Consider the following 144,179-nt stretch of genomic DNA (forward strand, 5'->3'; position numbering starts at 1 on the left):
AATAATCTTTTTAAAAAGATTTATTAATTTATTATATGTAACTACACTGTAGCTGTCTTCAGACACACCAGAAGAGAGCATCTGATCTCATTACAGATGGTTGTGAGCCACCATGTGGTTGCTGGGATTTGAACTCAGGACCTTTGAAATAGTAGTCAGAGCCCTCAACCACTAAGCCATCTCTCCAGCCCAGATTGAAAACAATCTTAAAATCCACAATAACATTTGGGAGGACCATGCAGATATAGGTTGATAACATTTGTTTGCAGTTCTGAGTGCTATTCTCAGTCAGTAGGAGTCAATTCCTTGTAAAAATTCTGTTAAAAATTTTCTGCAAAAAATTCCTCATTCTTCCCTCATACTGTGTGCTGTATACTGTTCAATAAGTACAGAACAAAACTCTTTGTTAGGGAAAGACAGCAAGGCAGGCAGACATTACACACCCATAACCTACCAAACACACACACATACACACTCACACCCCACAGACAGACATCAGACACACAAATACAGCAAACAGACGGGATAGACACAGATCACAGACACCAGAGAGAGGTGGATGAGGCAGGGAAACAGAGTTCAAAGCTCTCGTCCATTGTTGGTCTAACCTAAGTCCAAGACAAAGAGTCCTTGGATGTGGTATCCTTACAGTGCTTCAGACTTTGGGTATTTGGAATCTTTTCATGGGCATTCCCTTGAGCCAGGACTCTCACTCAACCTGGAGCTAGGCTGCCAGCCAGCAAGTGCCAGTGATCCTCCTGCCTCAGCTCCTAATCGTTGTAGAACATTGTAATCCCAATCCGGGATTTTTCTATCCTGCTTTGATCATTCAGGACCTGGATAAAAGACACACTTTTATTGATTACAATAAACCTTAGTCAGCACAATGGCTGAGCAGATATCTACCCTCTGTGCTATTCAAACCTATTTTCTATCGATAACCCTGAGTTATTACTTACAATGTTTCATCTGGGCTGCTCTTAACTCCACTTGGCCAGCCGTCGGGGCCATGTTATCTTGACTTCTAACCCATAGTGACTTTCTCTTCCTCCTCACCTTCTGTCACTCATGGTTCTCCTCTGACACCCCCAACCCCGCCCAGAAACCCTAAAACCTGCCGATGTCTCTTCTGCCCAGCATTGGCTGTCGGCATCTTGATTCACAGAAATAACTTGGGGTGGGGTAGAAGGTCACATAGCTTCACTTGGGCAAAGGACTCTCTTGTGTCTAGGGCAACCAGGTCTTGGGGGCCCACACTTAGCATTGCAATACACAGCAAAAGATAAAACCTCTACACCTAATAGTCCTGGGATTTCAGATATGTATGGCCATACGTGGCTTTTTTAAATAGAAGCTGAGGATTCACATGTGTGCAGCAAGCACTCTTACCTGTCTGCATTCCCTTACTGACCTTAAAGTTAGCATACAAAGTGATGGATTTCATGACGACATTTAACTAGGATCTTGAATCTAAGAACTCCAACCCAAGACAAATGACACAGCTTTCGTAATAAAAAGTTGAAACCTATACCAATTCAGCGTGCTCAGTGTGTTCTTCAGCACTTACATTTTAAACTCCATCTTCCTCGTGACTGGTGACCAAAAAAAAAAAAAAAAAAGAAAGAAAGAAAGAAAAAAAAAAGAGAAAAAAAGCTATTATAAAACGCTTTCTTTTCCTGTGTAACTTTAGTGGAAATTGATTCTGTGACCTATGCCACTTTAAGAGAATGGTGCCAGAGAGTGAACTAGCCAGTGTGACAGAGAGCAAGGAAACAGTGAGAGTAAACAAGACTGAAGGGAGGTGGTGGAAGGTGCTGAGAAGGTGCGAGGGAGAGAAAAACATAAAAAAGCTCCAAGTGCCAAAAACGGCTAGAGTGAGCAAAATCATGGTTTTTAGGTACTTATGATTTGAAAATATTTAGTTTTTTTATATGTATATTTGGAAAGATCATGCAGATACAAAAATATATACACATATGTATATATCTTTTGTATATACACACACATATATATATATATACACATACATATATATATATACATATATACACACACAGACACACACACACATATGTCTTAAGACACACACCAAAACAGGGTATCATATCTCATTATAGATGGTTGTAAGTCATTATATAGTTGTTGGGACTTGAACTCAGTACCTCTGGAAGAGCAGTCAGTGCTCTTAACGACTAAGCCATCTCTCCAGCCCTTGTACTCTTTTCTAAAGATAACATATTTTAAAACAAGATTCTACAAATATGTTTGAAGACTGTCCTCTCTCTCAGAACCAATACCACTAGCAGGCAACAGTTTGTGTTTACAAATTATGGTGTCTTGCCTCAGGAATGTTTGTTTAAAACTTCTAGGTGGTATTTTTTTTTAAAATTCTTAATTGGTTTCCTTTTTTTTTTTCATTTCAGAGAGATACTGGGGTCCATATTAATTTAATTTAAATTTAAAGCGCCAACTGGGGAAAATAAAGGTCATCTCTCCCTTCTGCTTCTCCAACTCTTTGTCTGTCAATGTTTGGCAAGTGTGAAACCTTACAAAAAAAGCAAAACTGAAAATAAAAACAAAACACCCACCCCCCAATCACTGGGGAAGCAATTTGTAAAAAGTCAACAACTAAAAAGCCTCCATTGTCTTTGAGCAGCACGTATTTTTAAAACAATGGAAGGGGCAGATGGCTCCTAGCTATTGTTAATCCTACTGAAGAGAGTAAGGACCATTACCCAAATTCTTTGGTCAATTTATGAAAGCCTTATTTTCTGTCTCCCTGATGCAGGTCTGAGATATTAGCATCAGACACAGGAGAAGGTGGGGTTTATATTAGCCCCCCAACCCCCATAAAGAAAAACAAACTATAAGGCTGGGGTGGGTTTCCAAAAGTTCTTGATTATATAGGAACTTGGAAAATTATTTGGCAGAATATCTTATCAGGGTGGAAGCTAGGGTATTAAGGTATGAAACATATCAAGTTCCAGAAAATAGATCAAGACCTGGTAACATAATTTTTACAGAAAATCGGAATGAATTTATTTTGACGTTGTAATGAGATGGCTTCTAATCTTAAACTGGAGCCAGGCTGGTCCACAGCCATCAGGAGGGTTTTAAATGAATGCTCGTGTATATTAAGTAACCAAATGTATGGAAAAGAGATACAACGTAAAGCATAGAGATAATCTTTAAAATCAACTGTGTAATTGAAACAAGTTCATAATTTTACTGAGTTAGAGATGAAATCAATATGATTAAACTACTTAGGAAAAAACTGCCAGATGATAACTCGTTGCTGTATTTTTAAAAATATCCGTTAGGGATAAGTTCTCAGTGCTGGCCTTAAACTTGCTCTGTGTACCAGGTACCAGGAGATGCATCAAGTAAAGAACTACATCTGGTACAGCAGCTGCAATGGGAGTTACTACCTGATTTAGTCTTCGATAGTCAACTGACATTCTCCATGATCCATCTGTCTGTTGCACTGGCCAGATAGAAAAATTAAAGGGAAATGTGGGAACCACCATCCCTAAATTTTTCAAGCCCTTGATGGTGGCACTAATAATTTCTGCAGTTCCTCCAAGAATACAATAGTCTTTTTGATTCATTATTTTCTTTGGCCGAGGTAACTCTAAAGGCTTCCATTTAGCCTTTCGAACTATAACAGCCTCACTCCACACTCAACAGGTCAGGAAGCCAATGTGAGAGTCCTGCCAACTTCTAAGTGTATCTATCCCAATTATCCATTTTGGAACTGGGGAAATGACCGCAGGATGTGTTTAAAGACCAACTGATGTACTGTGAGTTGGACATCAGCCAAAACTCCATAAATCACCTGGCCTCTGTAAGCCTCTCCTTTAAGTGGAGGGCCACACTGTTTCTTGGGATCTCCTGGAGCCAATGTCAATTCAGAGCCAGTATCCAGTAGACCCCAGAAAGTCAGATTATTTCCTTTTCCCCAGTGTATAGATTCTCTTGGAAAAGGCCATAGGTCCCTCTGGGGAAGAACTGGAGAAGAGATAATAGGAAAACTTTTAGGTGTCTATCAAGGTCCTTCTTTGGGAGAACCTGGCCGCCCTTTCATTCAAGGGGTTCTGGGTCTGCAAACTGACTCAAGTCTGGAAATTGACTCACTGGCCAAGATTGCCTTTTGCCATGATTCAATGTAACCTTTCTTTCATTTCAAATGAACGTTCCTCTTCATATATGTGACACAGATATTTCTGGTTTTGTTTTGTTTTTCTACTGTTCCTCCATATTGGGAGAGGCAATATTGTAGCAACATACTGGTTTACACTTTGTAGTTCCAATGAGAAAAAGGGAACTTGACATGAGCTAGAGGAAGATGGGGTGTTGGATCCAGGAAGCAGGGTTCCTAGATCCAGGAAGCAGGGTTCCTAGATTAGACAATGGGGTGTTCCGGGAAGCCTGAATTGGGAGCCTTAATACATAGAGTGAGTGTACACTCCCATTACAGGATATTTTATTCATTTACATCTAATGCCTGTATCACTTAAATGCTACCTAAGATGTGAGATTGCTGTTATCTTGGCTCCTTTATAGTCTACCTTCTACATGAATGCAGAGGTATCAATAAAGTGACAGCCAGTGGCACACTGTGTCTCTCAGACTTGCCCATGGTTTGCATGTGAGGGCCTCACTGGGGCTAGGGTACCCACTGGCCCCCTTCTGATCTCATTTATTTTTTAAAAAAGATGTATTTATTTTATGTATGTGAGTACACTGTAGCTATCTTCAGACATACCAGAAAAGGTAATTAGATCCCATTACAGATGGTTATGAGCCACCATATGGGTGCTGGGAATTGAACTCAGGACCTCTGGAAGAACAGTCAGTGCTCTTAACCTCTGAGCCATCTCTCCAGCCCCCGATCTCATTTATACCTCTCATTCCGGTCTTCACTACTTATTGTTTTCGATATCCAGCACACTTAGGATCTCTGCTCCGGAAACAATTCTCTTCTCTCTAACCCACTCTCCCTGTCTCCAGCAGCTTGATGAACTCTCTTCCCTTCCAGTAGTTGCTCAGACTTTGTTCCTTCTTGAGTTCCACACTGGCCACACCAGTTAAGCTATAAGCTCCTGGCTACCCCTTCTGCGCCATCCAGAAAGCCTCATAAAAACTCTTCTCCTTTTCTACGGCATTTATCACTTCCCATGATGCTGTTGGCCTTGATGAGTCTTTTTATCATCTGCCTTCCTTCTTTTAGGTATACATTCCCTGAGGGCTTGGACGTTTATCTATTTTAAGCCAGTAGAACAATGCCTATCCATGCATAAGAAACTGATCGACTACATCAATCAATATAAATACCAAGGTTGCTGAGTGTGTTTCCATCTCTTTACTGGGCCTGAGGAGACATTGTTCCTTAAAACTTTGCACATTATAAGTACTTAGTAAATTAAGTAAGTGACTTGCCTTTTTGCTTAACATAAATAGTTTAGAAGCCAATGTGCCGAGAAAAAAGTCCTGAGGTCCACTGAAAATCCCGAGGTCCACTGAAAATCCTGAGGTACACTGAAAAGCTCAGGGTGGTAATCCAGAGGAAGCCAGAGCAGTTGTTCAGCCTGTGCTTTTAGTTGTGATTTGGTTTGGCGAGAGTTTTCAGGACCACTGTTTCAGTACCACACTATAAAAGGAAAGATTAATATTAGCAATGGTGGTTTTTAAGGGAAAAATATGGTGAAAGATTATTAAGCTGCTTTTTTCAAAGCCTTTGACCTGTCTTTGCAGCTAATGTGCCAGGTTCTGATGTAATAGTCATAAAACTAAGTAGCTGTCTTAATCCTTCTCCAGTGATGCAGCAATGACTTAGATATAGTTGTAGTCAGTGGTTTTCAACCTCGGGGTCATGAGCCCTGGGGTTGTCCAATGGCCCTTTCAGAGGGGTTACAGAAAACACAGATGTTTACATTACAATTCTCAACAGTAGCAAAATTATAGCTATGAAGTAGCAATGAAAATAACTTTATGGTTGGGGGTCCCCCACGAGATGAGGAACTGTACGAAGGGGCTGTAGCACTAGGAAGGTTGAGAACCACTGCTCTCCGACATTATTTTTTTAATTTTTACTAAACTAATGCTGGAGTGGATGAAAGAAAATGGCATCTGTCCTCACCAGCTAACTAACCATCATACATCTGGATGCCCGCTGTGTTTTATTATTTATCTCCTGTGTTTGTTCTCTCGACCATCTCATCGGTGGTTCTCCATTTTCCCCCAGGACATGGATGCAATTCTGTTATTATCTGAAGAGAAGAGACATGTCCACTCCTCTTTGTGATGCTTGGAACTGGAGATGTTTTAGAGTTTTTTGGAGGTTTTCAAATTTGGAAATATTGACACAGATTTTGAGCATCGTGATAGTCTCTAAATTTTGGGTTTTAGAACGTTTCAGATTTTTAGGTCAGCGATGCTCAACCTTTAACAAACATCCTCCCCCCCCCGCCCCCCGACTCAGACGTACCGCTTAGCCAACTACTGTCTTCTCTTTGCCTACCTACCCCAGTAATATAAGACTTCAGGAACCAGCCACACCTTGGTCTTCTGTAACTCAAAGACTCTGTCAGAAGGTTTTAATCTCCTTTTCTACATCTGTTGCCCTTCCAGCCCAGAGATACCCTCCTCTGGTTGAGATAGGTTGGTACTTATCATTTCTCTTAAGAGTAGTGTCTTAGTAAGGGTTTTACTTCTGTGAACAGACACCATGACCAAGGCAACTCTTATAAGGACAACATTTAATTGGGGCTGGCTTACAGGTTCTGAGGTTCAGTCCATTATCATTAAGGCAAAAGCATGGCAACATCCAGGCAGGCATGGTGCAGGCAGAGCTGAGAGTTCTACATCTTGTTCAGAAGGAGCTAGAAGACTGTTTCTAGGCAGGTAGGACAAAGGTCTTAAAGTCCACACCCACAGTGACACACCTACTCCAACAAGGCCACACCCACTCCAACAAGGCCACACCCACTCCAACAAGGCCACACCTTCTAATAGTGCCACTCTCTGGGTCAAGCATATACAAACCATCATACATAGCTTCCTTTTAAAACTTGGTAGCATGCAGTTATTATATGATATCTGTATTATTCTTCAACTTTTGTACATTCCCACAGTCTTAACCATATACCTGGGATATATGTGTGCATACACAGTGGACAAGAAGGAAAAACAAACATTAGAGCAAAGAACAAAGTACATTACCTACTATTTTTTTTTTTTTTGCCCTTCCTCATCTCAGCCTTTTAGGTATTTATTCATACTTCAACTAAAATATTTCCTCAAACATCTTCTCTAAAATATATACCAAAAATATATTAAAATGTATATTAAATATAGTTATATACTATAAATATAACATAATATAATATTTCATATTATATTTAAGATATTTAATTATATATAATTAAATATATAAATATGTTATATATTATATTTCACATATAATATTTTATATTGTATTTAATATGTATTTGATCATATATATAAAATATAGTTATATATTTGTATTATATATACTTATATATATATTTCTGTTGTGGTAAATACTAAAGGGACAGCTTGACCTTTTATTGGGCCCTGCGATCTCACTCCGGGGACGCTGCTCTAGTGCGAAGCCAAGCACACACCGTTCGGTCCCCACACTACTTGGTGCTCCAGGCCAACTCCACCGCCCCTGCTGCTTCTGTCCCAGGTGAATACAACCACCCAGGCGTGTTGTTTTCACTCACATCCCCTTGGCATGTTGTCACCTTACCCAACTCCGTGGTGGGCTTTATGCGTTCCGCCACTACACCCTTTGAACTCAGCTAAGTAGTCACACCAAAGAACACACCAAACTACTCTGATCTAATAGGTATAATATAACTTGCTAACCTTTATAAGTCAAATGATCTTGTACAACTTCATCCCTTACGAAACATTACAGCCTTATTTATGAAGAGATGCGCAGAGAGAAACATAAACATCTGCCTCCATCTTCATTCCCCCTGGAATCCTCTCCCTCAGTCTCTACCTCCTGCCTCCTCTTTTGCTCCTAGACCTTTCTCTGCCTGTCTCTCTCTTGTCAATCATGTATCGCCTTAACATAAACCTGCATATTTGTATATCCCTGTACTGGAGCTCCCACCCAGGGCCTCATTCATGCCCTGCATTCATTCTTACTTCTAAACTACATCCCCAACCCTAGATGAGTTTGTCTCTTTAAGTACCTATTCTTCCATCCTTCCTTCTCTCCTTACAGATGAAAGTGGTGTATCTTTTATGATCTGTGAGACTTATCATCTTCTAGATCTTAGGATCAATAGATGAAGATAGGCTGCTGTGACAATTTGAATTGGCCTCCATAGGTCCATAGGGAGTGGTTCTATTAGGAGCCATGGCCTTGATGGACATGTGTCACCATGGAGGTGGGCTTTGAGGTCTTATATATGCTCAAGCCATGTCCCATAGGACAGTCTCCTTCTGCTGCCTTCGGATCAAGATGTAGAACTCTCAGCTCAGTCTCCAGCACTGTGCTGGTCTGTATGTTTCCAAGCATCCAGCCACGGTGACAACGCACTAAACCTCTGAACCTGTAAGCCAGCCACAAGTAAATGTTGTTTTTATAAGAGTTGCCATGATCATGGTGTTTCTCTTGCCAGCAATAGAAACCATAACTAAAACAGATGGTAGGTTTGCCTTCTCTTTCAGATAATCTTCTCCCCCCCTCTTTTTTTAAAGATTTATTTATTTATTATATATAAGTACACTGTAGCTGTATTCAGACACACCAGATGAGGGCATTGGATTCCATTTCAGATGGTTGTGAGCCACCATGTGGTTGCTGAGATTTGAACTCAGGACCTCTGAAAGAGCAGTTGGTGCTCTTAACCACTGAGCCATCTCTCCAGCCCAACCTTCCCTTTTCAACTAGATGTTAACGAAATCATATTTTAGAGGCACCTGAAACCATCTCTTTTTGGTACTCCTATGCTATCTGATTCAGAGGCAGGGGAGACCCAGCCCTTTGTTTGGGACATGCTTGTCCTGTTCTGTAATAGAGAAATCTGCCATGTGTGAGCAGAAGAGTAAACAACTACACGGACCCACAAGTTCTCAGCCACCACGCCTTTCCCGGACACGAAGCCTATTGCCTCTGCAGCTTTGGAGGCTTGCTCACCATTTGGTTCACGTGTGGGAAAGCATTGTATTTGCATTCTGCTGGAACACCAGCCAAAGCCAAGGTTCTCATATCTCCCAGCTTCTTCTGGTTTACTAGACACTTCTTGGAATTGGGAGCATAATGAAAAGTATTCAGGGCTCCCTGGGACTCTTGTCCACAGGCTTATTTATATGGCAGAGCCATCAAACTGCACTGTTCTTTTCTTTCATGTCTATCTCCTTTACTAGATTATAAATTGTAACCATTTGGTCTTTTCTGTGTCTGCTCCCAGTTCCTGAATAGTGACACAATGGCTCATTTATTTATGGTTAATGCCTAGGCCTTAAGCTAGGGCTATTCCTCAACTAGCTCGTTATCTCAGCCCATATATACTATTTGACCGTGTGGCTGGTTACCTCTCCTCAGTTTCATACCTCTGAATTCCTCCATCTCTTGGTGGTGGAACCCCTCGCCCCTCACATCTGATTCCTTCCCAGAATTCCTCTCTCTCTCTCTCTCTCTCTCTCTCTCTCTCTCTCTCTCTCTGTTGGATGTCTTACCTTTTATTCTCTCCGGCCTTGCTATAAGTCATTCAGCTCTTCATTGACAGGTGATGATATTCTTACATAGTGCACAAGAGATTGTCCCTACAGTGGATCTTGTAGAGAGGGAATAAATAATCTGGTAAAAACTGTGATGTTCAAATTATTTTATCATCATAAAGCAAAAATCATAAATTCGGCTGGGTTGGGAGAGAATGGGAGCACATAATGGAGCACCAATTTCTAATGGTCTCATCCTTTATTACCAGTACTGGCTCTGTTAGAGAAAATGAAAATTTAGATTGCCCCTTTTTGCTTTCATTTCAAATGTTATCCCCTTTTCCAGTTTCCCCTCCATAAACCTCCTATCCCATCCTCCTTCCCCCTGCTTCTATGAAGGCACCTGCCCCTGCCTCCCCACCCTAACATTCTCCTACAATGGGGCATCAAGCCTTGGCAGGACCAAGGGCTTCTCTTCCCAGCTGATGCTAAATGAGGCCATCCTCTGCTACATATGCAGCTTCAAGTAATCTTAAGAAGATCACTTCAGAACACATGTCAGAACAAAGTAAGTCAATCTGAGTCCTTATTATTACAGAGCTGTGGCTTCCTTAGGGTTTCTTCTGTTCTTTCTTTCTTCCTTCCTTCCTCCCTTTCTTTCTTTCATCCTCTCTCTTTTTCTTTTGTTCTTTCTTTCTTCCTTCCTTTCTACCATAATTCCATCCTTCTTTCTTTCCTTTTTCTTTTTCCACAAGAATTTCTATTCTTCCTTTTCTCCCTCTTTTCCTTACTGGTTCTCTCCTTTTTTCTTCCTTCCTTCCCTCCTTCCTTTCTCTGAGACAGACTCTTACTATGTAACACACACACACACACACACACACACACATGCTTGTTGTGTTAGAAAGTGTTCTATCCTTGTAGAAAGTCACATGACCACAGCAACTCTTATAAAGGAAGGCTGGCTTACAGTGTTCGACATTTTAGTCTGTTGTCAGCATGGTGATAAGCCGGTAGAAATGACACTGAAGAAGGAACTGAGTTCTACATCTGGATCTGAAGGTAGCAGAAAGAGTGAACCATTGGACCTGGCTTGGGCTTTTGAAGCCTCCAAGCCTACCCCAGTGACATACTTCCTCCAACAAGCTACAGTTCTAATCTCTCTCAGGTTGCACCACTCCCTGATGACCAAGCATTTATTCAAAGCTCCATACTTAAATACATAAATAAAAATAAAAATAGATCTTTTCCAAAGTCTGCTGAGAGATAATTAAAAAACAAACAAACAAACAAACAAACCTCTAAACAGTCAAACTATCTTTCATCTGGGGGAGAAAAGCTTATGGCATGGTTGTGTGGCAGGAAAGCCGGCTGTTCCTGGAAGAGATGAAAGAACATTGAATGACCAAGAAGATCCCAGTGCTGGGGTTAAAGGTATGTGCCACCATGCCAGATCACATTTGGGTATTTTTATAATATGCATATATAATTTTTCTTTGAAATATAAACATTTCTCGCAAGTCCTTTTAATAACAACAACAGCAAAACCCTTGCAATGATGGGGCCACCAAAATAGTGTAACCTAACACTAATGTTGGTTGTCACCCAGAGCTGAATGTCAACACTCCATTCATTGCTAAAGATATCTGACGCTTTGCTTTGGCTGTAAGATAAAAATCAAAATGAAATTGGAACTGAAATGGTAGCTTTCTTTCCGCTGGGTAGCTTCTGTGGTGCTGGAAGTTGCTCTTTAGGCTTCTAAGGGAGAAAAAGCATCAGTCTTCTTACCTGACTGCGAAGGCTGACTGCCACACAGCAAAACTGCCAAGCAAGATGTCTCCAGTGGTACCATAGCGGCATGACTGTCATGTGGAATACCAACTGCTTTCTGGTTGAGGCTCGCTTCACAGGAGGAACTTCATGCCTTGCACTGTAAGCTTGGCCCAAAGCCTATGTCTGGGGAGGTCTAGCTCTTGGGGGCACTAGTAATAATGTTATTGTGCTAACTGTGACTTTCAAATTAGCTTTTAAATATTTATGCCTATAGACTAACACTGCTCTTAGTCTTGGGCACAGAGGCCTCATTTTGCAGTGGACAGTGGTTACTGCTGAGACCCATCTGGTGAGGTTGCTGAGTAAGTGACTCTGGAGTTTCAGTCCCTAACAGGAGATGTACATCACCCCTGTTCCCCAAAGCTCAGGATAATCATAGAAGAGGGGAAAGGAAGGGTGTAAGAGTTGGAAGATGGGGCAGAGGACAGGAGAATGTTGCTTTCCAGACATGACGTCGCTGTCTTATTTATGAACTTACTGTGACTAGCTGTTGTTTTTTTTTTTTTTTTAAACGAAATCGCATTCAATTTTACCAATAGAGACTCAGGAGCCAGATGCTGAAATGAAGTCTGCTATTTCAGAGAGAAAGAGAAAATACCAAGCGGACCTTCCACAGCCAACCTGGCAAAAGGAAGAGGATGCCTTCTTTTGCCTTCCGAAACCCTTCAAACTGAGTGTTCCTCCCTTCGACTTCCTGTGTATCACTCTATCCATCCTCCTGATCTTCTCTTACTCTCTGTTTTTTTCCCCCTACGCTCACTCCCTGTCAATTGGTTGCTTGCTCTGCCTCTTGACCCATGGTTGATTAAACTTAATCCTGTTTACAACAAACATAAAGGTATGAGCTAGGGCTGAGCCACACCACAACTAGAAACAGATTTTTTTTTTTTCAGTAAGTAACAAAATCTCGGGAGTTCACAGTGTGATCAAATACCCTGTAACAGCTATCCTTACAAGAGCTGCAGAGGCTTGCTAACAAGGATCCCGTCAAAATGTTTAATTCAGTGTTTCTTAGTGTAATGGCAACCTTGTACAATCACTGCTATCTTCTAATCCCAGACCATTTTATCTCTCCAAAAAAAAAAAAAAAAAAAAGACCCATGTTTAGTAGAGATAAGCTAGCTCTCCAGTAAAATTTGAAAAGCACATGAGAAAGAAAAAGAAGTTGAAAGATAGAAAACGTTATTTCTATATGTTCTGTGTGCACAAGAATCTAAGCCTTCCCTTCCTTGAAAGAACAAAAAGTAGCATCACTAAGAACAAAATGTAGCATCACCAGCACAGAAGTGAAATGATGCTCTTGGCGAGATGACAGAAATAAAAGTCCATCCCTCTGGGGCTGGAAAGAGAGGCTTAGCTAGTGAAATGTTTATCTTCTAAACATGAGGACACACATAAAAAGCCAGCATTGGTGGTGGGTGCTCCTAATTTCAGAGCTGACGAGATAAAGGCAAAGGACCAGGTTCTATTTAGAGACCTTGTCTCAAAATACAAGAGGGACAGCTCCCGAGGAACAACACCAAGGCCTCTAGCCTTGACCTTTTCTGGCAAGTGTACAAACAGTTGCACCCACACAAACATGTCAACAAACCAGGGTAGCATGTGTGCGCATGCAACATGCACACACGTGCACACACACACACTCCATAATCCTTCTCCCCCTCTCCGCTTCCAAGTCTTCTTGCAATAGGGTCTATCCTATTATCCATCTTAAGACATTTTAACCTGACCAGAGCAGAGACAGGCGAGGCAGGGTTGGGGTAGGGTGGTAGGACTATGGGAAGACAGAGGCTGTGCCCAGTGACGTGTAGGTATATTTGCGGAACAATTTACCTCTTTCATTAAGCATGTAAGATAAACGGTCTTTGTTGCTCTAAGCGTGGAACTGCGGCACTGGGGTTATCTGAGCATGTCTTAGAAACGCAGAATATCCGATCCTACTTCAGCAGCAGAACGTGCACTTCAACACGGCCCCGTGTGAGAAACTCAGCTTTTCTATGTTCTAAGGTCACTTTACAAAAAGTAAGAGAAGGCTGAGTCTTGTGTACTCAGTCACTAGACCGGCAAGGGCAAGTGGCCAGGGAAACCAAAGGGGCGGGGCCTCACAACCAGATCTGCAGAGTCCACCCATCTAGTCGCTTCTGTCAGTCATCTCCAATATACATTTAGTTACCTGTCCTCATTATCTTGGAGAATCCCCTTCTATGGCTCTAGAAACTCAGCCTTCCCAGCCTGGGGCCGGGAAAGCTCGTCTTGCCGGTGAAGTCCACAGATCAGAGTTACAGGTACAGCGGTCAGCAGACGCTCGGGCTCCTCCCCCGTCCCTAGAGCCCCGCCCCATTCCGCCTCGGGGGCGGAGGAAAGCCAAACCCCACCTTTCCGAACCGCCAGGAAGTGACGTCATGCTAGAGCGGGCTGGTCTTTCGGTGCTCTTCCCCCTACCGTGCTCTTCCTCCCTAGTCCCTTCCCTCCCTTCCCCCTTTACTCCTCGATTTCGGGGCTCTGCGGCCTCGGGGGTGGCGGAGGAGATGGAGTAAGCAATCGGTGGCGGCCAGGCGCGCGACCCGAGCAGTCACAGCCCGGAGGCATTGAGGGTGCCGGCGGGGGACGGGCCCCAGCACCGCCCCTCCAGGTAGCTGAGAGGTGAGTGACCTGTCGCGGGCACCGGGCGATCTGGGTCTGCGGCCAGCTAGCGGGCTACGGGTCTCCCCCGGCCTCGCGGCTGGCGACTGTTGCCTAGTGACGGGCCTGGTTGGACGGGCCCGAGGTGGGTGGCCCGGGAAGCCTGACCCAGGTAGCGACAAGCGGGAGGGAGCGGATCTCAGAGGCCGGTGACTCCAGCCGAGGCCTTGGGAGAGGGGAGACTCGGTCCCGTGTCGTTCTGCTGCTGGGAGAGTCCCCAGAGCCGGCTCAGGAGCTCGGGTTTCCGCCGTGGAGATCTCGGTATCCTTTTGGGAAATTGGACACTGCTCCGGGACTGCTGAGACAGCCCCCCCCCACCTTGTTTCTGAGACTCGGTTCTGGTACATGGGGTCACCAGCTAAGGCCCTGCACTCCGGACGCCCTTCTCTGACGGTAGTTGTCTTTCTGGACTGGACGGTTATTGTGTGTGAGGTGGGTGGGGCAGACAAGGTTTGAGAGAATGAAATTCCCATCGGGGGCTCCAGTGCGCTTGTTTGTTTAAGCTATAGAGAAAGGTTTAGACAGAGAAAGCTTACAGAAGAAACTTCTTGGGATTCACTTAGACGCATTACCTGTGACCAGTAATTAAGGACACCGGTGTATCCCGCTCTTAACAGGATTGATGAGACTCCAGACGAGACTTAGTGATTTGATTGTGAACTATCAGCTAGAGATTTTTGCACATCAAAACCAGGGATTGTTTGTATGGTGACACTTTAAAAAGCTGTGTTTAAGTTTTCTGAGTCGTGCGCCTCTGTTCAGAAAAAAAGCAATTTAACAAAAATGCTGTAAGTCATTCAGCCATTATAAAACCCAAGCGTGTTTGCTTGAAAGAGTCCTTTTCGATTTTGAAGGCTTTTTCCTTCCTTAATAAAGGTTGGAGGAAAAGGGGATTGTCGTTATGTAAAGGAAAGGAACCTAGTTTAAGATATGGAGCTTTTTTTCTGTTCAGATATATTATACCTACGCACACGTGAAGATTATTCATTCTGCCTGTAAGAGACGATTACATATATAATACGGTTGTAATTTCATACAATAGGACACTGCTATACAAATTCATTTTGTATTTGGGAATCATATCATGCTGATATAATTGAAATTTGTGATTTATCTTCTCAAGAAAAAAATAGGTCCTCGTACTATGTTTTGATCCTGTTTTTTTGGAGTTGAAATTTATTAAGTTCCTATTAAGCCTCATTCGCCATTGCTTAGGAGGTCCTATTGGTTTCGTCTTTTAAATATTTCTTGAATCTTCATTCTCTTCATCTTCAGCATCACCTTTTTGTTCCAGCCACGTTGGTCTCTAGTTGCATCTAGAGTGCTTAATTCCTGTAGTTTCTATGCTAGAATTGACATTTTCAAAATACAGATCCGATCACAATTGCCTCTGCTCATGTTGGAGTAACTGAAATTCTTTTGTTGTTGTTGTTTTTTGTTTGTTTGTTTGTTTTGCTTTTTTGAGACAAGGTTTCTTTGTGTAGCCTTGACTGTCCTGGAACTCTCTGTAGAACAGGCTGGCCTTGAACTCACAAAGGCCTCTGCCACCCTGTCGTTGCCCAGCCTAACTGAAATTCTTAATGTCTCTGTGAGGCCCCACACAGCTGTTCCCCTCTGTTTGTCTAGCTTCATGTCTACAGTGCCTTTGGCATTCTTTCCCTTTCCTGTCACTATGTCTACTGTCTATTTTTCTGTTCCTCCTCCAGGCACATGGTTATTGGTTATACTTCCTGGAAATGTCCAAAGAGCCTAGAAATGTTCTTTTCCTATGCTTCTGGTTAATGCCTGTGTGTCATTCAGTTGACTTCAAGTAGTCTTTGATCAGTCTAGGTTCTCCATATTAAGTGTTCTCGGGACACGGTTGCAGCTCCCATATTTACGTTCCTCACCTCCTGATACGGAGTACCTGTTTGTTAGCCTAGGGAATTCACGGAGAGCTTACTAAATGCACCAGAAATGTGCTAAATATTCTAGATGTATCATCATCTTTAATTCCTACAGCAAGCACTAGGAAGTATAGGTGACTCTCCCTCCCTTTTCACAGATGAGAAATTATATTAGGATGAGTGTGTTAGTGGAGTTCTCTAAAATAGAATCAATATATATTAGAAGAGGACTATTAGGCTGTCATCCCCAGTAGCGGTGAGGCAGGCCAGTACTGGCCATCTGCATGCTGGAGTGGCTAACCTGGTTCCTGCTCAGTCCCAGAGGCTGCATGCCCCCGTAGGCCCAGTCTGGTGTGGAAGGCTTGGGATATCCGTGGACGACTGCTTGTCTTCAATGTACATTGGAAGGCGGAAGAAACTTGGCTCTGCTGTCCACCAGGATGGTGTAGTGGTTTGAATAGGGTTGGCCCCCATCAACTCACGGGTTTGAATGCTTGGCTCACAGGGAGTGACACTGTTGGGAGGCATGGCCTTGTTAGAATAGCTGTGGCCTTGTTGGAGGAAGGGTGTCACTGTGTAAGTGGGCTTTGAGGGCTCCTAGTGCTCACGTTCTGTCCAGTCCGGAAGTCGTTCTCCTGGTTGCCTTTGGATCAAGATGTAGAACTCTCAGCCCCTTTTGGATCACTGTGTCTGCCTGGACACTGCCGTGCTTCCTGCCATGACAGTAATAGACTGAAGCTCTGAAACTGGAAACCAGCCCTAATTAAGTGTTTGCTTTGCTTTTATAAGAGTTACCTTGGACGTGGTCTCTCTTCACAGCAATAAAATCCAAATTAAGACAGATGGCAACTACAGTGGCAGCAACAAGGTAGATTCAGTCGCCTACAAGGAATGAAAGCAGGCAGGTGAAAATCCCCACTGCCTTACCCTCAGATCTCTGTATATTAGGGCTGCCAGCTCTACAGGACAGTCTTCATCCCCTCAGTTAACTCTCCCAAAAAATAACCTCTCGGAGCCACCCGGAAGCATGCTCCTTGGTTGACCCCGGATCCAGTCACGTTGACAAGCACTAGTAACCATTATACAGCAGGGATTAGAGTTGGCATTGGACTGCAGCGTCGTTGGTGTTGATATTGTATGATACACTCAATTCTCGTGCACCACTGTGCATCAGTCTCCCAGAGTTTGATCACGATCTCCTTCCACCATGTGGGGTCTGGGGATGGAGCGCAGGCATCAAGTTTGGCAGTAAATATCTTTACTTTCTTTGCCATCTCAGCAACCCCGTTTTTAGAGAGCCTCTTATGGAGACCAGGCTGGCCCCCAAACTTAATAACTGTTTAGCTGAGGCAGGCCCTGAAATCCTAATCTTTCTGCCATTGGACATGATACATTTTTTTCCTCTGTCTTTTTCTTTTTCCTTTTCCTTCCCTTCTGCAGCCTGCCCCTTCCTCTCCATTTCTTTTATTTTCTGATACTATGTAAATATAAGCATTTTAACTATCAAATGTATTTCATTGTAATACATTTAGCAAAAATGTGTGTTTTTTTTTGGGGGGGGGGTGCTAAAGGACTCCAGTTACTTGAAATTTAAGAGTTACTCTACATAAATGTAATTTTACATAATATATTTTTTGTTGTACTTAGTGTTCATGACCAAATAATTCTCTGGTCCTTCAGCTCCTGCTGTTAGTCTCAGTGTTGTAACATGCTACCCACTTTTGCCAGGTGTATGTACAATCTAGTATTACAACAGATTCACCTGCTGGTTCCACTTAACGCCAGGGGAACGCTGAAGCAGATGGTAGAGTGAAGCAGTCTACACTCAGAGACAGAACTGCTTTCAGTCACTGGCCCCTAAGGGGGAAAAAGAGTTTCAGATGTTTTCTGAGTGTACGAGGAGAAATGGCTTATATATGAGCAGACATTTCTGTTATTTATAGTTTTGTCTTTTAGGAAAAAAAATGGCTTATTTTCTCTTCATTTCTCAAATAAAAATGGAAAAGCTATTATTTTTTTAAAAAGGTGCAACCTACCTGTCAAATTTCTACCAGGCTAATGCTGGACACCTTTAATCCCAGCACTGGAGCAGAGCTAGGTGGATCTCTGAGTTTGAAGCCAGCCTGGACTACACGCTGAGACCCATTTCAAGCAAACAACCCCCAGACCGACCAACCAACCAACCAAATGTAATAGAAGGTTTTAGGTTGCATCCTCCTCTCCTGCTTTTGTGTTTAGTGTTGAGTTTGTTTCAGGCACTCTGTCCTTGGCCGCTTGTTACAGTTAGATGTACTTTTCCATGAGCTTCTTCGGGTGACCCTTCCGAAATCCACAGTCTATAGTACTGACTCATGGAGCTTAAAGTTTTACCCTCAGTGTAGAACCTTTTCTGAGTTTGGGGCTCTATATCAAAGACTCTGTATTTCCTTCTATGTCATGTGTACAACTCAGATTCTGCATGTCCAGAATTGAGTTCTTCCTCCCTTCAAGACAGTTGTTACCCACATGTCCTGGCGTGGTAAATTGTTTCTTCTGCACTTCAGTTTTGAACTTGGAGATGAATGGAAGGAGTGGGATTCCTACTTTTGTCTCATCCCTTTATGAAGTCTCCAGGTCCTCATCACTTTGAGAACTTGCTTATCTTTTCTTGAATGTTTTCCTTCTTCACTGCTGTTTCCTTAATGCAACAGTTTGAAATGTGAAGTGTAACAAAATGAAATATTTCTTTGTAGCTGGCCATCAGTATCGTTTTCTTGTTTGCTTTCTACACTGTACACACTGCATGGTCTTCTCTTGCTCTTGCCCCACCCACGTGGATCTTGCACTCTGCTCAGTGGATTGATTAGTCATCTACTTAATGGCAGGACACCTTCTGTGATTTCTAGCCTGGTTTGTTCTTGCTCAGTGCTCTGGGCGCTCTGGATGTTCTGGTGTCTTTGCCATTGTCTCTCTTCTCCATGCTTCTGTCTGGGTGCTCACTCCTGTGTCCTTCCCGTTCTCTAGTCCTTTGCCACTCACTGGCCTTAATGTCAAACGTCTAACACTCTGTCGAGTATATGACAGTTGATCAGCCGCTGAAGATAAATCCTTTAGAGTTTATTTTCCTCTATCCCCTCCCCTCATTTTCTTATGGAGGTGTCAGGTACATGGGGGGTTTCAGTAGTAACTAACTGGTAGTTTCCATTTGCCTGCCTGTGTAATTAGTGTTGATTCCGTGTGGATGCTAGCTAGCTACCTCAGATTGGAGCATCCGTTCTGAAACTGGCTTTCGTGTTCACCATGAATGTTTTTTATTATTTTCAGTATACATCATCATCTTCATCTTTCTGTATCATGGCATGAAATGGTCTTTTCTTTAACACTCTATTCCTGTTTTTGTTCCTACTGAAAGCATTTTTGAGGTTTTTTTTTTTTTTTTACTGTTTTGTAGATTTATTTTTATTTTGCATATATGACTGTTTTGCCTGTATACATGTATATGCATCATGTGTAAGCCTGATATCTATGGAGGAGAGAAGAGAGTGTTTGATTAGATCCCTGAAATTATAGATGGTTATGAGCTGCCACGTGGGTGCCAGGAACCAAAACTGGGCTCTTTGCAAAAGCAACAAATACTCTTGTTGATGTTGCTTTTTTTTTTTTTTTTTTTTGAGACAGGGTTTCTTTGTGTTGCTCTGGCTTTCCTGGAATTCACTTTGTAGACCAGGCTAGCCCCACAGCCTGCCTCTGCCTCCCAAGAGCTAGGATTAAAGCCTGTGTCACCACTGCCCTTCTGTACCAAGTGTTCTTAACCCCTAAGACATCTCAGTCCTTTTGAGCTCAGGTTAGTGTTTCTCTAACATGGCCCATTCAGGACTTTGCTTTGTTGCTGGAATTTGGGCAGTGTGGGTCTGCCACAGGACTGATCACTTAAGAACAGAGACATTCCCGTCCCCATCTGCCTGCATCCTACCGCAGCCGTCTCAGAGCTTGTGTGGCAGCCGTGAGCCACAGACCGCTGGTGCCTGGGTTTGAACTGACGGGATCCTCCTGACTCACCGTCATGAGTAATGGGGACCGTGGGCATGCACCACTGTACCAACCAATACTTTTAGAAAAGGTTTGCAGATAATTTTAGGGTTCACATGTAATACACACACACACACACACACACTGCCAAGATGGCTAGAGAGATGGCTCAGGGATTAAGAGCACTGACTGCTCTTCCAGAGGTCCTGAGTTCAATTCCCAACAACCACATGGTGGCTCACAGCCATCTGTAATGGGATCCGATGCCCTCAAAACAAAACAAAAACACTGTGTCTGAAGATAGCGACAGTGTATGTGTACACATGAAATAGATAAATCTTAAACAAAAGACATTGGGAAGAGTGCATTCTAGACTAAAGTTTACACTTGTGGTTACATTCTCTGATGACAAAAATCAACCTAGAACTTTACATGGTGTTGTGTTGCTCTTTTGGAGGGGACACAATTTTGGAACTTATGAATGAATATGTGCTAAGACAAGTAAAAGTTTTTCCTTATCCTTTTTGTGTTTCTAGGTGACTTGAACTACCACATACTGCAGCCATGGAGTCCATGCTTAACAAACTGAAGAGCACTGTCACTAAAGTAACAGCCGATGTCACCAGTGCTGTTATGGGAAATCCCGTCACTAGAGAGTTTGATGTTGGTCGACACATTGCCAGTGGTGGCAATGGGTTGGCATGGAAGATTTTTAATGGCACAAAGAAGTCAACAAAACAGGTTAGTTATGAATGTAATTTGAAAGAGTACACATTTAAAATATCAGAGTGAATTCAGGTTTGTATTAAGAAATGCCCAAAGGTCTCGGATGGATTTCCCCTGAAGCACAGTTACTTCAGGCTGTCCTCTTACTCCACCTCATGGTGTAGGTGGCATTGCCCTTGAACTTGAGTGTCCTGTTTCTACCCACCACCTGTGAGGATTATAAGAGTGAGAGCCAGTGTTTTGAATAAATGGTTTGTTCTGGGGTTTTGGCATGCCTGGGTTTGGGTGAGTGCAGGTGTGAGGCTGGGAACCAACACTGGGATGTCTTCCTCAGCCGTTCTCATGTTGTCTTTTGAGCCAGGGTTTCTCACTGAACCTGGTACTCGATGACTGTCTAGGCTTGCTAGCCAGTGAGCTCTGGGACTATTGTCTAGGCTTGCTAGCCAGTGAGCTCTGGGGTAACTGTCTAGGCTTGCTAGCCAGTGAGCTCTGGGATCTGTCCACTGTGTGGTCCTCCTGGCAGGCACGTGCTGCTCAGCCTGCTTTTATGTGGACACTGGGGATCTAAACTCAGATCCTCATGTTTGCATAGAAATCACCTTACCCACTGAGCTGTCATTTCAGCCCTTCAGTGGAATCTTAAGTGGACTCTTTGTTTTATGAAATCAAAGCAAATGCTTTTAAATATCTGTTATTATCTCCTGGTTGTAGATTCATCATTTGATATTCCTTAGCACCTTGCAGTTTTCTTCTCCTTCATTAATAAAGTAAAAAAATCTCATGTTAGCATATTAGATGGTAATATTCAGTAAGGTATGTGTTTTAGGATAAAAATTCTCAGTCTAAAATTTAATATTTGTTAATATGTTTCTGGCCAAATATCCTGTTAAATTTTCCCAGCATTAAGTGTGCTGTATTGATGCTTATGTTGTTATCATAGTACTGGAGAACTGAACATGGTTTCACAGGTGCTAGGAAAGGACTTGACCAGTTGCCTTTATTTCCTCTTTTATTGGTACCAGTACCTCAGTCCAGTTGCTCTTTATTTCCTTTTATTCTATAGAATATTAGAAAAATAGATCTAATTTTTATTTTATTCATTTTGATTTATTGTTATACTTGATAGCTTTACCACTACCAGAGAAATTGTGACATATAGTAAGTACTGTGTTTAGATATTTTAATTTTATTGTTTTAAATTGTTTTCAAGTTAACTTTTTTTTTTAGTGGAGTTTAAATACGTTATATTAAACAAAATTGGCCCAAGAGACCAGGAGGTAGTTTTTAGAAATGTAAAGGATGATTATTTAATTAATAGATTATGCATATTCGTGGGGTGGTGGTTGTGCATGTGAATGCACGGACCTTTTAACAGATTCCCTGGAGCTGGAGTTACAGGTTGTTGTGAGTGACGTTGCATGGTTACTGGAACTGAACTCAGGACCTCTGGAAGAGCGGTCTGTGCTCTTAGCCACTGAGCCATCTCTCCAGCCCCTGTTAACATTTTAAAATATGGCTAATATTTTATTTTTTACATTGTTACATTACATTTGCCTGTACACACAGCTGTGCCCTATAGTGAAGGCAACTTGTAACCATTGCCTCTTGGTCCTGAGCTTAGAAGTCAGCTTGTTAGACTTGTTGTCAAGTAAGTGCCTTTCCCCACATCTCACTAGCCTGATTATTGCTAAATTGTATTAGCAGTTTCTGTTGGGAGTTGTTAAGGTTAGAAATACTCAGGTTTACATTTTCTGTAGAAATAGGATTTTTTTTACCATTTGTTTGGAAATCTGTTGAGATCCAAGTTGATCCTTATTTCAAATGACGGTTGATTTAAATTGTCAGATTTGAACTTTGTGTTTTCTTTCAGCTCACCAAGTGTGTCTAAAAAGTGAGTGGTTACAAAATATCGACTGGTTTAGAATCATTAATGACGTTGTAAAGGGATACTCCTCCACAGAATTAGAACAGATTGCTGTGCTCATTTTCAACAGTATACCGCTGAGTGACTAAGATATATTATAAGAAATATTGTTGATTTTATCATTGTAGGACTATCATAGTGTGCCTTTAATAAACTAAAATAACTTTGCTATTGTTAGGCACTATAATTTTGGCGGTCCACTGTCATGTACTTGATGACTAACACATTGTTCCACAGTGATTATGAATAAGATGAAAATCCACACCAACCTTACAGAATTAAGCAATTTTATTAAGGACACGGAAATAAACTATTATCTTTATGCCTGACCAGAGAGTTTTGGAAGCAGGTGTTAATATTCATCAGTTGTGAATATGTTAAAATTCCACAATAAGGTTGGTGCTTAGAACAGGAGAGTAAGGGACAAATGGTAGAGCCAGAGGCCTGCTCTCAACTGTTAACTAAATATGTGAGCTGACTTCTCTCAGGAAGCTTTATTCTATTCTTACAGGTATTGCTTTGGGGTTAGGATGTATCTGGATAAACCAGTGTTCTGGTGGACATAGATTTTGTTTGCTTTTGTTCTTAATTTTGATTATATTTTCCTCCTCCCCCAACTTCTTCCAGATCCTTTCTACTTATCCAACTTATGTTTTCTCTCTTAAGGGGAAAAAAAAAGCCACAAAACACAAAAATCATAAAAAGAAACATCAAAACAAGCAAAAGACCAATAAAACAACAACAACAAAATGATACAGATACACAGTATTGAATTATTTTCCTTTGGTGCCTGCCATCCCATACACAGTCTACAACCCATAGTATCCTTCAGCCTTCCTAGTGCTGTGGTATAGGGCTTGGCAGTGTTTCTTTACCTAAGAACCACCAGGAATGCCACATGACTGTGGAATCCTTTGCTGGTCTGTTCATTTTGCACCACCTTTTTCAGTGGCTGGATTGGCACAGACTTTCATCAGCTGTTAGTCTCTCACATCCCTGCCAATCTTATCACAGGTACTCTTGTTAGGGCCATATATTTGGGGAGAGGATCTGTAGGTTTCTAGGGTTAGAAATGGACTTTCATTTCTGCAGAGTATTCATGTGTTCTGATGGTGGTTGAGATGCTCTGATCTGTAAGCAATTTGTTATTAAGCATATGTCCATTTAGTAGAATAATAGCATCAAGTTCTACCCTAGGGCCTGTGGCCTGTGTGGTTACAGGGGAGCAGTACTTTGAATGGATGCAGTGAATAAATAATGGAATACCACTTCTGAATGTTTAAAGATTTCTTTCCTTTTTTAATGTTTATAAATGTTTGTCTACATGTGAATGTACCACACAGATACCTGTGCCCAAGCTCTTTGTTTTGCTTTTCAGTTTTTGTGTTTTTAAAAACAGAATTTAGTTGTTTAGGCCAGGCTCACCTCCACCTTGTGATCCTCTTCCCTGAGCCTGGTAAGTGCTGAGGTGCACGTGTGTGGTACCACACATTTCTCCAGAGTGAGTCAGTACTGCTGGGTTTTCCTGTGCACTTGAAATTTTGTATCCTGATAAGATGAAAACTTTAGTTCAAAATGATAATACAGATTTTATTAATTGCTCGTCTTTATTGATAATCAGTAGACAGTAAACATTTGGGAGGCTTTTAGATCTAAGCCAGTGCTGGAGTCTGGCATTGTAATAACTCCAAGGTGACAGGCGAAGCGGTGTTTGTGGAAGTGCTAAGTGTGGATATTGTTACCTCATTAACCTCTTCCATTTGATGTGCTTGCAACCAGAAGTATTTCAGATCTTAGAAAATTTTGGGTTTTGGAATATTTGTAGACTTTATTGCTTCAGAACCTCTAATAATCTAAACTCTGAAAACTTTCAAACATTACAGGTATTAATTTAAGAAAAGTGTAGGTGTCAGCTCTTCAGATTTTGACTTTTAATCTGATAGAAAAATAATAAAAATACAAACTGGAAATCATGTTGATCTAATCTTATGAAAAGTTTTAAAGTGCTGGTTTTTACTTAGAGAGTTGTCTGGAGGCTTGAAATGGTTAACACAGTTTCGTTGAGATTGATTAATTGTAAGTAACTGATTGAAGCAGAAAGGTTCTAAAGATAATTGCTAACCTGTTGTGATCTATGGAGGCGGAGTCTGTTGTTTTTGACCTAGGACCGTACATTTAGGGTCTCCTGATAGAGCCCCGTTTCTGCCTTCATGAGCTGGAGTGTTCCTCTTTAAGAGCAGTGAAATGGCAAGAGCGCCAGAGCCGTTTCATGTGACCGTTCTAAATCGACACTGTGAAAAACACGTTTAAATTAGATGCATTTATAAAAGGTGTTGGAGAAGAACACTTGCTAAAATAAAATCTTTCACGTGAATATAAGTGAACGAACAGTGAGGCAGGAACCTGGACGTTGAGGTCATCTGTTTCCAGATTTAATTAGTATCAATGAGACTTTTGCCTTCTGGTTATGCTCTGTCTTCTAATGTCAAAAGAGGAAAAATGTGTAGATACAGTCTGAGCATCCCTACTCCAAAACCCCAAACTCCGACAATTTGAGTGACAACATGGTGTGTTAAGTAGAAATCTCTACACCTGATTTCATGTAGCAGATTGTGTTCAAAATAGAAGTGCCCAAGTACTGTTTAAAAAGCTGTCTTCAGGCTGTGTGCACAGTGTGTGTGGAACAGCGGACTCCATGCCTGCACTGCACCCATCCCCAGGGGAGCTGATGCACTGGTAAAATCCTGTGTCTATCAGGAGCAGCCTGGGCCCATCACATGAATTCTTACTTGTTCTGTCTTATTACTAAGCTGACAGATGGGTGCATTTTCTCTAGAATTAAAGGTTAGGTGCCCCGAGTCTTGACTCTTCACCTTATTTGTTTTGAAGTCTTTTACAACATTCATTCTCCAGTGACCCTTTTTAATGAGATGACTGTAAATTGATGTCTGATGGGATTCCTGTGAAAAATTGAGTAATCCCTAAAAAGGACTTAGCCCAGTGCTTGGCACGTAACTGCAAGTGTTCTGTTCTGTAAGTAATAGGCTGACTTGAGAAGCACTTCATTGGTTCAGTCTCTGGTAGACTAGTGCCTTGCAACTTCAGCTATGAGCTTTTTGCGTAAGTGTTCTTCTCCACATTGCCTTTCATAGTGCTGTGGTTTGAAAATACGAGCCAGGATTTGAGTTCACAGTCTGTAGAAGAACAAGTGGCAGGAGCAGGACAGAAACAGGGAAGGAGGGACACAGTGGGCACTCAGTGACTGCCCACAGAGGACAGGGACAGGGAAGGGGGGACACAGTGGGCACTCAGTGACTGCCCACAGAGGACAGGGACAGGGAAGGGGGGACACAGTGGGCACTCAGTGACTGCCCACAGAGGACAGGGACAGGGAAGGGGGGACACAGTGGGCACTCAGTGACTGCCCACAGAGGACAGGGACAGGGAAGGGGGGACACAGTGGGCACTCAGTGACTGCCCACAGAGGACAGGGACAGGGAAGGGAGGACACAGGTCATGTTTTAAAGCTCTGTACATACTAGGTTTTGTATAAACAATAATCTCTGACAGAGAACCCGTGTTTGTAAGGTTTGTTTTTCCTTACATTTTGTTGCTGGCTGGGTTTGTTGGTCCAGACCTGTTGTTCTAGCCCCTTCATGTACAGGCACCTTAACCTACACAGCCTGGGGTATACAAGTCTGTTATTGTGGATATCAGTTTGAGGTTTGAAGTGTTTATTAAGATGTTTTGTTTGAGTTAAGAGCACTATATAGAGGGCACGAGGGGCACATAGTTTGTGTGTGTGTCTGATAATTCTAAGATGGGCATTTCCTATGGTGTCCTTATGTGAAGTGAGGACAGGGTTAGGGTTAGGGTGTTGTAATGTATTTGGATTTATTTGGTCAGCTTTTGACAGGTACACTGTTGCAATATTGCTAACATTTCTATAGTGTTTGTTGTTTGTTCATAATCTGTTATGGCACTCAGATATAATTTTACTGCTTTTATATATTTTCTCATAAAATTAGCTACATACTTTTTTTTTTTTTTAGGAAGTGGCTGTTTTTGTCTTTGATAAAAAGCTGATTGACAGATATCAAAAATTTGAAAAGGATCAAATCATCGATTCTTTAAAACGCGGAGTCCAACAGCTAACCCGGCTGCGACACCCTCGACTCCTTACTGTCCAGCATCCTTTAGAAGAGTCAAGGTAAAGGTTTGAGAATTCATACAGGAGATGTACTGAGTAAATAGTTAAAAGTAACTGTGTGGTTTATTTCAATATTATCAACAAAATTTCTTGAGAAGTAAGTGTTGAGATCAAATGGATCATTTGTTACCCTAAAATTTATATCATTGTGCATGCATGTATCTATTTTTATGTGCATATGTGTTTTCTTGTGAGTTTATGTGCACCATGTGTATAGCTCTCAGAGGCCATGGTGTCACCCCCGGAAGTGGAGTTAGCGGCAGTTCTGTGCCACTGAGTGGTGCTTGGAACAGAACCTGGGCCCTCTGCAGGAACAGTCAGTGAGCCTGTACTAGCGAGCCTCTGCATGTATCAAATAAAACACCGGTACTTTTCACATTTGCCATGCGTCCATATTTAATTGTTTATAGTAGTCATAGCAGATGTGAGGGAACTGGAATACAGTCACTGCTTGAAAGTAGATGATGCTCTTGCTGTTTGGCTAGTGTTTCTGACCTGCTTTTCATTAATGATTCCTGGATCGCTGTTGTATGTGGATGCTGTTCTAGACATTAGATCTTTCATGTTCAGTCTGTCCTTAGTCTCAGTTACTTCATTGTCGATTTTACTAAAAGATAAGCTTAGAAAATGTTGCCGAGATAATCAGAAAATGAGATTTATATTTCTTGACTGGACCAATCCTTTAGATACCCTAGCTTTGTGAGTTTTTTCTATATCATTCATAATCAGTTTTTCAGACTTATTTCTTCCATCCTCCTTACCTCACTGTCCCCATGCTTCAAGTTGTCGGCCAGTTGTGCTCTGTGACCTTTAGGGTGTTACGGATAAGGCAGGAGCAGGCCAGAGGATTCCAAGCTTCCCATCTCCCTTCAGCTGGGACAGTTTTGCTTTTGTTTGATTTACATGTTAGGTTTTGAACATTCCTTGTTTGAAATCCTCAGTAAGTCTCTCTAGCTCTTGACTTCCAAACCAAGGCACAGACATTTGCCATGTGTAAAGTTGTGCAAAGGCTTACCTCACGTAAGCCTCAGAATTGCACAAGTTGACAGGACTGGGGGCAGATTAACCTCTGGCTTGAATGGCAAACCTGGGAGTTGGCAGCTTGATCCCTGAGCCTGTGCGCTTGCTCATGTGTGCCTGCTCCCTCTCTACCATACTGTATTGTGCTATGGAGAAGTAAGGCTCAGGTCTCTAATTCTAATAATGTCTCTGTGTGTTGATGTGATCTGTTTGCCTGAGGTGAGAAGCGTTAATGGACTTTATCATACTGCTTTTTATACAGTGATTTAAGCATACTAGGTTTGGAAATGTATGTGTGGGCATACATGTCATGGTGTGTGTAGAGGACAGAGGACAATTTTGTGGAATCAGTTCTCTCCTTCTACCATTATATGGGTTCTGAGAATTGAACCCAGGACAATAGACTTGCATGACAAGCTCTACCAGTTGAGCATCTTTCAGCCTTGAAAATAGGAATTGATTTGCCATCAGGAAGAGACATAATTCAGAGATTACTTTGTGACGTGTAGTTGTAAGGTTTATGAAAGTTGTAGCAAGCATTAATTAGGAGGAGGGACACTTTAAGGACTGGAAGAAATAATTTCCAGTTTTCAATGTATTGTTAGGATTGAGATGACAGACTTATATTCCGCATTTTTTATCATTTGAAAAATAAGTTGCAGAAAGAAGGAAAGCTAGTCAGTGACTTACAGATACATGAAAGCAGAGGGCAGACACTGTTAAATAACTGCATCGTGGAGCTGAGCTCGACTTGTCCTTTGCACTTTGTAGGTTTTCATTGCTAAACCCAAAGCCAAAGGCTGGTGGGCCTGCAATGCTTGGTGATTATGACAGCAGTGCTAAGTTCACTGCGCATGCTCAGCAGAGGCTGGCGCCCTGCCTTCTACCTCACACCACTGTCTCCCTCGGTTCTTACCGTAATCTCCAGAGTAACGCAGAGATGCTGTGCGGCATCACCAAAACAATAGAACAGCCAGGGCTTGGGTCCAGATATCCCTTGTCTAAGAAGCTTGAGGTGATCATTATGTCATGGGCGTATGCTGTCAGTATCCATGGTAATAGTCTCTGAACATTAAAATAGTTTAAGTCAAAAAAAAAATAGTAATAGAAACTTAAAGACTGTTGAATCCTTCCAAAATGATGTACAAAGTAGATAAAGCTGTTTGGATTGATGAAAAATGGAGGCCTGTCTTCCCTGACGTCCCTGTGCGATGTGAGAAAGCTGTAGGTTTGTTGGGGAATATTCTGAAAAGTACAGCCTTACAGATAAGTGTAGAATAGATTTAACATTCAAGCAATCATATAAAAAGCAGAATTGAAATATTTTCTGACTTTTAGAATTTAAAATAAAATGTCTCACGGTTGTCACAGTACTTAGTTTAAAAGGCTGGACAATCTTTCCCATGTGGATTGTGTGTATGGCTTTGTTGGCTACAGGGTACTATGGGATGCTGGGGTTACCAACCCCAAACTCTCTCTGGTATGAAGTAGCTTCTTAACTAACTTAACTTTTTGATAGGTTATCTGTTATTTTATATGTATTTAATTTTCATAATGTGTAAAAATCATAGTAACTCTTTTTCTTTTTTGAAACAGGGATTGCTTGGCATTTTGTACAGAACCAGTTTTTGCCAGTTTAGCTAATGTTCTTGGTAACTGGGAAAATCTACCCTCTTCAATATCTCCAGACATAAAGGATTATAAACTTTATGATGTAGAAACTAAGTATGGTTTGCTTCAGGTATGTAGTTGTATTTAATATGAGACAAGTTTTTTTCTCTTTAAAACAGTTTTAGCTATTTCAAATCTGTCTGCCATGTAGACTACATTATGTAAATCTTTGGCCCTTGACAATAATTTGAAAATGATTTTATGACTAAGAATTTTTGTTGTTTTTATCATTAGGCTTAAGTTATGTTTTATGTTACCCTCCCCCCCCAAAAAAAACCCAAAAACAAACAAAAAACACAGCCAAACATACAAACCAGGTCTCACCATGTTTCTCTGGCTGGTTTGGTACTTGCTGTATAAGACAGGCTAGCTTTGAATCACAGTGCCTTGCTAAGTTATCTTAAATATCTGATATCATTGGTAACCTTTGAGGGGATCCCTTGTTGGCTATTTGGTAAGTTCCTTTTAATTCTTTTGAATTATGTAAATTTGTTTCATAAACAAACTTTTTGCTATTACAGTTCATAAACAAAACTTTAATAATGAAAATAAAGGTATTTAATAACAACAAAGTAGCTTTAAGGAAATTTAGACTATATTGAGAGGTATTGTTGGTCTTTTTAAAAAAAAGATATATATATATTACACTGAACTGTCTTCAGACACACCAGAAGAGGGCACAAGGTCTCTTTATAGATGGTTGTGAGCCACCACGTGGAACTCAGGACCTCTGGAAGAGCAGTCAGCGCTCTTAACCACTGAGCCATCTCTCCAGCCTGGGTCTTTTCATATATGCCTAATTTTTAAGATTTTCTTTTTTTCTGCTTACTAGCACTCAGTAAATTCTGAGTTCCTTTGAAATAAAGATTATTTTACTTACTAAAAATTTAAAAACAATTAAAAAATTTATCATTATTGTGCATGACGTGGGGAGTGTCTGTGTGTGTGTATGTGTGTGTGAAGCTCAGGACAACTTGTGGGAGTGGGTTCTCCTTTCAGGTGTGTCCAGGGGTGGAGCTCAGGCTGGGTTTGGCAGCAGATACCGTCACCTGCTGAGCATCGCGTCGGCCTTGAGCACCTATCCTTCTTTCTTGTACTGTTGGTTACATCCGAGCTGTGAGAACCAGCGTCACGAAGTGCCCCGTTGTTGTCTTTAGGTGTCGTCCATTTCCAGGTGGTTGATTTGTTTTCCTGTTCCTGGTGTAGGGCCCTTTACGTGTTCGGTACATGCTTGGCCATCGAGCTACATCTCTAGCTTGAGTTAATTTTTGTAAATGTCATAAAGTCCAACTTCATTCTTTCATACATTGTTTACTTTCCAAGCGTCATTTATTAAGAAGCTGGACACCTCCCACCCCATTAAAAATAGTCTTAGTACCACCATTTAAAAAAAATCATTTGACCATATGCAGAGACTATTTCTAGGTTTTTCTTTCAGACTCATTGGTCAGTCTTTGCCCCAGCACCACCTCCATTTTGATTGCTGTTATTTTGTAGCAAGCAACTGGACTGTTTCCCCAAATACAAAATAGTTTTGAAGATTAACAGATAGTTAAACAATAAAAAAGCAGGAGAGAAGGCTGAGTAGATCAGGGTACTTGCTATGTAAGCAGGAGGACTGGAGTCTGAGTTCGGGGCGCTCACTTAAAGACCTGTGTGTGGACACGCCTGTAATCCTGCTCTGGGGGGCAGAGTCTGCAGATGCTGATGTCTGCCAGCCTCGCTCTGGGCTCTGAGAGACTGACTGACGGGGCAGCTCACCGATGTGGTCCTCCACTGACTCTCCTGTGTGCACAGCACTGATGTGCCTCAACACTGCCATTTTAACTCAAGTATGCAGGACACGACCCCTGTATATAAATATAAAACAGCCAAGATTCTCTTCTAAAAATAAGTAGTAAGTATATAGCTTGTTTTCTTGTGAAGTTAAGGAAACTTCCAGGTTTAAAAAACTTTGCACTTTTTCAAGTTGTGTTTGGGAATAGTAGTTTTGAAAATGTACAGTTTTACAAAGTTTATTATCATATGTTAACTATGTAACAGAGGGTTTCATTGTGACATTTCACACCATGTGTAATGTGTTCTGTCCTTTTCTTTCCATTACTCTCTTGTCACTGCTCCCTCACCCCCTCATATTCCTCTTTTTTCTTTTTTTAACATGAATGCTTTTGCCTGTGTAAATATGTGCACCACACATAGGCCAGAGGAAGGCATCAGATCCCCTGTAGCTTGAGTTACAGATGTTGTAAGGCACCATGTGAGTGCTGAGAATTGAATCTGGGCTCCACTGCTCTTCCCTGCTGAGTCATCATCTCTCCATCCCCTTCCTCTTAATTAGTCTTTGTTTCTTTGCTGACCCAGTAAGTTTCATTAGGCTTGCTTACAGGTAAGGTTCCTTACCTGTGCCTACTCAGTGAAGAAATGCCTCTCCTACTCAGTGAATTGGTAAACCGCCTGTAGATCCTCAGGGAGGAATGAAGCCTCAGGAGTGTGATGAGTGCTTGACAGGTCCAGTATTGTGTAGGTAGTCACACTGCTGTGTGTTTCTGCAGGCAGCTCTGCCAACTGTAAGAACCCTCAGACCAAAGGAGACAGCTGTATTAATCAGTGGACCTAACTGAAGTGGTTGGGAAGGCAGTTCTGTATGTCTGTGTAACAAAACAGCAATATTCTCTCCCCTACTAGATAGAGCCTATAGCCTCCTCAGCCATAGGCTTTTAGTCAGACTTACAGTATTAGATATGAACTTCATCCTAAGGCCTGGGCCTTAATTCCAGTCAGAAAGTGGTTGGTTACCCTGGTAACAGACTGTTACTGTTGCACCTGTATAAATCTTCCCTGGCAGGGAGTCCACAGCTGAGACCTTTGACAACCATTTTCCTAGCATCTTGTGAGCTAGTCAGCAGGTAGGAAGCTTCCAGTTTAGTACCAACTTGGTTTCTCTGTGTTCTGTGGCCAGCTGTGTCATCTTCTATAGTGATGTCTTACATTACAGTGTAGTTCTGGTGGGCAGTCAGTAGTGGCAATTACTTATATTTTGGAAGCATACTTGACCTGTAGCTCATAGGAAGGTAGTCTACTCCAGGGAATGGCATCTTATTTAATTACCTTTGACTTCTGGAACATTTATACAATCTAATTTTACATGACCTTTATGGCTTCCTGGAAGCCAAAGAAATGCTTCAGATTTTACTCTGAGAGAAAGAAGGTTTTAACAGGAGAATTCATACTCTGGGTTATGTTTTAACAGTACTGAAGCAGCTGCATTGACTAACTGTAGAAGAAGGGTAAGGGCAGAAGCCAAGAGATGTGATAGGTGTGGCTCCTGGGGCAGCCCTGGTCAGAGACAATGTTGGTATAGACTTGGGAAGGGGGTAGACCTGGATCACTCCCTAGGTCTGTTTTGAACTGAAAGTAAGGTGCTTTGCAGATATATGTACACACACACACATACACACACACACACAGTGACAGGGACTTCCTGTGTAACCCTGGTTGGTCTGGAATTTGCTGTATAGTCCATCTGTCCTTTAACTCAGCAGAGATCCACCTGCCTCTGCTTCCAGGGTACTCGGGTTGTGGGGTTAAAGGCAGGGACCCCCAATGGTGGGCTGATTGGCTAACTTAGAACAAACAACTCAGGATAATTCAAAGATTTTTGTTTTTAAGAAATAGAAAAACAAAGTAATAATTAACTAATATGGAAAACATTATAGGAGGAATGAACTGAATTTGGTAGAAACTCAGTTTCTGATTTCTCTGGGATCCCCATGCTTACAGGGGAGTGAAGGGAGGAGAAGGTAGAAGGTGTCCCGTGAAGAGGTCTGGCATAGAGCAGAGGCCCTGCTCCACGGTGGGGGAGAAATGATGGTGGGAAGTGAGGAAGTGAACAGACCCAGAAAGCCAGGGAAGCAGACTGAAAGGAAGGGACAGAGGTTTCTTGGAAGTCAGAGGGCGGCCACATGTCAGAACCCACCTCTTCCTGGTTCAGATGTCTGCTCTGTTCACCTGATCCCGCAGGCATCTCTGGCACCGATATAAAAACTGCCTGTACTGTGACTGTAAGAACCATTAAGTACTTAAAAACCAAGCCCAGTATTTACTACTTGGAAAACTTGGATTTTAAATATAAAGTCTAACTACACAAATATATTATCCAACTCAACGAGAATTCTCACGTTTCAAATGGGACATGAATACAGTTATACAGCAGAAAATTTTCTTCCTTCTGTTATTATAAAATGGAACTTCTTCATAGCTATACTTCAGTTTTGTTGCACGATTTCCCCATTAGTTTCATTGCTACCTGACTTGTGAAAACTCTTAAGTAGGAGACTGAGCAGGTGCTGTGTTCCTTACAAAAGACATTTTTTACAAGAGTCTTTTTTTTTCCCCTCAGGTTTCTGAAGGATTGTCATTTTTGCATAGCAGTGTAAAAATGGTTCATGGAAATGTTACTCCTGAAAATATAATTTTGAATAAAAGTGGAGCCTGGAAAATAATGGGTTTTGATTTTTGTGTGTCATCGAGCAATCCTTCTGAACAAGAGGTAATGGCAGTTTTAGATTTGTTTAGATTTTGTTAATGTTCTAATGTTTAGATTTTTAAAATCATGGAACTATGGTTGTATCTGCAATGGACCAGCAAATGTTACGTAGCCGTGTAAAGCGTGCGGCTCAGTGATGGTGCCTTGTGTGTCTGAGGAGAAGGAGAAATCCACTGACTCTGTGCCAGAGAGCACTTGTCAGATGATTCCTTCTGTCGATGTCTCGAGACAAAGGCCCCAAAGGAAACTGAGCAACTTAGTTAAACAGAAATTTCGTTCTTAGAAATCCGAATATACAAACTGCTATTGTGATTCCTTAATCCCATGGCTCCTGCCTGTGAGAATGTGGCTCTTCCTCAGGGATCACAGGACGGTAGCAGCGGTAACATGCCCTCATTTGTTAAAGTATATTCTTCATTTTAAAAAGTGGTCCAATGTATTGACACTCTCACGTGTGCATATAACACAGTGTATCCCCACCCGTTCCTCTTATTTTCCAGGCTCTTCTGAGCATTTACGTACTTAGTCCTTCCCACAACTCAGTGTGGTGTGTCATACAGGGACAGGGGGTTCAGGTGGATGCCGAGTGTGCAGCTAGGATCTGAGCTCTATTTTTCTGCTCCCAAGCGCTTGTTTCCCAGTCAGGATCCCTGTCAGCCACGCTTTGCACTGACTGGTCCCTGATGACACAAAACGTTTGTGATGCTCAGCTGTTTGTTGCACACATTTTCCCAGATTTGCTGAATTGGGAATTTTAGAGTTAAAGGTGATGGTAGCATTTCCCCTTGCTTGACTCTGTAAGAAAAAAGGGTTAGGTTTTTTTTTTTTTTTTTTTTTTTTTGTTGCTGTCTCTTTTAGTTTTTGAAACAGGGTCTCTATATGTAACCCTGGCTGTCCTGGAAATCACTATGTAGAACAGGCAGGCCTTGAACTCAGAGATCCACCTGCCTCTGTGTCCCACGTGCTGGAGCTAAAGATATGCGCTGGTCAATACAAATTTAAAGATAGCCGTGGCCTGTGGTGGCTTGCTCTTTCTTAAAGTTCTAACCCTGTGATCCCTTGCTGTCTTCTTACAGCCTAAGTTTCCTTGTAAAGAGTGGGACCCAAACTTACCATCATTGTGTCTTCCAAATCCTGAGTACTTGGCTCCCGAATACATCCTCTCTGTGAGCTGTGAGACTGCCAGTGACATGTACTCCTTAGGAGCTGTCATGTATGCTGTGTTCAATAAAGGGAGACCTATATTTGAGGTCAACAAGCAGGATATTTACAAGAGTTTCAGTAGACAGCTGGATCAGGTATGTGCCTATTAACACTGGTTTAGATCTCTCCTGGGCTTTTCTCCTAAAACGTAGGCAAAAAGTTCTTAAAAATATACTATCTTTATTAGTTTTAAAAAGATTTTTATGTACACATCCCGATGTCTTTTGATCATAGTCACCCTCTTTTTCTACTAACTCCTCTCAGACTCACCCCGCCCCCATTTTTCCAAGTGCCCCCCCAGCTGTTCTCTGTTTGGTTTTCAATAGCCATTAAGTTTATTTTGCGCTGTGCATGTACTAGAGTGTGTACTTCTCCTCTGGAGGGCTTGCTTTCGCAGCAGCTGTCAGCTGTCACAGCTCCTTAGCGCTCTTCTCCCCGTGCTGGAGAGCTGACTGGCTTGATCCTGTGCAGTCTTTGCAGGCGACCACAGCTGCAGACATCCTTAATAGAAATGCACCGCCTTTCAAGTCTGTGTAAAGTGGATTCAGTAAGAGTCAGTTCTCTAAGCCATGGTGGCGGTAGTTCCTACAACTTTTGGAGTATTAAAGACATTTTTAGTTATACTGGAAGAGTGGGGTTAGTATTTGTGCAGTCAGCAGATTCACAGCAGGAAGGGCTCATAAGCTTTTGAGTGTTATATATTCATACCTGTTTTTGCTCTTTTGAATAGTTGAGTTGCTTAGGATCTAGTTCACTTACAAGTATACCTGAGGAAGTTCGTGAGCACGTAAAACTGTTGTTAAACGTAACTCCTACTGTGAGGCCCGATGCAGACCAAATGACAAAAGTGAGTACCTCTAGATTTTTGTATTAGATGATGGAACAAAATAAAGTTGAGACTCTTATAATGTATACTTTTGCCCTTAGATGCTTGAATGTATTAAGTATTTAGCTTTTAATGTTAACTGGCTAAATAATGTATGCACATAGTTGTGAAGGGAATTAAGATTTCAAATAAACAGAGGTCCTGACAGCAGAGTCAGGGATGCAGACATCCTGGATTCCCTGAAAAGTCAAAGCTTTGTCTTTAACTGAGTATTTAGCATGTTTTTGAGGTATTTTATTACACATTTATTTACTAGTTTTCTAATGTTGTATTTGTTTGTGTCTGTGTGAAGGGGTGTGTGTATGACCAGGAGCTGTCTGATGTTATGCTGGGAATTCACTCATATCCTCTAGAATAGGGAGGAGCTCATGCTCTTCCCTGCTGAACCATCTTTTCAGCCCCAACCTTCAAACTTTTTTTTTTGTATTTTATAAATAATAAAATACTGCTCAGCTGACTCACAGGTACTGGTGAATTGAACTTGAAAAATACATTTTTTATTTGGATTTTTTTAATTATAATTTTTATTTAATGTAATGTTTAGAATATTGCTGAATGCTTATGAATACTTTTTACTTTATTGTGGTAATTTTAGGTATGAGTAACGTTAACTGAGTATCAGAATGACTGGCTTCTGTATTTTAGATTCCCTTCTTTGATGACGTTGGTGCAGTAACACTTCAGTACTTCGATACCTTATTCCAAAGAGATAATCTCCAGAAATCACAGTTCTTCAAAGGATTGCCAAAGGTTCTACCAAAGCTGCCCAAGGTTTGATACTCATTTTTTTTTTTTACATAGTCAGGAGTTTTAATTTAATATTTAGGTGGACTTACTGTAAAGCACTCTTCTAGTGAAGTAAGACAGGTTTATCTGAGGTACAGAAATGACAGTAACATGCTGCAAATTGAAGCCAAAGCTTAGGCGTGGTGCACAGTAGGTAGGATTTAAAACCTTAGCCTGCATGAAGGCTACCTATACCGGTTATTACGTGTGTCCCCACAGGTGTATGCACACAGCCACGGTGGAGCTCACTGCTCACTAGCAGTTAAAGGATGTATCAAAACTGACGCCAGCCTTCTGTTTCCTGTACCATCTTTCTCTAACTTACTAAACAGTGTCACATAGTATTCAAATGTTGGCGAGGCTGGGTCTGGTGGCACATGCCTTTGCCTTTAATCCCAGCCAGCACTTGGTGGGGCAGAGCAGGTGGACTTCTGAGTTCTAGGCTAGCCAGACTACATAGTGAGACACAATCTTAAACACAAAACCGAGGAAAGCTAGGGAAGATACTGGGTCAGACTATTAATTGCTGACATTAAACTTGTTTTAAAGCTCAGCAGTCACAACCTTTGCTACTTCTTTACTGACAAGGCTGGGAAGCAGGAATACTGTCCTTTCTCTCCCAGCCGTCACTGCAGACACAGGCGTGGCTGCTTACTAGGCACTGCCAGTTAGAGAGTCAGGATGCTGCTTCAGTTAGATGGCTGGAGTCCTGAGGACTGATAGGATGAAGAGAAGAAACACTGTCGGTGCACACTCATTACACTTGTAAAGGCTGGAGTGAGCATGTAGCCTGGTTTACTGATCTTTGGAGCCTGTGCAGTTTGTCTTGACGTAATTAGCAACGGAGTCTAGAACATATTTGAGTTTCAGTCATGAACTTTATGGTCACTTTACACTTCAGTTGCAAATACTGAAATTCTGAAAATACATTTTGTTTTTATAAATTTCTTTATTTTTCCCTTTCAGCGTGTCATTGTGCAGAGAATTTTGCCCTGTTTGACCTCAGAATTTGTAAACCCTGACATGGTACCTTTTGTTTTACCGAATGTTTTACTGATTGCTGAGGAATGCACCAAAGAAGAATATATCAAATTAATTCTACCTGAACTTGGTCCTGTGTTTAAACAGCAGGAGCCAATCCAGGTATGTTGTGATTCTGAATATTTATACATTATTATGATAGCTTCTACCACTAAGAACAAAATAGTGACTATTTTGGACTTTTAGAGATTGCGTATGTAGGGGCTAGAGAAATGGCTTAGTGTTTGCTGCTCTTGCAGAGGACCCGCATGGTGGCTCACAGCCATCTGTGACTCCTATCCTAGGGGATCCAACAGACATACATATTCAGGCAAATATCCATACATGTCAAATAAAAATAAATTAAAAATGCTAAACGTTTAAAAACTTGAGGTAAGTATATTTTTTTTCACTAGACAGAAAGCTAAAATTATAATTAAACTTAACAAATGAATGTTTGTGGCTTTTCATAAGTCATTGTCTTAGAAAATAAGTTGCAATCAAATTTTGCATGTGTTACATTGTTCCTAATTAAAAGTAGTAGTTTGGAAAAAATCCAAGCTTTAGATATTTTTATTTGGCTTGATATTCCATTAGTTAATTTTTAGATAATGTGTGTCAGTTGTTTCTTTTTATTTTTTCCTAATAAATTATTTTATTAAAAGAGGAAAATGTGTAAAGCATTATGGAACTAATAAGAAATCTGTGTATGCATGAGAAAGATACAAATTATATATATATATATATATATATATATATATATATATACACACACACACACACACACACACACACACACACACACACACACACAAAATGCATATATATAATGTGAATGTGTAAGGGAAATAAATGATACAGATTTTGTTACATTATATATTTGTTTTGAGTTTAAGAACTGTGAGGCTACATACTTGGATTAGAATCTGGGTTTATCTCCAGTCTGGAACTATGTAGTAGTCATCTGAAAGCTTTTATCCTCATTTTTAGCATGTGGAGCTTTGGCTGGGATACCATTAGATGTTTCTGCTACTGGATGACAGTAGCTTTTAGTCAGGCTTTGTGATTGATTGCAGTCATTCCCTTCAGAATGGAGAACTTATTTATTTCTTTAGAAATTAGCATATTAAATATCATTCTCACATTGGAACAGTGTGTGTTTGAGCGGTTCCCCTCTCCCATATCTTTCAGCCCTCTGATGCCCCTGATCCCTAACTCGCTGAAGCAGGGTCTCACCACATAGCACTGACTCACTTGGTACTACTTTGTAGACCAGGCCAATCAAACTCACAAAGGTAGATCTGCCTGCTTCTGCCTCCTGAGTGCTGGGATCAAAGGCATATGCTTCCAGGCCTGCTGCCAGTTCTTGTGGCTTCTCCCCCATTCTCTTTCCTTTAGAGGGAATGTAAATGGTCTGTGGGGGGCTTCTACTAACCAGGGAAAGGTTACAGGACAGAACTCCAAGCTTTAAAGCAGGGCTCAGTGACAGTTATCACACTGTCAAGGACAAATTGGCATCACATCACCCAAATTGTTCATTAGTCATGATGAAAGTTCCAAGACACAGGATTGACCCTGTTCCTTTTATTTTGGTAACTTTTGATTGTTGGCTACTTAGAGTTGTCTGTGAAGAGTCTCAGTGTGTAACTGTTTGGGTTAGGTTGCTTTGTGGCTGTGCTTGGGACGACTTTTCTTAAGTAGATTAACTGAGGTGGGAAGCTGTACCCTGAGTGTGGGTAACAGCAGCACTTCACAAACTGTCCTGTACTGAAGGAAAGGGGCGAGCCGAGCGCTAGCGAGCATTCTGTCTGTGGCTGTAACCAGCTGTTTCAGGATCATTCTGTCTGTGACTGTAACCAGTTGTTAGCTGTTCCAGGATCATTCTGTCTGTGTGGCTGTAACCAGCTGTTCCAGGATCATTCTGTGTGGCTGTAACCAGCTGTTCCAGGATCATTCTTTGTGACTGTAATCAGCTGTTCCAGGATCATTCTGTCTGTGTGGCTGTAACCAGCTGTTCCAGGATCATTCTGTCTGTGTGGCTGTAACCAGCTGTTCCAGGATCATTCTGTCTGTGTGGCTGTAACCAGCTGTTCTAGGTTCATTCTGTCTGTGTGGCTGTAACCAGCTGTTCCAGGATCATTCTGTCTGTGTGACTGTAACCAGCTGTTCCAGGATCATTCTGTGTGACTGTAACCAGCTGTATCAGGATCATTCTGTCTGTGTGGCTGTAACCAGCTGTATCAGGATCATTCTGTCTGTGTGGCTGTGACCAGCTGTTCCAGGATCATTCTGTCTGTGGCTGTAACCAGCTGTTCCAGGATCATTCTGTCTGTGTGGCTGTAACCAACTGTACCAGGATCATTCTGTCTGTGGCTGTAACCAGCTGTTCCAGGATCATTCTGTCTGTGTGGCTGTGACCAGCTGTACCAGGTTCATTCTGTCTGTGTGGCTATAACCAGCTGTTCCAGGATCATTCTGTCTGTGTGGCTGTGACCAGCTGTACCAGGATCATTCTGTCTGTGGCTGTAACCAGCTGTTCCAGGATCATTCTGTCTGTGTGACTGTAACCAGCTGTTCCAGGATCATTCTGTCTGTGTGACTGTAACCAGCTGTTCCAGGATCATTCTGTCTGTGTGGCTGTAACCAGCTGTTCCAGGATCATTCTGTCTGTGTGGCTGTGACCAGCTGTACCAGGATCATTCTGTTTGTGGCTGTAACCAGCTACTGTTCCAGGTTCCTGCTGCCTAGCTTCTCTACCACAGTGCACCCTCCTGGAACTGTGACCCAAACAAACTCTTTAAAATTACTTTTACCACAGCATCAGGAATGAAACTAAGGTACTTTTGTATTCTTTTTCCTCTTAGTTTTTCAGTTAATAAGCTCTCCTGAAAAACTGTAATTGAGTGTTGGAAAAGTAAGTATTTGGGGACTTGGAGAGGTGGCTCAGCAGTTCAGAGTCCTAGCTGGTCTTGGAGAACCTGGGCTTGATTCCCAGCACCTACACGGCTCAAAACCATCTATCACTTGAGTGTCAGGAACTCCAGAGCCGCCTTCTGGCTTCCATGTAATACACAGACATATTTGCAGGCAAAGCACTCACATATATAAAGATTTTGGTTTGTTTCTTGCCATTTAGGTATGTAGAGGCAGCTAGTAAAATAATGTTAGGAACAATTAACAATTCCTCACAGATCTTCTCATTTCTGTTGGCTTTTATTTCCGTTTAAATGCAGTACTTTTCAGAATAAATGGAACATGTAGGGACTCATGTGTTCCTGTAGCTATTTGGAGGTTAGTCTTATTTGATTAAGTATTGCTACAGACATGTAAGAGACTTGATCTGTGTGTTTTTGTTTTCCATGCCTTCAGGCTAGCAACATGGTGAGTGTCCACATACAGACCTTACTCTTCTGAAAACACTTTAAATTGGGCAAATACTGAATTTCTTAAAAATTGTAGATTTTAATAATCTTCTCTTTTCTCACACAGATTTTGTTAATTTTTCTACAAAAAATGGATTTGCTGCTAACCAAAACCCCTCCTGATGAGATAAAGAACAGTGTCCTGCCGATGGTTTACAGAGCACTGGAGGCTCCTTCCATTCAGATCCAGGCACAGTATCTGCTTCCTTTGCCCTCATGAAGGTTGTAAGGCAGGAGAAAGAAACAGCAAAGCATATTTGAGGGTTACATTTTAACCTTTTATATACAACTCAGTAGTTCACATATTTATTGAATCATACTGCTGGTTCATTATTATTACTGCATATTGACTTCTAACTAAAGAGTAAGTTGGACGGGGTTGGAGAGATTGCTCAGAGGTTAAGAGCAGGCGCTGTTTGTATGGAGATGGTCTGGCTCTCTAGTCTAGGCTGGCCTTGAGTTTGCAGAGCTCCATCTGCTTCTGCCTCCTAAGTGCTAGGATTAAAGATGTGCTCCTGCACTGTGTAGGTAGTCCTTTTACAAAGAACACGTTAGGTTTCCAGCACCCATGTCAGGCTGCTCTCGACTGCCTGTAACTTCAGTTCCCGGGGGTGTGGTACCTTGTCTAGATCCCCCCACTCCCGGCACCAGCGTTCACATAGGCATAAGCCCACATTCAGGCTCACAGACACAAAATTTTAAAAAGATGACATTGGAGTCAAGTGTGGCACACACTTGTAATCCTAGAACTTGAGGGATAGAGGCAGGAAGACCAGAAATTGTAGGCTAGCCTGGGCTACATGATATCCTGTCTCAAAAACACTATGGCTGGGATTGTAGGTTTGTACTGCCTTGTATATATCTGCTTCTGCCATATATTTCAAGTCACATTTTTGATGCACTTTTGTCTTTCTCTAAGTTTATTTAAGAGCGTGAGCTTAAGTTTTTCCTTGTAGTTAAATCATACCATAAGCCATACTCACCTCTGCTTTTCAGCTCTCTACAGTTATGGCTCCATGTAATTAGAGATGCTGGCCTCATACTTAGGCTAAAGCAGAGGGCTTGTAAATTTGATGCCAGCCTGGGCTACATAAAGATCATGGCTCAGGGGAAAACAGAACTAGCTGTAATCATAACCCCTTGAATCACTACCCAGGCCTTGTGTAGCATGGCGTTTTTCAGCTGATCATAACTATTAATCCCTCCCCCTCCCAAATTGTGTAAGGACCAACCAATGTGAAACAAATGGAAGCTTATTTCATGCTGTGACACATTAGCTGAGCAGGGGAGAGGAAGGTTGGGCATCTTTCTTTAAGACTGATCAGATTTGTCTTTTCAATAGGAGCTCTGTCTAAACATCATTCCAACTTTTGCAAATCTTATAGACTACCCGTCCATGAAAAACGCTTTGATTCCAAGAATTAAAAATGCCTGTTTACAAACGTCTTCCCTTGCTGTAAGTGCTTCCCTTCATGTTTGTCTTCTGCTTAGCACTGACATCTCCCAGTGAGAATAACTCACTTGTGCTGTACTTAAGAATTTGTTTCAGTTGGAGGTAGCCTCTAGATACCATTATAAATGTCTCTGTGTTACTTATTTTATATATAGATATTTGGGAGTACAGTCATGCATACGGCGTGTGTTTGAGTGTCTTGGTGGGCATGTGGGTTGTAGGAGTTGGTTCTCTCCTTCTACCATGTGGTTGCAGGGTTCAAACTCACACAGTGTGGCAGCTCCTTTACCTGCTCAATCATCTTTTCTGTCCTTCATGGAACTTACATTTCCCTGAACTTAATAAATGTGCCTTTTATAAAGCTTGATCTTTGGAGCTTCTCATCATCTCTATCTAGTGCAGTGTGAATTAGAAAAACCCACAGACTTACAGGCAAAAGCAGTGGAAGCGGCATGGTTTTACCTTGTAGACATCTGACCTATTGCAGTTGGTGTCCTTCCTGGAAGAGCTCTGAGATGAAGACAGAACACTGAGTAGTAGAAAAAATCATCACTGAATGCAAGCCAGCAGGGCAACGGGTTTACTCTCACTTTGTTACTAACTGCCTATGGCCTTGAGCATGTCCTACTACTGCTCGGATGTCCTGATTTTATAATTGACTTTCTAAAATACATGATAAAATTTCAGTGTGCAAAATGCTGCTTCAGAAGCCTTATGCTTTATTTATGCCATTATGAATTTAACCTACATCTTCTCAGAGTATTCTAGTTCAGTTCTCTATAAATTCACTGATACTCAGTGACCTGCACAGGTGTCTTGTTGAGGTTTGTGTCTTCTAAAACTGCCGATTGGCCCTGGTCCATCAAGACATGGTACTTCTGAGGACAGCTGTGAATACCGCTTAGAATATTAATTCTGGAATGGGTGAGCATTTCATATCTCACTTTTACAATTGCATTTTAGATGGAGCTTTCAGCGCTCCTCGCTTCCCTTTGAGTATTTTTGTCTGGCAGTTTTACTTGGGAAGTGTCCAAAACATAAATTACTAAACTTGTCCGAAAACAAAAACTAGTGCATAGCTAGGTACAGTGTTTCAAGAGGTGTATCTGTGACTTGTCTAATATTGTATGCATCATGAAGGAAAATAAAATCACACCAGCATTAGTGATTTATACCCAGCAAGTGCATTAGCTCTTCATCATAATAGACTGATTCTGAGAACAGGTTAACCCTGCAGATATTGTTTTACATTTATAGTGTTCTGGCTTAAAGTTTGCAAAATAGTTGTTCATACTTTTCAGAAATGGAACATTTGCATTTTTCTGTACAAATATTAATGAATTATTTTCTCCTTAGATTTTTTAGACTTGAGTTTCATTAATATTATGGCTTAATTAATACTATAGGCATGACTTTATGGTACTCTGATTTTTGGGGGAGGACATGGTACTCAAAATTGAATCCATGGTCTTAAACTACATTCCTGATGCCCCCCATTTCTGGTTTTTTTTTTTTTTTTTGTTTTGTTTTGTTTTGTTTTTTGTTTTGTTTTTTGTTTTTTGTTTTTTTTTTTTTTTTTGTTTTTTGTTTTTTGTTTTTTTTGTTTTGTGTGTATGAGGTTAGCCCAGGCTGAAGCTAACCTGGAACTTGTATATCAGCTGACCTTTACACACCTAACCTGCTTCTTCCAAATGCTGGGTTCTATGAGCATCACTGTGCTGAGATCCAGTCTACTTCTTGTTATCTTAGGACATGGTCTTACTGAGTTACCCAAGCTGGCCTTGAGCTTGCTCTGTAGCCCAGGTAGGCCTTGAACTTGAGCTCTCCCTACTCCCATCTCCTGAGTAACTGCATTACAGGTGCCAGCAGACCTGGCCTAATGTACTTGGTCCTCATAAATGCCAGCTAAAGGGGCCAGTGAGATGGCTCAGTGGGTAGCAGTATATGCTGCCAACCTTACCACCTGGTTTGATCCCCACAATGTACTTGCTGGAAGAAGAGAACCAACTGTGGAAAGTTATCTTCTGACTTCCACATGCATGTTGTGGAAGGACACGAGGAACACAGTTAGTGAGTAAATGTATCAATTTCAGCTAAATCTAGGGTATGATGTGTATCAAAAGTTGAGTGAATTAGAGATTTTAGGAGGTTACAAATGGTAACTTTAGTAAGTATTAACAACTCTGTTCGGATGTGGATAATTTTATATGAGATTGGGAACATCCAGGATTGTACGGCCATAGATAAATATGGATAATTTCAGTTAAAATATTTTGTTTTAAGAATGACTTGAACCTATGTAAAGTAGCTGAATCACTGTGAAATTGCCCACTTGGTGGAATATATTCCTTTTTATAGTTAAATCTTTTTTTAAAAAAGATTTATGTATTAATTATATGTAAGTACACTATAGCTGTCTTCAGACACACCAGAAGAGGGCATCAGATCTCACTACAGATGGTTGTGAGCCACCATGTAGTTGCTGGGATTTGAACTCAGGACCTCTGGAAGAGCAGTCAGTGCCCTTAACAGCTGAGCCAGCTCTCCAGTCCTATAAATTTTACTAGTAAACACATATAAAAGCTTTTAAAGACCTGATATAAACTGTAGAACTGGGATTGTTGCTCACTGACAGCTTGGTTAATAGGCCCTAGTTTTATCCCTTAGCATAGAGATGGATGAGTGGGTGAATGAATGAATGCATGTTACAAGGGTAACCTGTTCCTTGTTTTTATCTACTAGTATCTCAGTGAAACAGTCTGGTTCTTTCTGGAACATGTTGGGAAAATGAGTAAATGAGCAAATTTCTTATGTTAAAAAAGCCACGCTTTGTAAAATCGACTTCTGTAACCCAGTTTTTATTGAGATTTTAGCATATGTCTATTTGATGACTAAATTTGCACTAAATATTTCATTTTACATTAACAAAATTTTACATGACAAATTTACATGCAATTTCTTTGTTTTAATAGGTTCGTGTGAATTCATTAGTGTGCTTAGGAAAGATCCTGGAGTACTTGGATAAGTGGTTTGTACTGGATGATATCCTGCCCTTCTTACAGCAGATTCCCTCCAAGGAACCTGCAGTCCTCATGGGGATTCTAGGTAGCTGAAAACTTAATGTCATTTGTTATCTTTATCATTTTGTACAATTGTTGTGTAATGAAATGTTCAGTCTATAAAACATCACACTTTATGTTTATGACATTAATCAGTTGTAGAATGAATAGAAAAATGCTACAATATAACTATTCTCTGTTTTAACAGCAAAGGAAATATGTTCTTGTCATTTATAGAGGCCTGGGCTATAATGGGACACTTGACTTAGTATGGGCAGGTTCTGGACTTGATTTCCAGGATTGGGAGAACGAGGAGAAGTAATATAATCTATAATCTTGGCTGATATGACTATATAATTTTCTTCCATAAAGTAGTCTAAAGGACAAAGGCAAAGCTACTGCAGTGAGCTTTACTTTCAGAAGCACTGAGTGGAGGTGTAGATGAGTCCCCACAGACGCGTGCTCCTGGCCCCTGGATTTAAACTCCGGGAATAGATGCTCCACATGTAAGGATGAGGGCTCACTGCTGGATTGTAGTAACCATGCCTTTAGTTTTGGGTGGTCATTGAACCAGAAGAGCTCGGGATGAGCAGGCCTGGGCCTGTTTCCAAGCCTGGGCTGACAGTATAGCCGGCCTTTGTGTCCACACGAAAAGAAAGCTGCACCACACCCATGTCCAAAAAGACTTGCTGTGGATGCAGTATTTTCATGGTTTCTATGAACTTTGTGTTAGTTTCTAAAACTTATTACACTGTTTTCCCTCAGGTATTTATAAATGTACTTTTACTCATAAAAAGTTGGGAATCACCAAAGAGCAGCTGGCTGGAAAAGTACTGCCTCATCTCATCCCCCTGAGCATTGAAAACAATCTTAACCTCAATCAGGTGGGACATTTTATATGTATTCAGTTTCTTTCCCTGTTTGCAACTTGTATTATGTGCTTTATTATTTACACATGTTGGTGGCCAGAACAAGTAAAACATGCCATGAAGTTAATAAAAGTTGCAGAGTAGGATAGGCCTAAAGGCCTCATTGGAGCAGGTGGACAGGGTGCTGAAGGACGTTAAGGTTGTCTCCACTTTAAATTTGGGTCTGTGTGTCGATATGAACAGTCACAGACTGTATTTGGATATTATTGCTACATAAATGACCATAAGTTGAGTATTTTAGTATTTTTAGTTATTTTTAACTAATCTTACATTTTCTATGAGTTGGCCATGCCAGGTTGTAGCTTAGGTGAATTTGTTACTATAATCAAGAACTTGGGTCTCATTTGAAGGTCCATCTGAGGACGCATAGGGTTCTTAGTTTGCTTAAATGGTCTTTGGCAAGATTTGGCTCCCTTTGGGCTGTTGGGCTGAGGGCCTTAGCTGTGTGTTAGCCAGATGTTGCTGTGAATTTTGTACACGGTTCCCTTCCCAAACAGCCTTGTCCAGCAGACTGAAGTCAGTGTCTTGTTGTGTAGGAAAGAAAGTGTGATACCCTGTTAGCCTTGTCATAGTCTGTTGGTTAGAAGCAAGTGTGGGTCTTACCCATACTCAGCAGTCCGAGGGTCACAGTGACATAAACAGTAGAAATGAGTGGGGGTTGTGAACCATTTTCAGACTCCCTGCCCCAGAGAAGGAGTAATGAGACAAAATAAAGGAAGGTGGTGTTGATGGGCTTAGAGATCTATATGCTTTAGGTTAAGTATCTAACTTTGAAGATGTAAATGTTTGAGCCAAGGGAGACATGTTCAGAGCTTGTTACAGAAGTGTCTTTGCATGCCTTGTTGGTAGTTCTCTCTCAGCTGTGTGTCAGGCAGAGCACACAGGCTGGAGCTGCTGCTGCTTCATCATAGCTCAGTCGTCGCTCAGTGCCAGAGAGCCCGATCACGAGAAATCAGTCGAACCTGCTGTCCAGTGAAACACGGGAAACCAGCCAGAGATGGGCAGGAAGATTTAGTCAGGGGGAAAACAATCACAGTGAAGAAAGAAGGTCCGAGGAGAGGAAGGCATGGGCTCCGGCCAGAGTGCTGAGCAGGCAGAGTTCTGAAGGTGAAGAAGTGTGTGGTTCGTTAGCCCCCAGCCTTCCTTTGAAGCAGTAAGGCAAACCTACTAAGCTTTCTTCTTCCTCAGCGTCAAGTTATGGTTGGCACACAGGAAGCAGTGAATGTGAAAATGAATAGTACAGTCTGCTTAAAACAGTTTCCAGCAGCTTTTTGTTATCTTCTGTCTGGTTTAGGATATTTTCAAACATTTCCAATAGGAAATGGCTGGAGGAAAGTCTCAGTGGTTGTTGCTCTTGTAGAGGACATGGGATTGTTTCTTTTCACCCACGCGGTGGGTCACAGCCATTGGACCGAGGGGCTCTGATGCCCTCTTCTCACCTCTTTGGACACCACGCATGCACATGTTCTGCATACATACTTGCAGGCAAAACAGTCATGTACATAAAATAGAACAGAATAAAATTTAAAATCCCAGGTACTTATTTTAGGATACATTGTTCTGTCTAAAACGCTTTCTGATTTTGGAGGGCCTATTTTTATCTGCAGAAATCATTTGAGTCCTACTTTTTGTTATTTTCCTTTGCTTTAGCATGGCTGTGATCTGTTTTTCTGTTTGTCTTAATGATTAAACTTCCTAACTAAAGAGTGCCCTCTTCTGTTGGTTGTGATTTTAAGTAGTCTGAGTTTATTAAGTAGAAAAGAGTATATTTATACAGAGAGTTAAGTATTGAAAGCCACCATTACTAGTTCCCAGATAGCCAAAGTCTACCTTGTAGGCAGATCTAAGATTGGCAGATGGGACCTGCTGCATTCAGCCCGTTCTGTACGAGCTCTGTGAAAGTGGGGTGGATCTCACAAATGGAATGCTGAACAGATGAAGCTGGATGCGGAAGGCGCTTTCCTGGGCGCTCTCACTCACGCATGTATGGAAGCTGTGTAGTGCGCGCTACTGTAGAGCAGGATAGTGTTGACACAGAGTGTCGGGTTGGGAGACAACCTACAGATAGTACCAGAAGGCCTCTGAGGGGCTGACAGTGTTTTGTCTTCATTACCGTGGACAAGTTCAGTCTCTGTCTTATTTGAGCTTTGTACATAACGTTTTATTACCATGCTGTGTAGTTTTAAGTAAGTCCACCCAGCAGGAAGTCATGGTGAACTTAGACAGATATACTGTATCACTCATAAGATGAAGCACTGCTGGGGGAACTTGCTGAGGGCAGTGGGGATGTTGTGAAAAGGTCCTGGGTTTCAGCACCAATGTTAGGGGAAGGATGAAGAGAGTGGGGGGCATATGGCCCATGGAGGTGTGGCAAGGCCTGGGGGCAAGGGAGATGCCTCTGGGGGGCCCATGTTGGGAATCCCTTCCTCCTGAGGGACCAGCCACACAATGGTATAGTACAGAATAGATTTTATTCAGGTCATGGGAGACTTAAGAGGGTGGTAGAGAGAGAGAGAGAAAGTGAGAGAGAGGGAGAGGGAGAGGGAGAGGGAGGAGAGGGAGAGGAAGAGGATGTGTGTGCACATTCTTATAAACTTCCATTATTAAAGTAGAATTGTGAACTGTTTGTTTCGACTATCTTTTCAGAAAACAAGTTTATTTTAGCCAATTGTTTTTTATGAATAAACAAGGATTTCTAAGTATTTTAAAATGAACTTTCTTCTAGTTGGCACAAATTATCAATGTGTGACTGCCAGTAGTAAACGTGCCTAAAGCCTCTGAGTAGTAGTTGTTAGGTAAACAGAGACGTGGCACTCGTTAAGATGTGTTTTCCGGAATGTAAAGCCTTACCGGGCATCCTGTCACCTCTCCGTGGCTGGATGTGTGCTCTGGCACGCCCAGCTAACAGACTGCCCATGTTGTGTGCTTGGCTGTGTGTGTGAGTCCTGCTCCCTTGGGATTGTCTCTGTGTTGTTGGAATTGATTCCACGAGCTGCAAAGGCGTTGTGCCCTCACCGTATCCATCTTTACTGTGACAGTTCAGCTCCTTCATTGCTGTCATCAAGGAGATGCTGAGCAGACTGGAGTCTGAGCACAGGACTAAGCTGGAGCAGCTTCACATAATGCAGGAGCAGCAGAGGTGAGCAGGCTGCACTTGTGCAGCATAGGACTGTTAGTTCAGGATGGCTCATGGTTGGTTTTCTGAAGTATTGAATAGGAAGACTGATAGATTTTTCATTTGATTATATATGAACCATTTAAAAATTTTCGACAGATTAGTAATTTTAAATTCAATAAAATAGGGAGGTGTTGAGAATAGAGTGCAGGTGTGGAAGGAATATGAAATGATCTTAGCATTTTATCTACATGAGAAGATCTATTGTTGGAATCAGCCAGTGGTATTATCAGCCCGCTAAGCACCAAGAACAAGGACACTGGTGTTTTTGGGATCTGTGATCCCAATGTTATGATTTCTTCATCTCTTCTCTAGCCCCAGGTATATGGAAGCATGTAGTAAGATACCATTTGCCTCTTTATTGTTAGAGGGGTTTTCAGAATTACTGCAAAACACTGTCATTCAAAAGAAGACAAAGATGGAAATTGTTCATTGTAAATGCTATTGATATTCAAGTCAAACGTTTACTATGTTATTTGCTTCAGTGTAAAACACCTGAGTTTAGGATACCTCAAGAGACTTCTGAAAGTCAGAAAATTGTATGAATCGTTAGCAAGGTTCAAAAATAAAGGATCTTTAGCTTCTGTCCCGGTAAAAGGTAAAGACTTAAGGAGATAAATACTCACGATAGACAAAAAAGCCCTGGTGTCTCTGTTTTCTGTGTTGTAGGTATATGTGAGGTTTGATGCATTAAGGTCATAAAATTAATGTTTGAAATGTACTTCAGGTGGAAACATTTGACTTTCGTCATTGGATGTAGAGCCCTGCACATACTGAACATGAACCTTTAGCCTTAGACAAAACATTAATATTTAGTATTTGTATTGGATGGACAAAGCAGCTCTTTCCTTTTGTTTCCTATCTGAAACCTTCCTCCTTTTCAAGCCATAAATCTGGCCATATCACAGGATTTATTGTTTATATCCTAAACTTAATCATTAGCTTATATCACAAACTCAGGCGTTAAAATCTTCAACAGTAATAAACAGACTTATGTCTCATGGCGTACTGGTATATTCACTAATAAATGTTTTATTAAAGTTTTAAATTTTTATATTTTTTCTAGTAAATCTTAAGTTTAAAAAAAAGGTTTTTTGTTTGTTCATGTTTTTTATGTGTATGGCATGTGCACGACCTATGTGGATGTCAGAGGACAGCTTGTAGGACTCAGTTTCTCCTGCCACTCTGTGGGGCCCAGGGAACTGAGCTCAGGTTGTCAGTCTGCTACAAGTGCCTTTTCCTGCTGAGACATCTCACTGGTTTAAATATTTCCCCCAAGGTTTATTTATCGATTGCACGTATGTGTGTGTACCAGTGTGTATGTTTGTGTATGTGCATGTGGGTGCCCTTGTAGTCCAGAATAGGGCATTGGATGCCTCTGGAAGTAGAGTTACAAGTATGTGTGAGTCACCTGGTGTGGGTACTGGGAACTGAACTCAGCCCATCTGGAGGTATAGCAAGTGCTTTTACCTGCTGAGCCATCTCTCTAGCCTGCTGGCCCAAATGATAAACAGTGAATTCAAAAACAAACAAAACAAACATATGCAGACATTTCAAGAATTATTGATTGTGTATTTAAGAGAGTGAAAGAGAGGGAGAATGAGTGTGTGTGTGTGTGTGTGTGTGTGTGTGTGTGTGTGTGTGTGTGATGTTTACATAGGAGTGCAGATGCATGTATGCCACAGAGCATCAAGGGTGGTTCAGAGGACAGCTTGTAGTTGGCTTCTACCTTGTTGAGGCAGGGTTTCTGACTTCTGTGTGCTGTGCACTGCAGGCTTCTAGCCCCGGAGTTTCCAGCAGATTCTCTCGTCTTTGTCCCATGTTGTAGGATTGCTAGATTTACAGTCACATGCCGCCACCTCTGGCTTTTCTTTTACGTGGTTCTGGGAGTTGAATTCAGGTCATCAAGCTTTCGTGGCCCCAGATGATGACATCGAGTTGTTGTCATTATTTGGGCAAATAGACATTAACAGTAGAAAACAATGGAAACATCTGAGCTGAGGAATGAAGTTAATGTTTGCTTCTTTTAACAACTTTTCCATAATTTTATCTATCTTGCAGGTCTTTGGACATAGGGAATCAAATGAGCACTTCTGAAGAGACAAAAGTGACACCCTCCACTAGTCAGGTCAGAGGACATTTATCTTACAGGAAATGTCTGAGAGTCCTCATAAGAGTTCTTAGTCTTTAAGGAACAAATGGCTTTGTTATTGAAATGTCTTCAAGTATTGGACTTGTATTTCAGCAGATTGATAAGGTCTTTAACAACATTGGAACGGACCTTCTCAGTGGCAGTGAATCAGAAAGTAGAGAAGATGGGCTGCAGGGTAAACAGAAACGAGTAAGTTTCTCTACGTAAAAGTTCTATTGTGAGGCTTCCTATAAACCACGACCTAGAGTTTCAAGGAAATATGTCTTGGGCAGGAGTGTGTAGAAGCTGTTTTTATTTTACTTTGCTACTTGACTTCCGCTCCCACCCCTGTGTCCATGGCTTGACTTTGCCTGCAGGGTGCCATCACGTGTGGTTAGGCGACTGACTATGTCTCCTGCATTACTGCCTTTCAGTAACTGATTGTGTGTGTTTGTGCTGGTGGGAGGTTGTTTGCATGAGTGCAGGCCCACAGGGGCCAGGAGCGGGTGTTGGGTCCTCGGGTGCTAGAGTTACAGTGAGTTGTGAGTCTGAACAGATATGGAAGAGCAGGTGCACCCTTTCTAACCACTGAGCCATCGCTTCAACTCCAGCTTTTCAGTATTTGAACTCTCTTCTTACTGCATTCCTATCAGAGTGAATACTGAGTCATTATCCATTCCTTGTTAGCCCAGCTGCCTTGCCTTTCTGGGTTTTGTTTTGTTTTTAATTCTGTTGTGACACCTAATGTTTATGGCCTTCAGATATTCACTCAGTTGGTTTTTGTTTGTTTTGTTTTGTTTCTGATATTGTTTCCGCTAGTCCTATGAACTTGCTATGTAACCAGAGGCTAGCCCAGCTAGTCCTGTGAACTTGCTATGGAACCAGAGGCTAGCCCAGCTAGTCCTATGAACTTGCTATGGAACCAGAGGCTAGCCCAGCTAGTCCTATGAACTTGCTATGGAACCAGAGGCTAGCCTTGACCTCCCGGTCCCCCGCTTTCACCTTCACATGCAGTGTTTACAGGCTTGTGCCGCCCCAGCTTGTTCACCTCGACATGTTCAAAAGAATATCTGTCAGTTACCCTAGGCTATGCATTCACTTACCTCCTCTTTCACTTAGTGTGTGAGGATCTGATATGTGAGCATGTAGATGCCCTGATGTACGTGACGTCCTCTGGAGGTCAGAGGTCAACCTGTAGAAGGCACTTCTTCCCTTTATTATGTGAGTCCTGAGGATCAGACTCAGGTGATCACACTTGGTGGCAGGTGTCCTTACCTGCTAAGCCATCTTACCAAGCCCAGGTTATACATTTTTGGCAAAAATACAATAAAAGTGAGTATATATAAAATGCTGATATGACTTATTAGTGCTGAATGACATTTTAAAGAAAAATTTAAATTAAATACAATTTTACTTTATAAATAACCTGAAATTTGAGTATAGGTTTTGTTCAGTTTCCATTTTAAAGATTTGCTGTTCTTATGATTTTGAATAGTACACTATAAGGTAATACTTTCCTATTAAAATTTTGGTTAGTATCCAATAAATCACAATAAATATCCTACTACTGTTGAGTTCATTCTTGTATTTATTTACAAACTATGATTATCTATCATATTTCTATATGTACATATATCTATGTGCACAGAGCTAATTGACACTTGGATACAGAGGCTTACAAAATGTAAAAAAAAGTCATATGAGCTTGCTGTTAATGAAATACATGAATGCAAAGTCATTTATCAACCTGATGCAGACATTGACATCATATTTGTTTAGTTTCTTATTTTGTATGTGGGTATATTATGTATGCATGTCAGAGCACTTACGTGCTGATGAGAGAAAAACTGAGAGTCATTTGTCTCCTTTCCACAGTGTAGGACACTGGAATTGAACCCAGGTCATTAGACTAGGTGGCACACTTCTTTCCCTGCTGAGTGATCTCATTTGGTTCTTTGTGTGTGTGTGTTCATGTGTGTGCACGTGTATGTGAGCGTGTGTGCATGTATGTATGTGTGTGTATTTAATTCTTGCTACTCAAATGGATTCCGGCAGCGCAGGCACTCCTCACTACCTGCCCTAGTGTTCTGGGTTCCTGAATGAAATACACACAAACACAGCCTTTATATTTTGATATGCCTTAAACAGACCAATGGCTGGGCCACTTTCTAACCTCCATGTGGTTAATTCATCCTCTGATATCCCCAAGTTATTACTTACTAAAATCTATTCCATCTTTGCTGGCCTAGACCCAGACATGTAGCCCTCTTGGGTTTTGATCCCCTGACTCCTGCATGGCAGCTGTGTTCTCTGTTTGGCACCTCTCAGGCATAGCAGCTTGGATCTTCTTACCCTCAGCATGGCAGATTTCTCCCTTCCTCCTTCCTAGATCTAGTTCCCAGGAGTCCCAAAAGCTCCTCCTCTGTCTCCCTACCCAGCCATTGGCTGCTGGCAACTTTATTTACCAATCAAAACCAACTAGGGGCAGGGTCTCTCAGCCTTACATGTAGGACACTGCAAGCAGGTATTTTGGGGAACCTAATTAGCATGAGAAAACAAACAGCTACATGTTTATGTGTGTGAGTGTGTATGTGTGCTCACAAGCATGTGTCTGTGTGTACATACCTGTTTTGGTGTGTGTGTGTGTGTGTGTGTGTGTGTGTGTACATACCTGCTGTGGTATATGCTTGTCATTGTGCACCTGTGTATATGTGTGTGTATACATGTGGGAGTGTTTGTGTTTGTGTGTGTGTTTGTGTGCACGTACCTGTTGTGTGTGTGGAGGTCAGAGAGGATAGGTACGGTGCTGGCTCTTTACTTTGAGACAAGAAGACTTGTTTGCCCCTGTGTATTGGGCTGGTTTCTACAAGCTTTCTGGGATTCTCCTGTTTCTACTGTGTATCCCTGTAGGATGCTAGGATCATAGACGCTGCTGTGTCTGGCATTACTTGGGTTCTGGAGTCCAAATTGAGGTTCTCCAACTGCTTTTCCCACTAGTCATCCCTCTAACTTCTTTACGTTTGTGATTTGAGACACCATCTCTTGTAAGTTGACTTGAGTGACCTTGTGCTCTGCAACCCATCACTGAACTTGTAATGCTCCTGCCTCAGGCTTTTAAGTAGCTGGGATTACAGGTTTGTGCCACTAGGGCTGACTCACTAACTCTCAGACTAAGATTTTAAAGTTGAAATCAGTAATTCTAGTTGTAAGTTGTTTTATACTGGACACATTGCAGCTGGTACCGAGAGTTTCCCTGAGGTCAGATGTGGTAGATTCAGGGTCTCCAACACTAGAACACCTGCCTTTCACTAAGTCGTAAGCACTGCTTAATCAACTGTGCTACATGTATCTGACCCCAGATGAAATCTTCTTTTCCAGATGGGGTATTAAGTTGTGGCTGAATTTTGTTTTGTTTTGCTTCCCTTTCAGGGGTCACTAACACTTGAAGAAAAGCAGAAATTAGCAAAAGAACAGGAGCAGGCACAGAAGCTGAAAAGTCAGCAGCCTCTTAAGCCCCAAGTCCACACTCCCATCGCTCCTGTCAAACAGGTTCGTGTCTCTGCAGTTTCAAGCATGCTCACTAGTAAGGAGTAGGGTGGAAACAGTAGTGCTGGGCAGATGTGCTAAAAGGGCAAAGTGACACAGTACTATGAGTGACAGCTCAAGCCACCTGCCCCACGTGCAGTGCCATGTTTAGTCTCAGTGCTGGCAACCAAAGAGCAAGTGCAGGGAGCTAGTGACATCTTCAGAAAATTTGTGGGTTAATAGTGCCATTTTCAGACGTGTTCTTTTCAGGCCCTTAAGTGTTTCTCATCTGGAAGAAGCTGCCTGTCTTCGGCTTCTAGTTCTACCTGGCTTGGTAGCGTAGGTTAGGAAGAGGCACCCCATGGCCTGCATTGATTTCCCTCTGTGCGGAGCACGGCTCGCCCCGGTGCAGCGCTGCTGCCCTCAAGGACCCTGCTCACAGAGTGCACTCACTGCTGGATCTCGGTGCTCTCACTAACTACTCCCTGTTCTCATCACCTCTCTCTTACAGCTTCCTTAGAGGGCTAAATCAAGAATAACTGTTAGATACTTATAGAAGAACAGAGAAAGGAAATTTCCAGAAATCTTGATAAAATTCAAAATAAAAAAATACAATTTTTTCCTGTTTATGACCAGTCTAATGAGAAGAATGCCATTCTGTCCTGGGAGCATTTTTCCTGTAAACTTACCATGTGCTATCATCAAATCGATTGCCAGGATTTGCTTGTAAGCCGTCTAATAATACGTAGGAGTCATTATTTGGTCCGCAGGCTAGCTCTCAGACTTGGTGTAGATCATCAGCTTGACTGTAATCTGTTCTTTATCATGTGATTTGTCAAATGGTTACTGATTGGGAAGGAATTTGGGTTTCTTGGGGATAAAGTAATTTGCTCTTATTTTTCAGACTAAGGACTTGACAGACACACTGATGGAAAACATGTCGTCTTTGACCAGCCTTTCTGTTAGCACTCCTAAGGTTTCTGCTTCAAGTACCTTCACCTCGGTTCCTTCCATGGGCCTCAGCATGATGTTTTCTACACCAATTGATAATACAAAGAGAAATTTGACCAATGGCCTAAATGCCAACATGGGCTTTCAGACTTCAGGGTTCAACATGCCAGTCAATCCAAACCAGAACTTCTTCAGTGGCACAAGCACAGCTGGCGTGAACATGACTCTGGGAGCACCCCCCACTATGTCAAACTTCAGCCCTCTGAGTATCTCTCCTGCTAGCGTGAAGCAGACTCAACAGAGACCAACTGATATGTCTGCCCTTAATAATCTCTTTGGCCCTCAGAAACCCAAGGTTAGCATGAACCAGCTGTCCCAACAGAAACCAAATCAATGGCTGAATCAGTTTGTACCTCCTCAAGGTTCTCCAGGCATGGGCAGTGCAGCCATGGGCACACAGGTCAATGTGATGGGACAGGCTGCCTTTGGTATGCAGGGCAACCCTTTCTTCAGCCCACAGAACTTTGCACAGCCACCACCAACTACTATGACCAGTAGCAGTTCAGCTAGCAATGATCTGAAAGATCTTTTCGGGTGAGGCGTCCCGTGCTGCCTTTGGAGGGTCACTGCAGTGTTGGTCATGGGAAGGCTGATTTACATCAGTATGAGGCTGGCCTGGAGAAACTGCTTCTGTGGAGATGGCTTGTTTCTGTGACAGAAAACACCTGCTTCCATGCCAGCCAGCACAGGAGTTGTGTGGATCCAACAAGTTGAGTTTTTTAAAGCATGGAGGATTTTCTCCCTATTACAAACTCCTTCAGGTTTTTAAAGAGCCAGTCCTTACTAGTGCAAAAGGACAACTTAATTATCCTGAACAGCGGTTTTTAAATCAGATGTTTTATTTTGGCTTGTAAATCTTGTTATTAAAAACCTTGAGTTGATGGTAACTGGAAGTCCACTTGCTAACTACCTTCATTTTCATTTGTCTTCATTGAAAGGGAAGAATCTTGATGCTGTGCTAATTTGTGTGCATTTGTAAGGCAGTAGGCGGTAACACAAAGGATTGGGTCATTCGCTTTTCCAGTCTTATTTTTCAAAGAAATGTATGCTTAGAAAAAGTACAGGAAAAATGCTGCAAAATTTAACTTATATTTAATTCCATTGGTTTAAAAAACATTATTAACCATTTTACATGCAAACTAATCATTGTAAGTTATATTTTAGCATGATCTGCCTCAAATAGCAGTGTATTTTTCTGCCTTTACTTGAATATATTTAGGCTCACTTTCTTCCATGTTGTATCACAGAAGAGCTATGTACTGGTCTGTACAGGAAACAGAGCACTCTGACACGATATTCTCAACTATTGCCTTCATACTTGATTTTCAGTTCAAACTTCTGAGGTTGCGGCATATATAAATTACATTTTCAAAAGGAGATTTGTACAAAAAATATTTAAACTATATTTAATGAGTAAACTTTTGAGATTTCTGCCATATTGTTTTAAGTATATAGTAAAGTCTAAAAATGAGCAAGCCATTGGGTACCAACAGGTTCAATGTTAGCTTGCTGTGATGTCTGACCTCGCTAGTTATTACTACAGTTAATTTTTTTCTAGACGTCCCAGAAACCTTGTTTGGAAATTTTGGTGTCTGTAATCAGTCACTAGTAGGAAGGAAGGAGTCAACTCTAATAGGCTACACCTCACTTTTTGGAACCGTTCTGATGTCTGTTGTTAACTTGCTGATTCTACCACAGAGCCTTATGCTATAGACGTCATTTGTATTTTTAAAAAGTATATTCCACTGTTATGTGATAATAATAAAACTCCTAAAAATCTCTGTATGTATTATAGTTGCTGCCATACAGTTTGTGGTTTTTAATTATCTGGAACCAGCAATCCTTAAATAAATCATATGAAGTTTATTAAATGGCTGAATGTTCATTCAGATTATATATGTGTGTGCACATGATGGGTATAAATTGTAGGACTTTATTACAAAGTACATTTCATGCTGATACCAATGCTGATAGCATCCAGTTAAAGCACACTTGTAAAACGTGAATCAGCAGTAACACCTCATTCCTGATTGTGCTGCACTCGAGTGGCATGACTTCAAAAGGACTGGAGGACACAGAAGTCACTCAAGTAATGAAAAGCAGTTTTTGTCAGATACCTTCGCAGCTTTACCTGATTTATTTTTTACACAATACTAATATTTCTTTTGGGAAATGTTTTACATGGAATAAAATTGTTACTGAAGAATATTTCTTTGGAACACTTAGGTAGTTATTTTAGGTTTTTTATGTCTGTACATGTTTTGCCTGCATGGATATAGGTGTACCATGTGCATGCAGTGCCTTTGAAGGCAAAAGAGGGGTTGGATCATATCTTGGTTATTTCTGTGACAAAACACCATGACCAAGACAACATACAAAAGAAAGCATTTAATTCACGGTCTCCCATCATGGTAGGGAGCATAGTTCTGGAACAGTAACTGGGAGTCTACCTTCCTGATCTACAAGCATGAGGCAGAGAAAGAGAGGTGGGGCACTGGGAATGGGGTGAGCTTTTAAAGCCTCAAAGCTCAAGCTCCCAGTGATATACCTCCAAGGCTACACTCCCTAATTATTTTCAAACAGTTCCATCGATTACGGATGAAGCATCTTTTATAGGAATATGCTTATATTTATTAATGTTATATTGATTATATTAATATATTTATACAGGAGGAATTCTTAAACCACTGCAGATACCCTGGGCCTGGAGTTAAAATGTTTGTGAATCACCATGTAGTTGCTGGGATTCAAACTCAGGTTCTCTGAAAAACCAGCCCCATAACAACTCTTAACTGTTGAGCCATCTCTCTGGCCCTCTTTTTTATTTTATAATGTAACTTGATATTAGTGTTGAATTTTTAATTAGGAGATAATATAGCCATCTTTGTAACTTAAACTTTAAATATGTAGAATTACTTGAAAAACTCTGTATGTATCCCTTAGGTAACCTACACTTGTTAAAAGTTACTTATTAGCTGCCCCTCCCTGAGGACTTTTGTATAGCCAGGTTAATTTGAATATCTTGCCATGTAAGGTTCTGATTTCATATCTTCCCCCACTTGAGAAGTGTTTGGTTAACTTGCCCACTTGTTGATTGAATTATTTGCTTTAAAAATGTGAGGTCTTACTATTCCTGGTTGGCCTCGAATTCAAAGATCCACCTGCCTCTGCTTCCTGAGGGCAAGGGTTAAAATGCCAGACAGCTGTTGTTTTTGTTTATGTCTCACACAGTGAGACATTTGTTTTGATACAGGGTCTTACAGTATAGCTCAGACTGGCTCCAGACCAGTCCCCCGCCACCCCGCCCCCACCTCACCTCCTGGATGAAGGAAATACAAGTATACACTGGCTCAAACACATTTTGTATTGCAACTACTATGTAAAATACACAAGCTAGAAGAAAAGCCTGAGAAAATGCCTTCAGTAAGTAAAGTATGCCTTCTTTTATGGCTAGTAATTAAAACTCTAGAAGAGTTTCACAGTGTGGTTTGGATTAAATGGAGTTGAGCCCGGTCCCTCTCTGAGTGCAATGTAGAGTCAGAGGGTCCAAGAGGTCAGACTAGGAGTGGATGCTGCATTTTCCGACCACCCGGAGTTCGGTGCTCCGTATCTCACTGTGTCATTTTGTGAACTCTGGAGATGCTTTAGTTGAGACTGTTTTATGTAGCAAGCATGTATTGTTCACCGTTGATGTGGCCTCACCAGTATGCACGCTGGGAAATGACTGTTGAAGATGGAGCAAGTGGGAGGTGCCAGAAATCAAACTCAGTAGTCAGGGCTGCTGATCTGATTGACAGATGAGGATGGTTGTGGGGGCGGGGGCGGGGCAGAGGCGGGGTGTGTGTGTGTGGGGGGGAGGACAATGGTGGCTATTCTCTACGATAGTGCATAAGCTGTACTCAGCAGTGCAAAGGTGTAAACTGTGGCACTTTTCAGCTTAGCTCCAAGCTCCAAACTCTGCCTGAACTGGATGCTCTAAACTTGCTCCTGGCTGACAAATGCCAGGCTTCATCAGGAGAGGGCACTGGAGCTCCGTCACAGAAGCCAAGCTGTCTAAGCCGCAGAGCTGCCTCTGGCTACTGTGGAGCAGTCAACTCTGCCGCTGTGGCCTGGTGCTCTTCACCTGGTGGAAACAGACTGGGATTTCTCAGGAAAGCAGTAGTAGGGTTGAGCCTTCCTGTCTTAGGTACCCTGCTGTGAAACAAAGCCCTTTCCTTGGCACAGAGCCCCGCCTTAGCTGCTTTTTATAGCACCTGCTACTTGGGTGTCTTTTTTGCAACTTTCTCTTAAGTTAACTAGCTTCTAGCTAATAATTACTTTGTTAAAAACTTCCCATTTAGGAGTCTTTCAGGGCCCCACCCCTCCCTGGGAAACAACTGGTGGATGCTGGTGAAAGGCATTGTCTTCAGTTCATGTTAATTCAGTTGATTGGGTAGCTCCCACCCAGGTTCCTGTGAATGGCCCTGGTTAAACTCAGTGGGTCACAAAATGAAACAAAGAAAAAGACAACGGTGGGAATGGGACTTGTGAGGGGTTTGATAGGGTGTGAGTCATCAAACCAATATACATGAAATTGACAAAGAATAGATATAATCACACCCCCCCCCCATTCAAATAGCATGATTTCTGTCTCCTGTGTGACCCCGCTGCAAAAACTTAAAAGCAGCTCCATGGTACACATCTGCTGCTAGCAAAAGGCACAGGATGTTACTTGCATGTTCTATATTAAAGCTTCCCTTTTGGAAAGTGCTGAGTGGGGCGTGGCAGCTCAGGTGTGTAATCCCAGCATTTGGGAGGCTGAGCAGGTAGATTTCTGTGCACTGGGGACCAGCCGGGGCTACATAGTAAGTTTAGGGGCAGTCAAGTGATAAGGCATCTCACAGGAAGAACAAGCAGGGTCATTCTGAAATGTGCTGATAATAATGGAAGTATGGTTCAGTTGCTTCAGATCTGTCTGAGAGTTACACACACACACACACACACACACAATCAGTGGCCCAGCTTGCTGATGAACTCTGTGTTTGATGTTTTATGGAAAGGTACAGTATAGAGACATGTTTAGAATTTATACGTTAAAGTCAACATTGCTGAAAGTTTCAGTCTCGTGACTCTAAGCCTGCTGACTTTTCTAACTGCAGTGATGTAATGTTGCCAAGGTGAGGCATGCTGAAGGCATGCTAAAAGCATGCAGTGCTCGGACTTTGGAGCCAGATAAAGGTGTGTTTGTCTTCCGTTTTTTTAAAGAATTAGGCCAAAGTTATTTATTTGTTCATGAGTTGGAACAAAGTCAAAATTGTAAAAGAAAAAAAAAAAAAGCCAAACTGAAGTCCTCTTTGTGTTTACTTGATTGTGAGACAAAGTCTTGCTGTCTTGACTGTCACCCCAGCCTGTTGGGTTCTGGGATTACAGGTATTCGTCACCGAGCCAAGTTATGGCAAGTCGTTTTTGTAAGTAGAGGAAAAGGCTTTCCACAGAAGCAGCTATCCTCCTGCGGCTGCTCACATCTAAGGAGTTTGTTTTGTTTTCAGGTCAGGTTATGTGATTATGTGTCTGACATTCTACAAGCACCAACCCTACATACACTTACCAGAGAGCAATTGTCAAAATCTCATTTTCCAGAAGTGTCTTTGAATAGACTCAGATGTAAGTAGTCACATTCTTAATTAAACCCACTAGGGGCTTCTGTGCCTGGGGGGCTGAGTTGGGTCATGTACCTTTGCCACATTTAGCTTTGAACTGTTATGAAACCAATATTGGTGCCAGGAACGCCTGGCGTACTCTAGTCTGGAATAGCTTCTTTGAGTTGGTGAAGGACAAATGTTGGACTTCAGGGTGTTAGTTGTCAACCTGTTACAACCTGGAGTCCTCCCAGGTAATGGTCTCAATGAAGGACTGTGTATATGTAACTGGCCTATGGACATGTTGGGGGTATCTTAAGTAAATGACCTGGAAAGACTCAACCCACTGTGGGGGGCACCATCCTCTACGCAGGAGTTTCTGAATGATATAAGAGCAGAGAAATTCACCGAGCTTGTCAAGGAAGCATGCATTTGTTCCCCACTGCCTCTGATTGGAGATACAATGTACTTGCTGTTTTCAAGTCTCTGCCTTGGCTTCCCCACAATGACAAACTATATAACCCAGAACTGTAAGCTGAACAGACCTCTCTCTCTACTGCTTTTTGTTGGGGGTGTTATCACAGCAACAGAAGAGGAACTAGAACGTGTACTTCTACGCAACTGGTTGCTCTCTGGTTTTTTTTAGAATATCCAAATAGTAAATCAGGCATGGACAGCAAGAAGAGACAGTCACATTTTTAGGGTATTGTCCCAAACATACAAGGTGTCACTAGGATACCAAGTTCAATGCTTGCATTCCTGGCTTCTGTGTTTTGTTTGTTTGTTTTTGAGCCCTTCTGTGCTGTGATTTCCTTTTTATATAAATATTTTATTTTAAATGATGTATAAATGTGTATGCCTGGGCGCAAGTTTGTACACCTGAGTGTAGGTCCTCTCAGAGGTCAGAAGAGTGTGTCAGATCCTCTGGAACTGGAATTCCAGATCGTTGTAAGCTAGCAGTGTGGATGCTGGGAACCAACTGTAGGTCCTTCACAAGCATCCTCACTGCTGGCTTAATCAACCATCGAGCCACATCTCCCTCCAGTCCATGGTTTACTTTCTTAAAACCAGAAGCACACAATGTCCGTGGATGCTCCTGCTTTGGAATTAAAGTAAATATTTACAAGGAACGGGTTTAAATCGGTGTCTTTCAAAATGCAGAACACGCTTTCTCAGGCAAATTACAGTTACACCTTCCTGGCCCAGGGAGGGCGGTAAAGCATGTGAAGTTCCTGGCGTGGTTACACTCACACTTTGTCACAATGCCAGACACCTTCAAAGTATTTGAATGAAAAACAAATGCGCAATTTGTCACCCAGCACCATTTGAATGCGTTCATTCTTCTAAAAACTAAGCTTCTAAGGTGTTGCAGACTTGGAATTGTGAAATTCCTGGGGCACAAATATGAATGGACGGTGGCCTGGCCCCCAGGTTTGCACTGCAGTTGGGCAGATAGCCGAGTGAGCAGGGAGAAGGGAAGGGGGCGAGCCACCATATAGGTTCAGGTAAGGAGCCAGGAAGCAGGCATTTGGACTAGTCTAGGGAAGTTCTTCACAGAGGAGACAGGGCCTGAGCTCGGACATTCAGAACCCTTTTAGAAGGATGCTTGTGCTAACAAAGGGTTGTGGAGAAGCCACATTTTCTCGGATTAAATCGGAGATCTTGGGGATGGGATTGGTTGAGATAACTCCCCAAGTCCTTCTGAAATCAGGGGTCATATTGAATTGGCCACATCTGCTTATCATCATCATTCTTATTTATTTTATTGCTTTTTTTTTTTTTTTTTTTTTTGAGACATGGTTTTGCTGTGAAGCCCTGGTTGTCCTGGAATTCACTCTGTAGACTAGAGTGGTCCCTTCTGTCTCTGCTTTCTGAGTGCTGGGATCCAAGTCATGCTCCACCACCATCTGATAATATCATTTTAAAACACGGTCTCACTATGTATCCTAGGCTGGTATGAAACTTGAAATCCTCCTGCCTCAGCTTCCTCAAGGGCTGAGATCACAGGAGTGTACTGCTATATGGGTTGGTCAATTAACATCTGTTTCACATTATAGCCCAGGCTGGTTTTGAACTCCTCTTGCTTCCATCCATCAAATGCTGGGCTAACAAGCATGAACCATAGACACCTAGCTTTGGATACTTTTTCTATGCATATGTTGTATGTGTGGTATGCATGTGTACATGTGTGTGTTCATATGTGTGGGCACGCATGTGTCTGGGTATAGGTGGTTGGCCTTGGGCATCTTTTTCTGTCACTCCCTATCTTATGCTCTAAGGAAACATCTCACTGTAACTAGCTTGCTCTGCAGTTAGGATGCTGAGCTGTTTACAGGCAGCCACCATGCCCTCTGGGTATTAGAACTCTGGTTTTCATGTTTGTGTGTCAAGTATTTGTGCCTGTTGGCCCATCACCCCAGCTCTCTTTCAAACACTTTTGATGGGAAGAAAAAGGAGAATTAGCATTAGTTTAAAATATTTGGTATTAAGGCAACAACAAAGCAAATGCCAAAACAATTGAAAGTGTTATTTGTATCTAAACATTGATATTTTGAAATATTTTAAGTTAAACTATTTTAGAAATTTAATTCACAGGGGTTTGAAATGTTTTAGAATAAGTAACATCATTTGAAGACAGTGGCTGATTTCTGGGGGGAAGTGTGTGTGCTGTGAATGAATCTATTTAATCTACAAACTACCAGAAGATGTCGCTGTTCCCTAGGCGAGTCACATTAGCCTGTTTTCCAGGCTCAGGTTAGGCTGGAGAAAACCTTGTCAGGAATATTTTGCTTGTGCTTAGAGTCATTAGAAGAACAGCACCTCAAGAGAAAGGCTTGTGGAAGATGAGCGTTTCTTCGTCTTTATTCTCAACACAATGAAATTATCTGGTGACCCAGCGGTTTGTCGTACACCAGTAACAGCAAAGGTAGAGCTAGTGAGATAGCTTAGCAGGTGAAGGTGCTAGTGGCCAGGCCTGATAACCTCAGTTTGATTCCTGGCATCCAGGTGGTAGAAGGAGAGAACCTATTCACACACAAACACACACACACACACACACACACACACACACACACACACACACACACACACACACGCTTGGAAACTGAAGGCAATAAAAATATCTTAAAATGGTTGGAGATCCTGGCTTTTTGTAACATTTCAGTATGCACCATTCTGTCACAGCCACACTTATTACGTTTACGTTGGCTCTGGATGCTCAAGTCTCTATGAAAATTTTAAAGTCATTCTGCATGGAGCATAAGGCAAGTCATTTCCTTCCCTATGGTTCAGTGACCCATGGTGTCTTCCCATTTCCTTAAAGGAAGGGGGCAGTGATTCATTGTACTTCCCAACAGGTAGCAGGTGGTTCAGGAGAAAGAAGGACAATTTCACTGTTCTTACCACTGGAAACTAAAGTAAGATGTTGATGTGTTTTGTCGTGAGAGCGATTCCTTCTAAACAAAAACGAGAGGCAACCAAGGATAGCAAACAAATGAACAAAGGGCAGGTGTTTCTTCTCAGCCACCTTGCCAATCCATGGGTGTGACTCTCGTCCCATCTCTGTACCTTGTTAAGCCATCTCTATCCCTTCACTTTCCACACTGAGACGCAGTTGTTGCTGGACCTAGTTCTGTGGGAAGTCACAGAAGTTGTGAAGGGAAGGCTTAGCAGTTTTATAAATGCAACAAGTCATTTCAGTTTGTAAAGAGAGTACTTTGTGTGTGAGTATGTGTATGCATGTACAAGTGTGAGTATGTATATGTGTTGTGTGTGTATGTTTCATGTGTGTGCGTGTGCCTGTGGAAACCAAAAGAGGCATGAGAGCTGGAGCCACAGCTGGCTGTGATCTTCCCCATGGAAGTGCTGGGAACTGAACTTGGGTCCTCTGGAAGAGCAGTAAGTTCTCTTACCCACTAGGATGTCTCTCCAACCGGTTCTCTTTTTTATTATAAAAACGGTTTTTTGTTTTGTTTATAACATTTCATACGGGAACACTGAATTGATGTCCTCCCCACCCCTCCCACAGACCCTTTTTCTAATAAGGTTTGGAGGGCCAAGTTCATTGAATTGCAGCATAGACTGGACTCAAGTGAAACTGGTGACAGAAGTTTGGCAGAATGAGCTGAGAATTTGTCACTGGGTTTACATATTACTCCTCCAAAAACTGGCTTGGGATAAATTCTCTATTGGGCTCCAGATTCCTTATATGTAAAATGGACATGATGTTTGCTCCTCCATCTTTAGCATATCCTCTTCCCCATCCTAGTTTATAAGAGTGGGACCCTAAACCTAAAAAGAGAAGGAAGCAGTCACAATGGATTGGGATAAAGGTTCCTGTTTGCCTCCTATGGGAGCATCTCGTCTAGTCTGCGGTCCACAGTAGAACTCCTAAGCCAGGAGCTAGGAAATAATTTATTTCTCTGTGTTAATTTCTTTTAATTTGTTATCAGTTTAATTTCAGCCAAACACTTTATTGAAAGCAAATGTGTTTATGTGTAATATTTAAAACCAGCACACTGTTTTTATTTTTAAACCTTGTATTAGCTTACCTACCAATAGGTGCACATTAACAAGTTCATACAGCACCACACACAGCATACGCCATACAATGCCATTGTTCCTACCGGTTTTGGTTTGCCTCTCTGTCTCTTCCTGAAGCTTATACCTTGCCTCCCATCATAAGGAAGAATCTTTCATTCCTATCTGCTGGCTGCAGCTGACATCCTTGCTCAGACCTGAGGGACACTTTCCTTCTTCACATCTATTTGTTTCATTTAGAAACATTTCATTAAGAAATATTGTTTCCATGACAACACCGTTACCTAAAAAGCCACCCAGAAGACCTTCAAGAAAAGGGACAATAACAACAAAAAATCAGTGAATAAAATGGCCTCAGTTCTGAAAAGTCTGATTGTATGAATCCTAACTTCCCATTCCTATAGTAAACCAACTGACACATAGAGAATATCTACTTTGGCTTTTGTTTTTAGATGCACTGGTAAATGATTGGGGGCCTGGTCCTTTGGGTCTGTGGTAGCATGTTGTGGTGGAAATGTACTGAAATGTCATTTGCCTTGTGGCTAAAGAACAAAGGGAAAGAGGATAGGAATGGGGTTCCACAGTTTTCTTGGAGCATCCCAGTAACCTAAAGACCTCCCACTTGGCCCCACCTCCTCAGGACCTGGTAACACCAAGCTAAGGAGGCAGCCTTTACCACATAGACATTTTGGGTGGTGGGGGAACAAAGTGTTTATTTCATTTTACATTTCCAGGTCACACTTCATCACTGAGGGAATTCGGGGTAGAAACTCAAGGCAGGAACTGATGCAGAGTCCACGGAAGAAATAGATGCTTTTTACTGGTTTGCTGTTTAGTTTTTCATTGTGCTAGCTTCCTCTCTCCCATCTCTCAACAGGAATCTTTAAAAATTTTTTAAATTTATTTTATTTATATGAGTACATTGTACCTGTCTTCAGGCACACCAAAAGAGGGCATCAGATCCCATTACAGATGGTTGTGAGCCATCATGTGGTTGCTGGGATTTGAACTTAAGATCTCTGGAAGAGCAGTCAGTGCTCTTAACCACTGAGTCATCTCTCCAGCCTTCTCAACAGAAACCTAATACCCCACAGCAAAAAAAAAAAAAAAGTTGAGTCAATACATTAGTATCAGTATCAATAGATGAGTTAGAAAGCACACAAACAGTCTTCAAAGGTAACTGGTTAAAGATTAAGTTTCCTGTGTGTCACAGTGAATAGAGAATGGCAGAACAAACGAACAACTCTTAAGTATTGAATTATAGCAGGAAGGACAGTGGGATGTAACACAGTTTCAAAAAATTCCATACATGCTGGCTCATGCTTTTAACCCCAGTACTTGGGAGGGAGAAACAGTTTGATTTTTGTGAGTTTGAGGCCAGCCTGGTCTACGTGGTCGTGAGGCCCTGTCTCAAAAAATAAAAATAAAAACATTCAAATGTGTTTCATTTCCCTTCAGATTGTCCTTTAACACATAATCGTGGCCGTATACGGACAATGTTTCCCACAGTTTTTTTTTTTTTTTTTTTTTTTTTTCTGGTAGTATTAGTGATGCAGAAATCCGTAAGGAAAAACTTTCCCATAGTACTTAACATCTAATAAAGTTTTGCAAATTATGTCAACACTATTCAGCGCTTCATTGCAATGGGGTCTATTTTAAATAACTTTTTATTTTAGATATTATAATTTAATTCCAGTGTTTTTGGGTGCGTGCACACGTGTGTGTGTGTGTGTGTGTGTTTGTGTATGTGTGTGTGTGTGTGTATGTGTGTGTACTCCGGGTCTGAACTAGAGTTCTGGGTGAATACTCTAACAACAGCTCTAGTATAGAGTTTGGAGACAAGTTTTAATGCCAGGTTTCTTGTCCCACCAGTCTCTTAGCTGTGTGAGCTGCAGCAGATGTATGTAACCACTCCTTCTGGGCTTCAGTTTTCTCATTGTGTGTCATGTAACGATAGAACCTACTTATGATCATTGTCGGGGACTACAAAAAAACCCAGTGAACAGTAAAAGCTTGAGGTCTGTGTGGTGGATTGAATAGGTTTGGCCCCCCATAGATTCATGGGTTTGAATGTTTGGCCCATAGGGTATAGCACTTTTAAGAGGTGTGGCCTTGTTGGAGGAAGTGAGTCACTGTGGGAGCTGGCCTTGAGGTCTCCTATGCTCAAACCATGCCTAGTGTGGCTCACTGCTGCCTGAGAATCAAGATGTAGAACTCTCAGCTCCTCCAGCACCATGTCTGCCTGCATGCTACCAGCTTCTCACCATGATGATAATGGACTACTTAAATGATAATGGACTACTAGTTTAAAGTTTCAGGTTTACTCTGAAACTTTAAACTAGCCCCAATTCAATATCTTCTTTTATAAGGGTTGCCTTGGTTATGGGGTCTCTTCACAGCCATAACACTCTGTCTAAGACAGTCTGGCACCTGGGAAATGTTCCCAAAATTATAGTGATCATTATCATCAACCATGTACAGCACCAGCAGACTCAAAGAGTGCCTCATGCCCAGTGCTTTCTGCAGGAATGGCGCTGTCAGCAGCTGCTGACCCTCAGAGACTGATGTGGTCTTTGCTGAGTTTGACTTCCAGTATATAATGTAATACATAAATAGTTCAAAGCTATTTGGGAGTTGGAGAATGGGTTAGAAACTCTGATAGGAGTGTATTCTTTAGGAGAGACTGCTTATGTTTTATTGCCTTGCATGTGCTTTGGGAAAAAATGAGTGACTTTGGGGCGGGGAGAAGATAATGCATAGACATGTGGTTTCCTGAGGCTTTAGGGGTTCTGCATTATACAGGGTTGTACTGGCAAGGCTGGGGACAAGAAAACATCCTTTAAAGAGCACAGGGCTGGGAAGGATTGTATGTGTGTGTGTGTGTGTGTGTGTGTGTGTGTGTGTGTACAAATTGAAAAGCTGTTCCTAATGCTCATATGAAAAATACATAGAACAAGCCAAGGACATTTTTTAGAGAGTAAAGTTGAAGGACTTTCATCTTCCCATCCATAGCTTATAAAGCTGCAGGTCGAGACAGTGTGGCCCTGACATATTAACTAGGCATACAGATTGAAGGAACAGAATTCAGGGTCCAAAAGTCCTCATGGTTTTGTTTAATTGATTTTTTAAAAAAGAAGCACCAACACAATCCACTGGAGAAGAGATAGCATTTCTTGGGCTGAGGAGATGGCTTAGTTACTAAAGCATTTAATTTTAAGCAGGAGGACCTGAGTTCGGTCTCCAGAAACCATGAGTAGATACCCAGCCGTGGTTTGCACTTGGAATCCGAGCAGTGAGGAGGTAAGGCAGGAGGGTTCCTAGGGCCGGCTACTCTAGGCTACTAGGTAGCTCCTGGTCAGTGAGAAACCCAAAGGATCCTGAGTAGAGCACCTGAAACTGTGATGGGGTCTCCACATGTACATACGTGTATGTTCACACTCACGCACACACAGATGCTTTAAAAAGAAAGCATAGCACTTCCTTACGAACAATGGATCATCACATGACGAATTTGAACATTGTCGCTTGAGATGCATAAACATGGACCCAACAGGGGCTACAGACTCAGACTTAAGAGCTCAAACAGTAGAGCTCTTAGAACAAGACACAAGAGGAGACCTTTGAGGCCCCAGGACAGCTGAGACCAAGTTTGTGAAAGGACAAAAATGCACTCCCTTTTTTTTCTCATCAAAATATAAGAAGTCTGCACTTCAAAATATAGATGGGAAGAGGGGAAGGAATCGCAGGCGGGCCTGGAAACCATTTGCAAAACACTTGTCTGACAACCTGTGTCCAGAACACGTACCCATAGGATCATTAACATGCAGACAAAACCCACTTAAAATACGTACAAATCTAAATAGACATTTCACTCCTCCCCAAAAGATGCCAGTGGCTCATAAGCACGTGGAAAGATGGTCAGTAGGTCATTAGTTATTGGGGAAATGCAGATTAAAACCACAGGGGATGCTGTTAAAACCAGCATAGTAGTTATACTTTAAAAAGATGGGAAATGTTGGCACGGATATGAAGAAATGGGAACCATCAAATGGACAAGAGGGACTGTCACATACAGCCGCTTTGAAAATAGCTTGGCAGTTTCTTAAGAAGTGGAAAAGTACATTTTCGTATCACCGAGGAATTTCAAGCATCTAGCCCAGAGAAATAAAAGCAGAAAGTCATATACAAATGTTCATAGTAGTTTTATTCATAGCAAAATAAGAACATAAAATGCCCATCGATAAATCAATGGGCAGTGTGTGGTACATCCATACAATGACTGGCTATTGACACAGGCAGTGTCATGAAATGTTAAAAAAAAATAGCAAAAAGAAACTAACACACGCTGGTTGCTGGACATCTCACATAGTGAAAGAAGCCAGTCACAAGAGACCAAATCACACACAATTCTCTTCCAAGGAAATGGCCAGAAAAGGCAAATCTATAGGAATAACACATGCGTGGTTGCCAAGGGTAGGAATGGGATGTGGACGGAGATTAACCAGATGAGGGGTCAAATGAGATGATAGAAATATTCTAAAATGGATTCCTGGACGTGATTGTACGAGTTGGTAAATTCCACAAAGACTCACCGAGCTCTTTATTCCCTTTGGGAGAAACAGACGATGCTGTTTGGATAATCACAGACACAGCTAACTTCTTGCCCCCGTTTCCAGCCGTTAAAATTGGGAAATAAAGCAACAGTGGGGCACCGACTATGGTGTGAACTGAGTGCGAAGCACCGCACTGAACAGGAGGATCTCGGCAGGTGCTAGTTCACCAAGCCTACTGCGATCCAGAGCTGACGGAACTTAGTTCAGATCTGGGGAAGGTTTTGGACTGCACTGTGTAGAGAACGCAGCTACCCTTCTGGAAACAGATTCTGGGATCCTGAGGGGCTACATCTGTGCATGGTGGCTCATATTAGTCTTGAGCTTGGAGCATCAGTACCTCCCAGACAAGGCTAGGCTGCTCCTTCATGGGCGCGTTGGTGATGGAGGAATAGTCCTGAAGCCTGTAATGTGGAAGCAACTGGCTGTTTCCACACAGGTCCAGCGGGTGTTAGGCAACATCCACTATCATCCAAGTCTAGGTAATTTGTTGGCTCAGAAGAGGGCCAGCTCTCCTAGTTTATGGGGCTTTGAAATGTTGCCTTCATGAGGCCGGGACCTCCAGAGGCTGTATAGACCAAGGGGCAAGGGACGTTACCAAGGCAAGGGGTAGCGCTTGAGGAAACCCCAGAAGCAAGAGGGAGCTTGCTGAATTCGGGCTAGCGTTGCTATGGAGAGCAAAAAGAAGCACGGGTCAGGGTCTTTGGAGATGCTTTGGGCGCCACAAAGAAGCGTTTACTTATCTTGAGGACAAGCGGTGAGACCCTCAGAGCAGGAGGTAGGACAAGCTCAGATATCCTTGCTTGGTCCTAAAGCCATCTACGTCCCGTCCCTCCTACATAGATGTTGTTACCTGGGGTACTCATTCAGCCTAAAGTGTGCCGTCTTTTGAATCACATCCACGCATGTGCCCACCTCTCGAACCCCCTCCCCACTACCCTGAAGGGATTAAAGGGTGTGTGTGACGTGGTGCTTGACAGCCGGTGGGGCTGGACCTTAGAAAAGCAGGGAACTTGGATGTGTTTCATAAACTTCACTCCGGGCTCTTGCCCTGGCTGAGAGCCCATTCATAAGCCCAGGCTGCCGAGGGGCAGGTGTGCTGGTTTCTATAGCATCGCCCCAGGGAGAAGCTGACAGCGCCACCTGCTAGCTGAAGCAGGCAGGAGGGCCCTGGGCTGGCTTCAGAAGCTGCTGCTGGTCCCAGGACCCCTCCGGCTGCAGCCAGGGATACGGGCTGTGCTCAGTGTGAGCCTGGTTGCCAAAGACAGCAGCCACACGGTGTTGCTGTTCAGCCGGTAGCTTTTGCAAAGGGACTGGATTCCTAACCAGCAATTCCTCACTCAGCTTGGTCGATTCTGGATCGAGAGGAGAGAGTTTTTCTCATCTTGGAACACCTGAGCTGGGGTTCGCCTCCTTTCTGATTTTTAGGTAGTTCCCTCCATGAGAACTGAATTTCAAGTGTTCCTCAAGGGCAAACGCAGTGGCCCTGGGCTGGAGAGGAGAGAGGATGGCAGCTTCTGAGGTTGCCTGCTAAGGGCTCTGGGGTGCCTCCCCCATCACCCCCATTCAAAATGCCACTTAAAGCATTTGATACCTTCAAAGACAAAATTCTGAAACCTGGGAAGGAAGGAGTGAAGAATGCCGTGGGAGACTCGCTGGGGATCTTACAAAGGTAAAAAAAAAAAAAACTCTGAACTCAAACTTCAGGTTTATTTCTGAGTAGCTTCACGTTGTCAGTGTTGAATCGTGTTTATAAAACCGCATTTTAACGGGGATGGGGCGGGTGACATTAGACGATTTCTGGAGCCTCCCTAGAGCCAAGTTTATGTCTGGACAAAAAGATACATGGAAAGTATTGGGTCTTGGTGATCATGCATAAGTTCCCGGGTTCAATCCTCGGTACTAGGATGTGGGGCAGAAGGGTTTATTCAAGTCAGGATTAGACCAAGGCAAACACTCTGTTCTGTTAGAATTACCACTTACCTGTTTATCTGTTTGGAATATCACTCACTGCCGGTGGTATTATTATACATGTGCTTGTTATAAGAATCAAAAGGGATTTTGGAGTCGGAATTACATGTTAATTCAGTAGCAATGATGTAGTTGTGCTTTAAACTGAAATAAAAGAGTTTCACTAAAAATGATAGTAAAATATTTGCAGGTTTTTTTAGTTTTAGACCCAAATGCATACATATTTTTTAACCCAAATACATAAGATAAAACAAGTGAAATGTCTCTTCATGATATTATTCTCAAAAAGAAGAGTGACTGCAGGTAGTGTGAAGATGGTAACTTAAACATTAGTATTCTATAAGGGAGAGAAGCGTTTGTAGAAGCAGCAGGAAAATTCCAAGACTGTCACTGAATTGAAAGAGATATTCAGTCCATGTCAAAATCAACATTTTTCATATAAGTGTATTACTAATAGCAGGAGAGTTTGCCATGTATGAATAAGTTGGTGTCACATTTTACTTTTTATTATTAAATAATAATTATTTTTTGATGTCACATTTTAATTTGTTTCTTTTTTTAAAGACAATAGTAAATATCTTCTTAGGTTTTGTGGGTGGGTTAAACAGTAGTCATTACATACAAGGTAACATGATTTCTTTTATCTCTAGGGTATAGGAGATGTGAGCAATATCCTTAATATATTTTTTTGGTATTTGAATAATTATTTCTAATCCTAGTGTGAAAAATGTCATTTGGCTTCTTCTTTTAGCTTAAAAAAAAAAAAAACTGATAAATTTCAAAGCATTAATGCTCAAGAGACCACATCTAGGTAACCTGGACGATGTCTGAGAAGCTTCCTGTCTTTTGTTTTTACGCCACATGTTCCTCTTATGCTGAGTTTTTCATTGTGTTTCTCCTGATGAGGAATCATCCCATAAAAGGATAGAGTTAGCAGGCGTCTCACTTTAGTAATGAGAAAGCTTCCCTCTGAGACGCCGGGTTATCACGTGCAGGGGAGAACTCATGAGAGCACATGAGCCAGCCAAATATAGAAAATGATTATAATATTTTTAAAACGAGTCTTCCATCCTTCTGCTGATCACTCTTCAGGTAGCATCGTACCGTGGTGGCACTCACTAGATTATAAATGCAAAAAGAAAGCACATTAGCGTAATTGGCTGATCCAAGGATAACAAAGAAGTCTGGTGATGTCGGGAAGGAAAACCCTGGCTTTGGACCAGGGTCAGCACTGTTCTCCCAACCTCTGCTGAGTCTGTGAAGATCTGACAAGTCCTTAGTCCTTAGAAATGGCAACTTTGAACCTCAGTTAAGTTGTTATCTACCATCTCTCCCAGGATTCCATTCTTCTCATGAGTGACATATGGTTAGAGTCCCCCCCCCCCCAATTATTAAATGTTGGGTTTTATCAATAATAAGAAGGAGCATTTGCTTCCCATCTTATTATAAACATATTTAACCTTAAGCAACCTTCCACTTGATTGCTTTTTGGGGGAAACTATCATTTTTGAAAACAGGCAACCTTGATCGTAAGAGTGATTTCTACAGTTTGGTTAGATGATTTGTATGGAGAGATTTTTGTTTACAAAGCCAGTAGTCGGGGTCATTACTGAATCAGTATCTTCCAAGTCACACAGCCTCTACCTGAAATGAAATTATAAGTCTGGGGCTCCTTGACCAGTGTCTGAAACAATGGTTCTCAACCTTCCTAATGCTATGCCTTTTAATACAGCTCCTCATGTTGTGGTGACTCCCCATAAAATTATTTTGCTCATCCTTCATAACTATTATTTTGCAGCTGTTATAAATTGTAATGTACATGTCTGATATGGCAGATATCTGATAGTCAGCACCCAAAGGCTTGTACCATAGAATAGGTACCAGGAGGCTGAAAGGAGAGTTCGTTCACTGGACAAATTCTGGACGGGATCATTGCTGCCATACTATGGGACGGCTTTGGAACAAACGAACCAAATCCAAGATTCAGTGTGTTCACTGGTGGACCTCCGTGTCAGAATTATCCAGACCAGCTCTGCCACAAGTCTATAAGATGATTACATGTGAAAAGTCCTACCAAGAGCCCTGCACGCAAAGTGGCATCTTCTTATCTTGTGGCAACCAGGTGATAGGTGCCAAGACTAACAGTAAAACAAAATATGTTTTCTGTTTCCAAGGGCGTTGGGAGGTCAGAAGCCCTCTTTTAACTCTGCAGGTGAAGGGAGTTATAGTCATGGTCCCATCATAATGTTTAAGACTGCGGGTGCCGTCTAATAGAATCCTCAAAATTCTTCTTCTTCATCCTGGACTACTACTCCTGGCTTGGGGAGTGGCCACCTAGCAGGGAAGCCGTTGAGAGTTCCCACATGGGGTTGATTACTGTCATCTTTCCTGGAGAAGGGTTTCTGTCGAGAGGCAGCTGAACAATTGCTCAGCTGAAGACACACTAATAGCTTAGAAGTTTGGAGTGAACAAAGACGCCACACTCAGCGGGGCCTTGGACTGTATAGTTGACACAGACGGTGTGAACTTGGAGTGTGTATGTCAGGGCATTCCGTGACTGTTCATCCACAGGATTATTATAGTTATGACAAGTGCATACCATATTCCAGACACTGTAATTTATTTGTTAATATTAAAAACCCCATGAAGAGGAGACTACCAATACTGCAATTTTATAGATGAAGAAATCAAGGCACAGAGAGGTTGAGTAAGTTGTCCAAGGGCACATAGCTTAGGTTTCAAACCAGAAGTTCTATGTCAAAATTCTTTTTCGCCACTTTACTTTTAATTGACACATGATACCTGCATATTGGTGGAATATAGTGTGATGATTTGATGCACCATACAATGTAATTTTCACATCTAGACAATTAGCATTTCCATCTCCTTAAGCATCCAGCATCCTTTGCATTAGAAACTTTGGAACTCCTCTTTTCTTGTTCTTTATAAGACAGATAATAAGTTGCTGTAAACTATGGCCACCCCTTGGGCTGTCCTCTATTTCTCCCTGCTTTCTCTTCCCTTTCTAGTTTCTGGCGAATATTATTCTACATACGAGTTTTGTGACACTGCCTCTCTCTCTCTCTCTCTCTCTCTCTCTCTCTCTCTCTCTCTCTCTCTCTCTCTCTGTGTGTGTGTGTGTGTGTGTATAGTGGGAATACTGGGAATTGAACCTAGGACCTCACACCTATAGTGTTGCATTTGTGTGATAAACAGATGTACCACACACATACTTACTGTCCCATCAACAAAGATCTCCGTGTTAAAGATGCTCTGAGATGACATGTACCTAGGTTCAAACGTCTGTGATATCCTTAGGCAAAGAACATGGTGACCCCAGGTGATTCTATTAAACCATGTCAGACCATCCCCCAGCAATGCTCACAACACTCCCCAAAGCTCTTCATTCCACCAGTGTCTTCTCAGTCCACTCTGGACTATATAGACTTCTTGGAAATTTTTCAAGAGTTTCTTTGTGCAGCTCTGGCTGTCCTGGAACTCACTCTAGATCAGGCTGGCCTCAAACTCACAGATATCCCCCTGCCTCTTTAATCCCTGCTCCTAAGTGCTGGGATTAAAGGAGTGTGCCGCCACCACTTGGCTGACTCCTTGGCTTCTAACTGGAGCTCCCCAAAACCCACTTCTGTCCTGACTTCCATAAGGTCTGTTCCCAGGGAGAGCTATTCTAGCTTAACCTCCCTCCTGTCACCCACTTCCCAATGCCTCTTTCTTCATTTTATTCTACCATCGTTAGGCAGGGATCTCTAAAGACAGAATGTTGAGTCAGGGAGTTTGGGGGGGGTTAACTATAATTCATGACAACAAAGCCAATTCGTAAAACATGTGATGGGGGAAGTAAGGCAGGGGAGGAAAGCTGAGAGGACTATGCAAAGCTGTATCTCAGGCAACGGGCAGGGGAGGCTGGGGAACGTAACCAGCATGGAGGACCAACCAGCCCTGTGTATCGCTGCATTAGTCAGGGCTGTAGGCAGGTGTGGGGGATCACTTACCTGTGGGCAGTTTTAGAAGGGAGGGGCTGTGCTCTCTTAGCAGCCCTGAAAGCAGCTATGTGGCTGCTCCAGGCATGTGCCGGCCTGGTCATCTTGCTCATGTGCCTCAGCCAACCATCACATGACTCTTGCTTCTCTCACGATAATGACTCCATCCATGGTCATCACTCTGTGCTCTTAAGACATCCCCGAGATGTCCTACAGCGAAGCTACCAGAACAAACGGGAGCTCCCACTGTCACAAGTAGTCTTTCCTCTTCAGTCACTTTGATTCCCTTCACTTCTGTTTCCTCTGATCCTGACCGTCAGCCCTAAGGCATCTGAAACCAAGTTAATATTTCTTTCCTGGGTCTTGGTTAATGAACCTACCCATTTGTAGGTCACACTTGGCCAAAGAACACCAGGAGATGCCTCAGTAGGTATCTGGGTGCCAACATATATCTTCTTTCATGATAAAGCCATAGTCTTAATCTCTCCTGAGGACCAGGATCCATTCTGCTTGTCACTGTAGTAATCCTTGGTCTTTCTGTTGTCTTTCATGAGTGCCTCAAAGTGACATGATCTTAGTTAAGAGGTCAAGAGGCGATTCCAAGGTGCTGGAGAGATGGCCCAGTGGTTGGAAGTGTCTGCTGCTTTTCCAGAGGATCCAAGTTCAATTCCCAGTACCTACATATGTCTCTAACAGCAACACTCAGGGACTTAATACTCCCTCTGGTCTCTGTAGGCACTGGACACATGTACAAATCCACACAGACACACAGACAAATACACAAAAATAAAATCTTAAAAAAGAGAAGAAATTCTACTGAGTTCCAAATGGGAGAGTTCTTCCTGGTGAACCAGGATCTGTCAAGCTGTGAACTGAACTCTGAAGAGTACCCCAAGTGCAATGGAGGAGTCAGGGTAGGTAGGGGTACTTCTCTCATCTTTCCCTCAGACTTAGGCATTCCTCATCTTTGTATTAATCACTGTCCTGTTGCTTTGAAGAGACAACGTAACCAAGGCAGCTCTTATAAAAGAAAGCATTTAATTGGGGGCTTGCTTGCAGTTTTAGGGGGTTAATCCATGATTATCATGGTGGGATGCAGACAGGGAGCTTTACATCCTGTAAAGCTTTATATTCTATAAATCATATAGAAAGCAGCCAGAGAGAGAGAGAGAGAGAGAGAGAGAGAGAGAGAGAGAGAGAGACAGAGAGACAGAGAGATAGACAGAAATAGAGAGACAGATGGAGAGGGATAGGAAGAGAAAGGGATAGGGAGATAGAGATAGATGAATATATAGATAGATAGGTAGAGAGACAGACAGACAGACAGACAGATAGATAGAGAGGAGGGGAGGGATCAGGTCTGGTGTGAACTTTTAAAACCTCAAAGTTCATCTGCAGTGACACACCTGCTCCATCAAGAGCACACCTCCTTCCCATGTTACGTTTTGTTTTACATGTACTTTATGCTTATGGTAACTAGTAAGATTTCAATGCATACTATCAAACCTTTAAAAAGATCAAGTACTGACATATATATTCATAGAGTTTTATGCCAAAATGCTTTAAAAAATCTCAACATGTATCTCTCTTAAAAAAAAAAAAGTTGTAAGAAAAAAAAAAAAAAAAAAAAAAAGAACACACCTCCTAATTCTTCCCACGTAGTTTCATCAAATGGACTAAGCATGCAAACATTTGAGCCCATGGGAGCATTTCTCATTCAAATGACCACACCATCTCTCCAGCCTTCCACATCATGTTTTCATAGCTTTGATTGTGCCAGCACCTGAAAGCTATTTTTGACTACATTGTCTCTTGATATCCTGTGATGAGGTGGTCCATTTACCCTCCTGCACACCAGGAGCTGGGTTTTATCTACTAGAGAGGCATGACCTCATTCTAGAATGCACGCTGTTATTGACTGAGATTTTGTTAGAAAGTTCATATGATACTTTCCCTTCTGTGGAGCCCATAGGCATGCTAGATAATGCATTTTGAGCAGGAGATGGTTTCTACTGCATCCTGGATAAGTCATGGGCCACTTTCTTGCTTTTGGCTCTTACCTAAAACAGTTTTCAGTGTATAGTTTGTTTCATGGAATAAATATGTCAGAACAGCATTCCCTAGCGTTCAATACAGTGTGTTCAAAGTTCAAAGGCCACTAGGCTTTGTGTATCTTTAAATAGTAGAAAATACTGAGTACAGAAATTTTTTTCTTTACTTGGAAGTGTTCTAGAATACCCTGAACCAAATGTGTGTGTGCGTGCACATGTGCATGTGTGTGTCTGCACATGTGAGTGTATGTGTGTGTGAGGGGATATGAGTATGTGTGTATGTGCATGCGAGTGAATTTGTGTGTGTGTGTGCACATCTATAAATCCTTGAAACATTTATTTGTCACACTCAGAAGGACATGGATTTTATGAGTAATTGACATTTTGTTTTTTGCTAATGAGCTCTATAAAACATGTTACCTACTTGTCATAATAAACCACTGCAATGTTCTACAGAAGTTCCTGGAGGTCTGTGACTATGAATTACCATAAAATCTCATAGGTCTCCCCACTGAAATTTGCTTTCAAGGATGCGCCTCAGGAGGCAGGGTCCAGATGTGAACCTTTAAGGTTTGAACTCTCAGGTCTCTTTTTTAACCATAGCCAGGAAATTTCCCTTTCCTTCCCCCACCTCTCTCATTCTTCTCCTATCTTCCTTCTTTTCTCCCCTCCCCTCCCTCACTCGTCCTCCTTCTTCCCTTCCCTCCCCTACTCTTCTGCCTTGTTCCCCTTCCCATTCATTTCTCCTCTTCCATCCTCGCCTTTCCTCTTCCCCTCCTTCCCTCCCTACCCACCCCACTCCTTCCTCCTCTTCACAGCAGATGGATCCAGGGCCTTGCTCTTGTGAAGCACAGGCTCTATCCTTGGGCTCCACACCAGTCGTGGGAGTTTGCTGTTGCTTTGCTTCTGAGACAAGGCTCAATAGCCTTGGTTGACTTCAAACTCAGCATTCTGAGTAGCCGGGGTAATAGGTTCAAATGATAGTGCCTGCACCCCGGCCCCTTCAAATCTCCCTTTCATGCCGAGTCCTAGGCTTAGTCCTCCTTCCCTAGTCATTCCAGTACATGTTATTATAGGCATAGGCCACTGTCCCCGGCTTTTCAGGTCTAAACAGTCTTTTGTGTATTTTTTCAAATTCTCCAGTATATATGTATAACTGCCAAATTCTTTAAATGCGTGGTTTACCCGCACTATGTAAAGAACCTATAGAAGACAGTGTTTTAATTTTGGAGATGGACTAACATATGAAAGTTTTCTCGGATTCCAAGGAGCAACACACTGCACCGCTCAAAGGGCCTAGTTGCAATCAACTTATGGATAAAGGGTTCCACCTTTGATAAAGGGACAGGAAGTTAGGAAGGCAGTTAGATTGTTCTAGACTGACCGTCATCACTCTCGGTCATAGAACATACTATGTGATATCACTAGATTGTTCTAGTCTGACCGTCATCACTCTCTGTCATAGAACATACTATGTGATATCACTAGATGTTTCTAGACTGACCGTCATCACTCTCTGTCATAGAACATACTATGTGATATCACTAGATTGTTCTAGACTGACCGTCATCACTCTCTGTCATAGAACATACTATGTGATATCACTAGATTGTTCTAGTCTGACCGTCATCACTCTCTGTCATAGAACATACTATGTGATATCACTAGATGTTTCTAGACTGACCGTCATCACTCTCTGTCATAGAACATACTATGTGATATCACTAGATTGTTCTAGACTGACCGTCATCACTCTCTGTCATAGAACATACTATGTGATATCACTAGATTGTTCTAGACTGACCGTCATCACTCTCGGTCATCGCTGTTGGTACTAGTTACGGTTTGTAGGAAATCCTCTGACTGTGACCACAGGGTGACAGCTGCCTCTCTGTTGCATAGTCACCATTGGTATTGTCTTTCCTCCTGCTGTGTTCTCCTCTTGCTCCTTTATCCTCCTCCCCCTCCTCCTCCTCCTCCTCCTCCTCCTCCTCCTCTTCTCTTCCTTCTCCTCCTCCCTATCCTCCTCCTCCTCCTGGTCCTCCTCCTCCTTCTCCTCTAAGTCTTACTCATGGGTTTCTGATGCTGAAGAGTCTACCTGGGCTTATGTAGATAGCTACCTAAGACCCCAGAAAAAGCAGTGTTTTTTTTTTCCCTGTTGTTCAGGCAAGATCAGAGTCTCAAGAGGCAATTAAGACACTGAGCAGCTAAGAATGTCATTTAATTACTGAAGTTATTTGCTCCTAAGTACGATTTTTATTTTCCTAGTTTTCATAATGACACAAGTAAAAAATAGCTAAATACATTTTTTCCCTTTGAGTTTTAACTGTAAGTATACTTCAAGTATAGTGTGCCAGTAGGGAATGGTGGGGACTGTAGCAAAAGGGAGACCTATGTGCAGCCAGGAGAGAGTGTGGGCCTAATTATTATAGGTCTTCAAGAAGTTCAAAATAAACAAAACCTCCATTTATTTCCAGGCCAACTTATGATTTTTAAAACCCTCGTAATTAATTCAGATTCCAAACATACTCTATACACACACCATGCATGCCGGCTGTGGCTGTTGAACTTGTTGGAGTGTCACCAGTGATCTAAGGTTTTAGAATAAAAAACAAGGCTGACAGCGCAGACACTAAAGGGGCAGGAAAAGGAAAAACTACAAAACAGCACAGACTGACCCCCAGACTCTGATACTGCTGGATGCTATGCTGGATTGTGTATGGTTGGTGTCCTTGTAAGAAGACATTTGGAGACACTCGAGAGGCATCGGGGGTATAGATCAGTGGTCCCCAACCTCCCTAACACTGCGACCCTTTAAGACAGTTCCTCACGTTGTGGTGACCCCCAACCGTAAAATCATTTTTGTTGCTCCTTTGTAACTGCACCTTTGCTATATTTAGGAATCCTAATGTAAATATCTGTGTTTTCCAGTGGTCTTAGGAGACCCCCATGAAAAGGGTCATCCGACTCTCAAAGAGGTTGCAACCCACAGGTTGAGAACCACTGGTGTAGGTAACCAAATACCCACTGAAGAAGCAACTTAAAGGGAGGAGAGGTCTATTTTGGCTCCTGGTTGAAGGTACAGTCTAGTAGCAGGGAAATCATGGGGCCTAGAGTAGATTGTGGCTGTAGAGGTCAGAGTGTGAGGTTGTTTGTTCACATCTGGGTAGATCAGAAAATGGAGATGAGGCAGGAAGCAGGGCCAGGTCATAAACCTCAAGGCTTAGCTTGCCTCTTACTCCAACTGTACTATATAAATAACATTTATATGTTATATATTATATTACACATAAATATAATATATAAGTATGTACTATATAATAACATATATAATGTAAACTATAATCATATAAAATGATATGTACTATGTAATAAAAATTATAAAAACTATATATCTATATAGTTTTAGTCAGGGTTTCTATTCCTGCACAAACATCAGGACCAAGAAACAAGTTGGAGAGAAAAGGATTTATTCAGCTTACACTTCCACATTGCTGTTCATCACCAAAGGAAGTCAGGACTGGAACTCAAGCAAGTCAGGAAACAGGAGCTGATGCAGAGGTTATAGAGGGATGTTGCTTACTGGCTTGCTTCCCATGGCTTGTTCAGTTTGCTTTCTGATAGAACTCAGGACCACCAGCCCAGTATGGCACCATGTACAATAGGCTGGGCCCTCCCCCCTTGATCATGAGTTGAGAAAATGCCTTACAGCTGGATCTCATGGAGGCATTCCCTCAAGGGAGGCTCCTTTCTCTGTGATAACTCCAGCTTGTGTCAAGTTGACACAAAACCAGTCAGTACTCATATATTCTCCCTTAATTCACAACACAGTCTTGAGAGGACTTACCCATCTTACTTGGAATGTCACCATAAATACTTATCCAACGCTGGGAAGTGAGCGGAGTTTAAGCACTCATAAAGTGACCTGTGGGTTCTGTGCATGGCTGACATTGAGCTTGTTTCTTCTTACGTGCAAAACCTTCTCCATAGTCTATGGAAGATTTTGGTTCACTGACAGGTTAACGCTCCTGAAAACGCTTGAAGACTTCTCAGGGTATGCTGAGCAGTCCAGGGCTTAGTCTCTTACTAGACTATCGTACACAGAACAATGGAAGGAGCCTTCTAGTGTGTGAAAGGCCCCAGCCACAGGCTGCAGCTTTCTATATCTGGAGTCTGTCACGCTGGGAAGGATGAAGATTCTCTGATCTAAACGAAAAACCATAGGCAAACATGGAGAGATTCCAGAGTGGTCTAAACAGCTATTATGGATAATTAAAGCCCTCTATTTTGTGAGAAAGGAATTCTTTTTTCTCCCTTATTCATGACCGAGTGTGCCCTCCGTCCCTCGTACAGAGATTATTTGGGGATAGGAAGAATACATTCTCACTCCATCTCTGAGGGCTGCAAGTCTGGAGTGATGTGTGGGTCAACCCCCCAATTCCATTCAGTTCAATGAAGAATCATTGTCTACATGAACTGTGCTGAGCCCTGGGAACAAAGATGAGGTGAGGGCTTCTATTCACCAGCTGGGGCAGGTCTTCATTTATTCGTGCACACACCCCTATACTGAAGAAGACTGAAAAAAAATCAAATTTCCAACTCTCAACATGATAAGCAACTGAACAGAGGAATACAGGGTCTTATGGTAGCAGGGAAACAGGGGATGTGCTTAGCACAAAACAAGCAAAAGAGAAGCCAAAACAGCACACGGAATGCCAAGGATGGCGTAGAGTCTGTTGATTATTCGAAGTGCACACCTTTATTAGCTGTGATATTTGACTCTTTGTAGCATAAAACCATAACAGCCCTGTAACATATTTATTATAGAAGAAATGAGAGATTCAGAATCGTCAAGACACTTGCCTTAAAGCCACACAGCTACTCAGCACAGCAAGAAAGCACAGCAAAATTTCAGCAACTTACACAAGGTCACATGATGTGACCCTTGCTGTCTAGAAAGTCACTATGTAAACCAGGTTGGCCTCAAACTCACTGAGATCCACTTGCCTCTGCCTCCAGAGTCCTGGGATTAAAGTCCTGTTTCACTAGGCCGGGCAAATGTAAGTTTTACTTTTATCATTGGAATGTTTCTGTTTTGGGCTTTTTCTTTTTTTGGAATAGAAGATGAAACCCACAGTCTTATGCTCACCAGACAAGTGCTTCTTCACTAAACTCCACCCTCCCACTATTTAAATAATTTTGAAATAAGTCAATCTGATTATTTTTATACCTTACCTGATAAAAATGATATCTTCATCATTATGATGTCTCTTGACTTCCATCCAGGCTAAGCAAATGCCTCACACACAGCTCAGGAGGTCTCTCTAGGATCCACATTTACTTCTGACCCTGTGGTTTCTGAAAGTGTTGGCTCAGCTGACCCTTTGCACAAAGGAGTCTGGACCTCGTTCCCAGTGTCTTAGTTGCTCCGCTCACTCAGTCTCTGTCTCTATTATGAGGAAGTGGCTTCAGATCCTGCTACTCAAAGAGCCCACCCTTTCTTCATCTGGGGACCATTACCCTTTTTACATTACTCATGTGACCCCTCCATACTGTTGTGTGTTTTCTTAAGTCTCAGGATGCTTTAGCAGGTACCATGCCCAAAAGGATGCTTGCGTTGGTCTCAGATCTCTTAGTGGGTAGTGTGTACAAGAGCGTGCTTGTGTGCAGTTGGGTTTTTTGTGCAGCGGACCATGAGATAGGACTAGACATGGGAGACACATGTTGAGAGAAACTAAGGAGGTGGTGGGGCGTGTCCACGGGATCATCTAGACCACGTGTTGTCTGTGGAGAGAGAGGGGAGGGGGGCAGGCTAGGGAGAGGAGTTTCAGGTCACAGCACACTGCTTCGTACTGCGTATGACTGTGTGTGCATCTGCCTTCCTTAACAGCATAGGCGCTGGAGGAGAGTGGAGCTCGTACCACATGCATCGCTGTTCTTCGTCAGCAGCACAGTACCTGGCACGTAGTAGGTGCTTAGTAAAAGTCTGCTGTGCTGATCTAAATCTAAGGACTGTATGTTTTTCTGTGTATGTACTTCAAACTTTACCCAAAGAAGCTGCCAAAAATTATCTTCTGAATGCATTCATGGGCAAAGGAAAATACTTTGCTTTGTAAACTGATTGCTTTGTTAACAATTGTATTAGGTGCTTATATGTTAATTTAATATTTGTGAAAACTAAGAATCAAACTCAGATGGATTACAGTATCACAAGATATAAATAGTTGTGCTTTTTTGTGTTGTATGTGTGTACATATGTGTGTCTGTTTATGCGTGTCTATGTGTGGGTGGGAGTGGAGGTCAGAGGTTGATGCTGAGTGTTTTCACTTCAACCACTACCCACTTTATCCTTCATTTTGTTTGTTATTATTGTTACAGTATGTGTGCACATGTGTGTGTGTGCATGTGCTTGCCACTGTGTGCATGTGAAGGAAAGAGGACGACTTTCAGGAGTTGGTTCTCTCCTCCTACTGTGGGACTTGGGAATTGAACTTAGGTCTTCAGTCTTGCCTGGCTAGTACTTTTCCCATCTGAAGCTCTTGACTTCCCTCCACTTTATTTTTGAGTAGAGTCTTCATTGAATGGGGGCTCATCAGTTTGTCTAGGTTGCCTTTATCTCCTACCCCAATGTGAGGATCACAGATGTGCTCTACAGTGCTTTGATTTTTATGTGGGTGCTGGGGATCCACACTAGGGTTTGTTTGGCAAACACTGATCTCAGGACACAAACAACTCCCTTCTCATAATTGACACCGCACTGTTCGCTCACTTACACTTATTGCTTCAGAAGAAGCTAATTAGCTACAATGACTTACCATCTTTTGAACCTATAGAAATCAGTGAAAATAACCTGCAAGTGGTTTTTTTCCCCCTTGCATATAATCTTAGCAAGCTTCAAGTGACTCTAAAATCAAGGTCTCCTGTAACAGTTGGGGTCAAACTATGAGGTTGCCCCATCTCTCTTTCAGCAGGAATTCAGTTCAGGGTACTGTTAAGGACATAGACTCTGAATCTGGTTTGCATACAGTCTCAGAGGAGACCTTCTCCTCTATCAACGGCACAAGGGTCCTTGCACCTCACTGGGTGGGTATAAAATGTAAGAGACCTTTCCTTTTTCTAAACAGCTTCACAACGTGCAGTCCAGCCTGGAATCATACTTACTGTGGTGTTTAGGCTTACACTTAAGACCCTCCAGCCCTCACCTACCACATGCACGAACAGAATCGTACACCCGAGAAGATTTGAATGATTCTGTGCCTATAAACTTGTAGCACAACATCCAGAACATTAGTCATTTTAGCCATTGTCCTCTACTTTGCTAATAACGCTGATGATACAAGTTTTGTAATACTAGCCCAGCCCTTCTTTAGGTTTTCCTCTTTTTGTTGCTTGGTACCACTTTTATTTTTACTGTGTGCATCTTCCTCACCTTGAATACTGACTTTAATTCTCTGCTTGTTCCTTTTGTGATGAAGAAAAATCGACGGGACCAATGAGGAGGGAGATGCCATTGAGCTGAATGAAGAAGGAAGGCCCGTGCAGACGTCCAGGACACGCCTCCCTGTCTGTGACTGCAGCTGCTGTGGTATACCTAAGCGGTACATCATCGCTGTCATGAGTGGCCTGGGATTCTGCATTTCCTTTGGGATTCGGTGCAACCTTGGGGTGGCCATTGTGGAAATGGTCAACAATAGCACTGTGTATGTGGATGGGAAACCAGAAATTCAGGTTAGTATGGAGCTACAGCAAGAGGGTGTGTGTGTGTGTGTGTGTGTGTGTGTGTGTGTGTGTGATGTAGTTGTGTAAAAGCAAACAGAGCAACTTATTAAATGATGTAAGAAACATGAAGAGTGACAACCCCAGGGTCCAGGACATGGGGATAGGAATAGCATTCTTAATAACATTGACTGGGACCTTGGACTCCAGGAGACATATAGCATAAATGACAATTTGGTGTACTAGCTGCTATGTCACTATGGCTGTACTAAATTCTTGGGCTCCTCTAGGAGTGGTATACCATGATTTTGGTATTGTGACTTTCCAGAGAAAGTGATGGCTGACAGAGATCTATGTGGTGGAATAGGAAGAAAAATGTTTAGATAAAAAAAGGAACACTGTATGCAAAGAGCTGTCAGACAGACAGACAAATCATGATGTGTTAGGAACATAAGACCCTCACTTTGTGTGTGTGTGTGTGTGTGTGTGTGTGCAATGCACCCCCCTGAGTCCCATGAACAATTTGGTTTGCATCTTTGGTCAAAGATAATGTTTGACATTCTTAGTATAATAAAAAAAAAAAAAAGGATTACACAGGAAGACAATTATATTAAAATGTAGAATATATTTACAAGTCATATTATGGTATAGAAACTTGGGCTTCCTTACTAAATACATCAGATGGCAAAACCTAGCAAAGTGCCTGAATTGCTACGGTTTTAAGAGAGAAGTGTAGACAGTAGCTTGATATTGTCACAATAACTATAATGTAATATGAGTGTGTTTCTGGCTTTACCTCATGACAGAGTTGTGGGACTGATACTATCAGGTTTTTAAACTATGCTCATATTCACAGAAGTTCTAATTTCCCATCAGCAGGTAATAAAAATAAAAATACTGACTTTTCTATGCTTTATTAGAATGCTCTACTGTAACTTTGCAAAACTTCCAATTGGGATGGAATTCCAGGAAAAAGGAGTGTTCTAGAAAGGTGAACCAAAGCAACTCAGCCCAGAGCACTCTATTCCAAAGTTTTACCCCAGAGATTATACAAATCAAGGATTGTTTTTACCAAGTATTTTCATGAAAACAGACTCATAATAAAAATACTGTATATTAAGCTTTAATAAAAAAGCCCTGACTTTTCCCCATCCAAGTTCTCAGACACACAGGACTCCTCCACAGGTCTCAGAATGATCACAGCTCAATGGGAAGAGGCTTGTGTGATGGGTGCTGGGGCTCGTTTAGGTTCTGGTACTGGGCCTGCATTATCATATGGAAGCATAAAGTTATTTAATAAACTGTTTAATGGATACTGGAAACATAAATCTAGTTCATTTTATTCCTAGGCTTCATAAATCATGCGATAAATAAATAAAAATGTGTTCCTGTGGACCACGCCATAACTGTCTGGTTCACTGAACTAAACACAGACTTCAGTATAGATTGAGTCTCCTTATGGTTCTCTGGATGCCTGCGAGGTTTCCATGTTAGCATCGGGGAAGCCATGGATGACGTGCTTACAGGGTTTCATAAGAAGACATTTTGTGACATGAAGCCTGGATGGATGTTCCTGAGTGCTATGTGACCCTGAGGCAGGCACATGGGATACTGTTTCCTCAGCTCACAACATGGTAGTCTTCTCTTTGATGTCACGTCTGTTAGTATCACCTAGAACAGTCGCCTGCCAAGGACTGCCTTGGGGGAAATTTGATGTCAGCTCATGAAAAAGAGATCTTTAGCTGGCATGCAGGCTTTCCCCTTTCTTTCTAAGAGATTGTTCTGTCAGAGGAAATCAGCACCATGGAGACGCTTCAGTCAGCTTTTGATGCCTCAGCTGAGTCTGGCCGAGAAAGATAGCCTATTTAGTCTGGGGGATGGCGGTGAAGGGAGCTGGTGGGACAGAGGGAGAGGACATTTGATGCCTTTGAAATAAAGACTACGGGTGGGGTTTCAGATGTGTCTCCCTCCTAGTCTTGCAGCCTCTTGTGAGCAAGTCTAGCTGATTGGGACTTGCCCACAGAGATACAAGTCAGAAAGAGATGGTGTTTGTATTTGTTTGTTGCCTGACTTAGGCTGTTTCCATAAAATGAAGGATCAATGTTCATGTGTGCTCTCCAGTTCCTGTGGTTTTTCTTATAGGGTCTGATTAAGATCTAAAATATGCCTTATATAATTTTGTCTGGTGCCAAGGGTAGGAGTTTAGGAACTGGTATTATGGCTTATGTCTGTAACCCTAGCACTCAGAGGACCAAGGCAGGGGAGCAGGGCTGAGCTCAGCTGGCTTTAGCTAAATAATCAGTTCAAAGACAAACTAGGTTACATAGCAAGACTCTGTCTCAAAAAAACTAACTAAAGACGAGAAAGAAACAAAAGGGAAAACATAAACCTAAAATAGAACCCTAAACAACAATAGCCCCCTTAATAATAATAATAAAAAACTCACTAAAAACCAACCAAATGATAAAAGTACATGCTCCAGCAAGCAAAACTAATTTACAGAATACTACTCTTCTTGTCCACACAGAACAAATCAGTTCAGTTGAGTGTGACCAACAGGGTGACAGGGCTCTGGATGGCTATCATTTCTGTTTCTGTGGTTAGCTTTATGGGAAAACATAGTTATTAATTTTTTTGGAAGCCTCATTGGAATTGCTGCATAAGCACCACAACAGAAAAGACCTATGTGGCTTCCTTGCTTCTTGCAAGTGGTTCTGGGAATGATTTAGCCGATGTGTGTGTAGTCACATTTTTAGTTTAATACCATGAGTTACTACTGGGTTAGAGCCCAGTGGAAAAGCATGTACTTAGCACAGGCAAAGCCCTGCATTCCACCTTGGCACTCCTCCTCCCAAACTGATAAGTTAAAGCATTTGTGGCCCTTAGTGGTTGGCATATGGTAAAGAAAGAACAACTGAAGGCTGAGGAGACTTTGCAATAATTTCTCACTATCCACGAGTCTTGCAGGGTTTCAGTGATCGACTTTAGGATTCTCCAGACCTGCTTTTAAACATCGACTGCTCACTAGCTCTGAGGCCTGGGAAAGGTGTCCTTGTGTCCTGGCCAAGGATTGTTGGTTGCAAAGAATAGAAGTTCAGTGAGAGCTACGCAGACTAGCAAGAGGATTACCGAAGACTCAAGTGGAATCTCATGAAAGTGAAGACCAGACAGCAGGTTGGGTGGATGATCCATCTTGTGAGTAGGGAACCGAGGTCCAGAATGCCCTCTACCAAGCTGAGAAAGGCATCTTTTTGAGTTCTTGATGCAGAAACAGAGCCCCTATGGGAGATGTAGACTCTGTTTTATTCAGGGGACCTGGAAAAACACTTTGCTGAGGTTTCCAGCTTGTTGGCATCACAGGCTCTCTTATCTGTTTCTCCCAGTCTGCTCCAGCTTCCCATGTCTCCTGATGGACTGCTTTCTGTCTTTTACCATGGCTTCTTCCTGCCCCCATGACTAAATCCTGTGAGCTCGAGGATCAACTCTCTGATCTACTGTCCATCAGCTGTGGTAGACAGAGTGGAGCATCCTAGGGCTGGGGAAACAGAATTCTCTTGGAAGGAGGCTCAACAGGCCAACACAAAACAGCACGTCTAACAGTCTTTTAGCAACTCTCATGACCCTTATAATGGAAAGAAGAGAGGTCTTGCAGATGGAGCAGGAGTATTTCTATTTAGCACCTACAGAAGCTTCCTGAGACTGTATCACCAGCACCTTGTTATCTTAACCCTCTGCCTTTTCCCTTTTAAGGACACCTGACTTTTGAGTAAGGGTTCAGCTGGCTGATTCTGAATATCACATTTTGTGACCCTCGGCTTTTTTTTCCCATCGGCAAAGACATGCTTTTTTATACAAAGAAACTTCTTCAGGGCTTTGATGTGGGTGTCTTTTTGGGGTAGATAAAGTACTATACCTCCAAGCTACATTTCTGGCCACTATTTTACTCTTTAGGTTCTCACTAAGTTGCCCAGGATAGTCTTGATTTACTCTGTAGACTGAGGAGGCCTTGAACTTGATCCTCCTGCTTCAGCCTTCGAGTAGAAGGCTGTGACTAGAGCCCTGTGCCTACTGGTCCAACTGAGAGCAACCTTCTTGATACGCAGTAATCATTAGCTGTAAGTGCAGTATCAATTTCCAAAGCTTATTAACTATCCAGATAAACATGTTTTATCCATTTGATTAAATCAAATCCTCCCAGTTCCTGAGAAAACACCATGCCCTCTTGAATCCTATTAATTTGACTATTTCAGATACTTTATGAAAGAAGGATCGTACAGCATTGCTCTTTCTATTGCTGGTTTATTTTCCTGGGCATCTGTGTTCTAACCCCATCCAGGCTGTCGAATGTCATGCAATGTCTGGTTTTCATTGAAAGTACACAGCACACTGTTCGAGTTCATTGTTAGTAGGCATCCAGGTTGCTTCCATATCTCAGACAATGTGAATCTTAGAGTACACATGTCCTTGAGATTCTGATATCTTTTGGATAAATACTCCAAAGCATAAATGCTGAGTGTTTCTTAGCTACATTTTTAGCTCTGTTTTTAAGCTTGTGAGAGAATTCTTCACTGTTCTCATGAGAAACTGAGCCAATCAACATTCCCATCAGCAACATAAAACATTCCAGTTTCTCCACATCCTCACCAATTCTCTTCATCCTCTTTCTATATGTGTAAGCACACACACACACATACACATACACATACATGAGCATGTGCATGCACATACACGAATGCTCTCATATATACATGCATGCACACATGCACAAGCATATATATGCACACACATGCATGCTCTCATACACACATGCATGAGCATGTACATATACATACACTCATGCTCTCATATACACACATGCATGCACACACATACACACACATGCATGCACACATATACACACATACCAGTGGGAAGATATATGTGTCATCCTGGCAAATATGACAGCTAATTCTATTTCCCCAAAGGTTAGTGATCTTTCCAGTTTCCTAGTGATTATCTGTATGGCCATCTGCCATTTTCTTGTCTTATTTGGTGAAGTTTCTGTTTAAGCTATTGTTTTGCGCCTATTACCCAGCGGGGCTCAGGTGATGTCCAAAGTCACTTCTAAGCAGGTCTCAGTTCTTTCAAAGACGACAGAAAAAGCACCTGCTCAGGGGGAAAAGGGGGAGTGCAGGATGCTATTGTTGACAGCAGCCGGATGAAGAAGATAGAATGAGTTTTATCTTAGTTAAGAAGTGAGACTCAGCCAGTCATGACGGTGCATATCTCTAATCCTAATACGCAGAAGGCTGAGGCAGTGGCATCACAAGTTTGGGGCCAGCCTGGGCTACTCAGTGGGATTCTATCTCAAAACAATGACGACAGAGGATTTATTTGTTCCTTATTTATCCCGAGAATTAAATCTAGGGCATCACACAAACAAGGTAGTCACTCTACCAATGAGTTATATCCCCAGCAAAATGCATTTGATAGTACAATGACCACTTTGTTATATTTTGAAGATTGAGCATAGGGCTCTCTTGATGCAAGGTGAGTGCTCTAACTACTAGACTAAGTCTGTAGCTCTTAAAAAAATGCAGTAAAAATGAACAACCCAGAAAAGCACACGCTGAGTCCAGAGCCTGTTTTTTTTTCTCTTTCCTTCACTACCTGTGTTATTTTCTTTTTTTAGCACACATGGCTCTTTGGAATATCACATTTTATACATGTATATCATATATGCATACATGTATGGGTATACTTAAGCTTGTGCATCTCTTCCCTCTTACCAGAAGATACATTTGTAAGACCAGAGACTCCTTTGGTCCATGTTACTACTGCTGTAAGCCAAGTATTCAAGGTGTGTTCCAGAAACTTACCAGAAAAAGGGAGAGGTCACGAAGCTGTCACGCGGTGACATATAGTATCAGCAGTTCCCTAAACACAGTTGCCTCTGATTTTTGTTTCCAGATAGCGCAGTTTAACTGGGATCCAGAGACGGTGGGCCTTATCCATGGATCTTTTTTCTGGGGTTATATTGTGACACAAATTCCCGGCGGCTTCATTTCAAACAAGTTTGCTGCTAACAGGTAAGAGTGATGGGCGTTGCCAAATCCTGCCCAGGTTATCCCGGAGTGTTGTGCCAGATTTCCATCTGTGCATTTGCTCTCTGGGTGGGGACGCAGAGTGACAAATAGGAGCCACACAGATGGATGCAATTAGGAGATACTGATCCCCCATGGCACTGTTTGCTTTTAAGAGTCTCTCTGGATTTGCTCCCCCCTCACATACAATGTAATTTACCTTGTAGTTCATTAAGTGATGTAAAAGGAATAATTTTTTGTCAGTCAGGGGAAGTGATTCATGACCCCTCACTGGCAAACTGGGAAACGAAACTATGGACTCACTTCCCTTTTGGGGGCTCAGTTTCCTCATCAGAGAAATGAAACTTTAGGTTAAGTTGTGATTTTCGGCAGTGACATTCGGCATGCCTATGTGTTTATGCCAACATCAGCACCATAATAGAGCCATGTTAACACCGAAAACTTGCCTTTAGACCACAGGATGCTGTCAGTGTTCTTAAAGGGCCCAGTACTTGTCTGAGGAGTTAACTCTTCAGAACAGGGTGGCTGTCACTAAAGGAAGTGGGTTTCCTGTCACTACCAGTGTTGGCTGAGAAGAGTGCTCATTGGAGGGAGATGCTACAGTCTGGGTCATGTTGCAGGAAAGGAGTGAGCCAGATGTCCAGGTCCTTCCCAGGATATTTGTCATGAGACATTGTGTGAGTGATCTCCATAAAAGAGATCAAAGTTGGCAAGGCGGATTTTTTTTTTCCAACCTCTGAAATCACAACTCACATGGTTGTGAAATCGGCCTAGTGATTCGCCAATGGGAAGATGAGAATGTAATTAAAGAGAATGAAGACAGCGGGACATCAGACGATGTGGCCAGTGAGAGGAAGCATTGGTTTGTAAAGCTCATATGTGTGTGTATGTGTATAAGTATAGACTGGACTGTAATATGAAACAGACACACACATAGACACACACACTCCACATGTGTGTATAGTGTGCACACATGTGCGTACACATGGGGCCTCAGCTGATGTCAAGTGCCTTCTCCAATCACACACCACAACCTTATTTTTTTGAGTCAGGGTTTCTCACTGAACTAGAGCTGATTGAACTAGCCTGTAAACCAGCAAACCCCAGAGATTCTCCACCCTCATCTCTCCAAGGCTGGACTTACAGGTTCATAAGTGCTTGGCTTCTTATGTGGGTTCTGTGGGATTGAATCCAGGTCTTCATGCTTGTCTGGGTAACTTTGTATTGACTGAATTGTCGACTCCCAATGTATTTTCAAGGGTCAGGGTCAAGATGCTTGAAAGCCACCATCATAGCATCCAAATATATATGAGCATGACTGTCTTTACATATGTTCTCACCTAGCTTGTTTCTCTTACTTCCCATTGTTGCTTGACTATGGTATTCTTTTAAGACTGATCAAGTGCTAACGACCACTGGCTCTTCAATGGTTATGGCTTATACTCTTGCCTCTAAAAGAAAACCACTCATACAAAGATTTCCTAGTATGTGTGGGAAGTGCAAGAGTCATTGAAATGTGTGAGGAGGGGCATCTCAGGATGAAGCTCAGGTGGTAGGGTACTTATCTAGTAGGCATAAAGCCCTAGGGTTAGTTCCCAGCCCTGGACAAAACCGGGTATGGTAACATATGCCTGTAAACCCAGCATTCAAGAAATAGAGGTAGGAGGCTCTAAAAATTCAAGCTTATTCTTAGCTATATGTGAGTTCAAGACTAGCCTGGTATATGTATGTATGTATATTTGTACATATATATGGCAGTCATATATATGACACACATATACATATATGACTCTGCCTCAAAGAAAATTATGAGAGGAGAGAAGAAGATGGCGCCTTCTTTTTTAATTCTTCCTTCTGTCCCAGAGACTCTTGGGATGGCAAGAAGGAGGTAGTAAGTGGTTATATCAGGAAACAGCTTGCTCCCAGGCCACAAGATGCCTTTTGGGTTGTCAGAATTCTCTTCTGGTCTGTTGAGAGGAGAATGGGAAGCAGGAGGCACAATCCCAAACATGCAGAAATCACAAATAGTCACTTGGCTGAAACCAGGTTGGATGTGAGTATACCCGAAGTTCCCCTTAGCACAGTTTTCCTGTGGCCTTCTAGGGCATTGTGCAGGTTGGATATCCCTGGGCTTTCATGAATGTGACCACACATGGTTCATGGACTGGGAGTTGAAAATCAAAGCAACCCAGGAGTCTAGCTGGCGACACAGCACATTCTACCACATCATCTATTTCTCTGACTTAATTTCTCTTAATTTCCATCATGATCTCTCATGAATGCTTAGGCTGTTTTCTGATGTTTAACTGAAGTATTTTAGCCAACATCATCCCGGACAATGATGCAGTGCTTTGGTCCCCTAGGGTCTTTGGAGCTGCCATATTCTTGACATCAACCCTGAACATGTTCATCCCTTCTGCGGCCAGGGTGCATTACGGCTGTGTCATGTGTGTGAGAATTTTGCAGGGTCTGGTGGAGGTAAGAGAGACACTTTCTATATACTCCAGCTCAGTGGTGCAGGCCTGCCATCTCAGTTACTGAAGAGGCTGAGACAGGGGGATCTCAAGTTTCAAGATTTCCTGGGAAGCTTAGTGAGGCCCCCTTGCAAAATAGAACTTGAAGGGGGCTAAGGTTAGGACAGTGATACTATACTTGTCTAGCACATACAAAGCCCCATGTTCAGTTCTGAGTTACCCTTCTTAAGAAGACAAGAAAGATTGTTTAGATTGTCGTGGAGACACCAGTCCAACTTTAGTTCCCTTATAGGACATATGCTGTATGTCTGTAGCCCCTGATATGGCAGGAAGAATGTGACATTTGTAGCTGGGACAACCAAGGTTAAGACCCAGCCTTAACAAATTGGAGCCTCAGACTCTGTGCCTGGAAATGAGGAGACAAACAGACTGATTGTGGAAGTCACTTCCTACACACTCTTCTTCAACCATATGAAATATGGATATATGACATATTCTTGATTCTCCATGGCCCTTAGGTTTGAACTATATCTTTGGATGTCAGGATCACTGTTATGAGTCAAAATTAGTTAAATTATGTAATTCAGTGTCTTCAAAAGTCTGCTTGGATGTCAGTAACAGAGCACCACACATATAGGCACCCATTTCTCATGGTTCTGGAGGCAGAGGCAAGTCCAAGACCTGTGCTGCCAACATGTTCAGTGGCTGATGAGAGCCTGCTCCCCGGTTCTAGACTCATAGGGAACAACCGTTCTGCCTTGTAAGGGCACTAATTCCATTCATGAGCCCCCATCTCTGTGCCCTTGTTACTCCGCAATGCCCATATTCAAATGCCCATCACACTAGGGATTTGGTTTCAATATAAAAAAAATTGAGAGGAACATAGACTTTTGTATTAGACAATGTAAACAAATTATAATTTTGTGTTGTCGTTTGTATGAAGCAGCAATATTTGCATTTTAAATACAAGAAAAAATTGGAATGAGACGTAATCATCGATGTTTAATCTTTCTGCCAGGGTGTGACCTACCCAGCCTGCCATGGGATGTGGAGTAAGTGGGCGCCTCCTCTGGAGAGGAGCCGTCTAGCCACAACTTCTTTTTGTGGTAAGTGTGTTAGAATTATAAGTTCTTTACGATATGTTGTTGACTTCAAGTAACTGAGAAGTCTACCAAGAGTCTTCAAGAGACCGTTTTTCTTTTCATCTGACAGAATTCCTAAGGTGAGCAGTTGCTGGTGTTGGGTCTGGGGCTCACTGAGCTGTCCCGGGCTGTGATGTGTTCAACTCCTGGGACCAACTTCCAGAAATTGTCCTTTGACATTCACCCCTGTTCCATGACTTACACATGTAAATGAAATAAATAGATGAGAATATAATAGAATATTTTAACATAGAAGAAATGAGATTACCAAGTTCTGCCTTCCCCTTAATTTCACAATGAAAATACACAAAACTGTATTTTTCACATGCAAAAGTACAATGCCTTGTTTAAGGTTGTAAAGACCCTCAGCCACAGAGCTGAGCTGAGACCACTTGGCTTGTGATATGGAACTTTTTTTTACTATACCTAACCATCACATACAAATCATCACTGACTTAATCTGTGGGCATTATATTCCACATAAAAAAATGAAGTGGCGGTCATTCATCTTACCTGAAAATAGACCAGTGACTATGACTACTCCAAGTAACAGGACTTCAATTCTTGCTAAGGTTGCCTTATCCCAAGCCATCTCTTCTATGCACAGCTTGGAGGAACCAATGTTCAAAAGGGTTTATCTCATTACTGACCAATGAGAGAAACAAAAGCCAGAAGAACAGATATAAAATTCATTTAAAATGGATTTTTATTTTTAAATGTTTATTATAGAGGAAAAGGGCTCAGGAGGGTAAAAGTGCCTTAGTCCACACAAATTACAGTATGGTCAGGCAGTGAGGATTAGAACTTAGGTGTCCCTGAGATTCCACTTCACACCAGTCAGAATGTCTAAGATTAAAAACTCAGGTGACAGTAGATGCTGGTGAAGATGTGGAGAAAGAGGAACACTCCTCCATTGTTGGTGGGATTGCAAGCTGGTACAACCACTCTGGAAATCAGTCGGGCAGTTCCTCAGAAAATTGGACATAGTACTACCTGAGGACCCAGCTATACCACTCCTGGGCATGTACCCAAAAGATGCTCCAATATATAACAAGGACACATGCTCCATTGTGTTCATATTAGCCTTATTTATAATAGCCAGAAGCCTGAAAGAACCCAGATGTTCTTCGACAGAGGAATGTGGCACATTTACACAATGGAGTATGATTCAGCTATTTAAAACAAAGACTTTATGAAATTTTAAGGCAAATAGATGGAACTAGAAAATATCATCCTGAGTGAGGTAACCCAGTCATAAAAACAAAGCACAGTATATACTCACTGATAAGTGGGTATTAGCCCAGAACTCAAGAAGAAGGAAGACAAAAGTGTGGATGCTTTAGTCCTTCTTAGAAGGGGGAACAAAATACTCAGGGGAGGAAAGTATGAAGCAGAGACTGAAGGAAAGGCCATTCAGAGACTGCCCCACTTGGGGATCCATCCCATATACAGACACCAAACCCAGACACTATTGCAGATGCCAAGAAGTGCTTGCTGACAGGAGCCTGATACAGCTGTCTGTCTGTCAGAGCCTGACAAATACAGAGTCAGAGGCAGCTCACAGCCAACCATTGAACAGAGTACGGTTCCCCAATGGAGGAGTTAGAAAAAAGACTGAAGGAGCTGAAGGGGTTTTCAACCCCATAGGAAGAACAGCAATATCAACCAACCAGACTCCCTAGAGCTCCCAGAGACTAAACCATCAACCAAAGAGTACACATGGAGGGACACATGGCTCCAGCTGTGTGGCAGAGGATGGCATCAATGGGAGAAAAGGCCCTTGGTCCTGGGAAGGCTCAATGCCCCAATGTAGGAGAATGCCAGGGTGCTGAGGTGGGAGTGGGTGGGTGGGCAGGGGTGCATCCTCACAGAAGCGGGGGGGGGGAGGGGGGATGGAATATGGGGTTTGCAGAGGGGAAAATGGGAAAGGGGATAACATTTGAAATGTAAATAAATATCCAATTATAAAAAAAGAATGTAGGTGTCTCTGATTAATTTCTGAAGACAGAATGTTATTGTGGCATCATCCTGCAGTTATGAAAATATATGCAAATTTTTCAAAAGTTCAGTCTTCACAAAAATCGGTTACTGTGAAAGAAAGCTACAGTTACATTAAATGCCTGGAGCACGTTTTAGTCAAATGTTCTGAGGGATTGTCCTGAACTTCCTTACCAAAGGGGGAAAAGAAATCCTCTTTATTTGTATGAACGTTTTAATTTTTTCTCTTAAAATTGTTTTTTTTATGTGTGTGGGTATTTTGTTTGTATATATGTCTACATACCACATGCATGCCTGGAACCCATGGAGGCCTGAAGACGGCACCGGATCACCTGAGACAGGAGTTACAGCTGGTTGTGAGCTGCCATGTTGGTGCTAGGAATTGAACCAGGGTTCTCTAGAAAGGTGGCCAATGCACTTGACCTCTGATCTGTCTCTCCAGCCCCATTAATTCTCTCTCTCTCTTTTTTTTATTATCTCCAAATCTCCTTTAAACCACCATTAGCAGTAAAACATATTCTTTGGAATTTTAGTAGTGTATATGATCTGTGTGCCTGCTTTGTGTCTGGCTTGAGAGAGTGCCCAGTTGAGGCGTTTAAAGCTTCTGGTCTGTCCTCTTGATCCACAGAGTGCGTCTCCACCCTACAGAAGTTACAACCAGCTCCGGAAGATGTCAGACTGCCCCACTGACAGTGGGTGGTGTGACCCTTGGCCTTACTTTCAATGGCAGGTGGTTCTCCAGACCTTTCGTTTTGATTTGCCAGCACAATGAGAGTGATGAACAGCCACTCAGCAGCCACTCCCTGCCCTCAGTGCGGTTTTATAGCCCTGAAAGGGCTGCTTTAAATATGGCGTGACTCAGAGAAAGCTGCCTGGTCAAGGTTGCAGGCCTTATTGTGGTTTCCCAGCTAAGGTGTGGCTTCGTTTCAAGGAACAGTTGTGAGTGGTTAGCGTGGGTGCTGATGTCCACTCTGCCTTCTGGGGTAGTCTGAGGGCTGTGTATCCCATTGAGAACAAGCCCAGGGGGCCCTGAGCGCAGATAGAAGATGCTGAAGCTGTGGCTGAAGAGAAAGGAGAGCCTAATAGGCAGGGGAAGCAGTGTGGGTCACTTAGAGTTTCTCCAGGGAAAGGATGCTTTTTTTAAAAAAAAAATTATTGATTTATTTTATGTATGTGAGTACACTGTTGCTCTCTTCAGACACAGCAGAGGAGGGCATTGGATCCCATTACAGATGGTTGTGAGCCACCGTGTGGTTGCTGGGAATTGAACTCAGGACCTTTGGAAGAGCAGTCAGTGCTCTTAACCACTGAGCCATCTCTCCAGTCCCAAGAATGCTTCTTACAATGGGGGATTGTTGGCATTTGATGGTGAAGGAGGCAGGGTTGTGAAACCACAGAGTAAGATTTTCTCTGGGGTCTTCCACCTTGTCATCACAGGCAATTCATGTTTCCACAGCCTTGTTTTTTCTTATAAAATGGGGACTAACAGTTGTATCTCCCTTACCAGGTTGAAAGAAGCGAAATGTACAGTAAAGGTTCAGAAAACTTGGCCCGGTACTTAGCATACAGCATGCATAGTAACTGGTCACTCTTTCTGAGTTTCTGTGTCCCAAGGATACTTTTGCATCATAGAAATGATGCCTTTCTACTCCGTGGAGCAGAAGGCCACCTTATGCGAGTGCACACACAACACATACCACACACACACACACACACACACACACACACACACACACACACACACACACGAGAGAGAGAGAGAGAGAGAGAGAGAGAGAGAGAGAGAGAAAGAGAGAGAGAGAGACAGAGACAGAGACAGAGAGACAGAGAGAGATAGAGACAGACAGAGCAACAGACAGAGACAGACAGAAAGACAGATAGAAAAAGAAGGAAGGAAAGACACATACAGACAGACAGAAAGAGAAGGAAAGAAAGATTTCTTTGCTAATGAATGATCTGGATTGCTGTGAGGAATTCTGAGCTTTAAAATAAATATGATTCAGGATTGGGGTTGTAGCTCACTTGAGAGAGTGCTTACCTTGTTTGCAGAAAGGCCTGGGTTCGATTGCTGTACCACCTAGAACAGATGTGGTGACATAGCACCTGATAGATGGAGACAGGGGAATCAATAGTTCAAAGTCACACGTGATGAATTCGAGGCCATCCTAGGCTACATAATAGCCTGTCTCAAAATAAAACACGTGCTTTACCATTCTGTGCACAATAAAAGCATTAGCAGTTGGCATTTGTGTGGCCATTTCCGCTTACCGAGAATCCTGGAACGCGTCGTAGTTTATCCTACTCAGGAGGCGGGGACTTCATTCCTATCTTATCTCTGAACAAGTCTTTCTACTTCCTCATATCACACAGTCACATTCCAGGTCCCAGGCTGCATCCACCTTAGAGATAAGACCAAGCTTAGGCAGGTGTGATATTTTTCCATTTCCCCAGAGCCTCACCCACTTCCTAAAGATCTCTTAGTGTTGGGTTTGGGGGATGGACTTTCATGTTGCTGATTTTCTCAAGAAACAACTCATTTACGATCCAGGAGGAATCTCAGAGAAGGGCTTTTCCATTCAGTTAGCAATCACTGGAAATTTACAGGGCTTTAGTTTCCCTAGTCCAGGAGCTGTAGCAGATAGGGAAACCAGGTGACCGTCTCTAGTCCACTATCTTCTCCAGACAAGATAGATAATCTTCACACAAGTCCACGAAGTTCAGTATTTACAAAGCAAGAAACGTCAACGGACAAAATTACTGAGGCCTAAGTTTAAAGATCTCAATTGGATTTTTTTTCTTTCTAGAATCATGGACAGTTCAGTTCATCATGATAGAATGGTTTGTTGCACAAGGGCCGAGCTAAGAAACTAAGAATAAAAGGCAGATAGTCCATTTTAGTGACATCCTGTGCTTGGCAACAAGAGAAAGATAACCAGTTGCATCATGTGATCCTTTTAATGTAAGGATCAAGGCAGGGGTGCTCAGAAGTCTTTTGTCACACCCAAAGAAACTAGCCTGTTTATTTTTTCCTGCCTTCTTAAAGGAAATCTGATAAACATTTTAGCTTAGCCTTGGTGATGTAGAACCTTGGAAGTAGTGACTCCATTTTGAATTTTAGGTGGGTCTGTTTGGGCCCAGTGTAAGAATTTCTATTGCCTAAAACATTGGTCTTTTGTAGTTGTTATTCAATAGAAATGATCTTTAAAATGTACCCATTTAGGAAGTGGATGGAGACGGTTGTCCTGCCAACGTGGAATCCAACTGTTTCCTGAGTGGTGTGGTGTCTCTCTCTCTCTCTCTCTCTCTCTCTCTCTCTGTGTGTGTGTGTGTGTGTGTGTGTGTCTGTGTGTCTGTGTGTCTGTGTGTTCTTTTCTTTTTGAAAAGACCGTAAAAGCATCTAGGTAAGGTCCTGGGAGCACTGAAAGCAGGTTCAATGTTGCTTTAGTTGTTGTCTTTAGCATCCAACACTGTGCCTGGCTGCATTGAAATTGTTCTCTTACACTTTTCTCATTTCTGGATTCTATTTGCTCAAGAAATTCTAAACTGTGCTGCCTGAACACAAGTTGTCAAATCCCTGGATGTGTCTCTCAGTGAAGCTAAAGAGCATCCTGAAGACATTCCTTTCCTGGTTGCTCTGTTTTAAGGCATGCTTTGAGGCTGGGGTCTGTAGCTGAGTTGCAGAAATGTGACTTTAGTCCCCTGCACACTTAAAGCAACTGGGCATCCCGGACTGTTGTCATGGAGACATCTGACTTGGACTTCATCACACACACTTGGCCTGGACTACTAAGGATTGAATGATGATTATCCAATGCCCCTCAATCTTTTTTGCTTCCAGGTTCCTATGCTGGGGCAGTCGTTGCTATGCCCCTTGCGGGAGTATTGGTGCAGTATATTGGCTGGGCCTCTGTCTTTTACATTTATGGTGAGTGATTTGGTTTCATGAGTTCATGCATTGACACACAGAGATATATTTTACTATATAAGGGCATGCTTAAGGGCTTGCTATGTGAAAATAGAAATAAAAAATAAAACCCAGTTCATTGTACAAATGGGAAGCCTGTTTGTGATTAATTTAATGCTTATATTAAACTCAGCATTTTGAAAAGCAGAATATTGTCTTCCTTTAGGTCTCAGTTAACATGATGAAAGTCAACAATATACTCCCCAATGAACATATTTTTAAAAAGTAACAGCTTAGACAGAAAGCTATTAAAGAGAACACTTTAACATTGTGACAGGGAATTATAGCTCTCCACAGTTGGTAGCTTCTGGTGGGGTGTGTGTGGAGAAGGACTCAGTTTTCTTTAAGGGGCTGCCCACTGGGAGTTTGACCAGGCTCCAGGGAGTGTGTGGACTAGGACCTGAGGTTTTTTCATTTGTTTCTTCTTGTGTGTGTGTGTGTGTGTGTGTGTGTGTGTGTGTGTGTGTGTGTGTAGGGGGTGACAAGGATGGGGAGGCAGATCTGGGAGGACTGGGAAGTAGTGTGATCAGAGTGAATTATATGTAATTCCCAAATAAAAATATAATTTTGTAAAAAAAAAAAAACAAAAACAAAAAACTGGACAATTATAGAGACAGAAGCCAGGGAGGCCATGCCACTGAGCCTTTTGTTATTTGTCTGCAGGTATGTTTGGGATTATTTGGTACGTGTTTTGGCTGCTGCAGGCTTATGAGTGTCCAGCAGCTCACCCAACAATATCCAATGCAGAAAGGACCTACATAGAGACAAGTATAGGAGAAGGGGCCAACGTGGCCAGTCTGAGTGTAAGTACAGACGGAAGGTAGATTCCGATCTCTTCCCCGTACATGTTTCTCTCCGTGTCTGTACCACCTGCAAAAGCCATGGCTGACAGAGGAAAGACCCATGCTAAGGCCGAAGGAAATCCAACTCAGCACAGCTCAGATGCATGTACCGGTTCCAGCTTCTTGAGTCTGGCACCCGGCTGTTTATTTTAGACATATTTAAGTACAGTACACTTTTGGAAAAAATTTGTTGGTGACAATGTATCTCCATCCCATATGCATAATAAAGCTTAAGGCATGATGACTTTGAAACTCTTTTGCAAAAATACGTGTGACTTCTACTGTGAAGATATGTTCTGTAGCTTAAAAGGACTAGGATGTAGTCTCAGTCATACACACAGTGTAGAGGTTACCAAGCTATGAAGTACATATGACATCTCCCATAAGGATGGTGTATGGAGGGGGAACTGAGATAAGCATCATGTTCTGGGAGACTCAGGTGGGGTCTGGGCCCACAGAGAGCAAATGTTACATGTTATTAACTATATCTACTCTAGCTTTCTTGGTGAGAAACAAGTATAATACATCCCTTCTGTTGAAGAGACAGTCTGCAGCCTTAGCATGCACAAAGACCTTTTACTATCTATGTTTTCTTTCAGAAGTAAGATGTTGGTGGTGCCTTTGATTAAAAAAAAATCATGGTCTTTTTTTACTCCCTAGAAATTCAACACACCATGGAGAAGGTTTTTCACATCCTTGCCTGTCTATGCCATCATTGTGGCAAACTTCTGTAGAAGCTGGACCTTCTATTTGCTCTTAATAAGTCAGCCTGCTTACTTTGAAGAGGTCTTTGGATTTGCAATAAGTAAGGTAAATGCACAAATGCTTCCGATGTTCTTGAACTTTAACTATCTTGATCCAGCTGAGGATAATTTTGCATGATGAAATATTTAAAATGGCCCTCATCATTCCTAACAGTTCTATGACGCTTAGCATACCAAAAGTCAAAAATAGTCTATTTAATTTCTTCTTAGTAAGGATCAAAGATGTATTAGTTTGCTTTTAAAAGTCATAGCTCTATCTAGTCTGAGAGTGTTTCTGAAGCCAATGTGAACATTGAATACTAGTTCAAAGGTAAAAAAGATTCAATGGAGTAGGCTTTTCTCTTTATAAACTATTCATTGTTGCTGTGTGTAGTTTTACCGTCTACCTGGCTTTGTTCTGGGAAGTGGCCATGCTCCCAGCCCCCTCTCAGCTTCCCTTAAATCCTCAGATAAAGACGTAGACACACAGTCTTTCAATTTTAATTTGCCTTCTTGGCACAATTGCTGGGTGTTACTATCTACTGCCTGGGAAAGCATGCCCTTACCATTTTTTAAAAATCTCAGTCTCTCTCACCTGCCCTAAACTTCAGTTCCTTAAACTCCCCTGACCTGTAGGAGTGGCCACAGCCTACTGCTCCTCCAGAGACCTCACATGGTTGCCTGGTTATCCTCTCTCCAAAGCATGATGAACTCTCTCTCCACTTCCTTCTGTCCCCCTTCTTTATTGACAGATCAAGAACCAATAGGGAAGAGGATCTTAACATCATAACCATTTACACATTGTGGGCTAGCAAGATGGTTCATTGGTAAAGGTGCTTATGATCAAGTCTGATTACCCAAGTTTGGCTCCCAGGACTCAGATGGTAGAAGCGATGAGTCAGTTACTGTAAGCTGTCTTCTGACCTCAACGTGTGTGCTATGATCAGACCCCTCCTCCAAATAAATAAATAAATGTAACAACCTGGTGAAGTTTCAGACCAGCCTTTTTTCCATAATGGTGAATAATGTATCAGTAGCAATGGTTGCTTATGACAGTTTAGAAAGAACCTCCCCCAATGCCCGCAGCCATTGTCATTAGGCTGCCTGTGATTCAGGGAGGTTTTGACAGTGAAACAAACTAATCATTATGAGACAAAAACTCCTTTCTTCAAGAGAAAGAGCTGCAGCCAGACAGAGGTAGACGTTTGAGTAGCTACAGGATTAATAGCAAGCAGAAGTTGGAAGAGTCAGCATAGTCTGTATACTGGTACCTTTGTGATGAGCAAGAGTTGTCTCTGACCCCAGGGAGCTTTCATGCTGATGGGGAAGACAGTTGGTCCATACATAGAATCACTCTACCATTCATTGCTTAATGGTTGGTTCAGACCTCCTGTGATCATAATCATTAGATGATTAAACTTGGTAATGGCTCTGGGGCTGTGTAACGAGGTAAACAAGGACTTGTAAAGACCTCTCAGAAGAATGTAAGGTGGCTCTTTGTTTTTCCTTCCAGGTGGGTCTCTTGTCAGCTGTCCCACACATGGTGATGACAATTGTGGTACCCATCGGAGGACAATTGGCTGATTATTTAAGAAGTCGAAAGATTTTGACCACAACTGCTGTCAGAAAGATTATGAATTGTGGAGGTACTGTATATGACAGGCGTTTCAAGTTCTTTCTGTAGAATTAGACCAAACAGAATTGCAGACTACTTTAGAGCCAGCCCAGACATGGTCTCCCATCCAAGCACTAACTCAGTTCAATCATGCTTAGCTTCCATGATCAGCTTTTATTAGGCTCAGTCAGAGTGAGTCTAACCATTGTAATGGATTGCAAAGACCTCTGAGTTTGTCTCCTTGTATATTGTTAGATATTCTCCAAATCCCTGCCAGGTAGTCATGTAGCCAGTACTTGTGAAATTTGGGGCAGTACAACTTAGTTGATGGCCAATGAGTTAGGGCACACTCAAAACCAAAGACACACTTCCATCTATTCTGAAGCCAACATAATATAACTTCTGGCTATATATCTTCTTGCTATTTATCGTTTCCATATATTTATCCACTTATTATTTACTTACAGAGTTTACTTCCTTTTCTTCTTCATTTTATGTGTACATATATGTTTGGGTAAAATGTAGAGGACATGTGATTATAATTGCGGGACTTGAATGGTGGGTAGGAAATGAAGATTTAGGGCACTGTGTTTAGGATCCTGTTTATACACATGTCAAATAGAACTTTGCAGGTGTGATTAACTTAGAGTTTTTTTTTTTTTTTTTTTTTTTTTTTTTTTTTTTTTGAGATAGCCTCCCATGTATAATAGGTTGATCTTGAACTCCATGAACTGCAGAGGGATGTGTTGAACCCCTGAGTGCTGAGATTATAGGCATGCATTCTCACACCCAGTTTGAATGAATATGATCTAAATACACTGTATGAAATTCTCAAAGAATTAATACAAATATTTATTTTTAAATCCTTTTTAATTAAAGGGTTAATAGTTTCTCCTACCTCTTCAACATAGTTTAAGGTAGACCCAACTTTCTGATGAGTGGTCTCTTAGACAGGTGACTAACTTGTTCTATTGGAATTTTCTCAATCACTGCCTCAGGCCAGTGAGTCTATTTTCTTGACCAGAAGGAAACATACCAAATTTCCCTTACTGGACCTGTTACTGTAACATTCCCTACTCTGCAGGAGTAACTGTAAAACCATTTTGGAAATGGATTTTAATAGAGGAACAGATGTAAGTTATTTTTGCTATGAAAATCTGAATCTTAGGCTGGTCACTAAAAGGTAGTAATGTCTGGACTGAAGTTTCAATCTCTGCCCTCATATGTAGCGCCTAGGCAAGCGTCTATGACTGAGTTAGTATGTCCCAAGTTCAAATTAAAATATATTTGTGTGTAGATGGTGTATGTGTGTGTTTGTGTGTGTAGCTTGTGTTTGTGTCCATGTATAGAGGGCAGGGGTCAATGTTGGGCATTTTTCTTTATCATTCATCAGTTCCTTTTTGGAGACAGTGTCTTCCACTGAATCCAGAGCTTGGTGATTAGCTAGACTGACTACTGGTGAGCCATTGGGATGCACCTGTCTGTACTCTCCCAGGGCGGAGGTTACAGATCTGCACGGCCATGCCTAGCTTTCACGTGGGTGCTGTGCTGGGGATCTGAACTCAGGCTTTTATGCTGTGCAGTAAGTTCTCTACATGCTGAGCAATCTCCCTAGCTTACAAATCTACAATTTAAAAATCACCATGCTTTCACATTCGATGGTTCTCCTTAGATATCCATCTAAAGAAGTACCGATGCTTTGCCACTTTATAGTATCTTAGAAAAAGACCCCATGAATTTAGAAAAGCAATTAATAGTTAAGGTCTACAAGTTTCTGTTGCTTGTATTTTATCCATCTCTCTCTCTCTCTCTCTCTCTAAAAAATATATTATATTATTTTGGTTTTAAAATTCTTTTTGGACAATTTCACATTCAGACACATATAATGTATTTTGATTATATTTATCCAAATTCCCCCTTTTTATCTATCACCCTCTTCTCAGAAATCCTTCTCCTTACTGATATGACCCTTCTGTCTTTCTTATCTTTTAAAAGCTATTCTACAGAGTGTGGTTAGGTTGCTCGAATGTGTACGGGTACGAGGTTATTTACTGGAGCACAGACAACTTACCAGTAGCTCTATACTTGAAGAAAAATGCCCCCACCCCCAGAAGTCACTAACTGCCAGTAGCTCTTAGGCTAGGAGTACACTTCCTGTCTATGTTAGAGTGCTGGCTGGCTTGATCTTGTGCAGATGTTGTACAGCTAGCTTCCACTGCCTGCCGCGTACGAATGTGACAGTTACAACATGTACAGAAGACAGTGCTCCACAGCCCTCCTCCTCATCGCCGGCTCCTTTCTGTGATCTCCTTCAGGCCTTGTGGGGATAAGGTGCAGAGTGACATGCTGAAAAAGAAAAGCTTTTCTGACAAAAGTCAGCATGAACCTATGGGTATGATTGTAAAAGAATTTGGTCTGATAAAAAGTCCACTTAGCAAAGGAGCAGTAATAGGCTGCCCTTCCCTAAGACCCAGGACCTCCTTAGGGAAGAGCTTTGAGTAGTTCCAGAACCGGGCATAAATGGCCTTCTGTGGAAGAGGCCTCAAATGCAATCAGGGAGTGGTTTGTTACCCCTATACCATCCTTGCCACTTTGTGCCAATGGTACATGTTGCCTGGCAGGCATTATTGAGGCATGTAGGGTCCACCATTGTGTAAGACCATTGGTGGCTTCTCCCCGTAGGCCAAGGCAGAGATGGGAAAAGCACAAGTGAGATCTGACAGTAATGTCTGAGGCTGAGTAAGTGGGGTTTTATCTGGAGCCGAGGATTCAAGGAAGTCTGCTCTGGTCCTGAAGTTTCTGCTCCTGGGACCATATGTACATCCATGTGCATGTCGGTGTCTTGAGTACCCAACTTCCTTTCCTCCTCACGGTTTCTTCAGACCATCTGGCTCCGCTTTTGATCGCAAGGAGAAGAGAAGACGGTCCAAAGTTACACAAGTCCTGGTATTGAGGCAGAATCTGACATCAGGCCTTTCTGACTCTGTAGTCTAAGCCCTAGACATGGGTAGGCTGTTGACTGGCCCAGAGAAAGGGAGAAGAAGTGGGAGCGGTGGGTGGCTTTGGGATTTGGGGGAGTGTAAAGGAGAGGAGCAAACACTCAGTTGGTCTGGTTGATTTGGAAGCAACTGTAAGATCATTGTGTGGAGATGTGTGGACTCAGCTGGTTCCCAGAGTGAAGCCCCCACTCTAGTTATCTCCACACTCTGTGGATCCCAAGTCCATTTTTTGTGGTATTTGTGCCATTGTCCTGCTGCTGTTAGATGAATGTTCCCCCCCTTCTTCCCCGTCTTCTTTCCTTTCCACCCCACCCATGGGAATATGTGTCTTTATCATTTTCTCATCTTTCCTTTTGTCGTGCTGGAAGCATTTATTCTGGATGAAAAGGACAGCGAGGACACCCTCTGCTGTGATTTCTACCTACCTCTGCCTTCCAAGTATTAGAATCTTCCTGGTTTCATTTTCTAAAATTGAAATAGGATTTCACTATTTGATAAACTTACTTTAACCTCATTATATAGCCCAGGCTGTCCTTAAATCTGTGACCATTGTAACTTGGCCTCAGTCTCCAGGCCTGAGCCGCCACATCTGACTAAGAAACTTCTATTTCAGAGGATAACTACAGCTATTTGCGTTGGGAAGAAAATATTAGAGGACTGTTGTCACATAGGAGATCACAACTTACATAGTCCAAGGGGTTCACTGACTGTGTATATACCACTCAGATTAGCAGGAGCAGCTCTGGAAAGATCAACCATTCATATCCCTCATCCCAGGGCCATTGCTGAACCTACTAGGACCATTTGTTGTTCAAGGTGCACCAGGCAGCAAGATAGAAAGTTGACAGAACACCTAGGCAATGTCATAGTCATACAGTCAAGGATATTGTAGATGCTAAGCTAGCCTGTTTGTACTAAAACCTCAAGTTCATGAACATGGGTGAGTTTCATGCGCCTAGCCAATAGCTTTGGCAGAGAGACAGAAACATGACAATTCTTCTGTTTCCATTCACAGGCTTTGGCATGGAGGCGACCTTGCTCCTGGTGGTTGGATTTTCCCATACCAAAGGAGTAGCTATCTCCTTCCTGGTGCTTGCTGTGGGATTTAGTGGCTTTGCTATTTCAGGTAAAGCAGCCTCTGGGTTTCTGAGTCTTCTGTGTAGATTCACTAAGCCTGAGAGGGAAGGAAGGACAAGGAAATTAGAGCATAGTCATTTAATAGTCTAGGAATATTCATTGAATAGTTCCCAAGGAACAGAGCCACTGCACAGAGCTTCACAGAGCTTCATCACGTGAGACAACATGAGATCCACCAGCGCTGAGCTCAGAGCCCATTCAATCTGGGATTGTCTGTCCTAATTCTACCATGGGAAGGTGCACAAATACAGCTGTTTTCTCCAAGGTATAAGTGGAACCCAGGCATGTGTCCCAGGCTAGTCCCAGGTCACCCTACCTGACAGACTCACTTCCTGCTGGAGGCCTGCTAATTTTAGCTCAAACGGCCATGCCATTTGACAGGTGCTCACAAGCACTGGTAGAACCTAGATCAGTTTCTGTAGTTTTCAGTAAGTTTTTGTCTACTTTGTTGTTTTTATTTTACAAGTAAGACAGTGTAGGTCTGAGGTGGGGTGGAAGTAAGTCCTTTAGAACTAGTAAAGATGATGATGATAGTAGTAATAATAATAATCATAATAGTAATAATAATAATAGTAATAATAATAATAATCTTTCTCTTGTCACACTGTTAGCAATAAAGGAAGGGCAGTGTCTTAGTCAGGGTTTCTATTCCTGCACAAACATCATGACCAAGAAGCAAGTTGGGGAGGAAAGGGTTTATTCAGCTTACACTTCCACATTGCTGTTCATCACCAAAGAGTCAGGACTAGAACTCAAGCAGGTCAGGAAGCAGGAGCTGATGCAGAGGTCATGGAGGGATGTTACTTACTGGCTTGCTCAGCCTGCTTTCTTATAGAACCCAGGTCTACCAGCCCAGGGATAGCATCACCCACAATGGGCTGGACCCTCCCCCCTTGATCACGAGTTGAGAAAATGCCTTACAGATGGATCTCATGGAGGCATTTCCCCAACCGAGGCTCTTTTCTCTGTGATAACTGCAGCTTGTGTCAAGTTGACACAAAACCAGCCAGTGCAGGCAGAGACAGAGTTCTGATTGCCTCCAAGTTCTTTGTTCCTAAGGCACTTTAAGCATCAAATAGAATGGAAGCATACCAGAACAGAGGGATGTTGTATCTGTTTCCCCAACTACCCTAAGAGAGAGCAGTCTGGAGTGTCTATCAAAATAGAGCTCATCAGAAAGTACATTAGGAAAGAGATTTTAAAGAGTGTGCCGCCAACAACTTGGGTTTGGGGGTACACAGAACTGGGTCTGAGACCCTTCTTGACTACTTTTTGTGTATAAAAAATGTGCTAGATTACTTAAATTTTGATCTGGAGACTGTAGACCCATGACAGCAGTGTCTCTATGTTGCTGGGGGGATGCCCTGGGGTCTTTCATGAATCTCTCCCATGACTTGCTAGTTCAGGACAGTTCTCATCAGTGCAGGACATCCATTAGTGCTGGGCTCTCTCAGCCCTGTGGATATTGCTGCAAACAATTAAAAATCTTGGCCCTCATAGAATTTATGTTCTAGGGAAATCAACTGCTCAAGGTCTTACCAAAGTATTGCATGAGAACTAAAGTTTTATGCACTTACTGTTATTGTTTAATTACTCTGAATATAATGGGCCCAATGCTTCCCAAATGTTCATGTATATAGATACTACCCCAGGACCTAACAAAATAGAGTTTCTGATTTATTAAATATAGAGTAGGGCATGTAATTCTGCTTTTCTAACAAGCTCAACAGGATGACCTGGATCAACATCTACATTTTTTTGGGGGGAGGAACTTTGTGCATTCTAGGCAAGTCCTCTGTCACTGAGATATACCCCAACTCTTGGTCCGTTTGGACTATGAGTTTTCTATGGATTTCAGGGTGATGTTGGGCTTTCTAGATAGCCCAGGCTAGTCTTGAACTCTGGATTCTCCTTCCTCTGCCTCCCACTATGAGGACTGTGTGTGCCATCATACCTGGTGACAGTCTACATGCTGACTAGTGAAAATTCAGCAGTCCTCATGTGTGTTCAGGAGGGTGCTGAGGGAAACCTTCTCTCAATAGTTCTTTGCTATACCAAAGAGATTCATATCCTGTCTCCAGAGATACTGAGAAACCTTCAGGTTTACATTGCTTCCTTTCTTGAGGATGGTCAATTAATTCTCAGAAGAGTTTTTTTTCCTCCCCATGTTGGCCATGTTTTCACCTTTAATTTTTTTTGAGATTATAATTTAATTATAATATTTTTTCCTTTCCTTCCCTTTCCTTTCCTTAGACCCTTCCACATTTATCTTCCCTTTCTCTTTCAAATTCATGGCTTTTCTTTTTACTAATTGTTATTGCATACATATGTGTACATGTTTATACATGTACATTCCTATAACATGTAACTGTTCAGTCCGTATAATGCTACTTGTATGCATGTCTTCACGGCTGATGGTTTGGTGCAGGACAGTCGGTGTGCCCTTCCCTGGAGAAGGCCGTGCCTCCTATTTCCAGCCTCCCGCAGTGGCCTATCATTGTCTCTGATGCATGTAGTACTTTAATGGAGTACAAAAATCAGTGCCCCAGTTTCTCACTGACTTCCCATTGGAACACCAGCATTGCGTAGATAGAAACCTAATGGATTCCCTCGAGTTGTCTTAAGCCGTATGCCAAGGCGCTGGCTGCCTTTGGATCAGAGCAGAATGCTCCCTAATCCCATTAATTGCCTCTTATCTCTGGTTTCTTTTCTAAGAAAGTACTTATTGCATTCAAATCACAGTAAGATTAACTAATCACTCTGCTGTTTTTTGTTCCAAATTGTCTGGGACTTTGATCTGAAAGAGGTGTATTTATCACGGAGAGGATTTTTTAAAAAAATGTCTCCCTGAGTGTAGGTAGAGAAAAAGTTACCCAGATTGAATTTTAAAACAGATTCTCAGGTTTTATTTTTTGGGGGGAGGGGGTGGTTTATAGAGCAGAGAATGAAAAATCAAACCAACAGTCAGCAGGGAATGGGTGGAGGGCTAACGGTCCTCCCTTCACTCCTTTAGTGTTTGCTATACTGCCAGATTCTAGGAGAGGGGAGTCATTGCTATAACTGTGCTTGCCCCTGAGCCCTCTAGCTTCTTTGGATAGCTCTAAACCCATGTTCAACTACAGAGCCTATTTCCACTCTGCAGGTTATAAAAACAAACAAGAGTACGTGGAAGGGATTTGTAGAGCAGGGGGAAGGTAGGTAGGGGTGGCACGTGAGACTGATCAATAGATATTCTGCGTCTGTATGAACTTGTCAGAGAACAGGGAGGGGCTTGGAGAGATGGCTCAGCAGCTAAATGTGCTTGCTGAGTTTGGTTCTGAGAACCTATGTCGGGGCCTCGGAACCACCCATAAGTCCAGCTCCAGGGGATCTGATGCTACCTTCCGGCCTGCTGCAGATATCTGTGCTCACCTGCAGACACATGCATACACACAGAGAACTAGAAATAAAATAGCTGACTTTTTTTTTTTTTTTATTTTTTAAAGTGTCAAGGGACAAATTTAATATATTAAAAAATAGCCCATAAAGGCAAAGGAAGCAGATGTGTAACCAAACAAAACCCAGAATCCTTTGCTATACTTTCAGTAGCTTAAACTGGTAAATAATCACTAGTGTTTGAGTGATTCCTATAGGGCAGACACAGGATAGGTGGCTGCCTATGTCTTACATTCATGCGTATTGCTGGACACCATTTGCACCTGTGATCCCAAGTGTTCAGGAAGCTGAGGCAGGGGGATAGCTTAAGTCTGTGAGTTTGAGACTAACCGAAGGCGTTATCTCTAAATGAATAAAATAAATGAACAGAAGGCGAAAATAAAACAAATTAAGCAGGAAAGAGTGAACCTGACTTTCACTTCCAGTTACAGTTTACTTAATACACTATCATTTAGTTTAACTTCTGCAACAGTTTTATAAGAATGATTGCTCCAACCTGTAGATGAAGAAACTGAGAGCCAAGGATGTTAACTCTTTAGTCCAGATTAGCATCTCAGGTAAGCTGTCAGAGCCGAGGTCTAATTCCAACATACATGGCCTGGGTACCATGGCCAGGGTTGGTTTCCGGGGATTTGAGCTTCTTGCAATGCTTGCCCCACCCCTGTCTCATTTACTTGATGTACTCTTCCCTTCTGGTGGTACAGTAGCAGTGGAAACCTATTACATTGCCGCTTCCAGCTGCATCTTCTCTGATAGAAGAACTTGATGGAGAGACAGGGAGACGTTTCTTAGTAACAATAGCATCAGCTATAGCCTGGAAGCTGTTGTATGGTTTGAATAGTGTAGCTGTTCACATGGTATTGTGTGGTTAGAATAACATAGTTGTTTGCCACAGGTGTTCACATCTATATATTTCCTGTGTCTTATGTCACAGCCCCTTTTACAGATAAATAGTAAGATTATTTCCCTATTTGATTACACTTGGGAAATAGGCTTTGAACCCAAACACACAGACTTGAAATATGAAGAGCCTATAAGAAGTTAATGAAACTTCTGCTTATATTTATGCAAGTAGCTAGAAAATGTCTTTTGTAAGGCACCATGTGGCCACCAATGCAGTCTTTAGTGGTGGGCTGGGAGATGCTATAATGTAAGGTCAAGTTCTGTTCTATAGGATTTGATGGATACAGTCTAGGCCAGCCATAGGGTTTTTGTTTTGTTTTGTTTTTGGAGTTCCAGATCTTCTGGGCACATTTGCTCTAATTCTCACTACCAGAGCCCATAGAAACATTGCTAATTATACACACACACACACACACACACACACACACACACACACACATATATATATATATAACATATAGTCCCACTTTGTGAAGGCACAGCTTGGCAACATCCAATCAGAGCTTCTTGGTATAATATCCATTAAACATATATTAGAGAGGATCAAACTGTTTGGTGAACCTTGGGGCAAGCACACATGTTTCCCAAAGGGCGTTAAGGATTCTGTTCTCACCTTTGACTCTGAGGTTTTGGCTTTTACCGTAGGTTTCAATGTCAACCACCTGGACATCGCTCCACGATATGCCAGCATTCTCATGGGCATCTCAAACGGTGTGGGGACCCTTTCTGGGATGGTTTGTCCCCTCATTGTTGGTGCAATGACCAAGCACAAGGTAATGATCTCCTTTGTGGCTGTGAGCTGCAATAGCAAAGCAGAAACCCCACTTGAACTTGAGAACTCAGTGACTCACCCCAGTGCATCAGTGTATGTGTCCCTGTCCTTGACTAGGTCTTGAACAACTGCCTCCTCTTCCTCTTCCTTTCCTCCCGCTTCATCGTTAACTGATAGTGGCAAGACTAATCACTATCTAGATCTACATCTTCTTAGCTGAGAAAAGAATGTGTGTGTGGGAGAGAACTAAAGGCCATAGCGGTTGTTTAGAGACACAAAGAAGAAAGTCAGGCAACCAAAATGAACGATTTATTTAAGACTGCTGTATGGTTCTTAAGGGCTAACACTGGGTAGCCCACTTCCACTCATTACTTAGAATGTCACACACAAATTTGTGGTGTAACTTCCCTCCTCTTCTATGAGAAAATAAACAAACCATTAGTGAGCTTTCTTAAGAGCCTTTCGGGGGCTAGAGGGATGGGTCAGAAGCTCAGAGCACTTGCTGTTCCTTTAGAGGACCAGGATTCAGTTGCCTGCACCCACATGGCTCACAACCATTAGGGCGTCAGCATCACATCCCCTGGAGCTAGTGTTATAGATAGCAGTGAGCCAGACTGTGGGTGCCGGGAACTGAACTTGGGTCCTCTACAAGAACCTCCATGGTACTTACCCACTGATGTCCTCTTCTGGGTTCCATGGCATGGGTACACATATGCTGCACAGACCTGTGCGAAGATAAAACACCCACAAACAAGCTTAAAAACACCCTTGACCTTCAAGTATGTGGTGTCTTGTTGTTATTAAACTTACTTGTAACTTTAAAAAGATTTATTTTATATGAGTGAGAGTTTTGTCTGCTTGGGACTATAAATGCCACATATATATCATGGAAGACAGAAAAGGGCATCAGATTCCCTTGAGCTGGAGTTATAGATGGTTGTGAGCTATCATATGGATGCTGGGTGTGGATCTTCTACAATGACATACAGAGCATCTAACCCCTGAGCTATTCCCTCAACCCCATGTGACCTATGCCTTTTACGTATTTATTTTAATATGTGTTTATATTAAAATGACACTCATTGTGGTCTTTCATTTTCAAGCACTCAAATGAAGTATAGGGTCTGGATGTTGATTCTAATACAAGTCTACAATCTATGTGGAAGCTCAATGTGGTCTTTGAGGGGCAAGTGCTTTCATCCCCGGGAAGGCTGTTAGGGCTCACTGGTAACCTCTGTTTCTCCTTAAGCCATTAACAGCCACTATATTTCCTTTGTTAGACTCGGGAGGAATGGCAGAATGTGTTCCTCATAGCGGCGCTGGTGCATTACAGCGGAGTCATCTTCTACGGGGTCTTTGCTTCTGGGGAAAAACAGGACTGGGCTGATCCAGAGAATCTCTCTGAGGAGAAATGTGGAATCATTGACCAAGATGAATTAGCTGAAGAAACGGAACTCAACCAAGAGGCTTTCCTAAGTCCCAGAAAGAAGATGTCTTACGGAGCCACCACCCAGAATTGTGAGGTCCAGAAACCTGAGCGGAGACAACAGAGAGAAGCTGCCTTCGATGGGGAGGAGCCATTATCCTACCAGACCGAAGAAGGAGACTTCTCAGAAACATCTTAGCACCCATCTTCCCACAGCTTACAACCAGAAGTATCCATACTCATTGCCTTTCCCATACCTCGGCTTGCCAGGGGGGCAAATCATGGGGAAGGGGGAGACTAAATCAACAACAGAGAAAAGAGAAATGTCTTCTTACAAATATGGGAGTATGGGTCTCAGTCTCAGTTGATAACATAGTTGATCATATTTGGGGAGGGGTAGATTGGACATTGGTCATTGAGCCTTCTCTCAAAAGAACTAGTTGTTTAGGAAGAAATGGCTGGGAGAATAAGGAGTAGCTTGTTGTTCAAATTAACACTGGAAGAAATCCCTCTTTGGTCTGGAGAAGTACACGGTATTTGCCAGCACATCTCCAAGGATACCCTTGTAAAGGACAGTTTCCTAAACCCAGGGAAGGGAATCACTCATGGGGCCCTCGGTTGTGCCTGGTGCTTTGTGAACATTCTTATTAAACTCCCACATCAGATACAGTTATTGTTCCCATTTACAACTGAGAATATTCAAAGAATAGTTAACCTACCCAAGGTCATCCTCTCAGGGCCAAGGCTGAGACTGACAGATGAGCAGGAGTTAAGGGGGGAAGGGAAGGAGGAAGGAAGAAGAGAGGAAGGGAGGGTCCAGCTCAGTGTGGGGACATTTTCAATGACAAAATAAAACAAAAATCAGCTGTTTTGTAGGTGATTCCATGTTTGGTCAAGGGCACACTTGCATATGTATGTGTGTCTATGTTTTTATGTATGGAAATATTTAGACTGGTGTGGCAGAGGGAATTCAAACGTATGAAATTCTAGAATCCAAAGACCCATAAGCTACTATATTATCTGATGGACCAAACAATGTGATAAATCCATGGCTTTCTTTTCTTTAAAAGTCACAGACAAGTGAAATACATAAAACTCAGTTACCAGTAAGGGTTGAAAAGAAGTATCTGAAGGATGGGTTGTTAAATTTTCAACCCTCTACAGCATAAGGAATTTGGTTCAATAATGTCTCAAGTTAACTATAAGCCCCTAACACACTTAATAACCTAAGGAGCAGGTCAGGGGAGATTATTTAGGTAACAGCTTCTTGAAAGAATCTTGTTCAAACAAATGTGTGCCACCAGCTTTCTTGGAAAGTGTGGTCAGATAATATAAAACTATGCCCAAAAGACACACAATGACTCCGTCTGTTAATGCTCACAGAAAACAAAAGCATAGCAGCAGTTTTATAGAGAAACAGTGCAGTCTAAGTATCTGAGAGAAGCAGGCCTATCACTGGTATTGAAGAACTCATCTGTAATTGTGAAGGGCAATAACATGGATACTCTCTAAATACATTTAAAATACCATGTTAGCATATAAGGGCATATTAGAAAAGAAAATTATTTTTCTGCTCCTTAGTTTTGAAATTTTTGTTTCTATTTTTCAGGAGGAAAATTTAATATGATGATAAAAATAAAGATTTACTTGCATAATATTTATTTTCCAGATTTTCCAATTTATTTTATTTCTGGACCCTTGCTATATACTTAAGAAGTTATAATGCACTTTATGAAAAGACTAATCGGGGCTGGAGAGATGGCTTAGTAGCTAAGAGCATTGACTGTTCTTCCAGAGGTCCTGAGTTCAATTCCCATCAACCACATGGTGGCTCACAACCATCTGTAATGAGATCTGATGCCCTTTTCTGGTGTGTCTGAAGACAGCAACAGTGTGCTCATATAAGTAAAGTAAAATTTAAAAAGAGACTTTAAAAAATAAATAAAATAAAAAGACTAATCATAGATTAAAAAAAGAAGAGCCGACTTCTCATTAAATAATATTCTTTATATCATCTGTGGCTAGTTTGCATTATCAGATGTTGTTAAGTCTTCCTATTGTGTGAATCCATGTAAGTCCCCTAGAGCAGTTCTGGGCACAAAAAAATCACTCAAGAAATAGATGTCACATCAGCATCATCTTTAACTCTTGTGTGACTATGTCATTTGTGAAGAAAGACTGTCATGTCATTTCATGCATTGGCCACAGAGTTTATGATGAAAATTGTACTGTTTTCTTGGTAAAAAAAAAATTAGGAAAAATAGTGTTTATTTCTTTGTGTGTTAATAAAGGATAATAATTATAAGTGTGAAAAAAAACTCACGATGATCACAAAGATCATGTAGATTATGACATTAGTTAGTGTTGACTTCATGCAGAAATAGCACATTTTGCTTTTAACTTGCGTGTATGTATTTTTTTTTAATGGTGGGCTGGATCGTGGCATTAAACACTATGAAGCATGTTGCCTTGTGGTGATGTTATTTCCATGTGGGTGGCACTGGGTCACTAATTACACTTGCACAGCACTGACAAGCGACAGGGGCCAGATCTTGTAGATCTTGCTCTTGCTGTCCATTTGCAGAGCTACCCTTTGGAGTGGACAGTGGGTTGCAGTGGGAGGAGTCCCGAGGGTGCTGGATTAGCGAAATAAAGTCCTTGTACTTTGTCTAGTAACTGCTGTCTTGGCTATCTCCAAAAGTGAGAAGGAGAATAATTATGTCTTAAGTACAATGGACTATTTGTTACATTTTTCTGGGCGTTAAATCCTGCATGGATCCCAGTATTTCTATTTCACCCCACAGCCCTACAAGCTCAGTGAACTCGCTTCCTTCCCTTTCATCTTTCCTTGGATAGTCACATCATCCTGGAATCCTGTCCAGCTGGAACTTCAGAACAGCCTTTGACTTAAGAAAATGTCCAGAGGTCTTTCTTTTCTCTGCCAAGTCTCTTTTTTTCCATCTACATCTTCTCTCAAGATGTGGCTTTATTTTAAATATCGTTAGCATATATTAATTGTTCATAACAATTGGCTTCATTGTGACAGTGTCATTAAGACATACGCACAAGGTCTTTTGGTCACATTCACCCCATTACTTTGATTGCGACCCCCTTTCTGATCCTCTCTCTTTCTATCTAGTCCCCCTTTTACACTAATTTTTGTTGTTTTCTTTCGTGATTCAAAGACATTCATTTGGCTTGCTAACAAGAGCATGGGCATCTTATCAGTGGCACTTACAAATGTCCCTTCTCCACAACAACCATTAAATGCTTGTAGATCTTCAGGGAGGTGGAGGGGGCCTTGAGTCCTCCCTACTCTGTGACAGGGTGGTGAAGTTGTCTCAGACTTTTGTGAAGTTAACCACAGTTGCTGTAATTTGAGAGCACAAAAGCCAAGGCATGCCTGGCAGATAGCATTCCACAACATTCTACCTGCCCTTACTGCGCCTCCCCCACCGCCCAGGCTCTTACAGTTTTTTTCCTACCTCCTCTTTCACAGTGTTTCTTGAATCTTGAAGAGGGTGATAGAGATGTCACATTTAGGGTTGACAGTTCAGCTGTTTCTTTGATTAGTTATGCATCTTGAGTCCCTTTCTCCGACTAAAGATGACATTAATATATAGGCATAAGCATGATTTTGAAGGCAACTTGATAGGCACATCGTTCCACTTAGCAAAGTAGTAGCAGTAGCTTTCTCAGTAGGATCTATATTTATTGACCAGTTTTACAGCACAAGGCATGAATTTCTCACTGTGAGGTGGGCTTCAGTTTCAACCAGAAAGTAATTAGTTGCTTAGATCATCACCGTACCGCTGGTGCACAAGTGGGCGTAACTTGTCCCATGGTTTGAATGTAGGAGACAGTATCCACATCAGTACAAGGCTATTGATAAACTCACACCAGCCCCCACCTCCAAGCAGCCTGCATAGAACATTGCAGCCTATAAAGGGTAGCCTGCAAAGGAGAGGCTTCTATTGTAGTTCCAACAATGAGGACTGCGGATAAGCAGTCTCCTGGCTGAGCTGGCTGAGGAAAGACTCTGGGCCATGCATTTTAAGAGGGCGGCTAAATCAAGCTTCCCCAATATCAGCAGATCCTAATGCTTTAGCCCTTCAAACCCGCTTTGTTGCTCTTGCTCTGTCCTCTGGAGGTGCTGGTGCCTAAGGTTTTGCAGCTTTCCTGGTGGCTGTGACACAAGTCAGCTCCCTTCTTTTTTGAGTCAGTTCCTCAGAAGCTGGCTTAGCTTCACACATGCCTCCATAAAACATCCTGATTATAACTTTTCCTCCCACGTGGTCTTAAATTTTTAATTGCAATTTTAGAAAGCAGATATAAATCTGATCTGTTGTGTTTAATAAGTCAACCAGTATGTCCCGTTGTCAGCGTAAGCCTCCCTAAACACCATGTAGATTTTGAAAAGGGAGCCCACTGGACACCTATATATGCTGCAGGGCATGTGACAAGTTATTTCCAACCCTGGATGCCTGTGAGAAAAATTCCCTGATCTCTCTGTGTCTCTGTCTCTGTGTCTCTGTTTCTGTTTCTCCCTCTCCCTTCCTACCTCCCTCCCTCTCTCTCAGGTTTAGCCCACTCCCAACATAACTACCAAGTATTCAGGGAAACAGAGTAGGAGCCCCTAGTTCTTGAGTCTCACTCCACCTGTGCAGTTGCTGAGAAGAGGGAGCCCACTGACTCATCTGGCTTTTACCTCTACCTGTCCGTGGGCCTTTGGACCAAACTCCCAGGCAGGATTTTCCACTTCACACTAAAATAAACAAGCCTCCCGTCCTGACTCTGAGATCATCATTGTCTGTGTTACTGCCACATAAGAGAAGCTGAGAAGAAAGGAAACACGAGGAACTAAGCCAAAGATTAAATTAACATTAGACTAAACTATGAACCTAATCTTAAATTTGATATTTAATTAGTTTATTCACTAGATGAAACCTCCTATTTAATTAGATTGGATTAAGAACTAGGGCTGCTGTCTAGTGTATGGGTAAAGCATTTGTTTACCAGTTATGAGGTCTTACGTTTTTCAATCCTCAGCACATAATAATTAATATGACTAATTTACTGATTGTTTAAAGTTTTATTTGTTTCAATCCATCTGTATCTATCTATATATGTATGAATGTCTGCATGTATGAATGTGCTTCACGTGTGCACCTGATACCCTCAGGGACCAGAAAAGGGTGTTAGAACCCCTGGAGCGGAAGGTACAGGAAGTTCTGAGCCATGAATGACGATGTTGAGAACAGACCAGGGTCCTCTGCAAGAACAGTTATGTATTACTGACAACTGATCTACATGTCCAGTTTAATCTTAATTGAAAATTAAGAAGCTAGATGTGATGGTAGATGCTAAATTCTCCTAGCACACAGGAAGATGAGTCAGGAGGATTGCTATAATTCAACCCTAGTGTCGGGGAGAGAGTGAGTAACAAGACTCCCAGTGACTAAGGGTTCCTTCTGCCCACATCCTCACTAACATTTGCCATTGTTGATTTCTTAAGGACAGCCATTCTGACTCTGGTGAAATGTTTGCTAGCCATTTGTGCTTCTCAGAACACTCTTCAGCTCTATGGCTCCTTTTCTTGCATTGGGTTTGTTGGTTTGTGATGCTTTTGTTTTTAGTTTTTCAAAGGCCCACGAGTAAGGGTTTGCTCCTTATCATAGAACTATCAGAGGTAGGTGGAACTTAGTAGGTGGGGCCCAATGGGAGGTCTTAGGTCTCTCCAGTTGAACCTTCAAAGTGAACTGAGGGAGCCCTATCTCCTTTGTATCAAACTATGAGGTTAATGGATGCTTTCTGCCCTGTGCTCCCAGAGCATAACCTAAGCAGCAGCTGTGGTCAGAGCAACTGATTTCAATGTGTCTGTCTCAGTTAGGGTTTCCATTGCTATGAAGACCATGACCAAGGCAACTCTTAAAAAGGCAAACATTTATTTGGGGCTGGCTTACAGTTTCAGAGGCTCAGTCCATTATCATCAATAGCAGGAAGCACGGTGGCATGCAAGCAGACATGGTGCTGGAGAAGGAGCTGAGAGTTCTGTATCTTGATCCCAAGGCAGTCAGAAGAAGAAGACTATCTTTTCAGCAGTTAGGAGGAGGGTCCAAAAGCCCATACCTACAGTGATGCACTTCCTCCAACCAGGTCATATCTCCAAATAGTGCCATTCTCTGGGTGAAGCGTATTCAAACCACCATAGTAGCTTTGTAACATATTTCTTTACACTTGAAATAGACAGATGACTGAAATTCCAGGACTTGAAAGCACTTTAAATCCACTAGTACACAATATAATTTGCACCCCTCCCCTTTTGTAATATAATGCCTAGACTCTGAAACAAAGTTTGCAAGAAACCACCAAGAAATACAATTAACATGGAAAATGTATATGGTAGAATCCTCCCAGGAGAATCTCTCAGCGTTCTCTGGTAGAAATGTATGGCATCAAGCCTCAGCCAGAGCAGATTAATTTTCCTTTTCTAAACGCAGCATGAGAGTAGAAATTCTTGGTGAAGCCCACACACTGTTTGCCACACCTTTCTCTTGCTGAGAACATCATGAAGAAGGAAGAAGAACTGTAGTCATAGCCTGAAACTAGATAGGTGTTTGGTGTTCTGGATGCAGCCTGTTATGAGAGAAGCCTCCAGTGAGTCAGTGAGTTGAGCTGAGACCTCCAGAATTCCCCATTTGTGGCCCATGGGTGAGATTTATAAAACCTATTTAGACAGTATGGGAGGAATGTCAATGAATCTGATAATTCATCTTTGTATTCATTGGCAGCTGCTATAACCTTAGTGTTGACTTGATACAACAGAGGCTAAAGCTTGCTCAGAGTAGGGGCTGCAGGGAACAGTTCTAGCTATGGTGCCTTTTCTGGAAGCCTGGTTCCAGAGCTCAAGTGCAGAGTTTTCCTTCTTAGCTTATTTTCTTCTTTCCTCGTTTATCCTCCCTTCTCTCCTCGGTCACAGAAGGGCCCCTGTCATCATGGGTAGTTAGGCAGGTAAGAATATCTTCAGTATGTCCCTCTTAGATCCAACTCTGTCATTCCATATGGAAACTATAAGCCACTAAAATGAAAAAGCTGAACTCAATTGGAAAGTCCCGACATAATTTCTTCTCACACCATGCACCACCTGATTATAATATGTACCTGAGCAAGATGACCAGCACTCTAGGGCAGCGGTTCTCAACTGTGGGCTGTGACCACTTTGGGAGTCATGTATCAGATACCCTGCATATCAGGGATTTAGATTATGATTTATAACAGTAGCAAAACTGCAGTTATGAAGTAGTGTATTAGTCGGGGTTCTCTAGAGTCACAGAATTTATGGGTAATCTCTATATAGTAAGGGGATTCATTGGTGACTTACAGTCTGTAGTCCAACTCCCCACCAATGGTAGGCAGCAGCTGTGAGTAGAAGTCCTAGGATCTAACAGTTGCTCAGTCCCACAAGGCAACCAGGCTAAGAGAGCAAGCCTTCCTTCTTCCAATGTCCTTATGTAGGTCTCCAATAGAAGATGTGTCCCAGATTAATGGTGTGTCCCACCACATCTGGATCTGGGACTTGCTTTGTCCCAGGTGACCTTGAGCTCAGCGATTTCCTTGCCTTAGTGTCCTAAGATTCATAGTCTCTATGCCTCAAGATCAGGATCAAAGGTGAGCCTCCCAATTCTGAATTGTGGTTCATTCATTCCAGATAAAGTCAAGTTGACAACTAGGAATAGCCACTTTATGGTTGGGGTCACCACCATATGAGGAGCTGTATTAAAGGGTCAAAGCATTAGGAAGGTTGAGAACCACTGCTTTAGAGAGACAATGCTAAAGTCTTTGAGAAATTAATGGAAAATACTCTGAGGTCCTGGGAATAAATACCCATAAAGACTGGATAAATTCTACTACTTAAAGAATTGTAATCAAAGTGAATCTCATTTCTTTCCAGATTAAATGATTCTGCACAGCATGAGTAAGCATTTTAACTAATTACATAACTCTCTCACAGCCCAGCATGAGTAAGCATCTAAACTAATTATTTAACTTTCTCACAAAGTATCTTTTTGTGTTTAAAGAGTGCCACTTGTTCAAAGTTGTTTCCAAGATTTTATGGTCAAAGATCATCACTGCAATCTACAGTTTTAAGAATGACATGTTTCCTTGGTTATTTTAGTCTCATGGGAACTGAGTATTGTGGAGTTCACACTATCAGTTGTGATCTAAGATATGATCCTGATTGTTATTAGGAATTCAAAATCATTTGTTGAAATGGTGGTCAAGAGTCAAATGACTCTGCTTTTTAAAAAATTATGTTAATCTAGTGCTTGCAGGTTTATGTGGCTTGACTATGCTTAAAAAGAGTTCACTTTGAGGAGGAGATTCTAAGATCCAGTGGTCCAACAAAGACATGTAATCAGCTCTGTCTCTTTGATAAAGGTCACTTCATATATATGTGTGTATATATATATATATATATATATATATATATATATATGTATATATATATATATATATATATGTGTGTGTGTGTGTGTGTGTGTGTGTGTGTGTGTGTATGTGTTATGTGTACATGTGTATATGTATATACATGTATGTGTGTATGAACATGTGCACATGTATACGCATCTGTGCACATGTATACACAAACATGTATATGTATATCATATATGCGCATATGTATATATAAGTGTATGTGTATATGTATACACATACATAATATATATATATCATGAAGCCAATGTTCATCTAATACATATATGCGTATATATATACATATATATACATATATATTGTGATGGTTTATACATGCTTGGCTCATAAAGTGGCATTATTAGGAGGAGTAGCTTTGTTGGAGTTGGTGTGTCACTCTGGGCGTGGGCTTTAAGACCCTCATTGTAGCTGCCTGGAAGCCAGTCTTCTGCTAGATGCCTTCAGAATAAGAGGTGGAAGGAACGCTCAGCTCCTGCAGCCCCACATCTTCCTGGATGCTGCCATGCTCCTGCTTTGAAGATAATGGACTGAACCTCTGAACCTATAAGCCAGCCCCAATCCAATGTCATCCTTATAAGAGTTGCTGGTCACGGTTTCTGTTCACAGTAGTGAAACTCTAATTAAGACATATATTTACATATTTTAGAAATACTCAAGACTATGCTTCTTATGGGTAGATTCATCAATATATCTGAGACAAGTACCTTGAAGAGTTGTATATCACATATCAGTAAATGCCAAACTGCTAAGTTTCTATGTTTCCGGGCACAAATCTATTTATTTGCTCATAGTTCTCTGAGTCAGAAATCTGGGCTGTGTTCAGGAAGACGGCTCTTCTATTGGCCTCTATGTGGCTCAATCTGGTGACTGCAGTTATACAGTGCTTGGCTGTGACTTGGCTTCACTGGTAGCTGATGCCACCAGTAGGCTGTAGTCACCCTGTTCCACACCACGTGACCTCTCATGCTCCACTCAGGCAGACCCAGCATTTTAAACCAGGGTGGACGTGGGTGGGTGTTGTGTGAGGGAGATAACAGGAGGTACAGTGCCTCTTGCAGCCAACTCTCAGGCTGTCTCACACTGTCATGTCTTCTGTGTTTTACAGAGTACAGACAGCTGGATTTGGACTTGGGTTATTTTAAGAGAGCATATGAAGTGGGGAGAGGATATGGAAGGTGTCGGGTGTGGGGGAAATTTGAAGAGTATGAATGAATATGGTCAAAACAAATCGTATGAAACTCTTAAAGAATTGATACAAATATTTTTAAAACAGAAAAGAACCGAGACCGTGTACCCACATGCCTTTAATCCCCCACACTTGGAGACTTGAGTCAGGAGGACTGTCATGAATTTGAGGGCCAGGCTAGTTAACATAGCAAGGACCAGTCAGAGCTCGAGAGAAAGACCCTGTCTCCAAAAACAAGACCAAAAATACCCAAACAAATAAAAGACCAAGAAATGACTTGGTCTGAAGGGACTAAAGAGATGACCCAGAGATTTAGGGCACTGTTCTTACAAAGGACCCAGGTTTGATTCCCAGCACCCACATGGTGGTTTACAACTGTAATTCCAGTTCCAGCATACCCCACACCTTCTTCTAACCTTTTCAGGCACCAGGCACACATGTGGTGCAGATACATGCAGGTAAACAATTATACAAATAAACAATGAACTCAAACTACAACAGAAAAACAAACAATCCAAAACAACAGCAACAAATGAAGTAAAACTACATACATTGACATGTGATTTTTTAAATATTTATTTTCTTTACATCCAGATCACAACCCCCACCTATCCTCTCCTCTCAGTTCTACCCTTACAAGTTCCTCCCCCATTGCTCCCTCCCCTTCCTCAGAGAAGGAGACTCCCCTTTGGGTACCACCTCCCCCCAGGACATCTAATCCCAGTGGGACTAGGTACCTCCTGTCCCACAGAAGCCTAACCAGGCAGTTCAGGTAGGGGAAGGGGTTCTACTGGCAGGGAACAGAGACAGAGACAGCCCCCATTCTACTTTTCAGGGGAACCACATGAACACCAAACTGCGCATTTACTATAAATGTGTAGGAGGTCTAGGTCCAGATCCTTGTGAGCCCCCATGGTTCCAGGTTAGTTGACTCTGTGGGTCCTTTTGTGATGTCCTTGTGACTTTTAATCGCCACAGAAGAAAACACTGTACTCATTAATAGTCATCCTTGCCTTCTCTATCTACTTCCTGTATCTATGGTTTTGCCCATTGCGGCCACTTCATATAATTAGCATCCTATAAAGCATGGCCTTTTGTATATGGCTTCTTTCACTTAGCATGGTTTTGAGGTTATATTACAGCCATTTCCCAAAGAACAGAACAGTATTTAACTATATGAATACACTGTGCATTATTTTTATGCATCAGTTGATAGGAATTGGGTTTATTTCTACTTTTGTGGACATTAGAAATATATATCCCGCCTCTTTAAGGAAACTTTTGACTACTGTTTCATGGGCCTTTTTCAGTGTTTAAAGATGTGGTGGAAATGTCTCATTGGCTCCCAACAGTTATTAGAATGATTTTATTAAAATAGAAGATTATGGGGGCTTGGGAGATGGTTCAATGGATAAGGGTTCTTGCTTTGCAAGTATAATGCATTTGAGTCTCCAGAGCTCACATAAAATGCTGTGCATGGCTGTTCATGCCTGTAACCTCAGCATTGGTTGGATGTGTGCTGAGGCAGGTAGACACTGAGAACTAGATCCTGAAAGCTTGTAGGACAGTTAGCTCATCTGAAACAGAGAGAGCTCTTGGTTCAGTAAAAGACTTTGCTTCAAGGCAGTAAGGCTTAGTGTTACAGGGAGACGCTGATGTCTTGTTCTGGCCTCTGGTGGCATGTGCACACGTGGGTGCATGTATCCATGATTGTGTAGACTACACATACACTGTGCACACACATTCTCTCTCTCTCTCTCTCTCTCTCTCTCTCTCTCTCTCTGTCATGCGCACACACAAAGAATGAAGCATGCTTCTTTTTTCCTCTTAAAAATGCTGGTCCTCAGTTTGTTCTCACTTCACTTTTTTGGGTGTCTCCTGTGTGTCCGCCTCACTGGGCTTCTGTCTGTTGCTCAATCGTATCTTTGTGCTCCATTCAGGGCCTTCCAGCGTGCATTCCATCTTTTCCATTAGAATGAAGAGCCCAGGGGATGGGGGGCAGGATCACTTGTGTGTCCCTTTGACTGCTCCGTCTGTGGCACACAAAATTGTGCCTGACAGATCGATTGCTAGTCATTAAATATATGTATCATAAGCAAGAGTGAGCATGTTTCTACACCAAATGGCTGACTCAATCTGAATAAAACTACCGGATTTCTTTGTGTGTGAATGAAAATATGCCTTATATTATGGGTTTAATCCATGCTGATCAGAAGTTCTAATGAGTATAGATAGGTCTTTGACCAGGCTTGTCAGTCAGACCTATTTCAAAAAAACACAGAAATGATTATGTAATGCATCAATATATTTGGTAGACAAAAAAAGGGTTGAAAACCTAGGATTTACATGAGGGAGACTGTGGGGAAACAAAGGGAATGCCCGGTGACGAGAAGCTTGGGGTCAACTGCTCCAAATTTCCATCTAAGAGGGTCTTGGAGCACTTGGGTAATTACTGAGAAATTCCAGGAAAAGGAGCTTCATTGGAAATGTGCGTTTATCAGCACATACCATTTGCTGGGCTGTTCAAAGGTTCCTGATGCAATTCATTTTGGCAGCTCCTGTATTAAACTGAGGCAGCAGAGTGTGGCAAAGGTTTTATTTATCTCCTGTTATTATCTGTTGACTTTCAAAAGACCCAGTAGCAGGTAGCTATAGATTAGCTAGCCTATCGGGAAGGGTGAACCAATGTCTTGGGAGGCCCAAGGTTCCATCAGCCCCCTCTTCACGGTACAGGTGTCTGACCAGAGATCTGGGAGCAAAAGAACAGACACAAAACTTGTATTAAATAAAGTTTGGCTGAGGTAAACAGAAATTTCTGGTTTGAGGGAAATGCTAACTGTTCTCAGTTCAAAGCTGACCTTTGACCCTTGTGTCATCCCTGTCACTACTGCAACATGCTGAGACAGGTATGATCTTTCTTTTGACGAGAGATGAAGACACACGGAGGGTAAACCATTTACCCCAAGGTCACACACATTTGGTAGAAGACCTGGGAGTCAAATCTTAGTTGTTTTTTACTATGAAAGTCTTTGGCTTTTCTCTAAAGGATGGTGCATCCAAGTGGGAAATTGTCTCCAAGGCCTAGCTAGTCCTGTCCCTCAGCTGTCACCAGTGATTGATGATGACACCATCTTCAGTGGGTGCTGTCTAGGAATAGCAGGTACAACACTGGAGCTTCTGGAATATTTGAATGCACACATATTTAAAAGAAAAGAATTTCTTGCATTTGTGGAGAAATGAAGACAGTAAACATAATGTTCACTTTTTAAAAGGGCGGTTAGTTATGGTGGGAAAATGTAGAGCAAGTAAAGGGGGTTTAGAAACACCCAGAGGCAAGCTTCGCACAAAAGGAGATGTAGATGCCCTGGATGAAGCTTTTTGATGTAGACAGGAGAGAGGCGAAGGTAGAAACACTTATTGGATGTGAGAGACACCAAGCTCTTACTAGAAACAAAGGCACAGAGGGGTGGGTGGTGGGTGGTGAGGTGAACCAGTGACTTTACAGAGCATTGTACAGAAAGACAGTGAAATGAAGGAGCCTCAGAGGGACTTGGGGAGATAAATAATAGCATCCAGATTACTACTGAAAGGATCCCCTGGCTGAGTGAAGGGCGGGGCGGGGCGGGGCGGGGCGGGGCGGGGCAGAGTCTTCAATAGAGTAGATGAGAGCGCTTGCCCCTAAAATCAGGTGGTAGCAGCGTTGGCAGAAGGCAGTGGTGGAATCTGGATTAAGATGTGCTAAGGGACAGGAAGGATAGAAAGGAATCAAGTATACCTACCCCATTCCTGATGGGTCTGTCTCTCTCTCTGAACTGAAGCCTCTAAGCACAATGCCACAAGAAAATGGACGGTTCCAGAATTTTCCCAATATATGTAACATATTAACAAGGAGCTTGTAGTCAGAGAAGACATTAAAATACTACAAAGCAGTTCATCAAAACAGTCAATCATAAGGCATAGTCTTTAAAGAACAAAAATCAGAAAATTCCTTTAGGCCCTCTACTTGGGCCATTCTTGTGACTATGGTCAATAGAACTCTTGGAGTCTCTGAGCCTTCATTTCTTTTGCTGTGCGATATTGGTTATTCTTCTGCCCTGATAATGAGGCAATTGGACTTCCATGGGAACAGTGGCTTTCTTTGCAATACCACTGACCAAGGCACTTAGTAAAGGTGCTTGGCACATAGTAGGCTTTTAATAAACAAGTGTTGGCAAGACTAGATGAAAGAAAATGTTCTCAAAGACAATTGGGAAAAATACATAGATCTATGCCAGGTTAATTATTAGTGAACAAGTCAGCTTGTGGCAGGGACTGAATTCACAAGGTAATTACTTTGCATCATCTCTTCCTGTCATTTCTGGTTGTTTGTGGCATGGAATAAAGATGCTTCCTGGGAGTTTCTAGCCCCCGGTGCCCAACACACATTTCCATTAGCCAACAGCATCTGGATAGCTGACGTAAGAGCTGTTGGATGAACATAAGTTTTAAACGTAAGAACATCTGTTCCCTTAGCATTAGAGAGCCTCTCCACACCATGTATCTGATCTGTGCTGAGACACACAGGTACAGAAACTAGGGAACTCCAGGTCTGAACTCTGCTGGGTGGGAAGACAGGTGGGTAGGCCAGCGGGCAGGCAAGTCAAGCTCTTAGGACTGGGGACAGCAATTGCCCCTTAGGAAGCACTAGCCAAACTCCATCTCACTGCAAACCCGCCCACCCCTCTCGGATCCAGTTTCCTCACACACACGATCTCTGACACTCGTTTTATGGAAGGGTATGTTCCATACAGAGGAGTGCGACAACGACCCTGCTCGTGTGATTATCACGTGATCGCAGTGAGAAAACAATGTGGTGACTCGGGGCTGTGCTTCTGTGAGAAAACTCTTGAGCCTCTGGCTAAAACTCTAGCACTAGAAAAGTGACGCTGGCAACATTCCACCTTCCCTTGACATTATATTGCTAAATTAATGTGAGCAAATGTTTGAGGAACCGTCCTTAAGTTCCTTAGACTTCCAGGTCCTTTGTCTTAACTACGGCTAAAAAAATATTTAATATAACATCTAAATATGTGGACAATAACACATTTTAATGTTTAAAACTTTTGCAATTATTCTTTGGAAATTTCATATATATACATATTATATATATATATATACATATTATATATATAATATAGTTTGATCATATTCACATTCCACTTCCTCCTCCAATTTCTCTTGTGTCCTCCCCCATCACGTTCCCTCTCAACTTCATCTCTTCCTCCACCTCTCCTTCCTCCTCCTCTTCTTAACTTTCCTTCTTAATCCACTAGGTTGGGTCCAATTAGAGCCATTCATATGCACATGATATCGGGCCATCCACTGGAGCCTGGGCAGCCAACGAGGGGCAACTCTTCTGAAGAAGCTCACCTTCCCTCCCTTGGGAGGCATTGATTGCCAATAGCCTCTCGGCTATGAGGAGAGTCAATTGTAGCCTGTAACCTCTCCCCCCACCCCTCGCATGTTGGCACTCTGACTGGCTTGATCTTGTACAGGTCATGTTCAGGTGCCCACAGCTGTTGTGAGTTCACTAGTGCATTGTCCCTGTCATGTCTAGAAACTCCTGTTTCCCCACAGTAATTCACAACTTCTGGGTGTTAGAACATTTCCACTCTAGAGGCTTTGAAAGTGTTCCCAGATCCTTAGGGGAGGGGGGGGTCTGTTATGAATGCCATATTTTTTATAGAAAGAAAGTGGCCCAAGCTTCCATTGCTTTCAGAGTCCTACCCCTGGCTTTGTGAGGACTCCTCATAGTTTCCCTTCAGTTCTGTCATCTTGTGTCCTACTTTCCCTGTACACCATCTGTACAGACCTAACCACAGGAAGGCCCAAACACCACGTGTCTAACTCAGATTACCATGGAGAAGAGATTTTTTTCTATGTGGTTTGTTTGGTTAATGTGATGAGATGAGAGGGTGAAACTTCAACATGGACCAGGAAAGCGACTTTCTCTGTGCGACAGCCTTTGCCTTAGAAATATTTTAACTATCTGTTTCCACTTCCCCATCAGAGACGGCCCCTGTTAGACTTGGGCTTGTGACTATATAAATGGACTTCATGTCCTACAATTCCACAAGCCCTCTTTCTGGCTCTTCTAGGGCCAGGAAGACAAGGAAGTGAGAGGAAGGTGAGAAAGAAGGCTGTGGAGGAAGTGATATCAGAGATTTGAATCAGCACGATTAAAGAGGTTAACAAGTGGAGAGCATCAGGATTGAAGGTGGACAGTGGACAGCCCTGCTAGGAGATTAGATGTGTGGTGTAGATAAAGAAGGGAGGTCAGAAGAGGGCATGTGACTTTTGGTCTAAGCAAAAGTAAACTTAATAAAAGTAAGTCTTGACGAATGCAAATTATCTACATGATATCTAAAATATAAGAAGTTAATACTTTCCCACAACCCTCTTCGCCATTGTTAGGCATTATGATCTATTTTTCTTTGGTTATATTTTCTTCTTTACTAATTATTTTAGGGGTTTATATGTAAACATACACACACTTATCCCATTTAACAAAACCTAACATTAGTGAAAACATTTTCTTTCCCTGTTAGGTATTGAAATTTAGACAAGTGTCCCTTCTGGTATCTTGAGTATTTCCCAGCATCATAAAAATTTTAGAAAAAGTAATTTTAACAACGGCATAATATCTTTGATGATATTGACTGTGAAGTAACTTTTAAGCTGGTCTTCCATTGCTGGTACCCAAATTCCTTCTGTTTTTGTGAGGTTAAAATACTGCTACAACCTTTACCTGTAAATATTTGGATATGAATTGAATGATATTCTCAGGAGAAACTATAAAGTGGGAGATGCCTGTTTAATATTTTAAAGTAGAAAATGATTTTTTGATTATTGATCATTTCTTCTATATGATAACTGTGATATTGATTCTTGGTTGTCAACTTGACTACATCTGGAATTCATGAAAACTCAAGTGCCTGGGTATACTTGAGAAGAATTTTTTTCTTAATCAAGTTATTCGAAGTGGGAAGACCCACTTTTAATGGAGATCTTTTTGAGGTGGGAAGATAGGCATTTAATCTACATCTTTTGTGGAGGGGAGGTCCATCTCTAATCTGGGCCACACCTTCTGATGGTGGCTATACCAAGGACATGGAAGAAGGAAGCTTGCTTTCCTTTTCTCCTTTTGAGGTTTAGTCGGTTGTTATGTGTTGTAATGCTACATTCTGTACCAGAAGGGAAGGTCTAGGCCCACAGTGAATTCTCACATTTGCAAGCTTTTGTTGTGAAATCCTTTGTTTCTTGATTTAAGACTATTGGTTAAACAAAATTGGCTAGAGCCAATTACTAGAGTGATTACAGATAGGTGGGTTTTGAGTTACTGAGGTGGACAAGAGAAAGGAGAATAGAGACCAGGTGGAGAAGGAGGAAAACCTAGAGGAGAAAGCTGCCATGAGGGGAGGTGGACCATATGCAGTTGGCCAGGAGAAACAGCAAGTATCTGGGGTACACTACTGGGGAGGTAGCCAGGCCAGCAGTTAGAAAAGTAGATTGGGGTGACCCCCAGTAACTGTTAAAGCCAAACAAAATAACCATAGTCTGAGTCTTATTTATTTGTAAGCTAGTCAGGGATAAGCTTAACGTGGTTCTAGAAAGATTATTCCTTCACTGATATTAAAGCCTACTTCTTTTGCATCCCAGGATATACTGAAGACCATCTGAGACATCCAGATGCTGGCTCCTGATAGACAAGTTCAGTTCTCCAACTACTCTAGAGCTGGATTTTCTATTCTATCAAGCCTTAGAAAGAGAGAGACTCATTAACTTTGCAGTTTTTAAGTGGGGTCAAAACTCTGTCTGACTTCAGAGCTCTTTCCCAGGCCCTTCCTTCGCACTTGTGCTAAATTAGCTTCCCTTGAACATTTCCAGAATTTCACAACTATCTCAACAAAGTATCCACTGACCTCATGTTCTGTGCTGTCTTCCAGTAAGAGAATTGCTCCCAGAAGCCACCGAGTGAGCCACCTAAGGCTAAGTACGTCGTACACAGTGTAGTATCAGGGAGCTTACAAATATTTATTCTAAGTGAAGGCAGAGGGATAACTTATCATTTCCATTCACAATTAAATACTTGGCAAGAGCAGGAGCTAGAAGGGAGATTTGATGCTGGCCAGCTCCCTAATTTGGTGTGTGGTGTTGTCAAAAATATTCATCAGCTTAGCTTAAAGCTGTCAAGCAATTATCTTCCTAGTGCCAAGTGAATTTTGTGAGCATGGAATTTAAAGACGCCCATTCTATTTACTCAGATGACTTCGAACGAGGTCCTGATGAGAACGATGTGCTGGCGGAATGAAAGACTGATAGTAGCTCCAAGAAATTAATAAGGAAATACATAGTTTCGACAGCTCTAGGCTCCGTGTTTCTCCCTTCCAGTATCTTTAGCTGAAGAATAGAACAGAATTGTACCTTAAAGGTTAAATTGGTATCAGATTGCATTTTCTTCAAGTGACTTTAAGGTTTAGAGAGGCTTGGGCATCACAGCAACACTGAAAGCAGGGTGTAGAGGTTCCCCACATATGCCTTCCCCGACACAGCAGCCTCCCTCATCATCAGCGTCACCCACTGTAATGTCACAGTTGTTATAACCGATGAACCCCCAGCCACACAGAACAACCACCTGAATTCCATGGGCTTCATGTCTGGAGCTGTGCATTCCGTAATGTGGGCTGTGTGCTCAGAGCTATGTACCTTCCCTTATGCTACCACGTGAGGTATTTTCACTGCGGCAAATAAATTTCATTGATTTCTTGCCAAAGCACTAAGTCATGATGTTGCTGTGATGTAGTGTTAGTATCTCTTGAGTGAGTCTCTGTCTTTTCACACTGACATCTTTTCTGACTCCCCATAAAATTGAATTCAGTGCCACAAAGGCCAGGTTTTCACGGATGAAGCAGCAGATGGGCGTGAGACTGCAGATCAGTTTTTTTGCCCCCTTTCTTCCACAGTTCTAAGGAGTAGCAATTGCACACATCCACCCAGGAGCTGTCCCCCATCAGCAAGCAAGCACTGCCACACAATCTCCCCAACTCACTCCTTGTATAAACAGCTCATTTGAACAATGATCAGCATGCAGAAGAACCCGTGTCCCATGCCTAAGTCTAGGCTGTATCTCCAAGGAGAGAAAATGGGAGACATTAGGATATGGAGCGATAGTGACAACATCTCGGACACAAGTCATCTTTGGAATACCTATTACCAGACAGGAAGCCTGGAATGTGAACAAGGGTATATAGATCTTCAGTGGGGTGTGAACTGAATTCTACACAAGCACTGCACATCATAATTACATGTCACATGGAGCAGGGAGAGGATCCTAAAGGACTTAAAATTTGACAAAAGGGAAAGTCATACCACACACACACACACTCACACACACACACACACACACACACACACTCACACACACACACACACTCACACACACACTCACTCACTCACACACACACACACACACACCTACAGGCCTACACACACAAGCACTCATGTGCATGTTCACACATAGATTGCACACATATACCCACTCACACAGGACATAACTCTTCCTGCTACTTTGGTTTAAGTTTTCTTTGTCCATTTTTACTTTTTCAAAAATTTATCATTTTTTCCTCCACTAAATCTTTAAAATGCTACCATTTGGCCCATTCAGAATAAAAACTTCTACGTTAAAATTTTTTGTTTATCTTTTCTTCAAATCAAATCCCTGTATTTGAAGAGTGAAACTTGAAGGTGGTCTGCTTTAAATGAAACAGAATGTTCTCATAAAAGAGGTTTCCTTTTCTGTTTTTGGTTAGGAGCCTAGCCTTTAATGGCTGGGCCATCTTGTCAACCTAATAGAAGATTTCCTAACCAGAAGACAGAATTGTAACCTAGAGAGAAGAAGAATTAACTCTGAAATGTTACATTTCGTAGGTCAGATTAAAAAAACCTAGAGAGAGACATTGCCAGTGCAGATGTCTAAAAAGGCATATAAAGAATAGTATATATCAACCAAGAACCAAACAACCCAGGTACAAAGTTGGCCAACAAGTTAGAGAAAAATAATTGAATAAAAACTTTAATGGCAAAGAAATCTATAAATAAATAAAACAAGTAAATGCAAATTAAAGTGAGAAACCTGTTATTCTGAATTTAGTATGTTGGGAAAAAAAAGTGACAATAGCTTATGCTAGACAAGATGTAGGAAATGAGCGGGTAAACTATAGTGCAAATATGAAGAGACATTCAACAAAGATTAAAATTGAGAATGTGAATCCAATGCAACTGAACTTACTATTACTAGACACAAAATCCTAAAGGTTATTCAAACGGACATGCCTATAGTTAAATGTCCAGTTGCTTCACTGACTGAGTTTGTGAAAAGGGAAAACCAGCTGTCTTAGGATTTTACTAACCAAAAAATTTAAAAACACCACTAGGAGTATTATAAGTAGTTTATGATTAGGTATGCTGTGAATATGTAGAAATGTGTGTAGAAGTAACAACACACAAAGCTTACGATTCTCCTCTCTCTCTCTCTCTCTCTCTCTCTCTCTCTCTCTCTCTCTCTCTCTCTCTCTCTCTCTCTCTGTGTGTGTGTGTGTGTGTGTATGTGTGTACATGCCCTTATGGGTATGTTTTGGAGGTCAAAGGAAGATCTTGAGTGCTTTTTCTGTATTTATTTTAGCTTTATTTCTTTGAGATAGGGTTTTTCCCAGAATCTGATTCTACCCATTTTTGTTCCCAAGTTCTGGGATTATAGGCACAGAAAGTGCTGTTGAATTTAAATTCAGGATTTGTGTAAGAAGTCTTACCTACTGAGCCATTTTCTTAGCCCTTGACTTTTGGTTTCTTGGAGTTTAAAATATATATATATATGTACTTCTGAGCATTTGAAAGCATTTTACTTAAAAAAACAAAACAAAACAAAAAACAGAAGCAAGTTTTGAAGGAGTAGAACTTGTAGGTTTGCTAAAATTTAAATAGAAATTTTAAATGAAACTTAAATGTAATCTAAAGTTAAATTTAGGAGCATGCAGCACTAAGTAGAATTAGCTGAAATATAGCTTAGTGCATGTAAAATGAAAAGTTTCTTAATTGTAACCAAAACTACAAAGTTCTGTTGACTTGATAAAAGCCTGTAGGGTAATTTTTTTTTCATGAAAGAGTAAAACAAAAAAGAGAAAGGGAGTAAACTGACAGAGTTTGGGCTTCTGCTGATGTTTTCCAGGGTTTGAATAAAACATTTATTAGGTAGGATGCTGTTTCAGTGGCTGCCACCAAAACCTAATAAAATAGCTTAAACAAGGGAGAGCATGACCTCTCTCTCTCCTCAGTGTAGTGTTGGAAAAGGAGATCCACGGTATAACTTGCTTTTTTTCATTCTCTCTCTCTCTCTCTCTCTCTCTCTCTCTCTCTCTCTCTCTCTCTCTGTGTGTGTGTGTGTATGTGTGTATGTGTGCCAGAACAAACCCTCCAAACAAATATGCTCAGAGCCACTGTCAGCATCACACCTGGTTGTCATCTTCAGATCAAGCTTTGGAAGTGTTATTTCCCAAGACTCCTTTCAGGGTGCCTTACTCAGTGATGCTGGGCCTGGGCCCTTGGAAAAACATAGACCAGCCTTTACCCATGGGCCTTACAAAGCTCAGTCTCACCTCACTAGACTTCATGCCAGAACCATGTATGAACTCAATACATTTATGTTGTGATAATGTTTGAGAATTTGGACAAAAGTAACCACAAAACCAGTTATAAGTAAAAATGTCAGTGTTAGATGCAAGTATGTTTCTGTAATTTAAAAAGCTATTGTCTTGTAGCTTAAGATTAAAAATAATATTTAAGTTAATATTGATTTCAAAGTTATCTATATCTCAAGTAGCTCAATGGATTGGCCGGATGATCAGAGACTTGGAAAGATCACGATTGGAAATTGGTGAGAAAGACATCTGGGGAAGAAGTCTGTGAATAAATCTCTCCCAAAGGGCAATGAATGTGAAGGTAATTGTGTCCTGTGTAAGTGCTCATAAAACAATGACTTCAGCTGAGAAGGAGTTCAGTAATCACATAGATAAGATGACCTATTTTGTAGATAGTCAGCCCCTTTCCCCATCCATCCCTGTCATTGCTCAATGGGCACATGAACATAGTGGCCATGGTGGCAGAGATGGAGGTTATGCTTTGCTCAACGACATGGACTTCAGGCTGACCTGGCTACTTAATACCAGATCTGCTAACAGCAGAGACCAACACTGAGACCCAGATGTGGCACCATTCCTTGAGGTGATAACCAGCCAGTAACCTGGTAGCAGGTTAACTACACTGGACAAGTTCCTACTGGAGTAGATACTTAATCTGGTTATGGATTTGCCTTTCCTGCACATAATGCTGCTGTCAAAACCACTACCTATGGACGTACAGAATGCCTTATCCATCATCATAGCATTCCACACAGTATTGCTTCTGGCCAAGGAACTCATTTCACAGTCAGAGTAGTGTGACAATAGGCCCACCATGGAATCCACTGGTCTCACCATATTCTTATCATCCTGAAGCAGCTGGTCAAATAGAAAGATGGAATGGCCTTTGGAAGATGCAGTTACAGTGTCAATTAGGTGGCAGCAACATGGAGGGCTGGGGCAGAGTTCTTCAGAGGGCTGTATATGCTTTGAATCAGCATTCAATACATGCTACAGTTTCTCCCATAGCCAGAATCCATGGGTCCAGGAATCAAGGGATGGAAAGGGGAATATTTCTAGTCACTGATTCAACAAATTCATTAAAGGATTTTTTTGTATATATTCTTTGCACATGGTACTGTGTTATATACAGGTAATTTCATGTATGATTTTTACATTGAACACATTTCCTGCATACACTGCTTTCTTTGCCATCCCATTCCCATTGGGCCTCTTTGTTCCCTTAGACATTTATGCCTCTACTTCCATGCCCCATATGCACATGTGTTTTAATGTGTCCATATGAAATCTAAGAGCTGCATAGAGAAGAAAACCTAATATTTGTCTTTCTGAGGCTGGTTTAATTCCCTTGCTATTATTATCCCCAGGGGGTATTCATTCTTCTGCACATGCTATAAATTTGTTTTTCTTTGTGGCTGGAAAAAATTTCATTGTGCATACGCATCACATTTTCTTTATTCATCCCTCCACTGACAAACACCCAGGTCAGTTTAATAACGTAACTATTGTGACTGGTTCTGTGATAAACACGGTATCAAGCATCTGTGTGATAGTCAGCAAATATTTTGGAGCATCCATTATACACATATTCCTGAGCTAGGGACAGTAGATGAATAAAGAATAAGACAACCTTTTAGCCTGCAAGAACTAGGGATGTGGCAGACATAGGTAAGAACAAGTTCAAGCCAGTGTGAGGCTGCTACAGATGTGTGTGGGTGCCAAATACACAAGTTTTTAAGACATAGTTTTTTTGTGGTATCTTTTAGATTAAAAAAGAAAAAGAAGAAGAGAAGAAGAGATAAAAGAAACTGCAGACTGGGGCAGCCCTTCTGGATTTCAAGGCATCTGGGGTTTCTTGGTGTTGTTTATAGAACAGAGCCTGAGAAAAATCTCCACTGCTAACAAGCCAAAGTTTAGTTTATAATTAGACAAGAGGGCTTGGCAACAAGAGAAGATGGAACACAGCTAGGAGTTGGAGAGAAGATAGGAAGGAAGCAGTGTGAAACTAATTTCAAATTTCAGGTTTTAAAAATGTCTATGGCTTTCCATTGATACCAAGCTTGACCCATCTCAGGGACCAGACAAAAGGCCCCATTGTGCAGTTACCTTTCAGAATAGAAATAGTAGCCATTAAAGACAGTGTGCCAGGCAGTGCCAGGGGTTTTTTCATATGTGATCTCACTCTTCATTAATGTCGTGTGGGGATTCTTAGCCTTATTCTGTAGGAGTGGAAAGTAAGGGTCAGAAGGCATTCACTTTATGATGCTGGAGGGGCCGAAATAAGCTTTGTATTCTAGATACGTGTAGTAAAACATGCTTTAATGAATTTACATAGAAACCAGTTACAATGAAGGACAAGAAAATCAAAAGCTCTTTGAAGGGTGGAGCAATTTCATCAAACCAATATCTTCCACACAGATGTTTAGTGAGAACATAGATTCAGGAGTTAAACTAAAATCAGATCAAACCTAAAAGTCTTTAGAAGCTGTGTCAAAGAGGGCTATATATCTGTCATAAAAAGGTGAACAAATAAACTCAGTGAAACAGTTTGTCATATGGACATTAACGACAGGGCAGTGTATATGACGCATGGGATAATAGTGCAGAAGAAATTGAGATTATTTACACACAAAAACCATTTCCATGGTGTTTAAATATGCCTGGCAATCCTTTATGAGAAACTTCTTATGAGGAAACAAGCTAATACTCCCTCGGCCTGTCTCCTTCAGTTGTACTATTATAATAGTCCATTAGATAAGAACCCACAGACTCCCAAAAGGCCCGAGAAAGTGTGATGGAGCAGAGAGAGACTCGGTCGGCGAGATATTATTGACTGACTGTGGTCCAAATCTACTCCCACCTCTGCATCACCTTTTCCTCTCTCCTCTCGCCTCGTTTGTGTGTTCATGGAGTATAGGGACCGATGCTGAGGGCAATAAGAAAGTCTACATAAGATGGGGGTTATTGCTGAGCTTTTGGTTTTTCTCATATCTAATCAGGAAAGGACCACCCTTGCCTTCTCCCAATCCAGCCACCACCAAGGTTGTCTTCCAGCAGCTGAGCAGGAGCATGTTGAGGTGTGCACTTAGTAAATGACTTTGGGCAGTTAGGTAAACAGAAATGACGTAGCGCGCCAGGGACACCATCTTGTGTAGATTTTATCAGTGGACTGATAGGAATGTTCTCCTGGCCACCAGGTATACCCAGAGGCCCTGGTTTGGAGTGAAGGACAAACTTTTTTTCCAGAGATTTCTTGATTTAAAAGAAAGAGTGCTATGTTATGAGACTAGTGGGCCTCGGTCCAAACATTGCGATTTGGACTTGCTAACCTTTGGTTTTAGACAAGCCCTTACCCAGCGTCAGCTACCTTAGCTGTGTAGAAAGGGAGCTGGATTCACGTTGGAAAGTCTGTGCTAAGATAATTCTGTGGAAGTGACATTCGATATGACAAGTGGGATGAGGTGGTGTCCCACCTTCATTGTTGTAGAGGGAAGACATCTCTGATTGTGTCTGTGCAAGTGTTTCCGGAAACCGTTAACTGACCTGGGGAGAGTCACCTTAAATGTGTCTGTCACCATCCTTATGGCATGGGGTCTCAGAGTTAATAGAAAGAGGAAGTAAGGGCTGGAGAGATGGCTCAGTGGTTAAGAGCACTGACTGCTCTTCCAGAGGTCCTGGGTTCAGTTCCCAGCAACCCCATGGTGGCTCACAGCCATTTAAGATGAGATCTCTTCTAGTGTGTCTGAAGATAACTGTACTTGCGTGCATAAAATAAATAATGTTTTAAAAAGGAAAAGAAGGAAGAAGTTGAAGACCAGCATTTACCTCTCCTCTGTCTTTCTCATTGTGGACCCAACATAGCTGCCTGACATCCCTGCCGCTGTGGCGTCCCTGATGGAAGACAGCCTGGAGCTGTGAGCCAGAAGAACCCCCTCCCCCACACAGGTGGGTTGCATGTACCAGGCATTGTGCTGTAGTGATGAGAAGAAAAACTAATCTAACTTCCTTTGATTCTTTTGTTTGAAGCCCTGGAGGTTTAAATTAATATTGACCTGTATTCTTTTATGCTTTTTTTATTTTAGTTTTTTTTTTTAACTACATGATAGGATGCATCAGACAGAAAATGCACCTGACATCAACTCTGTTGAGCAGCCAGGGACTGCCACAGAGCAGAGGTTCCATACACATGTACTGGAATGATTCGGAAGGGTTTGTGTCCACAACTACCCTCACCTTCATCACACAATGCACGGAAGTTCCTGAGCCTACAATGGTCCCTTACACACAGGGTACAGGATACCTTGTGGTTTTGAAGAATCTGAGGGAAGTGATCTCTTTGCTCACTGGTCTAATATTTTCTTTCTTTCTTTAAAAAATATTTATTTATTATATATAAGTACACTGTAGCTGTCCTCAGACACACCAGAAGAGGGCATCAGATCCCATTACACATGGTTGTGAGCCACCATGAGGTTGCTGGGATTTGAACTCAGGACCTCTGGAAGAGCAGTCAGTGCTCTAACCACTGAGCCATCTCTCCAGCCTGAAATGTTTGATCTTCTTAAAGTCCTCCTATTTGCTTTCTATTACACCCCTAGGTTAGAAACGGGCTCCATTTCTGATGATAACTTTTGAATTTGTGTATGGTCACCAGGGAAACACTTTCTTATTTTATTCTACACATAGAGACTTTGGGTTTTCAATAAAATCTGTTCATCTGTTAAGTACAGGGGCATCCACATTTGCTGGTAGGGACTTACTATTATAAAGTTCATACTTTAATAAATTAGTCATTTTTTAAAACATCCCATAATAGTTGTGGTTGATCGTTGGCTATGATCTCACCAGGAAGATATTATCAAAATGATTAATGGAAAGCGAGGCTAGGACTGAATTAAAAATCAGTTTACTATGTTAATAAGCCAAGTATTTAATCTTCATAGATAGGTAATAAAATCACAAAGAATGGGAGTAACTTCCAAAAATTCTCTTCAAAGGAAGACAATTAAAGAAGGCATCCGTGGCGAAATTAAACCAGGTAATTAAAATTCAATGAGTAACGATCCAGTTTTCAGTTTTTTTAATAAAACAATGCTGGACCTTGTTCTAATGACAATGGGAAAGCCTATGTTAGATACAACAGGGGTGGATCACAATTTCAAAATGAGCTTTGATAAAATAACGGGTTATTCCAACGTTTTAGCTTTATCTGTGTTATCTGATTGCCAAGTCTGATACAGATACACTCACATCCTTTGCCTAGGAACAGGAAATAAAGGGCTGGGCAAACCTGCAGTGGCTGTGATTCATCATCCTGCAGCGAGTGTCTCTCCAGAGCAACACCTTTTCTTATTTTCTTCACATACAATGGACCATGATAAATGACAGTCCTAAGAGCCCCAGTTTGTTTCTGAAATGCAAAACCCCTAGAGATTAGCACAGATATTCAGCCAATCTTCTGCCTATTGTCCAAGCCCCGATGTAAGAGAACCACCTGGGAGATATCCCCAAAGGTATGTGCTCTGATTGGCGGGCTGGGCCAGGGAGTAAGTTACCCGACAGAAAAGAAGCTGAGCAAAACTCAGGAAGGAAGATAGCAGCCTCAAGTGCACAAGGGTCAGGATGGCTGTCACCAGGAAAATGAACAATACCGAATTCTGGCAAGGATATGGAGTGTGTGTGTGTGTGTGTGTGTGTGTGTGTGTGTGTGTGTAAGACAGAAGCTAAAGTCGGTTGTCTTTATCACCTACCCTCCACTTTCTTCCCTAAGGTAGGGTCTGCCACTAAACTTGAAGGGATCCAGCTTAGATAGACATTTTGTACCAGGGCACCCCATCTTTACTGTCTAGGGACTTGGATGGCAGGCAGGTAGGCTGCCATGCCTGTCTAGAGACTCCAAACTCCCTTTCCCATGCTCATGTGAATGT

At 42.0% G+C, this 144,179-nt stretch overlaps 2 protein-coding genes across 3 annotated transcripts; both read left to right on the forward strand.

Annotated features, from left to right (window-relative positions):
- Positions 1-14,048: 14,048 nt before the first annotated feature.
- SCYL2 (SCY1 like pseudokinase 2) lies at positions 14,049-58,651 on the forward strand. Of its 2 annotated transcripts, none has more exons than XM_080935044.1 (18): positions 14,049-14,175; positions 20,645-20,849; positions 26,811-26,968; positions 29,585-29,729; positions 34,059-34,208; positions 35,282-35,503; positions 36,139-36,255; positions 36,940-37,065; positions 38,047-38,223; positions 41,590-41,712; positions 42,865-42,978; positions 45,948-46,080; positions 46,800-46,918; positions 50,002-50,102; positions 52,200-52,266; positions 52,384-52,479; positions 55,699-55,818; positions 56,699-58,651. In XM_080935044.1, the coding sequence occupies exons 2-18, from the start codon at positions 20,673-20,675 to the stop codon at positions 57,341-57,343; spliced, it is 2,790 nt and encodes a 929-aa protein (XP_080791170.1). In that variant the 5' UTR covers positions 14,049-14,175; positions 20,645-20,672; the 3' UTR covers positions 57,344-58,651. The 2 variants fall into 2 exon arrangements, with proteins under 2 accessions (XP_080791170.1, XP_080791171.1); XM_080935045.1 differs by having other exon boundaries at positions 52,387-52,479.
- Positions 58,652-73,143: 14,492 nt separating this feature from the next.
- Positions 73,144-117,040, forward strand: SLC17A8 (solute carrier family 17 member 8; the record flags this gene model as incomplete). Its single annotated transcript, XM_080935036.1, has 12 exons — positions 73,144-73,244; positions 87,068-87,324; positions 93,262-93,376; positions 95,755-95,869; positions 96,884-96,971; positions 102,844-102,930; positions 103,633-103,772; positions 104,472-104,621; positions 106,068-106,200; positions 110,184-110,294; positions 115,289-115,416; positions 116,696-117,040. The coding sequence occupies 12 exons, from the start codon at positions 73,144-73,146 to the stop codon at positions 117,038-117,040; spliced, it is 1,770 nt and encodes a 589-aa protein (XP_080791162.1).
- Between the last annotated feature and the right edge of the window lie 27,139 nt (positions 117,041-144,179).

The sequence above is a fragment of the Micromys minutus genome (genome assembly GCF_963924665.1).
Source record: "Micromys minutus genome assembly, chromosome: 22".
In the NCBI taxonomy this organism is placed as follows: domain Eukaryota; kingdom Metazoa; phylum Chordata; class Mammalia; order Rodentia; family Muridae; genus Micromys; species Micromys minutus.

Bases quoted from the DNA above. Each gene is read 5' to 3' on its own strand.
- SCYL2 (XM_080935044.1), top strand. From the start codon at position 20,673: ATGGAGTCCATGCTTAACAAACTGAAGAGCACTGTCACTAAAGTAACA. The intron at 34,209-35,281 runs GTAATGGCAGTT...GTCTTCTTACAG, and splicing joins GCAATCCTTCTGAACAAGAG to CCTAAGTTTCCTTGTAAAGA. The intron at 35,504-36,138 runs GTATGTGCCTAT...TCTTTTGAATAG, and splicing joins TCAGTAGACAGCTGGATCAG to TTGAGTTGCTTAGGATCTAG.